Raw genomic sequence first — 144,179 nt, forward strand, 5'->3', positions numbered from 1 at the left:
TGCATGAGAGACGCAGAGTGTGGCAATCTGTTGCCGTGTGACGAGATGCGAGTTAGCTTCACTAGTGACTGATGTGCACATAAACCAGTAACGAACTAGCCGAGTTAACATTCTGGATTTACAAATAGTTCTCTATTCAGAAAAATGTATTGGACAGGGGAAGAATAATTTTATAGTATCTGCATTCATGTACTTGCTAGCCTTTTACGAAATCTAAATCATTACCGTGAAGTTCCTTGAAGCTGGATAGAGTCAAATTGAAGGTGAATCCTGAAATTTCGTTATTGAAATAAATATTAAAGAGCCTTGAAATCTGTACCCATTTATGTACCAGCCCACTATTCAGCTTTAATCAGTAGTTCAAAGAAAATTCTAAGGTCACTTAGAGTAAACGAAATGGCTATCACTGATTTCGTTGATTTGAAGAAAATTACATCTCATTTGACCAACTCTCACTTCATTGTAAACACTGATGGAGAGAAATTTTAATTTCGGTAGCATCGTAATGCTGAAAGTCACCAAGGACCATCTGGACAGCTACTTCTACGGAGGCTCTTACACTGGAGATGAATTTATGCCGCTAAAAATCCGCCGAAAGAATGGAACGATGCAAATCATATTGAAAGTTATGGATTAATCCTAGCTTACCTCGGACCTCTGCCAATCCTGAAGAAGAAATGTGAGGACTTACAGAGCCTCATCCGCAATAGATTCATACCGTCTGTCCAAGCTTTTCTTTCTTGCAATTTAGAATGCGAATAGGATTCAAAAATCTGTTTCATCAATGTGGACTGACATACATTACTTGCATTTTCATCATAATTTCAATTAGTTTATCGTTTGGTTTCATGTGACTCCCTGTATTTTTACTTCCTGTACGATAATTCATTTTTGAGTTTATTCAGTGAGAAATCTGAAGTATAAGGAATAATGTTGTCTTTCCCTGCTTTATCAAATGAACTTATCTGTTTTTGATTCTCATGCACTGGTTGCATAATCCTGTCAATATATGTGGTCTTTCTGGGGAGTAAGCAATTCTGTAAGGATAAATAACATTTATTACGTTATTATTGGATCCATATATTCTTGAAATACGACACCAACTAATTCATTATCGACGTAAAACAAGAAAGCCAAAAACATTTACTAAAGTGCAAAAACACATTCATATTATGCTAACTTGAAAAGTACTGTCTGTAAATAAAAATACATATTTAAAAACATTGAACGGTGATGGCGGAATTAATGATTGAAGTTGCGCCAAAACTTCGAAAACAATTTTCTCAGAACTGCTAATTTTAGTTACGTTGCTATTGTTCTCAGCTAACAATATATCAAGGTAATATCGCTAAGTATTTTGGACAGGCTCCTGAACAAATTCTCTGACCTCGACAGACTTACGTTGTTTAGTGATGAAAGTATACCAGTAGAAATAACCACAGCAGGAATGGAGGCAAGGAAATAAATATCGTATTATTTAATATGCAGCCTGAGTTGTCCAAGCATAAAATCCGATATCATTCTTCTAAATTTGAAATAGCTAAGAGTATCACTAACGAATACTGGTGTTATTATTACAAATTATCTCTAGATGACGGTACTAAGCGAATTCAAATAGAATTCAAGCAATAGATTTCATCATATTTTGCCATATAGGGTCACCGTGGACATGTACGTTAAGACAGGCAAGATAAAACTTGTTCAATTTGTAATACCTCGGACCATCTTCGTATTGACTGTCGGAATCAATACAATGCTATGGCGAGTATGGAACTTATTCATACTCCCAGCCAATACCCTGACTCAGAAGTCACTAACTACTTTATAGATGAAAATTGCGGACAAAGTTCGGAAAGCAGCATGACAAGGGCTTTCCAAAATTGGCTGGCTAGCCTGCAGCAGTGGACAGAACGAGCCAGCCCGTGATAAATTCTCACATGCAGGTCAACAAATTATATACTAGAAATGTAACCCCCGGATCTTCTTTATAATATAGCAATCACATCCACTGCACAAGCGGTGATAGATAACGAACTAAATCAAAATGATGGTTCACGTAAAATACCTAAATGGTCGGAGATCGCTCAAGAAGAAATGGCCTTAAGCGGTACATCTGACAATTCTAATGTTAACAGAGAGGCAATCTTACAAAGTAAGGAAGCATAAAAATCAACAAAGAAAAATGAGATACATGTTAGTGAGAAGGACCCCCGATTGCGAACACAAGACAAACAAGGTGTCACTTCAAAAGTGAAGGGCCAAGAAGTTCACCAGATGAGAGAAGATCGCTCTCATATGACAACTTATCCTAGCCCAGGTCCAATTATATCCATTTTGCACGCTTCTTACCAAAGAGGGCAAAACGATCAGGTGCCTGAATTCATAAAGAATATGCGTTCCAAGTACAGTGCTCATTCATCTGAATCGCTACAGGCTTTTGATTTGCAATGTGCTCCTGTCTTAGAAGAATTACATTATTACCAGTATACTCAATCTACTGTGTATCTTGACACAATACTGACAGCCGAAACTGACTCTTATATTATATACGTAATACAAGAATTTTGCATTATGTTGTTACCGTTCTTCTTCGCTCAGTAATATCTGGTAATATCAATGGTATAGTTAGCGTAGCCAAGCTGGTGATTTTCAATGATATCGATATATTATTTTTATAAAAAGTGTGCGTACCCAATTTAAACATCCTACATCCGTACGAATACTTAGTCAACTTGGGACAATACAAGGGGTACAGCAACAGTGTACCGTCCTGGGTTATAACTGACAGACTTCATTGCAAGTCCGAGTGGACGCGTGGTATCTGCCTTATAAGGTAACGCTCTTCTGATGAATGTGTACAGTCCCTCTGGTTCAAGCCATAGAACAGATCGAGAGCATTTTTTTAGAGAATAATTTAACATCCATCTCACCCGTGCTTCTGACATCATACCTGCAGGAGGTTTTAATTGTGTATTACATTCTTTTTCTTTTTTTGCTAGTTGCTTTACGTCGCACCGACACAGATAGGTCTTATGGCGGCAATGGGACGGGAAAGGGCTAGGAGTGGTTAGGAAGCGGCCGTGGCCTTAATTAAGGTACAGCCCCAGCATTTGCCTGGTGTGAAAATGGGAAAACACGGAAAACCATTTTCAGGCTGCTGACAGTGGGGTTCGAACCTACTATCTCCCGAATACTGGATACTGGCCGCACTTAAGCGACTGCAGCTATCGATCTCGGTGTTTTACATTCTGAGGATCAAATCAGTTACATTGCAAGAACTGAGTACAGGCTTACACTTGACGGATATATAGCAATACATTCATAAGTACTATGAGAATTTACTTTCCATTGTGGTACATCAGCATCTAGAATAGATACAATATAGGTTTCTTCATCCTTACACATGGCCATCAATAGCATCAATGTAATTCACGTATCCTTCATTGACCAATAACAGTAGACTTGCAGGAGAATTTAATTGTGTATTACATTCGGAGGATCAATAAAATAAATAAAAAACACGGTCCCTTTAATGGGAATGGATTATTGGAAACTGAGCAACAATTTGCTATACTCACCGGAAACAAATTAGAATTTTCCAACAAAATGGGACTAGATTGTTAAGCGCAAACGTCACTACACTTCTATCCTGCAGTGGTGGTATCGGGACGTTTTATCATGAGGCCCTTTATCCTTTATAATTATAGCCGACTACAACAGCAAGGTCATGACGTCCAGCATCGTATATCAGAAATTAAGCACATCATATGTCCTAAGCAGCAGCAAATACTGGACGGAGTTAAGACGTGATCTCGCATACCGTCAATGGTGGAAGAAGAAAGTACGACACTCTATCATATTGCTAAGGAGGTCCAGCAGGGAAGAAAAAGATTCATAACAAAATTGCAGTCGGCGGATGGCGAGATATCAGGAACACCTAATGTCTTTCGTGAATTTACCACGCATTTTCTAACACGTTCGAATAGGATGTTGGTCAGCCTATCAACGCAAACTGTACGTTTGTAGAATCTTTGCAATCTCAGCTGGAACCTTGAAGATGCTGTCCACCTCGCAACTGGGCTAATAGAGGATGAACTAGAACAAGCAATACAGTCGTGCAATAGGAACAAAATCCCTGGGCCAGGCTTAATTTCTTTCGAATTCTACAAACAATTTTGGCACTTGTTAAAACACGATTTGTTGCTTCTCTTTCAGGAATTGTTTGCGCAAATAGATCAAAACCTTGACACAGCACAAAGTATCATAGAGCTAATGTCAAAAATAGTCATCCTAAATATTTATCTGATTTTCGAACTTTAATACTCATTAATACAGGCTATATGATCATGGCAAAGATCTTAGCGTCACGTATGAAATAAGCACTCCCTCACATCCTAAGAGCTGAGAAACACAGTGTTACTAGTCGTTCAAACATTATTACAGGCCTTTCTAATCTACGCAGTTTTATACTCCACATGCTGAAAGGAGCTAACACTGCAGCGGCATTCACCAGCTTCGATTTTGCAAAAGCCTTCGATAAAGTAACACATTCCTACTTTTGGTTGGATTAACATAAATTAGCCTTTCCTGGCAGAATAGTAACTACACTACCCGAAGTTATATCACGGTGCAATATCGAAAATTCAAACTAATTGTTATCATACAAAGGCAATCAAGATCAGGAAGTCAATAAGAAAGGCTTGTCCAATCTCCACCATTTTGCATAGAGACAACTCACAACACACTTGCCTGGGATACAGCTTCGAACAGCTACAATGAAAGCACAAGTTTATGCCGATGATATCACGGTCATCTTGAGCGATACCAACCAAATTGCAGCACTAAAAACCTTAATACACAACTATGAGTTGCAATCGGCTGCAGAATTAAGCGTGCAGTAATCAGCCATATTACCATTCGGACCCTGGTCCACAACATCTCCATGGATACCTACTGTAAAACGCTACAGAACTCTAGGAATCACCTTTACTTCCAAGACTCACGATACGGTACACCAAACACGGACCGGCGTTTTTCAAGCAGTTCGCACGACTATATACGGACAATATATTCGAAATTTCAGTGTTATGCAAAAAGTATGGGTGGTGGAAACCTTTATTGTTAGTGAACTGTGGTACATGGCACAGAATTTTCAACTAAATCCAAGCCATGTGTGTTGGAAAATCAGAAGGGGCCTCTGAACTGTTGTTGTGTAACACATGCTAATTAAAACGTCCACGTACAACAACTGTAATCACTTAATTGATTTATTAAATGTATTTTATTTAGTTATTTGCCTTGTTTTCGTTGCCATAGTTAAGGATATGAAACCTTCTCTTAAACTAAACTAACACTGACACATATATGGAATTAATGCATTTACAGTAAGTCGTAAATTATTAAAAATATATCCTTATTTTACATTGCTACTAATATTATCATTAATAATTTTATTAGTATTGATAACAATAATTGTTATTTTTATTTATGCTGCTATTTTTATCGTACACACATTATATTATAATTAATTTATCGAAAAATATAGAGGCTTATAATTAGGCCGTTGCAATATTCAAAGAATATTAACCTCGAATTTATTTTACAAAGTGTCAATATATTATTTAACCTTTCAATAAATAAACACATAAAAACGCGCGTATCCGATGTGGCTAAAGAGAACGAAAAGAAACTATAACAAGTTGGCTGTTAGGAGATTTTCATGTTGTTTGTCTGGCAGGCTATGGAATATACCGAATGAAGTAAACTCAATGCAGGTATCGAAATTCATCCTACTCAAGAATGAAATAATTTTGTAATGATTCCCACACTTCTCATCAAAAATGTTATGGTGTGCTCGTCTATAAAGGTGAAGATAATTTTCTTGTCTTCAGCCCAGTATATCAAAGGTTGTAGAAACAAATATGAAAGGGCAATCGTTGGAGCTGGAAGCAGGCAGGGCCTCCTGAGTGTTGAGTGGAGTGTATGTTCATTGAGACTGTCCGTACAAGGAGAGGACGCATGCTAATCCCCCTTGGTCCGGTCTCACGCGAACATTCAGCCCACGTGCCCCTTAGTGCGCCTTGCATTTGTCGTACGCTGCTGACCTTGCCACACAAGTGTGCATGTGGGAAGCAACTACTCCAGACACTATTTTGCTTAATGTAAGTCTTGGACTTAATTACAAAGTAGTGTAGTCGGTCAGTGTGCAATAGATCATCCACCAACTACACAGTCCCCACCAGACTGGAGTAAATCGAAAAAAAACTTCAGTAATTCAGTATCGGAAAGTATTAGGTGCTCCCCGGACGCGATTTACATTTAGGACAGACAGAGGTGAGATGAATGAATAGAATACCCTTCTCTGCCAATCATGGATGACCACCTACTGGGGTGAGAGTTTTCATTTACTGTAATCTTTACTGATACATGCAGTTGATAGTGCTGCTAAAGATATTCCTGAAAGACAAACGTTAAAATATAATTAAATAATTGAAATAAAATTGGCTTCCTTGTATCTCATAAATCACACTTGGACTTACTCTATGTTCAATGATTAATCAAACTGAATTTTTTGTACGCTGCTACAAAGTATTTCCTACACTTTAAATACGTCATATATTGTAGGATAGCTTCATATGCATATCTTCACAACTAGCAACATCACGACTGTCATATATATTTTCACGTTTCTCCTTTATCTTTTACTTAATAATATTATTATGTGAAAATGAAAATCTACGCCTATTTCCAGTCATTTGACCGGGTCAGGAATGGAATAAGGGAAACCCACATCTAGCGGCGAGGATAGGAATTTTGCCGGCTTCCGAATCATGTCGCACCCCTCTGGGGCAATGATTAATATTGAATGACAGATGCAATGATATTGGAGAGTGTTGCTTGAATAAAAATGACAGGGAAACCCGAAATACCCGGAGAAAAACTTGTACCGCCTATACTTTTTCCAGCCCAACTCTCATATGGAGTGACCCGGATTTGATCCACGGAATCCAGCGATGGGAGTTTGGCGGGCTGAAGCCTGAGCTACGGAGGCTACCCAATAATATTATTTATTTATTCTTAAATTGTCCATGTACAATCCATGGGTGGTAGATGAAGAAAGGTCCTTACTGCCAAATTTTACTTCCTTTATTACCGAATTCGCCAAGTGTTGTCGTTTAATTCCATCCTTATTGTTATCTTGTGTTGGGATGAGTGATAGTAAACAAATTTTGTCAAATATTATCACGCATAACTGTGCATATGTAAAAAAATATATGTTCGAAATGTTCTTGTGATCCACTGCCTTTAAACCGAAATCATGTATACTTAAATAAAAAATCAAAGCCAATTTCGGTTTATCACCGCTATTTTGGCCTTAAGGTACGGAACCTCCAGACAGACTGGAACCATGCCACCATAAACCCTTTGACCCATGGAACCAGACGGCATCAAGTATGCCCCAAAACGGGCCACAGCCATATGGGACCATACGCCACGGCGCCTGATGGCATGGGACTTTTTCAGTCTAGAGTCAAATGCCACCTCATCTGGAAAGAAAAAATTAAATCCATACTGATGGGTGAACAAATGCTGTTCCGACCATGCGAGGTTCAACCGCACATCAATCCGTTCCGATAATATAACATCCGGCCTCCCAGGGCCATGGTTCGTTCGCGGCATACTACCAAATAAAATTCTACAACTAACTTACAGACAAAAGAGAACGGAAAGAACTAGGATGCATTTAACTACGGCAAATGATAAGCAGAAAACCCTTTTAACACATTTCAGTCTATCTTGTTAAAACACACAATTTATCCAATATAACCCTGAATAGCAATAATATGAAATCAAAACTGTACATTATCGGATGGACTGAATACATAATCTTGAAGATATCACTCCGTTCATTTAAAAATTAAACTGATTTGAGCATTCTTTTCTTTCATGACACGTCGATAAATACGCCGAGATCATTTAAAACACACTAATTTGAAATGTACATTATTAATGGACTATCTTTGTAAATGCGACGGTTTTTCATCAAACGCATTCTTCACTCTCGGAAGAAATACACTACTTACGCAAAAATCGGAGGCAACCTTGAGTGGTCGCCTACACTCCAAATTGATAAACAAAAATAAAAATAGCACTAGTAGACATGACACATCAAACAAGAAAATTAAACAGATGTCGGGTCCGGAATCGAACCCACATCGCAATGAACACGAGGACCAAAACCACGGGGCAGAACCCCCACTCTAATTCTGACATACTGTGCCATTTCCTGTCCTTGGTGCCGACTAGACGCAGGGTTCGGTAAAGCGGTGGTCCTGTTCGTTGAATATGGGCGACTCAAAACTAATCTAAACTTATACTAATGAGTATTTTGGCAGGAAGAATGGACATATCGAACCCTTAAACTTACCATGCCATCGTTGGTCGGCCACAGCTGCTTCAGTCGAGCAATATCGAACTCTTAAATCTTGGGGTCTTAGCGGGAACCAAACGATGGGGTTCAGAAGAGACCCTAACTACTTGAAATGAGGAGCAAATATGTGCTTACTAACTTTTATTGAATTATCAAAATGCATTAAAAAACGTTATAAGATCATTCATCCAGAAAATTTTAATCATTTAACGTTTCAACGCAGTCACATTGCATTACGTGGGTTTTATCAGTTACGTTTATCGAATACTTTCTTCGAAGAAAAGTAGAAATATCACAGATTAGTGGACGGCGAAAACTAGAAAAATGAAAAGAAATCCTGAAAATCGGGCACCTATTGATCCAAACGATAACTGAGAATTAATCCACACGATCCGTGGAGAATCTGACCTTCAACAAGTAGAGTTCCAGATTTACATTTAATTAAGGTTATCCACCAGTCAAATACCCTGTCGGATATGGCAACACCCGCCGAATGGACCCTTAATCGAACCAAATTGACTATCAGTTGCTTTGGATAGGTTGCGAAATACGACTGGAAAGCATGGTGTTCACTACAAGTTATCAGCTGCAGTCATAACTAAAAATAAAATTCCACCATGCATTGTCATCTCGTGACACCCTTACGTTATAGAATAATCCCGATGCTCAAATGTGCATCACCCAAACAGCTGTTCAGAAGGAACCAACAACAACCGATCGGAGAGGATCTTACGTTACGTCGTTCTGAAGGAACAAAACTGCGAAATGCAGGAAACACTTATTCATCATGCATTTAGGAGAAATGCCAAACACTGAAGTTAAAGAAAAAGTGGTAAATTACTTGAAAATTATTCTTATAAAAACCAACATTCAGGATATAAACGAATACTTTATGTTTAATAAACTTACAAGTCCACATGATAAAATAAAATCAAAAATAACAAAACAATCTTGGGAATGCTTTCCTTTACAACTATGACTACCATTACAGATCCATTATTGTTTGTCCCAATAAACTAACTACAAGTTATTGATAGACCAGAGTCAACTATTATAAAAATGAAGGAACGAAAATTGAAAATAAAATCTATTCCCAGCTGACGAATCGCAACCGCATTCGTAACTCAAGTCTCACATAAATAAGCTAAGTGTCAACACGCACACTAAAAAAGCAATCGGACGTCTGAACGACAAAATAATTAAATCAAGACTAAAAGAAAATACTAAAGTTCAATGAACTCAAACGCGCGTGGCAAACAGCAATAATATCAATCACCGTTAGTTCAGTATCCAGTGTTGGACAACCCACACATTCATGCCACTAGTGGTTCAATAATCTTATGTAAACACCTTCCAGCTGGTAAGGGTTGTGCCGAAACATGGGCTCAATATTACTTTGCTAACACTTTCGCATTACATACACTACTGCAGATACTACCATCGATCAAGTCACTTCGCAAAACACCTAACCTAAGACTTCAATATATACAGACGACACCCTAAACCTATCGTCAAGCCTACATAGTGTCTACACACCCTAACACTAAGGACTATATATACACTCACACATTCCTAAACCTATCGTTGAGCGTAAATGGGGATGTCTACTCATCAGTATACTGCTATGATACGCGTAACGTCCTAAATCTATTGTCGAGTGGAAACTGGGATGTATACTCATCCTCTAAAATGTCAGGCGAAGTCGCAACTTCAAACACACTCTTTGATATTCAGCTGGAAACTTTGTCGAAGCTATAGCACACAATGAAACGAAACTTTCCACAGAATGAACGCAAGTCTGGAAATGCAACTAAGTCCTCATCTTGTCAATAAAATGCAAAATTGAAAATAAATAACACATGGCTACACAATCCACGACTCAAACATGATCTTGACATACGCAATGAAGTTTGGAAAAATAATACCATGAATTCAGCACACGTCTAGCTTTACGTGAATATCGCCCAACAATAATCATCACCATCACAAAAATCCACACCGTAATTCTAGGGTGAGGCCCAGAAATCGCCTACCGTCTCACTATTCAAACATTCATATCCACGAAATATCCAGTGAAGCGAAACCCAATGAATCTACATAGCCAAACTATCACTTCTATAACGCCCAATATCTCGTCCCACCCTCCCCAGCGAACCATGTGACCTTGCCGCGGTGGGGAGGCTTACGTGCCCCAATGAAGCAGATAGCCGAGCCGCAGGTGCAACCATATCGAATGGGTATCTGTTGAGAGACCAGACTAAGGAATGGTTAATCGAAAGAGGGGTAGCAGCATTTCGGAAGTTGCAAGTGCGGCTGTCTAGATGATTGACTGATGTGGCCTTGTAATAATGCTCAACATGGCTTAGCTGTGTTGATACTGCTACACGGCAGAAAGCAACGGGAAACTACAGCCGTAATTAACTCCCGAGGACATTCAGCTCTCTCTGTATGAATGATGTACTGATGATGGTTTCCTCCTGGGTAAAATATTGCGGAGGTAAACTAGTCCCCCATTCGGATCTCCGGTTGGGGACTACACGAGAGGGGGCGATCATCAGGAAGATGGATACTGACATTCTGCAAGTCGGAGCGTGGAATGTTAGAAGTTTGAATCGTTGTGGTAGATTAGAGAATCTGAAAAGGGAGATGGATAAAGTTAGATGTAGTTGGTATAAGTGAAGTACGTTGGCAGGAAGAACAGGATTTTTGGTCAGGCGACTACCGAATTATCAATTCAAACTCAAACAGGGGAAATGCAGGAGTTGGTTTAATAATGAATAAGAAAATAGGGCAGCGTTTAAGCCACTACGACCAGCATAGTGAAAAAATAATTGTCGTCAAGATAGACACCAAACCAATGCCCACCACAATAGTCCAGGTCTATATGCCTACTAGCTCAGCGGATGATGAGGATTTCGAAAGAATATATGAAGAGATAGAAGATTTAATTCAATATGTAAAAGGTGATGAGAATCTAATTGTGATGGGAGACTGGAATGCAGTGGTAGGCCAAGGAAGAGAAGGTAATACAGTAGGAGAATTCGGATTGGGACAAAGGAACGAAAGAGGAAGTCGGCTGGTTGAATTCTGCATTGATCATAATTTAGTCCTTGCCAATACTTGGTTCAAACACCAAAAACGACGGCTGTATTCGTGGACGAGACCTGGAGACACTGGAATGTATCAAATATAATTCATTATGATTGGGCAGAGATTCAGAATCCGGGTGTTGGATAGCAAAACTTTCCCAGGAGCAGACGTGGACTCTGACCACAACTTGTTGGTCATGAAATGCCATATGAAGCTGAAGATATTGAAGAAAGGAAAGAATGCAAAAAAGATGAGATATGGACAAGTTGAAAGAAAAGAGTATGAGGGATTGTTTCAAGGAACATGTTGCACGAGGACTAAATGAAAAGGCTGAAGGAAACACAATAGAGGAAGAGTGGATATTCATGAAAAATGAAGTCAGTAGGGATGCTGAAGAAATGTTAGGAAGGAAGAAAATATCAACTAAGTCAGGAGATACTAGACCTGATCGATGAACGACGAAAATACAAAAATGCTAGAAATGAAGAGGGCAGGAAACAATACAGGCGATTAAAGAATGAAGTGGATGGAAAGTGCAAGGTAGCTAAGGAAGAATGGCTGAAGGAGAAGTGCAAGGATGTCGAAGGTTGTATGGTTCTAGGAAATGTAGATGCTGCATACAGGAAATCAAGGAAAGCTTTGGAGAAAGGAAATCTAGGTGTATGAACATTAAGAGCTCAGATAGAAAGCCACTTCTAGGGAAAGAAGACAAAGCAGAAAGATGGCAGGAACATATCCAACAGTTGTATCAAGGTAAAGATGAGGTTAATTTGGTTCTGGAACAAGAAGAGGCTGTTAATGCTGATGAAATGGGAGACCCAATTTTGGGGTTAGAGTTTGACAGAGCTGTGAGCGACCTAAATAGGAACAAGGCACCTGGAATTGATGACATTCCCTCTGAATTACTGACAGTCTTAGGAGAAACCAGCATGGCAAGGTTATTCCATTTAGTGTGTAGGATGTGTGAGATAGGAGAAGTCCCATCCAATTTTCGTCAGAATGTTGTTGTACCTATTCCCAACAAAGCCGGTGCTGACAGGTGTGTAAACGTTCGCACCAATAGTTTAGTATCTCACACCTGCAAAATTTTTACACGTATTATTTACAGAAGAATGGAAAAACAAGTTGAAGCTGAGTTGGGAGAAGATAAATTTGGCTTCAGAAGAAATGTAGGAACACGTGAAGCAATCCTGACTTTACGTCTGATCTTAGAGGATCGAATCAAGAAGGACAAGCCCACGTACGTGGAATTCATCGATCTAGAAAAGGCATTCGATAATGTTGAATGGACCAAGCTATTTACGATTCTGAAGGTGATTGGGGTCGGATACCGAGAACGAAGAATTATCTACAATCTGTATAAAAATCAGTCTGCAGTGATAAGAATCGATGGATTTGAGAAAGAAGCAGCAATCCTGAAAGCAGTGAGGCAAGGCTGCAGTTTCCCCCCCTCCTTTTCAATGTTTACATAGAACGGGCAGTAAAGGAAATCGAAGAGGAATTTGGAAAGGGGATCATAATCCAGGGAGAGGAAATCAAAACCTTGAGAATTGCTGATGCTATTGTTATTTTATCTGAGAGTGTAGTCGAACGAAGGATGCAGGAAATATTAAATTAGGAAATGAAGTCTTAAACACAAAGGAGTTTCACATCCGCGCTCTACGTGCTACTCGCATCACAAACTTCAGAAGAATTAGAAAGCTCTGCGCTCCAAGGGACCTTAAATAAACTGTCTATCTCTTTTTGTAGCACGAGGTACTTCCCCACCTAACACTGGCTGCGAGACGGTTGACTGATACTCGCATTCTCAACGACTATTCATTTAAATAAAATTATTAAATAAAAACTCAAGTAAACATTATTGTGATCCAGGAGTGATTAATAATTATATCTGCAGGTGACAGTGAGTTTGGAACTATGGAATTCTAGCTTAGTGGCTAAACGATCGTTGTAAATCTCGAGATACGTTACTGTGAATTCGAAGTTGGTCATCCTGAAATCTTGTAGTGGAGTTCCCTTCGTTCAAATCTAACCACTCCCACACACAAATTAGATGAAGTTGAAAGTTGGAGTGCGGGTGGCGTGCCTAGTAGCTAAGACAACGTCTCGCTTTGAATTCAAACTGGAATGCTAGCCTCTGGAAAATTTCATGCCGCGCTGCGCCAAGCTCAGTTATGACGGACCTTCAGAGTTCGTACCCTGCTTCTTGTATGCGACTAATGTTTGCGTTGATATGATTACCATATTATATGTATTGATGCATCTAGGTGATGGCTCAATACAACATAAATAATCCTGAAAGAACACATTAAAAAAATAAGCACACACCCTACAAAACTCCATTGGGAATGAACAAATATGACTAGCTGTATTTCCCGGGAAAATAAATTGTGTATGACAGAAAATCGAGGGTTTGCCTTGGAACTCGAACCGGTGGTCCCCAGGAGGCCAACAAAACTGGGTCTTTGATAATCCCTATCTAAATTATGAATAAAATCAACAAACATACTAGTCTGGCGTTCCAGTTACTCATATTTTTTACAGAAATAAATATGAAAGAATTTAAGAGGAATCTTCTAATGTGAGCTTATATTCGCGAGTTACAAAGTTTCCCCATATTTGTGTGCAGGCTCGAAACATATCTTGGCAGAATTCTCTCTTACGAAAACGGTCCGGCACACCCTCTCGCAATACCATAAATCAGTCATCGCTTGGCCGTGCCTCTAAGTGCTAGTCTGGTGACCCTTTATTTAAACACTCTCAAAGCGAGGCATTCAGTCTCCTCGAGAAACATCGTGGTAAATAGCATTTCAGCCATATTCATTGTGTCATATTCAAAAGCTTCATTTGCTTATACATTCTCTTTAAATCATGTGAAGCCGCTATTCATCTTATCACTGTCACACCCTTTACTCATGGAGGACCCGGGTAGACGACTAGTCGATCGCACAGAAGAATCGGCCTACGGTTTTCTTAAAAATCTGAACGCAAACATGAAATCTCAAAAGTATTTGATCGTAGCCATTAACTTTATTCTAAATGAAGAAAATACACACTTGTTGAAAGGAAAAAGAAACCCTATCTAAAATTGGAGGATGTTTGTTCGAGTCCGGGCATGTCACACATCACACAAATTGATACAGACCACTGTATCTTATTATCATGCAAAATTACTTTAAAATAAGAGTGCATATTACCCCAGGAGTCATATACTAATACAGGCATCTTAGATATCATCATGCAATTTCAAATATTAAGTTAATATTACAATATATAAAGAAAAATATTAATTATACCGTTTGAAATCTTAAAAACAAATCTATACTTTATCCTATTGATCTAAAGCACTCTCAACCTTCGGATATCTAATCTTGAATTCCTGCGCGTGCTTTGCTCTGGATTAAAAATTGTCTATGCTCGAAATTTACCTCCTATTGAATAATTTCTATTCCCCTCTAGATTAACGTCCTTAATAAAACATGAAGACCACTACAAAGCCGCTTCCTACATTAAATCAAATGCATTTTACCCTTACAATCCTATCCTACATGATTTACATATTTACACGAAATTAACACTGCATTTACAAAACAACATAATATTTCGAATCAGTGTACTCATCGTCATGTTGGGTTATCCATGGCTCGAGCCTCGGAGAGGCCCCTGGTGGACGTTTAAATCATCATCACTGGTTCAAATTATCTTGCGGTCATCTTGTGCACCTTCATAGTCCTCGGGCAGTATCTATTGGAAGAAAAGGCTAATGTTAAATGACGTTCAATTCAATCCCGTCTTTCACCAACACAGTTTATGAAACTCCAATTACGGTGGATTCTACTTATAATTTCACTGTCACAGTTTATGGAACTCCAATTACAGTGGATTCTTATTATAATTCCGTAGTCATAGTTTATGAATACCACATGTAATGAAATTTATTAACTTTTTATGCACACAGTTTATAAAGGCGATACAGCCCACGCGGTCGTTTTTACATCGAAACGATCGTTTGTTAGTGGAATTTTCACATATTTTCAGTAATCTTGCTTTGTCTTTAAACTCGAAGGTAATCTTTACTACCGCGTACCGACCAAATACACACTTGCACATCCGCAAAACCGGGCGAGTTGGCCGTGCGCGTAGAGGCGTGCGGCTGTGAGCTTGTATCCGGGAGATCGTGGGTTCGAATCCCACTGTCAGCAGCCCTGAAGATGGTTTTCCGTGGTTTCCCATTTTCACACCAGGCAAATGCTGGGGCTGTACCTTAATTAAGGCCACGGCCGCTTCCTTCCAACTCCTAGGCCCTTCCTATCCCATTGTCGCCATAATACCTATATGTGTCGGTGCGACGTAAAGCCCGTAGCAAAAAAACATCCGCAAAAATAAAAGGCTGAGACACCATCGGACCGTGTGACTGCCTCGAATACATCACGACAAGTCCTTCCTTCCCCAACAGGGTGGTATATTATTTAATTTCACCCCGACACGAAGAACGGAGGGCGGGCCACATTTTGCATATCACCCGTTCTACGCATCCTCCGACATCAGCTATGCGGTTAAACGTGTAGCTCAGAATTCTAAGTAATTTGGTTATGCTCGGAAAACAAATCGATCGGCGATTTATCTGATATTTACAATCAAACACGATGCCTTTTCAGGGATTCCCGTCCGGAGTCTGAGTTCACTGCTAGCGTGGGTACGCTACTGATGATTATATAAACTTCTTGTGGCGTAGTTTTACAAACGATGAAACTCTATAATCAATTATAATTTTGGCATATGTCTACTATGAGAACATATGACATGCCGAGGTTTCTCTTACTAATTAGTGCGCTTATCTAGAAATATTACGACTCAAATCAAGCTCGAACGTTGGCATTACCGTGTTTCGGCCATTTTTAGTCGGCGGAGTTATCAAAATATGTCCTCCTTCCTTGTCCTTTTCATAGAAATATACGGCATGTACTTATGCGTAGTGCCTGAAGACAAATTCTGACTTCAGGAGATTCTCGTAGGAAAGTGACGGAACACAGGATATTGGTAAACATTGTTTTATTATGTATAGACAGCAAATACACAAGACTACGTACAAAGGATAGGTCTCCGCTGGTTACAGACCTTCGAAATAATCACCCAAGGTCTCCACTGTGCGTTGCTAGCGGTGGGGCAGACGCTGAATACCATTCGCTGCATGTTTGAACGTCTCCAACCACCTCGCCATTGTTCTATAGGGCATGGCATGCACACATAATGCTTTCCGCAGCTCTGCGTGGTACTGGCGTGAATTTATGCCGCGGAGAAATGCTATTTTAATATACGATCCTTGCTCCTGCTTGTTGACTTCCATTTTGTGACGCTCTCACTCACACACTGAATTTGGGGGCATGCTTAGACCCACACTGTTGTTTACATACACCATCTAGTGACATCATACGCAAGTACATGCCGTACGTTTCCAAATGCATATCTTAGATTTTCCGTGCTGTCTCCTGTTCGCGAGAAAAAAATAGTTGCCGTGACTTATGACTCGACCTACATATGTATGACTGATACGGTTACAATACATTGTATCCGAAATGTTATGACGTGCCTTTCTACTTTCAAACGCACATGTGCATTTACCGAGAACCTAACTCCTGCCACATTTATTAGAAGCTTATAACGATATCACTGAATTACTGCATACTGTACCATTGTAGTCAACGAATCTGAGGACCTCGTCATCATGAGCACAAGCTCATTTAGTCGTCTTTATCTCTGGGGGTTGTTGCTGCTCTTTGTACCGTAGTCACTTCGTCTTATGTTCAGTAGGGTGGAGAAGGAAAATATTAACTACTTGAAATAAGAAGAACGAATTTTACTGACTCCATATTTATTGTAGGAAAATCAAATTGAAAAGAAGAAAAAACAAATTAAACGAAATAAAAAATGTAGAAATATATTTTATAAAGTTAATTACAAATAGGGCCAGAGGCCCATTTGGCTTCAGCTAACTGCCACTGTAACTTAAATGTATCAATTAATATACCAAATCTAACAACAAGAATACATAGAAGAGTGTAAGATACATTTTCATACTGAGGATCAATAAAGATTAAAGACTAAACATCTAGGAGATTATAATATTAACTTTAACATTTTAGAAACATTGACTATTCTGACAAGGAAGAGAACGCATATGAGAAACTTAAGGAACATTTTAATGCCGAGGATGAATTAAGATTGAAACTAAACATCTAAAATATATCTAGGAGATTATGATATTTCCTAATATTTAATTAATTTGTTGGAAATTCACTTGCATGGCTTAATAAGTGGAAGTGTAGCGATTATTTAAGACATTTTTCTGAGTTTTGGTCCTACTTTGATGCATTCATATAGTTTAAGGTCATTGTATAATTGAGAGGGAGTGACAATCAACGACTTGCTGTACTTTACCCTACGATGCTGTGGAACATGAAGAGTGTTAGCTGTAAACCTATTGTTCCGATCAGGCACTTGACTCATAAGAACAATGGAGTCAGCCAAGTACGGGGAGCATTAGATTTTAAAACTCTCAGCAGTAATTAGGCAGCTGAGTATGATCATCTATCCCTGGGTTTAAACCACTCTGAGGCCTTGTAGTAAGATGCCACATGAAATATTTACGAACATTGACGACAAAACGTAAAAGGTATTCTGAGCTAACTGGAGTGTGGTGTTATACTTATCTGAGATATCACTGTAAATGACGGAGTCGTAATATAAAATAGGAAATGTCGTAGGTTTGATCAACATCTTTCTCACCGGAAAAGGGAGGTACGTTATGTCGATAAGGGAAAACAACAATTGGAGTAACATATCTGAGAAAACGAACGTTAACAATAAATTGTCTCCTTATTGCTTAGCTTAAAGGCCTTCTGAGGTTGCATTCATTTAAACGACCAAACAGAAACACACACAAATAAATTTACATTATATCAACATATGTTCACAAGTCCTTCAACACACTTAATCCCACGTAGAAACACTTATCAGTTCAGAATCAAGTAACTCAAGTATAACCAAACTACACCTACGATTTAATCCTGGGTGACTTGTATTTCATTCATGATAAATGAGTAGCTTAAAATGTTATGTCCGCAGACACAGCGGTGATGTCCTAACTGTCTTTATGTAATTATTTAGGGGGTATAATCACTTTACCTACACTTAACTTAATAATCATACGTAAATCGCAATAACTAATTACACACACAATAAAATTACATACAATCACATAAAACTCTCACGTGGGTTTCAATTCACAACAGTAAAAAAGTGTTTACAACATATCAAATCAATAAATGTGTCTTTAGCACATGGACCTATAAGATCATGTCATTCTCACAAGCGTACACAAAAGGAAACTCACCCTGACCAAGAGAAACCTCCGCTATTCCACGTTCATCGTTTCCCATGCATACCGACGCTGATTAACTGTCTGTAAATCTCAATTTACGCTCCCTCTTTAATATCCTCTACTGATTTCCTAAACGTGCGTCGTCGTTTTTAATCTGGTCCAAAGAATCAGAACGACTATGATTACTCACTCATATAAAATAACTGTTGATGTTCCTTACATATAGGCTACTATCTAAACAATCCTTGGGGATATATTTCTCTCGTTAGGCGATGCCTACGTGCAGAACATGCGGGAGATCACAGGCCCCTCTAATTCATTAATTCCTCTCGAAGATTCAAATTGCGCATATATAAGATGCAGACAACCACGGCTCCGCCTTCACTTCGAAGAACATGCTGCTAAACACCATTATTACTGTCCTCAAAGCCTGTCAATTAATTGTTTATATATTACACTAACGGCTCTCTATCGAATTCCTATATGAAGTTCACAATGAAATAATTACACAGTCCTACATGAACTACATTATCAGTCTACTTTCTCATAGCATATAAATGACGATTCTATCACAAGACTTCTTTCGACCTGATTGACTTCATTCGACGATTCCTCTTTGCATCCAGCAGTTATATAACCACGACCTACCGCTTTCAACTGATTTCTAAGCCTGAGATTTACATTTAATCTAAGTTCACACTGCCATTTGTTCCAATTTGAACACACAGAGTTTCAACGATGAGTCTCTAAACATAAACAAACAAGAAATGGAAAAAATTTCATTCAAAATCACATTCACAGTGTGGCTTTCACATCCATGCTTATATTCATAACACTCGACCTGACATGATCTTAGAGTCTGATATGCTTACTTTACATCTGCGTTGGTCCTTTAGGTTTACTGATTTATATGAAGACTAACATTCCATTATACGGTATACAATTACTTCAAATGACATGCTGGTTACATGTCAAAACTACTGGACATAAAGAAATGAAATTTTGGGGATACATTTATGTTAGGGTGTAGGTGTTCACTAGGGGAGAACTTTTCCATATTCCATCGCTAAGGGGGTGAAAAGGGAGGTGAATTTTTAAAATGAGCATATCTCTATCTCAAAAACTTAAAAGTTTACAGACGTAAAAATTGGTATTTGGAATCTCCTTTAAAAATAAAGGAACACGTATTTTTTTGTTTTAGGAAAATCCCAATAAGGGACTGAAAAAGGGGAAAAGTGGTTGAACCACTTTTTATGAAGAGACTTATGTCTCAAAAACTGAAGACGTTACAGATACGAACATTGGTACTTGTATCACTTTTGAAAACAAAATAACGAGCATTTTTGTGTTTTTGGATAATCCGTGGAATAGGGGGTGAACAGGAGTGACAAACGACGTGAATAAAAAAAACTATATCTACAAATTATCTGAGACACGTGACATATTACAGATTTGAAAACTGGTATTTGGAATTTCCTGTAAAATTGAAGAAACATACTTTTTGTCGGAAAATCCACTTAAGGGGATCTGAGAAAGGGGTGAATTATTAAAATTACCATATCTACAGTATATCCCTGTATGCCACGCATTCACTTTCTATATCCTGAACCTGCTTACTGTCTACTGCTCGAAACTTCTCACTAATCATATCCATGTACTTTTGTCTAATTATCAGAAATGGCTCCAAACAAGGGCAGAGACAGACAGGGATTTGTACGTAGATGAAAGAAACAGAGCGAAACAAATAGTTGTTGAATACAAAAAGAAGTCATGGGAAGATTTTGGTAATAACCTGGAAAGGCTAGGTCAAGCAGCAGGAAAACCTTTCTGGACACTAATAAAAAATCTTAGGAAGGGGGGGGAAAAGGAAATGAACAGTGTTTTGAATAATTCAGGTGAACTCACAATAGATCCCAGGGAATCACTGGAGAGGTGGAGGGAATATTTTGAACATCTTTCCAATGTAAAAGGAAATCATCCTGGTGGTGTTGCAAACAGCCAAGCTCATCGGGAGGAGGAAAATGACGTTGGTGAAATCATGCTTGAGGAAGTGGAAGGGATGGTAGATAAAATCCATTGTCATAAAGCAGCAGGTATAGATGAAATTAGACCTGAAATGGTGAAGTATAGTGGGAAGGCAGGGATAGAATGGCTACATAGAGTGGTAAAATTAGCGTGGAGTGTTGGTAAGGTGCCTTCAGATTGGACAAAATCAGCAATTGCACCTATTTATAAGCAAGGGAACAGGAAGGATTGCAACAACTATCGAGGTATCTCATTGATTAGTATACCAGGCAATGTATTCACTGGCATCTTGGAAGGGAGGGTGCAATCAGTCGTTAACAGGAAGTTGGATGAAAACCAGTGTGGCTTTAGACAACAGAGAGGCTGTCAGGATCAGATTTTCAGTATGCGACAGATAATTGAAAAATGCTACGAGAGGAATAGGCAGTTGTGATTTTGTTTCGTAGACCTGGAGGAAGCATATGACAGGGTACCAAGGGAAAAGGTGTTCACTATACTGGGAGACTATTGAATTAAAGGTAGATTATTAAAATCAATCAAAGGCATTTATCATGACAATTGGGCTTCAGTGGGAATTGATGGTAGAATAGGTTCTTGGTTCAGGGTACTTACAGGGCTTGGACTAGGCTGTAATCTTTCACCTTTGCTGTTCGTAGTTTACATGGATCATCTGCTGAAAGGTATAAAATGGCAGGGAGGGATTCAGTTAGGTGGAAATGTAGTAAGCAGTTTGGCCTCTGCTGACGACTTGGTCTTAATGACAAACTGTGCCGAAAGCCTGCAGTCTAATATCTTGGAACTTGAAAATAGGTGCAATGAGTACGGTATGAAAATTAGCCTCTCGAAGACAAAATTGATGTCAGTAGGTAAGAAATTCAACAGAACTGAATGTCAGATTGGTGATACAAAGCTAGAACAGGTCGATAATTTCAAGTATTTATGTTGTGTGTTCTCCCAGGATGGTTATATATTAAGTGAGATTGAATCAAGGTGTAGTAAAGCTAATGCAGTGAGCTCGCAGTTGCGATCAACAGTATTCTGTAAGAAGGAAGTCAGCTCCCAGACGAAACTATCTTTACATCGGTCTGTTTTCAGACTATCTTTGCTTTACGGGAGCGAAAGCTGGGTGGACTCAGGATATCTTATTCATAAGTTAGAAGTAACAGACATTCAAGTAGCAAGAATGATTGCTGGTACAAACAGGAGGGAACAATGGCAGGAGGGTACTCGGAATGAGGAGATCAAGGCTAATTTAGGAATTAACTCGATGGATGAAGCTGTACGCATAAACCGGCTTCGGTGCTGGGGTCCTGTGAGGCGAATGGAGGAGGATAGGTTACCTAGGAGAATAATGGACTCTGCTATAGAGGGTAAGAGAAGTAGAGGTAGACCAAGACGACGATGGTTAGACTCGGTTTCTAACGACTTGAAGATAAGGGGTATAGAACTAAATGAGGCCACAACCCTAGTTGCAAATCGAGGATTTTGGCGACGTTTAGTAAATTCTCAGAGGCTTGCAGACTGAACGCTGAAAGGCATAACGGTCTATAACAATAATGTATGTATGTATGTATGTTCATCCCCTTATCGCCGGAATCTCCAAAAATCCTCCCTTAGTGAGCATCTACACCCTAATATAAATGTATTCCCAAAATTTCATTTCTTTATGTCCAATAGTTTTGGCTCGGTCATGATGAATCTGTCAGTCAGTCAGTCAGTCAGTCAGTCAGTCAGTCAGTCAGTCAGTCAGTCAGTCAGTCAGTCAGGACATGCTATTTTATGTACATAGGCTGGCAATGACCCGTGGCTTCGCTCGCGTGGATTTCGTAATTTTTCAAAGTTTTCGTTCCTTCGCATTGTACTAGGACATTATCTGAAAATTCCTAAAGTATAAAATCTCACCCAAAAATTGACTTTCATTTACCCCAGAAATTCTTTGTAAACCGTGTTTGTCGTATTACCTGTTGGGGCTAAAATGACCATGCGACATGAAGCTGTACATGTGAGAAACACTCTTCTCTCAAGTCTAAAAAATAAATACATGTTTCTTTATTTTTAAAGGAGATTCCAAATACCTATTCCCACATCTGTAACATATTCAATTTTTCAGATATACATATGTATCCCAATAAAAGCAAATTCAACCACTTAATGGGTCCTTCCCACAAACCCACCCCCATTTACGTGTATTTCCCAAAGACAAAGATACATGTTTCTTTACTTTTAAAGGAGATTCCAAATACCAATTTCCACGTCAGTAACATCTTCAGTTTTGCAGATATAAGTATCCTAATAAAAATAACTGAATGATTTTTCAATTCTATTCTTCCCCTGTTAAGTGCCTTCTCCGAAAACAAAATGTACATGCTCCCGTATTTTTATAGGACTTTCCAAATGCCAAGTTTCTTTTCTGTAACATGTTAAGCTTTTGACATCTAATGTAGATATATCGGTACTCATGCTAAAAATTTACCCGCTTTTCCAATTCCTTTCAGCCCCCTTATCCGGATTTTCAGAAAACAAAAAATACGTGTTTCATTATTTTGAAAGGAGATTCCAAAAACCAGTTTTCATGTCTTTACGTCCGTAACACCTCCAGTTTTTTCAGATAAATGTATACTGATAAAAATAATTCGACTTCTTCTTCTTCTTCACTTCTTTCCACACCTCTCCCGCCTTAAGTGGACTTTTCCAAAACAAGAAAATACGTGTTTACATTGAAAGGAAATTCAAAATACCAAGTTTCACTTCTGTAAAAGCTTCAGTTTTTAAGATAATGTATCCTCATAAACATATTCCAACTCCTCATTTTTTATTTTCAACCCCACATCCGTTAGGTCGATTTCCGAAAAAAATAATTGCGTGCCTCTTTATTTTTAAAGGAAATTCCAAATACTCATTTCCACGTCTGTAACATCTTTACTTTTTGAGATATAAGTATCCCCATTTTCCTGCTGTCATTTGATGGATGCAGTACTTTTTCATCCATCACTTCGCACAGGCCAGAGTAAAGTGTAGCTTCCACCGAGGTCCCAGTCTCATCCATGGCTGTGACTATATGAAAGCTGCTGTGGTATGGGTGGTGCTGAGTAATGACATTCAGAGCACGATTAGTGTGTTTGAGTGTTATGAAATGTGTTGCTCATAGGGTTAGTCGTGCTTCAGTAACACTTTCTGGCCCAGTGGGGAAAGCAATGGCAAACTACCTCACTCCTCATCTTGCCTAGTACGCCTCTTGTTGGTGCTCCCATTGGTTTTTGCGGTTTCCTTATAACTGCATAACTATTGGTGGTGCTATTTGAGGATCCAACCAGCCTCTGGGCTGATGACCTAACAGACAGACAGACAGACAGACAGACAGACAGACAGACAGACAGACAGACAGACAGACAGACAAGTATCCCCATAAACATAATTCAACTCCTTTTTTCACCCCACTTCCTACCCGTTAAGTTCATTCCCCCTCCCCAAATGTGCGTGTCTCTTTATGTTCAAAGGAGATTCCAAATACCAGCGTTTACGTCTTTAACATCCTTAGTTTTTGTGATATAATTATCCTCATACAAAAAATTCAACTAATTTTTCAATTCACACCCTTAAGTGTTTTTCGAAGACAAAAGAACACGTATTTCTTTACTTTGAAATAAGATTCTAAATACAAATGTTCTTGCCTCTAACAAATTCAGTTTTTGAAATATAAGTGACCTCATAAAAATAATTCAAATCCTTTTTCACCCCAGCCCCTTAAGCTGATACCCCCCCTCCAAAAAAGTGTTTCTTTATTTTTAAAGGAGATTCCAAATACAAATGTACACGTGTGTAACATCCTTAGTTTTTGAGATATAAGTAACCTCATACAAAGAATTCAACTATTTTTCATATAATTCACCCCCTTAAGTGGATTTTCCAAAGACAAAAGATTACGTGTTTCTTTAGATTGAAAGAAAGTTCCAAATGCAAATTTTCACGTGTGTAGAATTTTCAGTTTTTGAGATATAAGTTTCCTCAAAAATAATTAAACTCCTTTTTCACTCCACCCCAGCCCGTTAGTTTGGTTTCACCCCACCCATAAAAGGGGTTCCTTTATATTTCATGGAGGTGCAAAATACCATTTTCCACGTCTGTAACCTTCAATTTTGAGATATAAGTTTCTGCAGGAAAGGAATTCAATTTGTTTCACTTCCTTTCACACTCCCCGCTTAAGTTAAGTGAATTTTCCAAAAAAAACGGTACCCGTTTCTTTAAAAGTTCTTCCAGATACGAATTATCACGACTGTAACATCTTCAGTTTTTTAGATATATGTATCCTCGTAATAGGAATTCATCTACGTTTTCACCCCCCCCCCCTACCAAGTTGATTCTTCCCCCCCCCACCCCAGAAATGCGTGGTTCTTCATTTGTAAAGGAGATTCCAAATACCAGTTTTTACGTTTGTTACTTCTTTAGATATGTTGGTATATATATTCATACAAATAATTCAACTAGTTTTTCATTTCTTTCGCCCCCTCCCCCCATAGAAGTGTTTTCCGAAAACAGAAAATACGTGTGTCCTTATTTTTAAAGGAGATTCCAAATCAGTGGCGGAGCGTGACTTTTGTCACTGGGGGATCAACAGAAGAAAAAAAATTGCACTCTCCCCCATCCACCTCTACCGTCGTGGGCCGTAACCTCCTAAAATAAGATGATATAAGTTTTTAAAATGTGATCGAATACGAGAGAGGCAGACAATACATGCTCATATTTACCACATGCAAAATAAGAAATATTTCAAAACCGACTTACCCTATGCAGACAGCTTATGCAAAGAATCCATCCTGCGCTCCTTGAGGGATGCAAACTTATCTATAACTGCTTCGTTGAAGTCTACAGAGTGTCGAACCAAGTCCTTTTCAATTGACAGTATCGCAAGAGCATTAAGCCTATCCTCGGTCATTGTGCTGCGCAAGAAAGTCTTTATTCTATTCAGGGTTGAGAAGCACCTTTCTGCTTCAGATGTCGTCATGGGAATAGTAATAATCATATTAAAAAGTTTTATGCTTTCACCAAAGACACTCTGCAACTTATTTTCTGAAAGAAACTGCAACAAAGTCGTAGCCCCAGAAACAGTTCGAAAATCATTTCTCATGTATAATATTTCAAGTTCGGTTCTCAGTTTCGGTTTGTCGAGAAATGGGTAGGCTTCACATAATTTGTACAGAAATGAGTGGGAAAACTGCTCCTCAAAGCTGCCGAAATTCTCAGCTTGAAACAGGTTTGCTGCAAGAAGGTGGTTTGTGATTTGAAACCGTTCCTTTGCTTGAAGAATGACTGTGTCACAAACTTCTTTTGCAGCAACTCGTTTCGAGTTACGCAGCGGCCCTCGTGATACCTTCACTGGCGGGGACAGTATGTCATGTTCGTGAGCGATACGGTCAATTTTATTTTCCCGAACCAATTTTATAGCAGCCTCGAAACCTGAAAGTGGGCCTTTGACTTCCAACGGATCTGAATTTCGCTTTTGTAGCTGACTGCATAAAATGTCCACCTGAGGCATTATCTGATGGAAAACAGCCAACCCGAACTGAAATAACGGGTGCTCCAATTTTAAACGCAAACCTCTTGCTTGCGATATGGTGTTAGGCTGTCGAGAGGTAGTTTCCAGTTGATCCAGGCATTCGATAAGGCCATCTCTGTTCTCGTAAACTATTTCAACGTTCCTTGATTTAAAATTCCACCTTGTGTTTGAAGCATGAGGTACTCTTCTACCAACTACTTCGGTCAGTACACCTGATCGCTGCGGGGAGTTATGAAAGGAACTGGGGATTTCACTTAAATCTGCCAAAAATATACGGACATCCGTATTCTGGCTTGTCGCTTGCGCCATGACTAAGTTCAAAGAGTGGGCATAACAGTGAACATAATGTGCATGCTTAAAATCTTCCCTGATAAGAGCTTGCACTCCTGAATGGCGACCACTCATTACATTTGCTCCATCGTAAGTTCGTGAAATTAACTTATCTGGGCTATCCACAACATCGCTCAAAGAAGATTTTAAACACTCCGCTATTGTCTTAGCATCATAACTAGCGGGTGAGAGGAAACCCCAAAATCTTTCAACTGGCTTACCGTTGGGAAGAACGTAGCGCAGTAAAATAACTAATTGTGCTGTAGTTGATATATCGGTGGTCTCGTCTGCGATTATCGAAATGAAGTGCTCAGTTGTGATTTCCTTCTTTATTTTCTCCCTACAGATTTCAAACATGCACGAAAGCAATTCATTCTGAATGTCTTTCGAGGTGCCTTTGAAAACAGTAGCTTTGGACAGATGGTGCTTTAATGCAACGTCAATTTCGGAACTAAAATTAACCAGGCCTCAAAATATGCCAGGATTCGACGATTCACTTGTTTCGTCATGCCCGCGCAATGCCAACTGACACGCGCCACAGAACCTTACACAGTTGATAATTTTTGAAGGCACATAACGATTCTTCCGTACTTGATCGTTGTGTCTTTCCACAAACTGCCTGTAGGCACAGTCAAGTTTCTTCCGGATATCGTGTTTTACCAGAAGATCGAATTCTAACTGGGTAAGCATATGAGATTTAGAAATTTCGTGTTTATTTATTTTTTGGGACAAATGTCCTAAATCTAGCACTCCGACTTTGGTCCAAGTCCCTTCGCTTTCAACACTCACGAAGCATAAACACGGAAAACAAAACAACCTGTTAGTAATTTCGCATCCACAGATCCACTTGGTTCTTTTGTATATATCCATTCTGAATTTACGCACGATTTATTTACTTTTACTTTTAGTCTACCTCGTTGTATCAAGATCAGGCATTGGACGCCCGGCATTCTTAATCTCAAGTTTTCGCTCAAGAGAGAGATACATGAAAAGTTTATCTTGTTAAGTATCTGGACACTGTTCAAACTCATTATGTAGCTCCTTACCTTTCCGGAGCACAAAGATTGTGGACGCAACTACAACGCACAAAAACATACACACGCACACTGACAAAAGATTGTAACTTCTTTATATCCTAAAAATTAAGTTTCTGAACGGCACAGCAGTGCAAAAAAACACTCACATGCTTGCACAGCGTACAATAATATTACGAATTATGATAATTACTACGTACAAACGTTTACAAACACTAGTTTCACACTTGAAAAGCACGAGGAAACTATAGGAATGAATATTCGCACTTTTCACAATGTTGGTAACTTAATTTTAAGAACTAGTGTGAGCTGGTCAATTAGCGTTTTCATTGGTCTTACCTTCCCGCTACTCTTTGCCTCAATGATTTTTAAGCTAAATTTATCTCCAAAGAAAGTAATTATTCCAAAGAAGGCAAATGAATGTATGTTTAGTAAGTATTGATATATTTGGGAGAAGGTATCAATTGGAATTTGGCAAATTAATATGACTTTTGGTAGTAATGATGCTGTTCAACACTAGCGCTAATTATGTGCACTATTCTCTGCTGCCCGGTTAAATTCCTGTAAGGACAACAGATGGCAGGCACATACTATTACAGTTTTCTTTCCCCAACAACACGACTTGCGACAGACTTGAGAGAGTGGCATACTGCGCATGCGTAAAGCGCGGATATTCTTTTCTGCGATCTCCAGGTCTTGCCTTAATGCTGACAGACTTCCCCCCGCACCTCACTGCTTCCTTCGCCTAGGCACGGACGGAGATGTCGCCTTGTATGGGGGTTCATTCCAGACGAGTATCCAGCCACAGACTATGCGCAGCTCACATGAATTGAAAGCCAGTACGAGTATATTACGGACAGATGGGCTTAGCATGAGCTTTGAGAATGACAAGGGAATCGTGAAAATTAAGTAGCTGAGTACAATTTGATATAAACTGGAGGTGCATTGCTCCATTTCGCTATACCAGAAACTGCCACTGTTCCAAATACCAGTTTTCACGTCTGCAACATGTTAAGTTTTTGAGATATAATGTAGATATGCTAATTGTAAAAATCCACCCACCTTTTTTAGTTCCCTTTAAGTGGATATTCCAAAAAAATGTTTCCTTTCTTTTACAGGAAATTCCAAATACCAGTTTTCAGATCTGTCTGAGAGAATTTGCAGATATTGTCTCTTTAAAAATTCACCCCGTTTGTCACTCCTGTTAACCCCTATACATCGGATTATCCAAAAAACACAAAAATAAGCCTTTCCTTATTTTCAAAGGAGATTCCAAATACCAATTTTCAAGTCTCAGTTTTTGAGATATAAGTCTTCTCATAAAAGGTGTTCAACCCGTTTTCCCCCATTTTTCACCCCTTTTAATAGGATTTTCCGAAAACAAAAATACGTGCTTCTTTATTTTTAAAGAGGATTCCTAATATAAATGTTTACGTCTGTAAACTATTAAGTTGTTGAGAGATAGATGTCCTCCTTTTAAAAATTAACCCCCTTTTCACCCCCTTAGCACCGAATATATCCAAATATCCTCCCTTAGTGAGCACTTACACTCCAGTATAAATGTATTCCCGAAATTTCATTTCTTTATGTCCAGTAGGTTTGGCTCGGCGGTGATGAATCTGTAAGTCAGTCAGTCAGTCAGTCAGTCAGTCAGTGAAGACATGTTATTTTTTACATATAGATTATGCTCTAATTAATTCCTTAATTCAAGAATACCAATAATTCTTTTCTATTATTCATATTATTATTTTATTATACCATCGACTAATTTTCGTTTTCTTCTTATATAATGTTTGCACTTGCTATCTCCAATATTTTATAGTAATGTAAAATATGTATGTACACTCTCCTATTTTAAGTCCAAGAACGTAGGGGACATACGGTAGTGTTAAAATTAGATCACGTGGAATTCATAATCAATTAATCGAATGAAGTCTTCGAAGTTGCAGTACAATCTACTTAGAAAATTATTATTATTGCGCTATGTAAAAAAATCATCATCTTTCTACGGGACGTTATAATAGGGATGAATAGTTCATAATTGTAAATATAATATACTGGAATACTTGGCATTTTTGGGAAAGAATGAAATTGTTAGATGTCAGTTTCCGCACGATTTTTGTATTAAAACCGAGTATGAGACGTCGCTTGCAGACTTAAGTTGAAGTGAAGAAGTAAAGCAGATTAATTCAACTCCAAAGCTTTTATCTGGTGAGACAAAGAAAGTATTGTGATTCTAACATTTCAGTCTTTAATAAAAGTCGTGATAAGAAGTTATGTTCGCTGCATCGTCCCAAAAACAGGTTTCAAGATCTAGACGAACACCAATGTTATCATGGGACACATGAACAACACGCTGATTATCATACGGACGTTGGTACTCTTTCGGTTGATGTCGACCGAGACAGATGTAAGCGAACTATGGAGAAATTGGTCTAGTTGGACTCGTCATTTACCATTTTTTCGGAACGTCAGTCTTGCGATGAAAGAGAAGAGTACATCTCGAAAGTATTGTCGTGAAGACTGGAGTTCCATTTGATTTCTTCAATGTTCGTGAAGTGATATACGAAGTGATAATAATTCAGTGGCTGTAGAACTACCTTGAACTTGTGTTCGAAGTATTGTTGTCTAGTGATACAGTTATAGGTCGTGTGTGGGATGTAATATGTCTAATACACTCTCGAAGATTCAATGGTCATCAGACGAAAACCGGCTGTCATTGCGCATGAACCAATAATCGAACATAATAACAGAGTAAATGGGGAGTGTTCCGGCATTTGAGGTGATCCTCGCTGACACCAACACCACATGACGGACGGGGAGTGCGATCAGATAGGATAAGTCCATAATTTTGGTGTGTAGATTTATACTATGTAACCTTTCCTTTTTGTAGTTTCACTTTGCTGATGCAGATTTAGTATGTTATAGAACAGTCAGAACCTGTGAGTAACGTTATGTGATTTAAAGATATGAAAGATATAGTGGGATCTTCCGGATATACAGCATAATTCATTTATAATTTCGATTGCTACAGAGTCATCTTAATTCTTACGGAAGATATTAAAAGTAATGGATTCCTCTATTTGTAGACAAGTTATACTTTCTAATGATTCCATTTGAGTAAACAATCTTCTAAATTCACCGACCAATATGTCACAGCGTACGTGTGTATTTCGGAATGAATGGTCGAGTTCCTCACGCGTTTAATGAGTTTTGGTCTCGCAATCCTTAAGGCTCCGATGATACTCGTATGTTAGTGCATTCGTGTTAGGTATTCTTCAAGATACATACAAATATTAGTTCACGAGTAGGTAATAATTAGAGTGAGATTGTGTAACATAGTGCTTACTAAAATGGGAAGCATTTCTTCATAATGTGTAGTGTTGAATATGACGTAATTCTTCATAATGTGCGTAATTCAGTGTGCTAGACAGAGTCTTCGAAATATAATAAAGGGATATTTTATTAGTCTACGACGAAGATATTGACGCTAAGTCTTATGATAATAATAATAATCATAATAATAATAATAATAATAATAATAATAATAATAATAATAATAATAATAATAATAATAATAGAGTTTGTAATGGAATCTTACGTTCATGTAAAAATAATAATAATAATAATAATAATGATAATAATAATGATAATAATAATGGCGTGTGGCCTCCAGAGAGGCCTGGTGCAGGTATTTGGAGTTGACGCCTGATGGGTGACCTGCGCGTCTATAAAAATGAGGCCCTACCAATGATGAATTCTAACGCTGAAGACGGCACATAGACTTACACTCTGTTCCAGAACCATCGGAATTAACCTATGAAGGTTAAGATCCCCAACCCAGCCGGGAATCGAACCCGGGACACCTTGTACCAAAGGCCAATACGCTAACCATTCAGCCATGGAGCCGGACTACGTTGATATGAGTGAAGTGGACTTTACTAAAGGGTATTGTGAAGCTAAATTATCTTCGTTAACATTTAAATGTATGCAAGTTTAATGGATTCTACGACTATATATGTACAGTAAATAGTCAAGATAGAAGTGAAGATTTTATTGGGCTGGCTGGTTTTCGTCTAATTTTCCTTTGTGTGACTTTCGTTTACCTAAACGTCTTTCGTGCAATATATTCACTATTTAATTATTATTATTATTATTATTATTATTATTATTATTATTATTATTATTATTATTATTATTATTATTATTATTATTATTATTATTATTATTATTATTATTATTATTATTGCGTATTTGGGATTATAATATCTTAACCCACATTCCAGACCTTCAGTCAGAGTGATTTTATGAGGAATTCATTAAGTTCTAATGCAATAACTGTGAAATGTTTTTAGTAAATTTTGTAGTTCGAAAGCAGTAAATATGTTAATGTAAGTGATCATTGAGGTTAGCCTGGATAGCACTTTTCCAATGTAAATTTTTATACCTTCCTTAATATTCAATGGTTTGCTTTTATTCGCAATGTGTAAAATTGTTGTCTCTGTGATATCCGTAAAGCGGTGTGAGTCACCTTCTATGTGTTCGCCGAATGCTAAGTGCTAGTTGCATCTAATTGAGTCTTTGTGTTCTTTGTATGTGGTGTGCAAATAACGTTTCGTCTGGCTGATGTATGCGGCATTACAATTTGGTTGTTGGCATTTGACTTCATAAATTACTGATTTAGAAAAAATAGTCTATTTGTATTTAGACTACATATACCAATTTGTGTTTGTCGTTCTGTATGCTATTTTAAATCTTCAGTTTTGAACACGTTACCTATTTTGTGCCACATATTCATCGTTTTCGGGTGGGAATTTTTTATGTTTCCCGTTGTTTTATTAATATAATGTCTACTGTGTTAGGAAAATGGCGGTTTTCTACAGCGATTTGTTTTATTTTTGTACTTCGTTGCTAAGATCGGTTTGTTTCATTGGTATACTGGATATATTGGTATATATTGGTATGTATTGGCATATTATGTATCATCGCGTTCATCCCTACTAATCTGTATGAGGCTGGGTGATTGGAATCGTTGTTTATTTTGAGTGATGTTTGAGTATGTTTCAAGTATATCTTGTAAGTGTTAATCTTTACTTCGATGTCCAAAAATTTGACCTCCCACTTGTTTCCGATTCGTTTATGAACTTCTTTGCATTGTGTGAAGAGTTTAGTGTGTCTAGAAAGTGTGCTGCGTTTGTGACGTCATTATCACACACGCATATTATGTCATCCATATATCTTCTAGAGTGTATTATTCTTTTGGCGCATTGGTCGGTTAAAAATTGTTCTCATGCTATTTAAGAATATGTTCGCTATTATAGATGATGATGCTTATTGTTTAAAGTGGCCTAACATCTACGAGTTCATCGACCCGTTCGCTATTATTCCCGATAATGCCTGATCATTTTTCTTTGCGAATATATTTTGTTGTTAAACATGAACGTGTTTTCGTTTATTTCGTTCTTTAACTGAATGATTATTTATTCTGTTTCTTGTGTTGAATTGCTTTCCTTCAGATGCTTTTCTATGATTTTGACTCCTGCTCATAGTGTTTTGATTTTGGGGTTCATGATTAAAAACTTTCCCTTTTCGTCTTTGGTGAGGATTAAATCTTTTTTGAACACTAGATTTATGTGGCTTTGAAATTTATTTGTTGTCTTGCGTTTGATCTCTTGTAGTCCGTTGCTACTGATGAATTTGTTTTCGCACGCATTCATCATTTTTATTATGATTGTTGTGTTCCCCTTATCCACTTTCGTGAATACGAGTTTATCGCTCTTTATTTTTCTGTTAATGCTTTTGAGTAACGAGGTTTGTTTTTTAAAATTTGGTTGTATTGCTGATTTTTCCAGTCTTTTATTCTTAGTGCTTTATTGACTGTCATGTTTTGTTATTATTTCTGTATGTCGTGTGGTTATATTGTGGCCTTCAATTACAACGTTCATGATTGTTTTATGTTGTCATCCATGTGACGTTCTTGTCAATTAATTTTCAGACATTATTCTAACAGGTTTGTTCTTTGATTTGAAAAACATTTAATTGCCAAGAAAGTCACGCGAATGACAAAATAAAAGAACTAATCGCAGACGTCGAAAATGCATGTGACAACATAACCACACGACATAGAGGAATATTTAAAATCTTGACAACGAGCAAAGCACTATGAATAATCAAACTAGAAAACTCAAGAAACCAATCAAATTTGAAAAGTCAATGCTCGTTACAAAAAAGCAATAAAAGCGAAAGAAAGATCGATAATCTAACAGTAACAAAAGAGGATAAAGGGAATGCAACGGTCATAATGTTAAAAGACGAATACATCAATATGCCTTTGCTTGTGAGACCTAGTGTTTACAGTACACTATGCATTCTGGTGTGGGTAGAACAATTTTGTTACATTCAATGATCTGTCTTAGCATTACCCTTGGATTTGACAATGTGAAAGTGGCTGAGGTACGAGCGATGCTCTTGATGCAGATCCTTACACAGCCAGACCCTGCTATGAATGGTGTAAAAATGTTGCTCGTGGGGTCTGTTGGTGATGCATTTCAGTAGACTTGGCACACTGATATGTAATAGCAAATTCTGGCTGAAGTAGGAAAGCAACATGAAACTACCTCGCTCCTCATTTCCCTAGTACACCTCTTCAGCTATGCCTAGGCCACCTATGACAGCTAATGGTGAAGCTGTTTAGGATCCAACCAGCCTTCGGGCTGAGGACTGAACACACACACATACATACATACATACATACAAAAAACTAACGAATTCATCAGTATCAACGGAATACAAGAGATCAACGAAAACCAACGAATACATTAAATGCAACATAAAATAATCATTAAAAACAGATATAATATTCACGAAGAAAGAAGAAGGAAACTTGTAGTCAGGAACCCCAAAATACCAACACTAAGAGCACTCCCCAAAATGTACAAACACATATGCCCAATCAGGCTAATAGTAAATAAAAAAAAGCACCGAGTAATAATGTAAACTATTTTCTCAACACAATTTTAAAATAAAAAAATAATAATTAAAGAAGATAGGTCGTTTAAAACCCCATTAGAACTAACGAAAGAATAAAATAAACTAAAAATAACGGAAATCACAACCATTACCATCACCTATCCTCATATAAAATAGCAGGACTAAACACAGATCCAATGAGCCAAACCGATTTTGAAAACGAAATCCAAATAATAAAACAAACTGCGGTAGAAAACAACCGTCTCCCCAACACGGTAGACCGGCTATTAAGATATCAACGGAAAAACATATCTTGACATAACCAAATTGTACACTAACATATCAATAGAGGAGTCGGTTAAACTTATAGAAAAGAATCTGAAAAAGCAATTCATCACAAGAAACAGAAGAAATAATCAGTCTGTTACAAACGACCTTAAACCAAATCACGTTCATGTTTAACAACAAAGTATGTTCACAAAAAGAATGTTTATCCAAGGGTTCACCATCATCGAGAATAATATAGATCATATTCTTAAATAGCAGTGAGAACAATCTCTTAACCGACCAACGCTCGAAAGGAATAATTCACTGGAGGAACTACGTGGATGACGTTATATGCGTGTATGATAATGACGTCACAAATATAGAACAATTATTACACACACTAGTCTCTTCGCAAAATGAAATCGAGTTCGCAATGGATCAGAAACAAATGGAAGGATCAACAGTTTGGACATCACGATCTGTGGGAGTAACGATAAACTGTCTAACAAGATAGGTATGAAACGTACTCAGATATCACACACAATAAACAACGATTCCAATCACACAACCTCACATAAATAACTAGGACTAAACACAGAGCCAATGTGCCAAACCAGTTTTGAAAAAGAAATAATAAAACAAACCGCGGTAGAAAACAACCATGTCCTTAACACAGTAGACCAGCTGTTAAGAAAACGACGGAAAAACATGAACACACCCCTACACGTAAACGATAAAAGTATGGTTCTTAATTTCGTGAATAAAAACGCGTACATAATACCTAACGTGTTCGAAAAGGAAGGATTTAAAATATCATTCAGAACAAACAACAAATAACAAAAACAATTTGGTAAATATAATCTAAATAAAAAAGGCCATTTTCCTAAATCAGGAATGTATGAACTCAAATTCAAAGAACCAAATTGTAATGAAATGTACATCGGCCAGATTAATTTACACACCAGATACAAAGAAAACAAAAGCGCAGTTTAATACAACAGACATTCAGCTTTCGGCGAACAAACAAATGACAACTCACGCCACTTCAAAGACATCAACACAGGTAAAAATTTTACAGATTATAAATAAAAGCAAATCAATAAATATTAAAGAAGGTATCGAAATTAACATTGTAAAAATGCTAACCAAGCCAACTTCAATGAGCACACACATTTAAAAATATCACCCCAATTCACACTACTTAATATATGAACAACGTTCAACACTTTTTGCAATAGCCTTTAATGAATCCCATAAGATGTTACTCTGATTTAATGGTCTGGAATATGGGTTAGGATATTCTTATCTGCAGTAAATTCTCTGAATTTATGCAGCGTGTTGGCCACTTCAGACGTTTTTATTTATCATTATCTTTTATCTATATATATAAAATAACATGTCCTGACTGACTGACTGACTGACTGATTGACTGACTGACTGACTGACTGACTGATTCATCATCGCCGAGCCAAAACTACCGGACATAAAGAAATGACATTTTGAGGATACATTTATATTAAAATGTAGGTGCTCGCTAAGGGAGGATTTTCGGATATTCCGTCGCTAAGGGAGTAAAAAGGGGGGTGAATTTTTAAAATGAGTGTATCCGTACCTCTAAACTTTGAAAGTTCACAGATATAAAAATTGGTATTTAGAATCTCCTCGAAAAATAGGGAAAACGTTTTTTTTGTTTCGGAAAATCCCAATAGGAAGGGTGAAAAAGGGTGAAAAATGGGTTGACTGTCTTTAATGAGGATAGTTATATCTCAGAAACAGAAGATATTACAGACCTGAAATTTGGTAATTGTGATCTCCTTAAAAAATAAACAAACACATTTTTTTGGTTTATGGATAATCTAATTAATGGGAGGGTGAAAAGAGGTGAATTTTTAAAATGAGTGTATCTATATCTCAAAACTTTAAAAGTTTATAGACCTAAAAATTGGTATTTAGAATCTCCTTTAAAAATAAAGAAACACGTATATTCTTTGTTTTCGGAATATCCCAATAGGAAAGGTGAAAAATGGTGAAAAGTGGGTTGAATCCTTTAATGAGGATAATTGTATCTCAGAAACTGAAAATATTACAGACCTGAAAATTGGTATTTAGGATATCCTTTAAAATAAAGAAATACACAATTTTTTGTTTTGGAAAATCCAATTAATGCGGGGTGAAACGGGGTGGGGGTGAATTTTTAAAATGAGTGTATCTATATCTCAAAACTTTTAAAGTTTACAGATGTAAACATTGGTATTTAGAGCCCCCTTTAAATAAAAAAACATACATTTCTTGTTTTCGGAAAACCCCAATATTAGGGGTGACAAAGGGTGAAAAAGGGGTTGAATGCCTCAAATGAGGATACTTATATCTCAGAAACTGAAGATATTACACACCAGAAAATTGATATTTAGGATATCCTTTAAAATAAAGAAATACGTATTTTTGTTTTGGAAAATCCAATTAATGTGGAGTGAAACGGGGGGGGGGGTGAATTTTTAAAATGAGTGTATCTATATCTCAAAAGTTTTAAAGTTTACAGATGTAAAACTTGGTATTCAAAAATCCCTTTTAAAATAAAAAACTTATATTTTTTGTTTTCAGAAAACGCCAATAGGAGGGCTGATAAAGAGTGAAAAAGGGGTTGAATGCCTTATGTGAGGATAATTATATCTCAGAAACTGGAGACATTACAGACCTGAAAACTGGTATTTGGGATCTCCTTGGAAATAAAGAAACACGTATTTTTTGTTTTTGGAAAATCCAATTAATTTGGGTTAAACAGGAGTGACAAATTGGGTTGAATTTTTAGAAAGACTATATCTACAGCATATCTCAGAAACAAAATGTTACAGACGTGAAAATAGGTATTTGGAATCTCCTATAAAGTAAATAGACATAGGTGATTTTTTTTGGAAACTCCACTTAAGGGGATCTGAAAAGGGGGTGAAATATTAAAACGAGCATTTCTACAGGATATCTCAACAACTTAACATGTTACCAAACTGAAAAATAATATTTTTTATCTCTATTACAAATAAAGAAACATGCATTTTTTTGTTTTCTGAAAAACCACTTGGTGGAGTGGTAAAAGTGACTAAAAATGGGCTGAATTCTTTTAATTAGGATACTGATATCTCAAAAACTGTCCGACTCGTTGGCTGAATGGTCAGCGTACTGGCCTTCGGTTCAGAGGGTCCCGGGTTCTATTCCCGGCCCGGTCGGGGATTTAAACCTTCATTGGTTAATTGCAATGGCCCGGGGGCTGGGTGTTTGTGTTGTCCCCAACATCCCTGCAACTCACACACCACACATAACACTATCCTCCACCACAGTAACACGCAGTTACCTACATATGGCAGGTGCCGCCCACCCTCATTGGAGGGTCTGCCTTACAAGGTCTGCACTCGGCTAGAAATAGCCACACGAAATTAATTAATTAATCTCAAAAACTGAAGATGTTACAGAAGTGAAATTTGTTATTTGGAAGCTGCTTTCAAAATAAAGAATATATGATTTTGTTGTTTTCGGAAATCCGCCTAAATGAAGGGGGGTGGGGAAGTGGAAAATTACTTGAATATTTGTATTAATGTACTGTTATCTTAAAAACGAAAGATTTTGCAGACATGAAAATTGGTATTTGGAATCTGCTTTAAAAGTAAAGAAACACGTATTCTCTGACAATCCAATGAAGGGGTGGGGGGTAAAAAAATTGAAAAATTAATTGAATTAATTTTATGAGGATACTTACATCTAATAGAAACTAAAGTTTTACAGACGTGGAAATTGTTATTTGGATCTCTTTTAAAAACAAAGAAAACGCATTTCTGGTGGGGAGGGGGGGAAATCATCTTGGGGCGGGTGTGAAAAAGAGTTGAATTCCTTTTATGAGGAAACATATTTCAAAAACTGAAAATGTTAGAGTCGTGGTAATTGGTAATTAAAAGATCCTCTACTATTACATAAACAAGTACTTTTTGCCGGAAAATTCATTTAAGGGGGTGTGAAAGGAAGTGAAAAAAGTTATTTCTTTTTATGGGGATTCTTATATCTCAGAACTGAAGGTAACAAACGTGAACATTGGTATTTGAAATCCCCTTTAAACATACGGAACCACGCCTTCTTTTCCGTTGGGGGGGGGGGGTAAATCAAATTAACGGTGGTCGAGAGAAAAAGGAGTTGAGACCAGTTGATTTTACTGTTCATAATGCACTTATTATGATCATAAACTGATCATTTTTAATCTTTCCTGGATTCGTTTTCAAGACGCATCTTTTCTTTTGGAGAACATAAAGTTAGATTACAGTAGATTCTCCTGGCATATAAATAAAAATTGAAACAACTTTGAAATAAACGATAGGAATGCTATTGACCGTGCAATTGTTCACCTCTATAGTAAGTTCAATAAGCCACGGAAGTATATCATAGGTATCATCAGAAATACCGCGCACTTGCCCACGCGCAACATAGCTGCTGGTCACATTGTCAGCAATAACAATGGCAGTAGATGTAATTTACCGCCAAGAAGCGGTCTTGCTTCTTGTTGTGTGGTCCAAAACACCAATAATAATAATAATAATAATAATAATAATAATAATAATAATAATAATAATAATAATAATAATAATAATAATAATAATAATAATAATAATAATAATAACGTCCTGGACTGTTGTCCAGGTGTGCGGACCGCCCTGGAAACGGGTCCTGTCCGGGTGATGACTACGAATGCAGTTCGACTGCGGGTTCAGTACCGCCAAGGCATCCAAGACGACACCTGGCCGGATCTCCTCAAGGATTTGATCCATACTAAAAATGCTTATAGGAAAAGACTGCAAAGATTTAGGGACCCAACTGACCGGGTGGAATACCTCGACCTAGACCGGGAAGTACGAAATCGATTGCTGGAATGAAAGATTGAAAAATGGAAGGAACTTTGCCTAATCTCTCAAAAAACGAGTCAGATCACGAATTTTGGTGGAATCTCTCAGAAAACGAGTCAGATCGCGAATTTCGGCGGATTGTATATAAAACCTTAAGCATTCAATTATACATTTCAATATAATACCTTAGCGAAACGCGGGTATCTTGCTAGTCAATAAATATAATTTCGTACGAAGTACACTTTAATTCAATTCATACTTTGCTCAGTCAAACCATTAACATAAATTTCATCCAATAAACAACAGCAATAATAATAATACTACGAATATACTGTAGCTGAATGTAATATATTCACGTAAACGAAAATGACAACGGAAATTTAAAAGAAATCTAGCCAGCCCAGTAAAAGCTCATTAGAAAACCCTAGAATAATTTTAAAAACCATTTACAAGACGATAATTATATAATAATAATAATAATAACAAAAAATGGTGGCGTAATTTGAACATACGTTGTTTGTTCCCATTTAATATGAAAAACTGGACTTCAAAATCAAAAAGAGTTGGATATGAAATAACTAAGAAGTAATCGTTGATAGGTAGTCTTCAATAAAACCGAGTATGTTGTCGACTATCGACGTCCGAACTATACAAAGTGATTAAAAGGGATGTTAATCTTCCCAGCAAAGGTTTAGAAGTATTTGGTCTAGAGGTACGTTGGCTTCCTAAAACCAAGCACCACTGACAAAACAGATATCTCACAGCAAGGAGGAATTGTGAGAATTACATGAAACCTGATGTGGATGGTTGTAACGTTGATATATGTAAATGATTACAATGTTTGCCTACACATTAGTCCAGTTTCTCGATACGTGACGGGGATGACGTGAGATACATTTAGATTACTTATTGTTACGTCTGAATGCCCTTCCTGACGCAACATCAGTTGGGGATCCAATGAGGATGGAATAAATGATGACAAATGAAATACTGGGAAAAGAGGTGGAAAAAATCGACTGTGGCTTATGAGTAGGAACTTTCCGTACATTTGACTGGCTGTGAAAATGAGAATGTCTTAATAAAGCCAAAGGTGGGGTTCCAACCAACGCGTCACCGAAATGCACTGCTTGACTCCATAGCTGTAGCGCGTCAACACGAGCGGCCACTCTTTTCGGTACGTAATTGATTACTATAATTGAGCAAAATAACTTCTCCGTCCATTTGAACTGCGCGCCTTCTAGAAAGCCATCTGTGCGGTGAACCCTGAACTATGTGTCTGAAGATATTTGGACTTTTAATCTTGAGATTTCTCTACTGCGGGCCCATATACCCCCTTCTGGCGGGAGGACAGAAAATTAATTTTTCTAAGGGAATTTACAATTGTCTAAGTTGGTAAACCTTAAGTGTTTGAGGTTTGTTTTTTATGTGCTGAGGTTGTCAGCACTTCTACGGCTTCCTTCTTCCTTGTCTTATGGACCAATCAGAAATTTTTGTATATAATATTGTAGCCATTTAAATTGGGGGTGTGTACAGGCATTCTGCCTAGCTCAAGAGTGTTCTGGAAATTTCCCCTCTGAGTTAATGTAGAAGACGGGCGCTTTAGGGCCGTATTGTCACCTTCATCGCTCCAGTCTAAGCGTGTGTACGGCGTAGTCAGGAGGCCCAACAGCTCAAGGTAATGGCAGACATCTTTTAATATGTGATAGCTCCAGGCAGATAATTTGAGGAACATGTTTCAAACTTCTTTCGTAATGTAAAATTGTAGTTTAATATCTCATTTTATATGTAAATTTTCAGGCAAATATAAGGACTTTGTTCAAATCCTTTTCTGGGAAATATGTAACTTAGGGGTTAGAGAGTGTTCTCCCTCTAATAATTCCCATTCAAATTGGTATAGGGGTGACTATGATTTCCTAAAACTCTAAATTTTTAACACTAATTTAGAACTTGATATTTCGCATCTAGTCACTCCTCTGTAGTATAGGCTTAGCCTCTGAAACTTCCCATAAGCCCATGTAGGATTTCAAGTGTATTTCAAAATGAGTGTAAGTGTTTTGGCTCTTAGCATTATGTTTCTGGCCGATCGTCCTAAACTTTCCCTTTTGTATTTCTGGGCCATTTAGAATGGGCACTCATTGCCCCCATTAAATTCTCATTATTTATAGACGGATGTGTCGAGCTGAAATGACAGTGAAGAGAATTTTCGAAGTTTACCTAGTGTGAAATTGGATAAGAAATTGGTGCCTCGAGGAGGCTGGATTGTATTAATGTTTGAATAATGTGCATTTAGAGCTACCATGCTCATTCATTTTTAAACTGTTGTATCGAACATCTTCTCCATTGTACCTGATTTTTGACATTTGAACCATTGTTGTTATCAGAGCTGTCGAGCTCATCGTTATTCCATTTAACTGTTATTTGTTGCTGTCTATTCATATTATCTATCAAATTTTAAAATCAGACCGCCTCTCTAGTGTAGTGGTTAGTGTGATTAGCTGCCACCCACGGAGGCCCGAGTTCGATTCCCGGCTCTGCCACGAAATTTGAAAAGTGGAACGAGGGCTGGAACGGGGTCGACTCAGCCTCGGGATGTCAACTGAGGAGAGGTGGGTTCGATTCCCATCTCAGCCATCCTGGAAGTGGATTTCCGTGGTTTCCCACTTCTCCTCTAGGCAAATGCCGGGATGGTACCTAACTTAAGGACACGGCCGCTTCCTTCCCTTTTCCTTGTCTATACCTTCCAATCTTCCCATCCCCCACCAAGGCTCCTGTTCAGCATAGCAGGTGAGGCCACCTGGGCGAGGTAATTATCCTCCTCTTCAGCTCCATCCCCCGACCCAAAGTCTGAAGCTCCAGGACACTGCCCTTGAGGCGGTAGAGGTGGGATCCCTCGCTGAGTCCGAGGGAAAAACCAACCCTGGAGGGTAAGCAGATTAAGAAAGAAAGACATTTTAAAATCAAAGAAAAAAGGAACAGGAATAAAATTTAAAACTTTATTGGTTTAACATACACTTTGATCTTTTCTCTGTCCACCCATTCACCTCGGTACCTTCTTACTCCTCTGTAAACCACGGACATTATGCTCTGACTGGATGCCCTTCCTGACGCAACATCATTTGATGATCTAATGAGGATGGAATGAATGAAGGCCAATGAAATACTGGGAAAAGAGGTGGAAAGAATCGGCTTTGGGTTATGAATACGAATTGTTCCTGCATTTGAATGGATGTGAAAATGAGAAAACCACAGAAAAACAGCCGCAATAAAGCCAGCGGTGGGGTCCGAACCATGCGTCACCGAAACAGCTTGACTCCATAGCCGTAGCGGCCTTTTCTCTCAGTACGTAATTGATTGCAATATTTGAACAATTGATGCACTAGTACCCTATTGGACCACCTCTAGCTTGGATATCGGCTGCAATGCGGGTCATCGGGCGAGTTGGCCGTGCGGTTAGGAGCGCGCAGCTGTGAGCTCTCATCCGGGAGATAGTGAGTTCGAACCCCACTGTCGGCAGCCCTGAAGATGGTTTTCGTGGTTTCCCATTTTCACACCAGGCAAATGCTGGGGCTGTACCTTAATTAAGGCCACAGTCAATTTCTCCCCATACCTAGGCCTTACCTGTCCTATAGTCGCCATAAGACCTATCTGTGTCGGTGCCACGTAAAACAAACAGCAATGCGGGTGGGCATGCAGGCGTACACGTTTCAAGTGGTATCCTGCGGCTTATTTGTCCATATTTGCTGCAAATGTTCTCTGGATCTTGTAAAGTCCTACGCTGCTTAATTTGGTTTCCCAGGTTCGACTGGTGGCAAATCTGGGGATCGGGCCGGCCACAGCAGTGACACGTGGAGGCATTCCTCTGACACCCTTGTTGTGTGGGGCCGAGCATTATACTGCTGGAAATGACCGCTTAGAAGCCCTCCCATGAGCATTAACACATGTGGCAGAAGGATTCCCTGCACATATCACTGTGCCGTTATTGATCCTATTGATCCCTTCATCACTACTAGGAGTGACCGTATGTCGTTTACGACCGTCGCGCCAGCAGTGTGCGTAGTGTGCCGTGTCATAGCAAGCGCAGGAAGGAGACGCGAGCACTGCGGTTGTCATAGCACGAAGAGCACTAAAAACTACCTAGTTTCAGGTCTCTCGTTCCTGGCACTACAGCAAACGGAGGCGACGGTAGTTGGGTGGGTGGGTGTCACTGGCAGGACACGTAATGTGCTCCGCGAGACGGTATTCCAGGCTTGGAAATGGTTCAGGCCGACACAGGGACGATTTCTCCGTCTCGGTCAATCTCTGGATCGCAGGGGTGACGAAACGCTTTATCTGAACGTGCTCCTCGGAGGATCCAACGATCGTCTCTTCTGTTGGTCAGCCGAAAGTGTACTGAGGCCGGTCGCCGAGTAATCGTGCCCTCACACTTCCACTGGACCCAGTTCGGCCTAACAGTCTGGTCAAGTGGCCATACGACCATCCAGCCTCGTGCATTCGTTCTCAAACTATGTTAACTGGGTAAATTATTTTCGATTTGTTCATAGAGGCATGTCGAATGGTGGATGGGGATTACGCAACCGAGAACAACATTACTGTACTGTCTGTGTATTACTGTACTATTATATTTATTTGACTGCCTGAGATGTAACTGCATTCCAATAGAAGATCCCCTCTCAAACTATGTTAACTGGGTAAATTCGTTAGAATAAAATGTTAACTCTGTGTAACTGAACATTTTGTTCATTTATGTTACTGCTGATTTTTATTTGGAGCCAAGTGCAACGTCGGACTTTATCTCATATATTTCTATTCCACAATTCGTAACTATGAGTGATGCGCTCATATCATGCAGACTTAATTATCTTGGATTCGATGGTAGGTGATGATTATTATCCATTATTTTCCAATCGGCTCCAGATGTAGAAGTAAAATTATTTCACCTTTTGAGCATGTAACATATTTTCATAACAACGACACTAAAAAGTCAAAATTGTAATGTGCAGGGAATATTTTAATATAAAAATATGTTAAGTGGAGTTTTATCTATTACAAGTACCGAAGACTTACTTCGTGTTCCAAGGACTGTAAAATCAAGTAGAGAAGTATGTTTTTATGAATATACTAACTAAAACGTAAATGATTTAATACGAACCCCCCACTTAAGGTAAACCTTGAAACTAAATATGTAAAAACCTGGAAGGATGAAAGGAGTAGTAGTTATTAAATTAACCTACATTTCACTTATGGTATGTACAGAAATCCGGCTTCTAGGATGAATGATCAGTGGAATTACTTTCGGATCAGAGAGTGCCGGCTTCAGTTTCCGGCCGGCTTGGTGATTTTAGCCGCATATGGTTAATTCATCTGGCTCGGGAGCAGAGTGTTTGATTTAGGTTTAATATACGCACCTCCTCATCTATACATAACACACCACATTACCAACCACCATAGAAACACTCTATAGTGAATTTATTCAACTGCATAGGCTTGGTGGCAGGAAGGTCATCCGGCAGTACAACCGGGGCAAATGTATCGCCGACACCATGTAATAAGGAATAGGCCACGAATAAGGAAATGGTCCGGTTGAGTTAACCTGCAGTGCACTAAAGGCAGTGTCGGGTGGTAACGCCGCATTTGACTGAGAGGCTGTGTTGGATGTTTCCGCCGAGCTAGTGTTTCATGAAATAAGTTATATTATAAAAATTATATTATAAGAATCAAGCAGGTCTTAACTTTGTTTACTGTCTACGTGGTGGGGGTAACATAAAACTTTTGGGAATATACAGTATCTATTAAACACGATCTGTCACAAATTGTAAGTAACGTAACGTCAGTAGTGTAACATTGTATTGCAGCTCGGTCCATCTCCCTTCGGCATTCAACACTCCGGCATTGATTTTTAAGGGGACAAACATCGACGGCAACGCCCTTCGGAGGAGATGGTTAATTTTGTTAGAGAAGTTATGAACCATTACTATATAATGCTTTAGTTCGGCAAAATTTAGACTAGGTATTGTCTAAATCACCTAGTTTACAAAATATCCTCCTTGACTTCAAGGCAATGGTTCATGCTCCTTCAAAAATATCTACTATTTTAGACCGTGCTTGTTTGATTCTTGGCCAAGAACCAACAAGAAATGACACTCTAGAAATACACTCACTGAAGAAGTCAATCCCCTCGAATGAATGGTTCACTTTGGACGTAATTTATTATAAGTGCCTACGACTGATGGATGTTTAAATTGTCAGAGATGCAATGATATGTAAAGTCTGGAACGGTCATAAAAGCACATTGGTCACCATGATCATAATGTTAGTGTTACAAAATATGTGCGGCAAGGTCACCGAATGTAGAGTATGTCTCGTAGATGCATTAGATAGCATTACCAACATTTGACGTATTTTGATAGGAGATGTAGTACAATCTGATGTAACAAGGTCCCAGTTTTGAAAGAAGTGGATACCTAAGGACACTCACACACGCGTCGTAAAATTTCCGCTCGACCAATGCAGGGCCGACCAAGGGAGAATTTACATATTGTGTGCCAAGCAAGACGGGTGCCAGTGACATCTGGGTCTGGCATTCGGAGATGGTCAATGGGCTCTTCAAAACAATCCGTGTCAACCCACACCATGTCTCAACGACTGGAATCAGTCGGACTACGGGACCACCGTTCTCTAAGTATACTGTCGTTAAAACCAGAGGGTATATGGCTGCGCCAGGAGTAGGGCCGTAACATACAGAACATAGAGCCATGAGCCGATGAGGAGTTATATGGCATCATATCAAGCCATGAATCTCAGTACTGCGTAACCATGGGTTACCACAGTGTGGAAGTATGGTGGTGCCGAGTGCAGAGAAAACACCCTGCCAATGTGGACAGACACACCATTATTTCTCACATCTTAGTTTAGTTTGCCACATGATATGACTTCAGATCAACTCTTGCAGTGATTCCGGTGACCCTAACGACACAACGGTACGTTGAGAACACTCTGTGTGCTAAGATGTTATTCCCCTTGGGGCAGCAATCTCATGCAATTTTCCAACAATACAGTACAATGCCCATTCATACACGGCACATACGGCCACGGTCTGACGGCAACATACTGAGGCACTTCCGTAGCCCACAATTTCCCCGAACTTTCAATCAATCAATCAATCAATCAATCAATCAATCAATCAATCAATCAATCAATCAATCAATCAATCAATCAATCAATCAATCAATCAATCAATCAATCAATCAATCAATCAATCAATCAATCTATCAATCAATCAATCAATCAATCAATCAATCAATCAATCACCACTGATTTGCACTTAGGGCTGTCGCCCAAGGGCAGATTCCCTGTCAATTGTTATCCAAGTCTTTTTTTAAATGATTTCAAAGAGCTTAAAATGTATCGAATATATCCCTTGGTAAATTATTATAATTCCTAATTCTTCCTACAAATAAATATTTGTCCAAATTTGTCCTCTTGAATTCCAACTTAATATGCATACTAGTATCCTTCCTACGTTTATAAACTCCACTCAAGGTTATTCGTCTGAATAATGTCATTCCACGCCATCTCTCCACTGATAGCTCGGAACATCCCGTTTAATCGAGCATCTCGTCTCCTTAATCCCAAGTCTTTCCAGCCCAAAACTACTCTTTTGTCGGAAGACATCCAGAACAAATCGTGCTGATTTTCTTTGGATATTTTCCATTTTTCTTATCAAGTAGGCCTAATCCTGGTGTGGATCCCATGAACTGAAACCATACTGTTACGTGCCTGCCCTGTCCCAGCCCCTTCGGTACTTCCTGGAAGGGGTTAGTGAGTTAACTAGAAGCTCCCAGCCTGAAGGCACGACAGATCCTTCCCTGTATTGTTCTTTTCATTTGATTTTTACCCTCTATTTTCTGGGTCACGAAACGGAAATTTTCGGTCTCTAGCCGAGTCCTGAATATTCTAGTAATTCATTAACGAGATAAAACTACAAGGCCGCCGCGAACGAAGTATTGTTGTAGTGTTGGAGAGTCGAGTGTGTGGTGGATACACCGTAGTCAGTGCTGGAGTTTAGTCGTCCGACTGGAACAACAACAATTTTGGTTGCCACCAGTGTCCCGCCCTCACTTAAAAGTATCTGAGCGCATTGCTGTGTGTGTACTGCCTTGGAGTACTGTACGTGTACCGACGTGGAGTGAGTTATTGGAGCTTGACGGCAATAGTGCTGGTTATCATATGTGCCCGCCAGAGTCAGATTATCGTCGCGTACGGTGCGCAGTAGGCCTAAAGTGAGTACTGCATTGGAGTACTGTGTGTATTACCGTAGACTTTCTACCATCGTGGTGTTAGCGTGTTGAACAGCCGTCGTGAGTAGAACTGGAGCAGTGTTTAACTGTCCTTGTTGTGATCAGTATTGTTATGCTAGTTAGCACAGTTGAGCTGGTGCTGTTTAGTTGTCAGTGTTAAGAAATTCACCGTGTTTAACTGTATGAACAACTAGACTTTCTGCTGACTCGAATCAAGGAATAGCGCGTCGTGTGTTGTGGTGGCTAGAACACGTGTGTTCGAAACTGGCTTCAAAGGTCGTTGCGTGTAGCTGAGCTTGCACGAGGGAAAGTGAGAGGCATGTCAGTCAGGATTACCATCTCCCAGATAATGTCAAAGAGCCGGACTACCTGTTGTGAAGAGGACAGAGACTTGTAAAAACTTGTAAAAAGACAGCAGTTAGTGAGTGTGGTCATTCATGCATGAATGTAGTTGTGTGTGTGTATATGAGGGTGTGTGTCTGCGCACTTATTGGGTCATCCGGAAATAAATTACAGCGATAAACGAGACGGTGTTTTATTCGTAACAATACTTTTATTGTGGTCTCACCTGAGACGTATATGCCCTCTCTTGAAATCCTTACTACAACCCCTAAATACTCATTTTTTTTGCTTGTGGCTTTACGTCGTACCAACACAGATAGGTGTTATGGCGACGATGGGATAGGAAAGGCCTAGGAGTTGGAAGGAAGCGGCCGTGGCCTTAATTAAGGTACAGCCACAGTACTTGCTGAAGTGAAAATGGTAAACCACGGAAAACCATCTTCAGGGCTGCCGACGGTGGGATTCGAACCTACTATCTCCCGGATGCAAGGTCATAGCCACGCGCCTCTAACCACACGGCCAACTCGCCCGGTCGGAATATTCTTATAACCATTTGAAGAGATCCGCAACCTTTATTTGCAACCTCGTTTATCCGATTTTCTCACTGAAGCTCTTTATTTATATTAAATCCTATGTACTTATGGTGAGCCCAGTGAGGTACATTCACTCCATCAATGCAGTAATTGAAACTGAGAGGTCTTTTCCCCTTGGTGGAAATTAGAACCACCGAGCTAGATAGCTGCGGTCGCTTAAGTGCCGCCAGTATCCAGTATTCGGCAGATAGTGGGTTCGAACCCCACTGTCGGCAATCCTGAAGATGGTTTAACGTAGTTTCCCATTTTTACACCAGGAAAATGCTGGGGATGTACCTTAATTAAGGCCACGGACGCTTCCTTCCCAGTCCTAGCCCTTTCCTCTCCCATCGTCGCCATAAGACCTATCTGTGTCAGTGCGATGCATAGCCAATAACAAAAAAAAACTTACAACCTGACTTTTTATCCCGTTTACCATCATACCATTGCCTGCTGTCCATCTCACAACATTGCCGAGGTGTTTTTTCAGTCGCTCACAGTCCTGTAACTCTATATAGTATAAGATAATATGCAAACTGCATTTTCTATGAATAAAGTTATTCATTCATATCATTTTTATACGACTTAATTATAATTAGATAGAAAATCAGAAAGCAGGTGTTGGGTTGCAAGGCCTTCCTAGGACCGGACGTGGACTCTAACCACAACTTGTTGGTCGTAAATGTCATCTGGAGCGTTTTAAGGAACGTTGAACAAACAGAATTAGCATGCAGGGCTATGTATGTTAGAAGTACACAATACTTTTGAAATTCTCATTAAGACTGAAAAGTTGGATTCTGAATAACTTGGATTTCTCGAAATTGTTCGATGTCGTCGTTATTCTGTGAAAGAAGATTATGTAGAATTAGATTTCTGGTTGAATGTAGCAGTTACGGGAAGCCACATGAGAAATTTAGTTCGTAAATCTTGTAAATAATAGTAGACGGTTAAAGGGAAGCTGTGAAGAACACAAATCCCAATTCAATTCGTATTAAAGCAGCCCCCTTGAGATGTGGGTCAGCATGTTATGAAATATTATCCTTATATGCAGAGAGAAGATTTACTGCACGCTCACAGTCCCTTTAAATAATACTTGAATAAAATACTGGATTTCCTGGGGAAAGACGACGAGTGCTCGCCTTCAAAACATCTCTTACGTTCCTCTTTAAGAGCCAGTGCCACGAAAGAATTTAAACTTAGAGAGAAAACGAGATTTTAAATTTCCATAGTTTAACGCTACGGTCTGGATTTCCGGGAAGCTGAAGGGTGGTAGAGCTTACCTCTCATTCGGCACCATTATTTCTTGGAATGAACAACACGGCCATCTGTCGGTTAGTAAGAATTTAAGCTTAAAATTTCCCTTGTTTCTCAGTAATTATAAAGTTTTCAACGTAATTACAATTCGATAGCGTTACTTGAAAACACACGACTGTAATGCAATCCATTAAACTCCTCCGTTGGCGCAAGGGAGCCGTCACTCCACTTTACGTGGTTTACCTCTTCCAGGAAAGCCTACCGCATGCAAGCCTAGCATGTTAAATAAAGCTCTTTTAATCTGACAGGTGTGGAAACCTTTTCACCTAACAACAACTGCTTTCGGTTAAAAGTGCTAACATTGTAGCATTCTATTCGAACAATATGATTCGGTAAGAAAGTTAGTTTGAACGAGTCTACAACAGTACATAGTAAGTTGTCCAGTAAAGAAATAATTAGTCTATATTCACATGCTTCACATACGTTATAAGATCACATACACATGAACATATTCATATTCTACCTAGCAGACCTACATAAAGAGCAACTCATCCTAAACCTGAGCTCATTATTGATTGGTATTTCAAATATCTTAAAGGCGAGATATCTGCATCAGTAGATTAACTGGTATGTTAAGGAATCTTTTCTGGGCAAAATTTCAGCACTTCAACCTCCCCTAAGGCAATCAAAAATTTATGGACGTTTATAATGTATTATATTATTATTATTATTATTATTATTATTCAACAGTAATACTAATCATAATAATAAAACAACTATCATAATAACGTTGTTGATTTTAAGACACACTAATTACTTTTGCGGTTGTCGAAGATGTCCAGATACCGCGATTTCTTGTACAGACACCTTCAAATACAACCGTATTGAGTCGGGATCGAACCCGCTAACCTCGGCCCAGAAGGCCAGTGCCCTACCGTCCGAGCCACTTAACTCGCTATTCTTTGTTCGTATCGGCCTTCTAAGGACCACGTTATTTCACCTGTCTTCTCTGGGCATTGATCTCTGCCTAGTGCTCCTTCAAACGTTGCGGTGTTGCTGTTTTCTTTCCTCTGTCCACGTCTTTCCAGTCTTCAACTTTGGCCATTTTGAAAACCCTGGTGGTCTTTTAGTTTCCTCCTGAGTGGGTTTCATTCATCTAATCTTCAATAGTGATCCCCGATCTCCTGTAGGTCCCTTTCCACCTCCTTGAACCAAGTTGGCTGGGTCTTCTTATCTTTAAAATAGTAAAAGATCCGGTTCGATAATCGCGTGGATTTCAGTCTTAGCAAGTGGCCATAAAATGCAATTTCCCTTCTCGGCATGTCATCAGAGATCTTCTGGACATGAGTATACAGCTCATGGTTATGCCATGGTTATTATTATTAATATTATTATTATTATTATTATTATTATTATTATTATTATTATTATTATTATTGCTATTTGCTTTACGTCGCTCCGACACAGATAAGTCTTATGGTGACGATGGGATATGAAAGGCCTGGGAGTGGGAAGGAAGCGGCCGTGGCCTTCATTAAGGTACAGCCCCAGCATTTGCATTGGGCGAAAATGGGAAAGCACGGAAATCCATCTTCAGGGCTACCGACAGTGGGGTTCGAACCCACTATCTCCCGGATACAAACTCACAGTCGCGCGCCCCTAACCGCCCGGCCAACTCGCCCGGTATTATGATTATTATTATTATTATTATTATTATTATTATTATTATTATTAGATGCGGAAAAGACCAGAAAACTGGTCACGCAAAGATCACTTAGAAGTTGTGCATTTTCTTCTTTGCCAGGCAGCCTTCAATTTTTCTCTCATCGTGGTTCTTCGTTCTTCTGTCCACTTAGCTCCTGTCTTCTTCTTGTGGTTTCTCTCTGACTCTACTTCCCACTTGCTTATTTTCGTTCTGTAGCAGGTTCGGTCAGCGATGTCGGCCACTTTGATTCCTGATTTTTCCAGATCTGGCGGATTTCCGTTGTCCACCTATTTGTTTTGATGTTTTCTGTTGCCTCAAGTAAGATTCTTGTCAGTCTGTTTTCTGGAAGGCATTTGATGTGTCCCTAAAATTCCAGGCGTCTTTTTCTAATGTCGGCCGCAAGGTTTAAGAGCTCCTCGGTTTTTGTACGAGATTGCAGTCGGTATCCTTCGTCAGTCAGTATTGGGCCGAGAATTTTTCTGATGATTTGACGTTCCTCTTTCAGGATGTCTTCGAGTACTATTTTTCTGTGGAGATCCAGTGTTTCATTCGCATGTAGTATTTCAGGTTTGATCACAATGCTGTACTGTCGAATTTTGGTGAAGGTTGAAAGGCATTTTTTGTTGTAAATGTTTTGGGTTCGGCCGAGAGCTCTCTTCATTTTCTGGATGCGGACCTCGAGGACCTTCTGTTCTTTTTCTGTTGGTACTACAATTTCTCCGAGATATCGGAACTCAGTTACTTTTTCGATTATGCCGAATTTCGTGTTCAGATTCTGGAGGCTTCAGTGGTTGCACATAACCTTGGTTTTTGAGAAGGAGATTTGTAGGCCGAAGTTTTCTGAGCATTTCTTGAGGGTTTCGATTTGGCTGATTGCCTGTTGTTCGTTTGTTGCGAGGATCGCGAGATCATCTGTGAAAGCGAGACAGGAGATTTTTAACATGTTTTCTTGTCATACTTAATGGTTGCGAATTTCCTTGAGTTTTTAGAGCTTGTTGCCATTCTCTCATGATTTTGTCCAGGGCTATGTTAAAGAATAGTGGGGAAAGTCCATCTGCATGTCGGACACCGGTTTTTATCTGAAATTTTTCATATGTATTTCCCATGAATGTTACTTGGGAGGTTGTGTTGGTGAGAGTTAGTCTGATGATTTTTTTAGTCTTGCTGTCCAGTCCGTATTCACTCAGTGTTTGGAAGAGGAATTTCTGGTCAATGGAATCGTATGCTTTCTGGAAGTCCACGAAGGTGTAGATGTGGGTTGTTTTCTTGTGTGTCGTAGTTTCAAGATGGTTTTCAGATTGAGTATCTGTTCTGCACAGGATTTGTGGGGCCTGAAGCCCGCTTGGTATTCGCCTGTGAGTGGTTCTAGTTGTTCCTGTGTTCTTTGGAGAAGGGCTGCGGAGAGAATTTTGTATGCGACTTGCACCAGGGAAATTCCCCTCTAATTGTTCACATCTGTTCGGTCACCCTTTTTTGAAGGGGAAGGTGGAGGGCGTTTGTGCAATTTTCTGGTAGTGTTCCCCGTTGTCCAAATTTCTTGTATGATTTGTGTGAGTTTTTGGAGAGAATTCTTTCCTAGATATTTAAGAAGCTCTGCTACGATGCCGTCCTCTCCGGATGCCTTGTTGTTTTTCAGCCGTTGTATGTGCCGGTGTATTTCCTCATATGTAGGTGGGGATGAGTCTGGGTTTGGTTTCGGGTGGGGTTTATGTGGAAACCTTTCTGTTGGTTCTGGCCAGTTGAGTAGTGACTCGAAGTATCTCGCGAGTTCCTTGGTGTTTTCGTCATCTGTGAGTGCCAATTTTCCGTTTTGTTGTCTGAAGCAGAGGTTCTTGGGCGTGTACACATTTAATCTGTTGCGGAAGACGCTGTAAAAATCTCTGGTGTTGTACTTGCGGAAGTCCTGTTCGTCCGACTTCAGTTGGTCCTCCAGGTATTTCCTCTTGGTTTGTCTGGTGAGTTTAGAGGTCTGTCTGCGGACATCGCAGAATTTTTCTTCGTTTTCAGGTGTACGGTTGCTGATGAACTTCTGGTATGCGTTTTTTCTATTCAATATGACTTGGTCACATTCGGTGTTCCAAAACGGGTGTCTGCTCTTTTCCTGTAGTGGGATATGCTCTGATGCACTCTTCATTATTTTGTCGTGGAATTCGTTGGAAGTTTTGGCTGGGAATTTTTCCCACGTTTCCCTGAGATTTTATGTTTTTACTTGTGTTGTGTCCAATTATTTTGTTTGCATTGGATTTCAGGTAGAAGCGTTTTGGGGTAAATTTCACTTTGATTCTCATTAGATTATGGTCCGAGTCAATGTTGGCTCCTCTCCGGATTTGGACGTTGTGTATTTTTGTTTGTGCTGGGAAGGAGATGGCGACATGATCGATCTAGCGTTTGCCGCAGCAGGTGTTGGGTGATTCCCATGTGAAGAGCTTATTGAGGTTTTTCTGTAGGGATGTTAACATGATTTTCAGGTCGTGTTGTTGACAGAGCTCGATGAGGCGTTTGCCGGTTTTATTGGTCTTTTCGTGTGCTGATAATATTCCTGCTTTTTTTTTCTGTAGCACTTTTCTTCACCAATTTTACCGTTGAAATCACCGAGAGAATGATTGTGTATTTTTCAGGTATTTTGATGAGGATGGTTTCAAGTTCGTTCACGAAATTTTCTGTTTGTTTCTGATCTTTGCAGTCGTTGGTGGGTGCGTGGGCATTTACAAAGATACAGTGGCGATTTGCACAGCGAAATCGCAATGTCATTAGTCTGTTGTTTACGGGTGTGACCTCTTCTACGGAGTTCACGATTTTTTTTTTGTACGAAAAAGGCCATGTCTAACATTGGTGTGGCTTTTCGTACTGTTCGTGTAGGTTTGCTCTTGAAAATGCGGTTGTTACCATATTCTGATGTCTCCGACTCAGTGAGTCTGGTCTCTTGTACGGCAAGTAGCTGTTTTTTTTTGCTGATCTAATTCTGATGTTAATCTGTGAAGTTTGGCTACTTGCAGTAGTGTGTTTATGTTTAGCGTGCCGATATAGAAGGGCGTTCTAGTGGGAAGTTTGCCAGAGAGCTCCGACTCTCTCTTTCCTGTAAGCCCGGCTCCTCCAGGATCCGAGTGGCCGGTTGCCGCCTTCGTTTTCATTTGACGAGTGGACTGGTTACCACCTGGAGTAATGTTGTTCTAACTTGCACGATTCATGATGTGCTTGTTCTCAAGCAACTGGGTTGATCCCGAGGGATCAGAGTACAGTCAGATGGGTGAGTTCCTGAAGGTTTTCTGAGGCAGCCACTCCGACTCGGAGTACAGACGCTGATCAGTTGCCGCACCAAATAGATGAACAGACGCTACTGGATTTATTATTATCCTATGCCGTTGGCCATCTAGTGGCTCTTCCGCCTTTAGGAGCAGTTTCCTACCCCAAAGGTAAGAGAGTGCTCTGAACCTCTACCCGCTCATCCTAACGTCATGCCCGGGACGTTATTATTATTATTATTATTATTATTATTATTATTATTATTATTATTATTATTATTATTATATTTTAAAACGTATCAAATTTTATGATACACATGCATGGCATGTTTGTAGCTTTTCTTCCGGACACTGGTTGGAACCGACTTTTTCTCATCGTGCCTCTTCTGGAGACTACCGGAATCCAAGTGAATAAATACATTTATATTATAGTTAAACGTAATTTAAAAATCTTCACAACTGCATTTAAAGCTGATTTTCCATTAAGAGAATATCCTCCCCTGAACTGCTTGTCTTCCACCGTTCCTGAGTTCGTAGTACGTCAGAAATGCACAGTAATTTAAATACAGCTTATTCATCATACCTGCATTGAAATAAAATTTTGATTTGTGAACATTGTATGATGAGTATGAATAGAAGGGGCTGAAAAGTAACTTTTAGAGCCCATACATCGTGCAGGTTTCATCAGAAACACCGAAAAATGAAGTACTTGTACGATTTTCTTGCACAGTATTTCGAAATGAATATACTAATGAACACATTTTATAATTAGTATCATTTTTATTAATATTATGTTTATTTAATTGGTTTATTATCTTATCTGAGTACGCAGAAGAGCTGGAGAAATTGCTGAATGGTATGGAGACAGTTTTGGGAAAAATTAAAATGAACAAATAATGTAATTATTGAAACGAAATCGGACGAAGTTAGCTGATATAGGAACCAACAGAAAATTAAGTCTTCAAGGAAGTACATGCATATTTTTACTTGAGTAGTAGAAGAATTAACGATGGAGAGAACATATACTACAGACTAGCCAAAGCAAGAAAGACTTTCCCAAGAAAATAATGAAATTTGCTTTACGTCGCACCGACACAGATGGGTCTTATGATGAGTGGGAAGGAAGTGGCCGTGGACTTTACAATTACGGTACAGCCCCATCATTTGCCTGGTGTGAAAATGGGAAACCAAGGAAAACCATCTTCAGGACTGTTGACAGTGGGGTTCGAACTCACTATCTCCCGGATTGCAAGCTCACAGCTGGGCGGCCCTAACCGCACGGCCAACTCGCCCGGTGAGAAAATAATTTTGGGGATCCAAAGTTTTCGACTATTCATGATTGGAAGTAGTATTTCCGTACTGACGGCTGGAGTGGTGTTCACTCACTGCTGAGAACAGCTAAGGAACTTTCGTATACGGGACTCAGCGGACCCCGTATCGAAAGCCGAGGAGTACGGCTGAGGATGCCATCTTACTTACCACATGACATTGCAATATTTGCAGGCCAGCCGACTGAGCAGCAGGCGTCGTAATGAACTGTTGCACCATGGGTTTGTTGTAATTTTCTGGTAAGAAAACGAAATGTACAAGGGAAAGTATTTTTACGTATTATTTCGGAACATGCGACATGTAGCTACTTTACAACACAATGATCTTAACAGAAAATATTCATACAATTGCACAATTACATACTCCTGATTTAGCACACACGGAATAACAGAGTATCTTATTTATTAGTGTTAGTCGTTGTCCGCATGTTCCCAGGATAAATGGTTCTATCCCTCCCGGAGTCCGTAGTCTCTGAGGGTGTTAAAATCCAACACCGACGTGTCGCTGGTTCTCAGCGTGTTAAAGAAATCCTGCTAGACAAAATTAACACCCCCCCCGCCCAGTGACTGTTAAAATCTACAGCAATTGAAGGGATTATAGAAAACTGACGTTGTTATTTGAGTAACAGTCTCCAGTGAATGTCTCCAAATAATGTTCTACAGGGATAGCAAGCAAGCAAGCAAGCAAACCGATTCCCATAAGGTCATGAAGGCCCTTGGAGGAGTAGGAAGGTAAATGCTTCCACAATCAGTAACCTCGGCTGCCTTTGCTCCCTGGGAATTAATCTGCTACTAATTTTCAGTGCAGGCTAAGTGAGTGTCAGATGACTCTCAAGTTGAAATCTCGTTTATAATTTTTTATTTACTGACGGGGAATCGAACCCATGTCCTTCCTGGTGAACGGAGCAGGCCTTAACCACCTCGGCTGGGCTGCCCCTGTTGTACAGAGTTCTTCCTCATATTTCGCCTTTCATTTCGATAACCACAGTTGAAGAAGAATTTTGGACGAATAATCGTGCTTTTTTTTTGCCTCAAAACAACACTGCAGCTTCAAAGAACCTGCAACTCGCACTGGTTCAGGTATTTCATTGCCATTGATACCCAGAGCACCTTTAAGCGGCAGCGTTTCATTTCTTTCCAACCGGGGAATAGCTTCCGGTACGCAAGGGAAGTCAGACGAGTGGGACATTTGAGCGATTTCTTGGCCTTGGCGATGGAGAAAGCTTCTGTTTCATCCAAATCGTTTATGACATTTGTAATGTATTTTAGGTGCTCAGCATTGTAAATGGTAGCAGACAGCCAATTTCTTCTGCGGGTAAGTTTTGGCTCAGGTTGAATTGGGATTGCCGGTAGCTTCTCTTTCAACAACTGTTGGGGTTTTTAAGAAAACCTTCTTGACCGAAGATAACACTTTGTTCAAGTCATCGAAGGTCTTCTAATCTCTTCCGCAAGGGATCCAGGCCGTGGGCCAAGCATGTAACGTGTAGCATACTCGGGTAGAAGGACTGTAGAACGTCCCCTGTCAACTACAAAAGGGAACTGCAGTCCTGAGTTTCTGCTGGCCACAATATGCGTAAAGCATCCCTCACTCTGCACGCTATTGTGCGGTTGTTAATTTTCCATTAGATAAGGATTACCTGGTTTATTTGTGTCCAGCCTACATACTACCATATGTACAATGAAGCGACCAAAACTGTCGGAAGTTTCATCGACAGAATACCTAATACAGTGGTTGCCTATATCTTTTCTTATTTTATCTAGTGTCTTCTGGAGAACAGGAATCAAATAATTCTTCCTTGAACAGGATTCCTTGTGTATATTGCGGCCACTGATGTCAGCTAAGAATATTTTCGTGGTCGGGTTGGTTAGCACCTTCCATAGCGCAACTACAGATACCAGCACCTGGAATAAGCGAAAGTTAAATTTATCTTCAGGATTGGCAATTGTGGAAGAAATAAGTGCTCTTTTACTGTTACTGCTGGACTCACTTCTCCTAGCTGCACTAGCAATGTGTGAAGCTGCAGATTTACGCTTCTCAAGAACGGATTTCTGTTCAGACTTAACCTGAAATAAAAGATACAAATCTTAAGTACAATTCAGTAGGCGTGCTAGGGCACCTCAGTTCAGTTTTTACGTTAGTTACGGGGAAACTTACTCGCTTGGAGCATGCCTGGCATAAGACTACTCCACCAACAGTAATAAAGTTTCAATCTGTAGCAGTCCATTTTTTCAATAAGTTAGAAAAATATTGCAGCAAACATTCACCATGCATTCTGCCTACTGTATTCGCTGTGGACGACTGGAGGCTACGCTCCTCCTGACTTTCTGTCAGCTGCATCAAGGTGTTATCAGATGTCACATGTATAGTGGGAGGCACGGGATGAGCCGCACTGAATGATAGTAACATGAATATAACCACCCTACTGCTTATAGTAGTGGTGAAAATAATTTTACGATTGGTTTCAATGAGAAAATAATATTATTAATTTGAAACCCTTCATTTCGGTTCAATGAAATTCAGAAATTTTGCCTCAATAAGTCCGAAACAAATATATATCTTGAAATTTGTGAATTAAATAGCAAGAGATAAATAGGTTGAAATATAAGAATCCGTGCTCTAGTTATCACTATTTAATAAGAATCTGGATCTGTACAGATTCGAAATGCCATATTAACCTCTTACGTGGATTCAACTAGTTCTTAAGTTTAGATTTAAGCCTAACCTAAAATATATTTTACGGTAGTGGTTGTTTTAGATGTTTGGTTCCATTAATTTTCTTAGTGTGCAGCTCTCCTTGCTCTCGAACAGATCTAAGAGCTAATGATGGACACAGGCAGAGATCCCTCAAGGGACTAAATGTGTCCTGACTGACTGACTGACTGACTGACTGACCGACTGACTGATTCATCATCGCCGAGCCAAAACTACTGGATAGAAAGAAATGACATTTCGAGGATACATTTACATTACAATGTAGATGTTCGCTAAGGGAGTATTTTTTGATATTCCGTGGCTAAGGGGTGAAAGGGGGGTGAATTTATAAAATGAGCTTATCTATACCTCAAAAAACCAAAGGTTTAAAGACGTGAAAATTGGTATTTAGAATCTTCTTTAAAAATAAGAAAACATAGCTTTTGTTTTCGGAACATCCTTTTAAGAGAGGTGAAAACTGGTGGAAAGTGATTAAATACTTTTATCAGGATACTTACATCTCAAAATTGAATATGTTACAGTCAGATCCTTTTTTTGGGAAAATCCACTTAAGAGGGGGTGACAGGAGTGACAAAGGGGATGAATTTAAAAAAAATGTATATCTACAAAATATTTCAAAAACGCAACATGTTACAGACGTTAAAGTTAGTATTTGGAATCCCCTGTAACAGTAGAGGAACACGCTTAGTTTGCTTTCCGAAAATCCACTTAAGGGGAAGTGTAAAGGGGGAAATGGGAAACCACGGAAAACCATCTTCAGGGCTGCCGACAGTGGGGTTCGAACCCGCTATCACCAGAATACTGGATACTGGCCGCACTTAAGCGACCACAGCTATCGAGCTCGGTGGGTGAATTTTCAAAACGAGCATATTTACAGTATATTTCAAAAACTTAACATATTACATTCGTGAAAACTAGTATTTTTAATCTCTTTTAAAAATAAATTAATACGTAAACATTTTTGGAAAAACAGCTCGGGGAGTAAAAATGAATGAAAAAGGGGGTTCCATTATTTTTATTATGATACTCGTATCTCAAAAACTGAAGATATTGCAGACTTGAAAATTGATATTGGGAAGCCCCTTTAAAAATGAAGAAAAAGTATTGTTTGTTTCCGGAAAATTCACTTAAGGGGGTTGTAACAAGGACTGTAAAAGACATAAAATTCTTCTTATGAGGATACTTATTTATATCTCAAAACTGAAGATGTTCAAGACATGACTATTTGTATTTGGTTTCTTCTTTAATGGGGTGGGCTGGGTAAAAAGAAGCGAAGAAAGTGTTGAATTATTTTTATGAGGATACATATGTATCAAATACTGAAGATGTTACATACATGAAAATCGGTATTTGGAATCTCCTGTAGAAGTAAAGAAACATGCACAATTTGTTTTATGAAAATGCACTTAAGGGGAATTTTTAAAGGGGGTGAATTTTAAAACTGAGCATTGTCTACAGTACATATCAAAAACTTAACATATTTCAGACGTGAAAATTGGTATTTTTAATCTATTTTAAAAATAAAGTAACGCGTATTTCTTGTTTCGGAAAACATTTAAGGGGTGAGGGTTGTAAAAAGAACTGAATGATTGGTTGAATTCTATTTATGATGATACTTATATTCACAAAAACTTAAGATGTTACAGACATGAAAATTTGTATTTGGAATCTCCTTTAAAAATAAAGAAACACGTATTCCTTTCTTTACGAACAATTTAATTAAGGGAGGGGTGATAAATGAATACAAAAGTTAGTTGAGTTGTTTGTTTGAGGACACTTACATCTCGAAAACGAATGATGTTACGGACGATAAAATTGGTATTTGGAATCTCCTTTATTAAAATGACACACGTATTTTGTGGCGGTGGATGTGGGTGGAATCAACTTAAGGGGGCGTAAAGGAGTTCAATTCTGTTTATGAGGATACAAATGAGAAGTGGACTTAAAACAATACACCCCTAAGGGATTTTGACCGGGCGGGAGTAAGGAATGGTGACAAAATTATGCATTTATATGAAACCGTTTGAATTATTAATAAAAGTTTCAAATGATATCCTAGGTGTTAATAATAGAACAGAAGATTTGAAACAAATTGAATTGCTCAAGGAGTTAAATGGGGGTTAAGATCCGAAAACAAATATATTCATTCCTTCCTCCGAAACGGTTTAACGTACCAAGACGAAATTCCAAATAGCGGTGATATTTTAAATCCCAGGTGTGAAATAGGAAATATTTTTTGTCGCTCCACCCTTAAAGTGTTAAATGAGGTTAGCTCCGTGAACGAAATTATTCATCCCTCCAAAACCGTTAGACGTACAATGTTATAATTTTACGAGAAAGGTCTTCTATGTCCTGTGTATGAAATATCGTATACTTAAAAATATTTCTCACCTAAGGGTTTTAGATGAAGGTTGACTCTCAGAAACACAATATCCATTATTCCTAAACCGTTTCAGGCTCGAACCTAATTTTCTATATCTTTTATATCCTAGATGTTAATAAATATTTATAAACATACACTACTTAAATAAGTATTCATTCCTCCATTACTGTTCGACGTATAAAATCAAAATTTCACAGGTTTGTCGCTTTTACATCCTAGATGTTAAATAAGATAGGATTTAAAACATTCATTCAAATTCTTCCGTATAGGGTTCGACTGACGGTTTGACGTACGAACAGAGGGCTTATTTTACAGGTTCAGCTGACAGTGGACTCTCCAAACTGTAAAACTCAAAATACGTAATAACGTTCATTTTAAAACAGTAGCGAAGCACGTGTATCGTGCTAGTTCACAAATAAAGTATAGACATGGGGGCAAGGTTTGGATATAGCCTGATTTCTAAATTTAATAATAAAGACTGTTTTGCATTGCAGCCAGCCCCATGGTACAGGGTTAGCGCATCTGCCTCTTACTCGGGTATACTGGGTTAGATATCTGTCAGTTAAAGAAGATTAACTTTAGACTGGGGCTGGAATGGTGTTAAATCGGCCTCGTAAGACCATCTGAGAAGCTGTCTGATATGAAAGGCAGTAGAATCGATTTAGACATGCAGGTAATAAAGCTCATGGTATCGTCGCGCTGACGAAGTGTCACTCCAGTATCTGCAGGCCATCTCTTTCGCAGTAGGCGTCTCAGCATGCCAAGATCCTTAATGGACTTTAAAGTATGTGTCATGGACCTGGTTTAGTTTAGGATAATTTCTACAAAGCTAACAGATCTAACGCACTACACAAACAGATACTAGAAGTGCAATCCTCAAACATACCGTACATTAAGATCGTATAGTTCTTATATGAATTAATGGAATAGTAGGTTCTCAAATGAATATTAAAGTAGCAGGAAAGTTCTATTTTGGAGACACAAATGAATTCTGTGAGCAACTCTGTTCAAATTACCTTTAAGATGGCCATACGTTTGGGAGACACACGAAAGAGAGATGAGATTCCAGATTGACTGTGTTACAGTAAAAGTAAAAGAGAGTTTAGAGATCATATTTTGTCTAGTCATAGCTACTCAGACACTCACACAGATAATGATCACGAATTAGTCTTAGAATTGTGCTATCTTAAAGTTAACAGAATGAAAAGAAATTTGAACAAAAGATGGAATGCAGAAGCCTTGAAGGATTAAAAAAGTGAACAAGCTGTTTAAGGAAAGTCCAAACAAAGTACCAAGAAGAAGGGGAGAAAATAAGTGATGGCAGTAAGTAAAAATATGAAATAATATATATATATATATATATATATTTATTTATTTATTTCTAGCGAAGTACAAGAAATGTATGTTTACCCATCAGTACTGTTTCATGATATGGGCTCAGGGATGAGATGAAGTTTATATTGCATGCTTTTACGGCCGAATGCCATTCCTGACGCGAAAATCAGTCGAGGAGACAATGAAGTTGAAATTGATGATCTAAATGAAATTGGGTAGAGAGATGGGAGGAACTTGCTGTGGCCTATGAATGTGAACTCTTCTGGCATTTGCCAGGAACCGAAAATGGGAAGCCTCAGAAAACCATTCTCAAGAGAGCTGACGGCGGAATTCGAACCCACGCGTTTCCCAAATGCAGATCTTGGCTCCGTAGCCGTAGCGTATTAACACGCGCTGCCATAGAAGTACAAGGAAGGAAAAACTTTTACTAAGAATAACATGGAAACCAAAGAAGAAATTCCAAACCTAATAGAAACCAGGAACAGAATGAGAGCAAGAAAGGCTATGGAACGATATAAGAACGTAAAAATACAGTTAGCAGATAAATGTAGAGAAGCTAAATTAAGAAATGAGCAAAAGCATGCGAAAAGAGTTCGAAGATTATACGAAAGTAGGAGGACCAGGACCAAACGTATTCTAAAACCAAAACCTGGCACTATCAGGCAAAGCATAAGCGTAATAACCGATGGCCCCAAGAAGAGAAAGGTGGAGAAGGGCGGGGAAGGGGAAGGGGGGAAAGGGGAGATGAAGGGGAAAAGGACACAGGCGAGCACACTGGAGGTTCAAATCAGTCGTAACAACAATTCACGACACATCTGTATTCATTTCAAACAGGATGGTAAAAAGTGAATCACGCGATAATATTGCACATAGTTGCAGCAGCCAAAATATATAAAACCATTCAAAGAATCGTCCAGCTTAAAAAAACAACACGTGGTGCTATAATCACGAAAAACAAGATAAAAGGGAACTAACTTTCGAGAAATAAGTGCAAATAGACCCGTATCCAAGCCTGTAAGGTTAAGCTTGAACACGAAGCCAGCCGCCCACTTTTCAAATCGTCTGCAGGGTGACATCACACGCCCAATAGCTAATCAGCGCTAGGTCTAGTACTCTTACAGTCCTCACACTGAAGATATACAATAATTACTCATTATGATATCTAAGTGAGGAATCTTGGAGACTACTGCAGTAGTACTTTTAACCGTGCAACCTAAGAAACTTTTATGAAATTTGGTAAAGTATTTTATGTCGTACGTACTTCAGTTTTGCGCTTTAATATCATGCTTAAATGTAAATATATACCGGGTGGTACAGCTGCCCCTATTCACGCAGTTTTATGCAACCCGCAGATTATAGTCGAACCTAAAAATATTGACCTTGACTACTCACTACAATGTCTGCTCTTACAACGCTTTCCATAATTCGTTTATTCGTGTCAAGCAAATCAGCATTAATGATAAAATACCGATTGATGGTAAAGAATCGTGAAAATGATGTGTTGCAGAAACGTCCTGTACAGAGAATATTATTGGTGAATGACTAGAAGTAGCAGCAACACAACAGCAGTAAACAGCAACCCGTGATAGCCGAGCTTGCTAAAAGTTAGAGGAGAGTACCGGTGTTCGTTAGTAGGCGGTTCGAGTCCTGTGTACGACGAATATTTTTATTGCGTTGTTGATGTTCGTGAGAGTCGTGTTGTTGACGACAAATCTAAATCATGATCAATTCTCATATTGCAGGTACTCAGCTATGTTTGTTTTTTAAGGAGCTCTTAAAAGAGCTATTTGCAATAAAGTGAGATTGTACCAACAGCGGTGCGATGGGCTTATGCATGGCCATTCGATTAATGAAGCAAATGTTCAAAATGACCACCTGCTTCGTTAATGCGCATCTGAGCACGGTGGAGGAGAGACATTCTTGCTTGCTGCAACATATGTGGTGGAATCTGCCTGCAGGCTTCCGTGATGAGCCGCCGTAAATGATACGGGCTCTCAGGCTCCTGCTCATAGACTCTTTCCTTTAAATAACCCCAGAGGAAAAAGTCGAGTGGAGTAAGGTCAGGTGATCTAGCCGGCCATGTGACCGGACCCCCTCGTCAAATCCATCGTCCAGGATATGTCCTATGCAAGTGGTTCCGTACTGCCAACGACCAGTGTGGGGGAGCTCCATCCTGCTGGAACCACATCCGTAACCGTGTCATAAGGGGCACATCCTCCAATAAGAGTGGGAGGTACTCACGAAGAAACTCTAGATAGCGTCGTCCCGTGAGGTTTCCTTCGAAGAAATATGGTCCAATTATCTTGTCACCTAGTATCCCGCACCACACGTTGACGCCCCATTGTACCTGAAATCGAGCTCCCCTGATCCAGTGAGGATTTTCAACGCTCCAGTAATGGAAGTTGTGACGATTAACAGTTCCGTTCTTGTGAAATCTGGATTCATCACTAAAGAGAATGTCCATTAAGAAATTCGCATCAGCTTCAACTCTTTGTAATATCCATTGCGAAAATTCTATCCTTTTTGGAAAGTCATCTCCGTGAAGTTCCTGGTGCAGCTGTTGATGGAAAGGGTGGAATTTATGGCGGTGCAATATTCGCAGTACAGATACAGTACATGACTGATGTTCAGTTCATTTCCTATGGCCCGTGTGCTTGTGTGCGGTTTGTATGCAATTGCATTTTGAACAGCTTCGTCGTTATGTCCAGACGTCACTGGAGCATCCCGAACGGGGGGTAATGTATGGTGGTGCATTGACATGTCTGTAATTGGTCTTACCCTATCACGTTTTCTATTATACCACGACCGCCCTTTCTATCAAAAGAAAATGGCCTCTTGGACCAATCAGGTGCGCAATTCTCTACCGACAGCTATAGGCGTGTTTATGGTTTGTACAGTATAGTAACATTTCGTAAAAATTAGTAGAGTATTGGACACCGCTCTACATAAAATGGTACAGGGTTTTTGAGATGGACCTCACTTACTGCCTCTTGTACCGTTTTTCCATTGTGCGGAGAAGTCTACATCGGGTTAACTGCACATACCATTGCTGTAAGGTGTTGCGCAAGATGGGACTAAGAGGCATTTACGTCCTAGCTGGTTGCATATATTCGGGAAAAAATAGGGGCAGCTGTACCACCCGGTATATAGTCACTCAAATAATCAACGCATGATATTGTATGTTCAAGTCTGATAAATTATCAGAATTAAATTTTATTGTTACCAAAATATAATATTAATCTCCCATGTAGGTTAAATCCTTGAGGATCAATTGTTTCTAGGAAATGTGTACCTGCCAGGAACTTACACAGTATCATGCTCTCACTCTCTTTTTTTAGCGACTGTATAATGTAAACAAGCCGAATTAATTTTGTCTGTATCATTTTCCACCTTACTCGACTGATAACGTAAATCTCTGCTACAACAATACTCGTTCATAACGACACAATTTAACACGTCCGTTTAATATCGTTATATCCAAGTATAGTAATAGTGCATTTTAAATGACGTCATTTAGACTGTTCAATGGCGATTCCGAAGTCCAAATTACTTTCCTAGATGACAGTGAAACCAGAACTATATTTGAGCGACTTGTTTCTTAGTTTTAAGAAATTTTTGTCGAATAAGTATGGACTGTCACCAAGGATCTTTTAAAGGCATAAATCGTACTGTATGAAATGCTGAGTGGGTTTTCTTTAACTCTTCAAAAGTTTGACTACCAATGGTGGATTTGAGCCCACTACCTTGGGATACAGAATATAACACTCTTACAGAGTGTGAATAATAATGATAATAATAATAATGAGAACTGTCGATCCATTAATAGATTTGATCTGTTAACAGAATGCATTTAATTGATTAAGCGGTCGATTAATCGTATTTTAATGGGGTTCACACAGTATAAGTTCGAGATAAACGCCTGGCATAATATATTTTAGAATTGGATATGCTATAAAGAAGACATTTTTACATTTTAAATTTTTATTGTACTGATGGCATGAAAGTAAATTAATATTTTAAATTAATAATTAATTAATATTTTAATATATCTCAATATTAATGTTTCAAGGATACGGTACAAAGTTTTGAACCTGTGGAGTTGACTTGCAGTCAGTTACACCTCTTTGCTCCCAGACTTCAGATATGTTCAGAACTAAGGGCCGGCCTTCTCTTAGTAACAATATCTCCAGCATCACTGAACACACTTTCACAGAGAACTTAAACAGCTGGAATTGAAAGCAATGTTTTCGTTATACATGCGAAATTTAGAAGCAGTACTGAATGTATTTTTCACCATTGCAGAAGGTCTGCGAAGTCATCTTCTAGTTACCGTTGTAACTGTTCAAATCCCGTTACAAGATGATTTATGTATTATTATTATTATTATTATTATTATTATTATTATTATTATTATTATTATTATTATTATGTCTGTATTATTATTACTATTATTGTAACTAATATTACTTTCCAATTCAATTCAATGATTGTTGCTTGGGTGATTGTAGTTAACTTATTACGTATATATGTGTGTGTAGATTAACATTAAAGACATGTACAGTGAGAGTTGCTGTATCATATCAGATGTAGGTGTATTGTGTGAAATAACGTCTGACATTGCAACATTGTGTAATACTGCTAGCGTAACTGCCGAGTCAACGCTCTGGCATTGTGTGCATTTAGCGATGAGCTAATTTTTGGGAGCACCTACAGCCGCCCCAGGCAATTTCACCATAGCATGTAACATTTGTAGCCGTGGGGAGTAACATCATACTTATTTTTGGCGATTGCATAGGTGTGTTACGTAAAGGCTATAAATACTAGGACCAGCGTTTTATAGAGTTAGTCATTGGGAGAGTGAGGCCACAGTTGGTCAGTCAGTCGTATGGAAGGAGTGGCTCGCCAAGGAGTTTTGCAGTGAGATGGTAGTGAGGAGTCACTTGGATGAAGGAATTGAACAGAGAGACTTGCCACGAAGTCATATGAACTGAGAAACTTGCCATGAAATCAGTGGGATACCGAGCCTTGCTATACGGAGTACTACTGAGATGATAGTAGTCAGTCATCTGGATGGAGAAGCAGCAGTAACATGGATACTTAGTCACCAGTCACCATATGGATTAAATGTTCGGAGTGTGAATCTAATTTCAAGCCACGCTTTATCTCGTCTGTGAAACAAAAAGGATAATCACCATATTAGGCTTGACACACCTATAGCAGACATCAACTCAAAGGAATACGTCGTAACTACACTCAAAGAGTTGAAGGTACAGTCAAGTGAACTTTGGGGGATAAATTTCTTGTACAAATTTTAAATGTCCGGTCAAGAGGATTTCAAATCAATGCCCAGTTTCCTTCTGTTGTAATGTCTTACTTTTATATTCTCATCTGCTTCATCGCAGCAAGTCTTACTATTTTTGAAATAATTTAAAGAATATATTTTCCTATCAAATTTTTCATTTTATTTCAATGGTAGAATTGTTGTTGTTGTTAGCCGTTTAGTCGCTTTCGACTCTCCGCGACTCCATAGACCAAAGTGCGCCATTTCTTCCTGTTGTATACTATTTACCGAAGTCTTTCTAAATTGAGAGTCGTGGCTTTCTTGATGCCATCAATCCACCTCATCAGTTGTAGCCCTCATCTCATCATCAGTCTTCCCCAGCATTAAGGTCTTTTCCGGTGAATCATGTTTTCTCATATGACCGAAGTACTTTAGATTTTGTCTGAGTATTTGACCTTCCAGTGAACAGCCTGGGTTGATTTCCTGTAATATGGACTTATTAGATCTCTTCGCAGTCCACGGAACTCTAAGGGGTTTTCTCCAACATCATAGTTCAAATGCGTATATTCTTCGACGCTCAGCCTTTCTTACTGTCCAGGTCTCGCTTTCGTACATTGCTACTGGGAAGACCATAGCCTTCACTATACGAATCTTCGTTCTTAAAGTTACGTCTCTACTCTTGAAAATGTTATCAATGTTGGCCATTACCTTCCTCCTAAGGAGCAAGCTTCTCTTAATTTCATGGCAGCAATCACCGTCAGCAGTTATTTTGGAGCCCATGTAGATGAAACAAGGAACAACCTCCATTGTTTCAGGAGGTGATAGGTTTAGTTGCCATGATCTTTGTTTTCTTGAAATTCAACCTTAGTCCAGCTTTTGCACTTTCTTCTTTCACTTTCATTAGTAGATACTTAAGTTGTTCTTCACTTTCTGCCAACAGGGTGGCGTCATCAGCGTATCTAAGGTTATTTATATGCCTCTTACCAGTTTTAGCTCCAGTTTCTGCTTAATCTAATTTGGCATTCCTCAGCACATACTCTGCATATAAGTTGAATAAATAAGGTGACAATATGCAGCCTTGACGTACACCTTTCTCAATCTTGACCCATTCAGTTGTTCCATATAGGGTTCTCACCATAGCTTTCTGATCAGAGTAGAGATTTCTCATAAGGCAAATAAGATGATCTGGTACTCCCATAGTCTTGAGTACTTGCCACAATTTATTGTGGTCAACACAGTCAAAGGCTTGAGCATGGTCAATAAAGCATACGTATAGGTCATTCTGGAATTCACTTGCTTTATGCATAATCCAGCGAATATTAGCAATTTGATCTCTGGTTCCTCTGCCTTTGCGGAAACCGACTTGTTCTTCAGGTAGTTCTCGATCTACATACTGCCGAAGCTTATTTTGCAGGTAGAATTAGGTGACCTCAAATTTAATGGGGAAACCGAACGCCAATATCCTTTTCCCACAACTTATATGGTATGTTGTCTAAGTAAGCTTATTATCTCACACCCCAGAGATATTCAAGACTCTAATTATATTATTACTGCATTGAGTTATGGCTGGCACCCATCAAATATTGTATGTGTAAGTAATCAGGTAAGAACCAAGTGTGAGTGCAAGGTCCGATGATTGAGTATATTATTTAATGAATATTTCATGAATATTTTATGATGTTAACAATTTTTTATTATAATTCAATTTCATATTTATAGAAAGTAGTGAAAAAATGCACAAAGTGGCGCCCAACGTTGGGCACCAATTTGAACATTTTCTTCACTGCTTTATATAAATATGAGTATTTTATTTAATGAATATTTCATGAAAATGTTAATATTTTTCAATTTCAAATCCATTTCATATTTATATAAAGCAGCGAAGAAAATGTACACCATATACCAATGACTTGTCGACTGCGATCTTCATCACAGTTGGTGCCGAACTCAAAAAAAAGAAATGGCATGACCTGTTCGTCTTTGACGGGTTCAAAATTCAGTTTCCTCTTCTTGCTGCGTGGTTTTACTGGAATTTGTACTCCGTCCACCTTTCTGTCCAGAATTGTTTTCCACACGGATTCCTGGTCCTTTTTTGCAATAAATGTAAAATATTTAAATCTAGGATCGGAAGCAGCACCATCCTCGTATGTCTTCTAATTACACCAATCATTTACGCTAACCATCAAATCTTCAACAAGGGTCATTTTAAATCTAGCTATGTACCCAGGATCGACATCGGAGCAACGTAAAGATAATTTCATTACGTTAAATGCCTCTCAAAAGAGAGGCATATTAAGAAGACTCAACAAAAGAACTGTAATACCACGATCAGTTGGATACCAATTTCCGCCTACAATGCCGGAAATAGTGGTACAGAGGGAGCCAGTGGAGTCCTGCGGAAGCTGCAGGAAGGAGTTCCCGACTGATTGTAGTGGCATCGAATGTGACGGTTGTGGAGTAGGGGTACATGGGAAGTGCGCAGGCCTAACACAAGGAGTGTTCGACACGCTTAACAGAATAAACAGGAAACTCTCTTGGCTCTGTGAAAATTGCAAACCAAAACTGCGGAAAATGGAGAAAGATGAGGAACTTCTAATGAGACTCGCCAAAGCTATGGAAGTAACCATCAACAACCTAAAGCAAGATATAGAAAATAGACTGGTAGAAAAGCTACAGAAAGTCATGGCAAGTGAAATTGACAAGAATTTCACACACGCCAAAACAATGAGTAAAACACACTATCCCGAGAACTTTGATGAACCAAGAACAAAAAGAACAAAACCTTGAAATAATACACAATATTCCAGTTATCACGCACCCAGGTCAACAAAAAATAACCAAGCAAGCAAGCAAACAACCCGGCAAGACAGACACTGGTACTTCAGGCAGTCTAACATCCAGTGAGTCTGAACTTGAAGGTCAAGGAACAAGCCAACAGAACAAGGAACACAATAAGGTAATCCCCTGGACAACAGTAATAGGGCGTAGAAAAGGCCCATTAGAATTCCGACAGATACACAAGCCCCAAATTATCAGCCACGAATAAGAAGACCCCAACCATTCCAACAGGAACGGCAACATCGGGTAATTTGAAGGCAGCAGAATGAAACGTATGGGTCTATCTCGGATGCCTAAACCAACAACCCGTAGCAAATGACATCACGCAATATCTCAATGAAATCGGCATTGCAAATATAACGGAATGTGAACTACTAGACACGAAAAGTAAAAAACAAAGCCTTCAAAGTTACAGTACCCGTCAGGTATAAGGAAACTATTATTCAGTACCGACTTCTAGCCAAAGGATGTAACATTCCGGCTCTTTCGGTTTCGTCAATACCGAGCTGAAACAACTTCTCTGGAATGTTGAAGGACTAAGATCCCTAATGACCTATTAATAGTCTCAAAAACTTTCCTTCTGCAATCAGTGGACATCAACGGTTACTACTCTGTGCATGCATTAGCAGAAGCAGAACACGAGCGGAGACCCGCTGGTAGAGTATCATGCTTTCATAAGCCATCCCTTGGTCAACTAATTAGCAAACATATCGAAGAGAACACTGTGATCTTTATACTCAAACAATTAGCAGTCATCGGTATGTACATGAAACCCACAGCTACACCCGAGGCCGTCATAGAATCTATCTTACACGCCCTCCACATTGTTGATACATCCATCCCCCTAATATTAGCCGGTGACTTTAACTGTCGCAAAGACAAACCCGACAGGAAATCTCTCGCGGTCTTCGAAATTCTTGAGGAAGAAGGATTCTCTCTAGCCAGAAAGGAGGTACTACCAACCTATGTTACTCACGACGGTTCCAGTATGATAGACTTAATATTTTATAGAGGAAAAGAAACAAAGCCAAATAATAAGAAGCACATACCGATCCAGATCAACTTCTTCATAGACTTATTAGAATCCAAAAGACTGGAAATATAGACAGAGCATTAGAGATGCTCGAGGAATCCATCATTAGATCAACCAGAGAGAATCTGCCAAAGAGAATAAGCAAACCTTGGTTTGATGAAGGATGCTACACCCTAAGTTCGATTCCCGGCAGGGTCGGGAATTTTTACCATCATTGGTTAATTTCTCTGGCACGGGGACTGGGTGTCGTCTTCATCATCATTTCATCCTCATCATGACGTGCAGGTCGCCTAAGGATGTCAGATCGAAAGACCTGCACCTGGCGAGCCGAACACGTCCTCGGACACTCCCGGCACTAAACGCCATACGCCATTATTAATATTTGCTATGAATCACCGATAGGGTAAGTCAATCTAAGCCCATACTCCAAACAAACGGGGTTCTCCAAGGAGACCCTCTTAGCCCGATGTTATTTAATAACCTAACCCATGACGTAGTCAGAGAAGTTGCATCAGATGAAGTATCAATGATCCTTTACGCAGACGATATGATTCTTCTTTCGAAAAGCAGATCTGCCCTGCACGTAGGAGTGACTAAGCTCTGTAAGTGGTCACAAGAAAATGAATTAGTGATAAACACCAATAAAACAATAATCATGAAATTCAACAGAGGAGGCAGTATCTCCAAACTAGAAAACTTCCACGGTGGAAACGACAACATAGAGTTGGTAAACTCTTATAAATAAGTAAGACTAACCCTTCAAGTCACAGGGAAAGCATTCACGAAACATACAGGAGAAAGATGCACCGCAGCAACTAAAGCCATTTCGACATAAAGAACATTGGAAAGCTATCACTTGACACAGCTCTAAAACTATTTTACATTAAGATGGCCCCTATAGCCTGTTACGTAATCACCAAAATTTGGATCCACCTTACTCCCGCTAGTCTATGAAGGCTGGAGGCCGTGAAATCAACCTATCCACGGAGGGCCCTTCGGTTATCTCAAACGACAAGGACCAGACTCGTTTATCTACTATCAGACACAGACTTCTTCGTCAGGGAGGTAGCAATAAAGAACAATGTGACGCTAACCCCAGCATACAAAACACATATAAGGGAAAGGAAAGAAAAAGCTAACACAATAGACCAAAACTTCCATCACACGCTGGCCATGAGCACAGATGAATGGAGGGCCCCTAACTTCCCACTGCGACACGTCTATACGAGAATGACAGCGCGTGGATTTCATTTCAGAATCTGCATCTAACGAGTATTTCACCAGGGGTCACCTCGATGTTCCTTCACTCTCTGTGGACAACGCTCTGAACAGTATCATCTACACGATTGCATAGCAAGGACAAACTCGCTGACATTTTACGCAGATGATAAACATTTCCTGTAATATACAACTCTCATGTACACATTGTGTTTAATAAATGTTAGTAAATATGTTCCGGCACGCAACACAACACTACCTGTCACATATTTGCTACTACCAAGGAGGTCTGATAGTTCTGAACATGGCTTAGGACACACACTCATTTTTCTATCATCTCCCGTTCAATTGTTATTTGAGGTCAGATATTAAAAGAGTGGGTCCATAGGACGTCTCAAATACCCCTTTTAACTTTCATAAGGCTCTCGGGCAGGAAAAATGCGCTATTCCATGGAGAAACTAAGCCCTGTTTTAATTGACATGCATCAAGGACTTTCTCCTTAAGCTTAGCTGATTTTATAGATTAGGGCTGGGTGTAAAGTGTCCTACTATTTTTCTGCACTTTGGAAGTAATGTTTCAAGAGAAGCATCCTTGATAGCTTTATTTAAAATTGTGGAATGAGTGCTGCTCACCGAAAATTGTCGTACTTCGCTCTTTCAACTCCTAGAACGATATTTCTTGCATTATTAAAGAAAACTGTGAAAACTTTATCTTACAACCCACATTCGCAAAGAAAATGTTCAAATTCTTATGCGCTGCGCCAGTGTGGTTTCCTGTAACATGTTTAACTTGCAATTTGAATCAATCTAGTGATATATAACCTCCAAACAGCTACAATTAGATATGGAAGACCAAGAAACCCCGTTACACTGACAAATTCTGTTTGTTTCAGTGCATAGGGCCATTAATAATTTTGGTCTTTCTACGTCATACAATTTGTCAATTATTTTTGTTACTGTATCTCTAAAGAGAAGATGGTAAGTGTGAGAACTGAGAGCTTCCCGTAAAATCTCTTCGAAGCCACAATCATAGACACTATTGATTGAACTACTATCCTGCACAATACACTTCACTAGTTTGTCATTTCACAGGCTTCACTATTCGGTGCCCCAAAGTAGACTGAGAAGGTGAACTAGTAGTGACATTGATAGATGCTGGTACACTTTGGATAAGATGAATGTATTATAAGCTGATATTGAAGACTACTTGTACTTTCGGAACGATTTTCCGCTTTTCTTACAAAACACTGTTTTCTTTTCTGTCACCTTACCACAAGTGTTTAGTTTAAATACGAAACTTTCACTAAGATTTCTCGTATCGGTTCATAAGCCATTAGTTATTTGTAACTGAAGTTCAAAAACACCGAATGTGAATACATAACTTACTCACTATCTTCTGAATAATAACCACGCACGAACTGAGGATAAGTTGTCACTTCCTCAACTGTGTCTTTCTATCAATTGGTATCGGTCCAGCCGCCTCTGTGGTGTAGTGGTTAGCGTGATTAGCTGCTACCCCCGGAGGTCCGGGTTCGATTCCCGGCTCTGACACGAAATTTGAAAAGTGGTACGAGGGCTGAAACGGGGTCCACTCAGCCTCGGGAGGTCAATTGAGTAGAGGTGGTTTCGATTCCCTCCTCAGCCATCCTGGAAGTGGTTTTCCGTGGTCTCCCACTTCTCCTCCAGGCAAATGCCGGGATGGTACCTAACTTAAGGCCACGGCCGCTTCCTTCCCTATTCCTTGCCTATCCCTTCCAATCTTCCCCATCCCCCTACAAGGCCCCTGTTCACCATAGCAGGTGAGGCCGCCTGGGCGAGGTACTGGTCATACTCCCCAGTTGTATCCCCCGACCAAGAGTCTGAAGCTCCAGGACACTGCCCTTGAGGTGGTAGAGGTGGGATCCCTCGCTGAGTGCGAGGGAAAAGCCGAACCTGGAGGGTAAACAGATGATGATGATGATGATGGTATCGGTCCATTTGCACAATACCTTCAAATTCCTGGAATATCCTTATTGACAGTCCCTTCAGCTACGTTCCACAACTCTACCCATTATGCCACCTGGCTGGTTTTTGTAAAGGTCTGCAGATATACTAAATTAGTCTGTCCGATACTCCATCTCTAATAGTTTGCATGCAATGGTCATAATACCCCTCGATTTATAAGAAAGCAATTAAGGAGGCATTGTTACTTTTGCATTTATGAAAGATAGATAGGGACATCAGATTACTTTAATCACATTTCAATCATACAATAGTGAGGCTAGCACAACAAATGACAAATAATAATAATAATAATAATAATAATAATAATAATAATAATAATAATAATAATAATAATAATAATAATAATAATAATAATAATAATAATAATAATAATAGGTTTTGTGCCACGCAAAACAGTTATTTCCCAGAGTTCGGTTCGATTAATCGACTAAAGCACATTGATCGGTTAGTCGGATTTTAGTTTAATCGGTTAATCACTTCGATTAATCAGTTACATCGAAACCTTTAATAATAATAATAATAATAATAATAATAATAATAATAATAATAATAATAATAATAATAATAATAATAATAATAATAATAATAATAATTTTCTTGTTCGGCACCGTAACAACCATCGACGGTGAGATTGGGCGGAGGTAGGACTATAATGATAGTGGACGAGGTCCTACATAAGGTATAGGCCCAGCATTTGCCTGTAATGTAAATGGTAAACCACGGAAAGTAGACCTTAAAGTCTGTGAACGATTGGGTTCGAGTCCACCGTTACATGAAGGCAAACTAACAGCTACCAAAGCCTACACTGAGGACTCAACTCAATAATAATAATAATAATAATAATAATAATAATAGTAATAATAATAAAAAGAAATTTTGTGTGGCTATTTCTAGCCGAGTGCAGCCCTTGTAAGGCGGACCCTCCGATGAGGACGGGCGATCTGCCATGTGTAGGTAACTGCGTGTTATTGTGGTGGGGATAGTGCTATGTGTGGTGTGTGAGTTGCAAGGATGTTGGTTACAGCACAAACACAAGTGGTGGTGGTGATTATTGTTTTAAGAGGAAGTACAACTAGGCAACCATCCTCGCACGAACACAAGCCCCTGGGCCATTGGAATTAACCAATGAAGATTAAAATCACCGATCCAGCCGGGAATCGAACCCGGGACCCTCTGAACCGAAGGCCAGTACGCTAACCATTCAGCCAACGAGTCGGTAATAATAATAATAATAATAATAATAATAATAATAATAATAATAATAATAATAACATTGAACGTCCGTTCAGTTGCTAGAGATATTAACTTATGTTTGCTCTGTAATATATGTGGTTTAGTTATAAGATTAATATTTCTCAAGTAATAATGTTATTAGAAGAGTTATGTATATATAAAACAGAATCCTGTAAATATGTAAACGACATGATGAATGAATAAATACTACTACTACTACTACTACTACTACTACTACTACTACTTTTATTTTTTACAATTTGCTTTATGGCACATCGACACAGATAGGTCTTGTGCTGACGATGGGACAGAAAGGGCTAGGTGTAGGATGGAATCGACCGTGGCTTTGATCAATGTACAGTCGCAACATTTGCGTGTGAAAAAATGGGAAACCACGGAAAATATCTAGTTTTGTATCACTCTTATCAATGTGCCCATAATTAGATCCCACAGCCTTGAATATAGATGGCGAGCATCTCAAGCAACTGCGCTATGCAGTCGATCTTGATTTCACTACGGCAGAGACAACGAGTATTTGACGTAGGCTATTATTATTATTATTATTATTATTATTATTATTATTAGCGTAATATTTTGTATATAAATGAATATCCATGCTCTATATATAGCAATCTCGAATTTTGTAAAATATTTAGTTGATCGATATACATCTTCATACTTCTGGAATATAAAGACGAGTTCACTAAATTCAAGCAATCTCCCGTTCCTTAGCGTACCAACGAACTTTAACTTATTCGGAGCAATTGTACTGGAAGTCAATAACTGGGACGTATTGTGAACAGTGCTTCTTGAAAATGTATGAGTGAAAAAGCTAAAATAAAATTTCATAATTATTTAATTAATGTGCCGAGACATGGCTGGAGGTCATGAACTTCTACTAATACTTTCACGGCTTCATTAGACCCTAGACGCTATTGTAAGCCAAGAAATAATAAGACTTTGAGATGGGAAGAAAAGAAGTTAAATTGCGTCCATTTATATGCAAAGTAATGGGTAAAGTACTTTCTAAAGTGCAGGTCGAGAAGGGAGTAGAGTGCACTCTGTGAGCTGTGCCAAGTCTGGAGATTAAAAATACAGACCTCGCACTCATTGAGTTTTCAGAAAGAAAACTCCAAAACCTACGAGACATTTCAATCAGAGCAGACGCTTCGACTTTGCAAAGAGAAAAACAATAAAACACAGCGTTCACCGAATACCACACCTGTTGGAGAAGAGAAGTAACACAATGTTCCAAGAATAAATCAATATTGTCTTATCTTTGTATTGGTGTTTCACGAAAATAATCTAATGGTTGTGCTTTGTTCACGAGACCAGGTCGAATGCTAATGTTCTATTCTCATCAAACTTGAGTTAACGTGTGAGGTAAATTTAAAATGACGGAATACAGTTCGGTTTTTATTTAATTCGATTCAAACTTCAGTGAAGAAGTGGAACTGACACTTTACATTGTAACTTAAGACTAAACATGCCCCACTGCTGTGGCAAAATTGTAATTTTACAAGTTTAATAGAAATGTATTAGTCTCGCTATTGGGCATCAATTTTAACTTCATAAAATTGATATTAATAATAATGATATTGCCACTCATGCTGGGGAAGAAGAACAAAGGTGTTGCAATAAATTGCCTAGCATTTGCAGATGACTTTGCCATACTTTCAGAAAGCCTTACAGATGCAGCAATGCAAGTCAATCTCCTTGAAAAGACAGCCAACATGACAGGCTTGAGAATCTCTGCCGGGAAAACAAAATTTTTGACGAATATAAAAAGTGCCCCAAAGTTTTTAGCAACGGATATTGGTCGAATAGAAAAGGTAAAGAAATTCAAATATTTGGGTGAGACAATTCAAGAAAATGGTTTAGAAAAATCTGCTGTGGAGGAGAGGATACAAAAGATGGAAAGAGCATACGGTATAACTAAGAATACTTACAACAAAAATTGCTTATCAAGAAAACTTAAAATAAAGCACTACAACACAGTAGTGAAACCAGAATGCCTTTATGCCAGCGAATGTCTAGCACTGAACTACAAGCTTGATAAATTAGAAATATTAGAAAGAAGAATTATAAGGAAAATATTAGGTCCTCCAAGAATTGCAGAGTTTTGGAAATTAAGAAGTAACAATGAAATTTACCAGAATGTAGAAAACATATCAGAAACAATAAGAAAAAGGAGATTGCTATTTCTTGGACACATTTACAGAATGGATGGCAATAGACTAACTAAACGAATCTTCGAGTACCTTTGGGAAAATAAATCAACTACCACCTGGATTCAAGAAGTCAAGAAAGACCTGGAAAGGAACAACATACGAGAAGAAGAATTATTGGAAAGAAAGATTTTTAGGAAGAAAGTCTTACAAATGGAAGGATTCCAAGGGAGGAAGGAAAAGAAAACAGGCACAAAGTGGACTGAAGACAGGAAAAAGAAACACAGTGAAACAATGAAAGAATACTGGAAGAAAAGGAAAGAACAACTAAGGAGGAACAATTGAAATTGTAACGTGGTCCTTAGAAGGCCGGAACGCAAGAAGAAGAATAATGATATTAATTCTTGTACAACTGACTGTTATTATCACTTGGTAACTTCCAATGTAATAACATTGAAAATAATAATAACAATAATCCTTGCCTTGTTAGCTTGCGTCGGGTTTAGCTCTGAATTGAGAAAGATCTAGGCATAACTCCGCGTGAGACAGTAGGGTGGGGGCCCTCAATCCGGACACGGCGGTTACGTGCCAGAAGCGACCGTGCCGGATGCGACCCGGAATTATCGTGCCAATAGCAACCGAGTAGTTAAGCATCGTGTCGCATGCGACCTATCAATCACAACTGATCTGCATTTAGGGCTGTCACCAAGTGGCAGATTGCTTATCAATTACTAACTTAGTCTTTTATAAAATAAAGGTCTGACGCCGTGGTTAGCCGGCTCGAGTGCCGCTGGACGAAAAAATAATTATAATAATGTTGCTAGCTTTACGTCCCAGTAACTGTGTTTATGGTTTAAGAGGACGCCGAGGTGTGCCAGAATTTAGTACCGCAGGAGTTATTTTACGTGCCAGTAAATCCACCGACACGAAGCTGACGTATTTGAGCACCTTCAAACATCAACCAGACTGAGCCAGGATCGAACCTGCCAAGTTGGAGCCGGAAGACCAGCACCTCAACCGTCTGAACCACTTAGCCCGGATGAAAAAAAAATCACCATCAGTATGTAGGCAGGCAGGGTAGGAAAGTTGGTGGTTTACAATTTGTAATCACTAGATTGCGTGCCAAAAGCCTGGATTCAAATCCAAACCTCTTCGCATTGTTCAAATGGAGTGAGGGAATATGATGCTGTTGATGGAGATTCGTCCCTCGGATGGCGACGTAAAGCTTTGAACATACCCTTTGGTGTTATTCGAGAGGAGGAGGCTACGTGCCGACACCGGGTTTCACCATCTCCCTACCTCATTATCATAATCTCACATCCAGAAGCGCAGGCCGTCCACGGGAGTCAGGTAGAAAGACCTGCACCAGGCGAGCCGAACACGTCCTCGACACTCCCGGCACTAATAGGACACGATAAGTACGTAGGCCTAAGCCATAAATAATTTAAGAGAATTAGGAAATTTATTGAACATCTCCATTGGTAAATTATTCCAATCCCTAACTTCTCGTCCTAAAACGAATATTTGTCCCAATTTGTCGTCTTTAATTCAGACCTTATCTTCATATGGTAATATTTCCTACTTTTAAAAACACCACTCAAACTTATTCGTCTACTAATGCCATTCTACGCCATCTCTCCATTGACAGCTCGGAACATCCCGCTTAGTCGAGCAGCTCGTCTTCTTATTTCGAAGTCTTCCCAGCCCAAGATTTGCAACATTTTCGTAACGCTATACGTGTGTTTTGTTACCAAACTTTATCGATTGTTTTCTGAAAGGGTTTCAACTTTAATTTCGGAGTCCCCGGTACAGCGGAATTAGATTCTGAAAAAATTTAGATATGGCTAGCTGATGTGCCCGTGCTTCGCTACGGAATCCTACATTGTATTCAGAATTCTAGATTAATTACTCTACACCTTGTAAGATTATATTAAATTTCATAGTTCTTAAAATTACCCAGAAAAGCGACGGTAAATTCACCATACGTCCTTTGTCATGTAAAGACTGGGTTAGGAAATTATAATGCCAGGTCCACTTGTCTACTATCAGTCACAAAGAACTTGTGGAGTTTTCATTATGATGGCAGGCCCACTTCCTACTGCCAGTCTGTCGAGTTGGGCAGTTTGATGATAAAGGCAGACAATCACTCACCACCTGCCTTTTTACATCCTCAGAAAGGCTGTCTTTGTGGTTTCCCAACTGAAATCATCTTAGGTCTTTACAATGAAGTCAGTAGGAATGTCATGATTACAATCAATATTATCATATGAAATACACAATCAAATAGAAAACCGCATATTTTCTCATTTTAACGAACAGTGTTGTGCTGTCGATCAGGCCTCAGACGGCCGTGAACACTCCTCTGCCATTATTCCTTTAAGTGTGCACACTACTTATTCCAATCAGCGCCTCAGAGTAGGGATCAAATGCGCGGAATACTATGATAAACCAGTGCGTTAAGTACCAGTAGTATCAGACATTCGTCGAACCAGAGGAATGCCATGCTAAAGAACAAAGTTTTCTAACTCTACATCCCTCTGTAGTAAGAGGCTCTCAACTTGGGAGCGTGGGTTGGCGACCACGGGGCACTGAGTTGAGTCCTGGCACTGCTCCCACTTACCTGTACCAGGCTCCTCACTTTCATCTATCCCATCCCCCTTGGTCAACTCTAGTTCTTTTCCGGCCCCGGCGGTATTACGACTTTCTAGGCTTAGGGAGTCTTCCACTTTCACGCCCTTCGTGGCCCTTGTCTTTCTATCGCTGATATTTTCATTTTTCGCAGTGTCGGGTGCCTCCCATTTCTTCTCTCTGATAATAACCACCACCACCACATTAAAACATAGCATTTCTCCTGTAATGCTTAGCGTCAAGAAAAACATCCAGGTGTAAAATTCTGCCAAATGTGCTCAAACCCTGACCCGCAGTAAGAACCGGATAAAGTGGGGAGTAATAGAAACGAGCCCAGTGGCATCACTGCTCGCTTCTCACCAAGGCAGTCCTGATTTGGTTCCCGGCCAATACGTGTGGGATTTACGAAATGAAATGCCACGTCCCGTGGGTCGGATTCTACATAAAAATGGAGGTCCTGTGGCTTATGTTCACAAAAATTAAAGTCACGTAAAACTCTAGAAAAACATTACAACAACGACAAAGCGTTTATGTACCTTTTAGAGAATACTACACTTGACCAGATTGGCCATGGGGAAATTATTTTCATTGTTACAGCAGTGTTCGAAAACACCATAGGCGGTAATACATGCTCGGCACCTTCGGAGAAAATTCTCTTGAACCCGCCTCAGTACCTCGTTGTTTTGACTGATGTCCTGAGCAGCTTCCAAGACATATTCCCGGGACACTTGCAGAGTTTCCACTTCTGTGCGATAAACCTTAGATATCATGAACACCCAAAAGAAATAATCTAAGGGTTTTTGATCGGGATTTCTTGTCGGCCAATCCATCACTGCTGATAGGCGGCGTCCAGGTGACAGCACACTGCGTTGGTAAAGTGCGGGGGTGCTCCTTCATGTTGCAACCACAGATACCGCCGCGTATGGAGTGGAACATCCTCTAGTAGTAGTAGTAGTAGTAGTAGTAGTAGTAGTAGTAGTAGTAGTAGTAGAGTGCCTTCGAGAAACTGTAGATAAGATACGCTAACCATTCTATGACGTAATATCACAGATCCTCTAATAATGCTCCCCAAAAATCCCTATCCAAACAATGGTGGGAAAACCGTATCTGGTGGTGGGAACGTCTCATAGCATGGGGCTTGTTCTGCGACTACATGCGTGTTGTCAAAACTGAAGCTGCTATTCCTCGTAAACGAGATCTCATTTGTGAACAAAATATGATTCATGAAGTCTTAGGATTGAGAATGGACCAGTTCACAGAAGACTTTCTGCGGTGCATAATTTCTTTCCAATAGTGCTGAACACACTGAAAATGATACTGATGTTGCCGGTCTTCCAGTTATGTTTGTAGGAAGGTCCACACCTACCACTGCCGCGATTTGGTGAGTATTACTGCTGGGGGCTCTGTACCAAGATCAGGCTTAGACCCACCAGCTTCACGCATGGGCATGGCGTTTCCAATGTTAGCTATTCTCTGTAGGGCCTATATCTGTTACAACACTCCTCACTGATTGTGTAATATTTTATGTTTTAGCATCTGGCTTTTAGTGCCAGGAGTGTCCGAGGATGTATGCTGTCTTAGGGTGTTGCCTGTGAGTGTAATTGCACGGGCTAGAAATTGGAGGAAGGTGCCATCATGGCATTTTCCTGAAGATGAAAATGGGAATCCACGAGAAACCCTTTTCGAGGAGAGCCAACGGGCTTTTCGATCCCAGCAGCCTATCGAAGTAGCTGTAACTAGTCGTGCTGCAACGCACTGACCTAACCTGCTTGGTACCTTCTCCTAGACATGGAAACGCAGCTCCATATATGGAGATATTTTAGGAAAACGCGTAAATGCATCTGCATATTTCGTGTTGTAAGAAGAGTTTCTCCCAGAAACGTTACATAAAGTAGGGGCAGTAGCTGCTTATAGGACTTGTTGAAATGGCATTGCACTCCGTACTGGTACTTTACAGGAAAGTTCTTGAAAAGCAACTGAAGATGCTGCTCTGTCATATCTGTTTCCCGAAAATCCAGGGACTGGTCCTGATGATACCCAAGAGCTGTACTTACAGATCAGTCAACTGTAAAACAAATAATCCTTGATAAAATGTAACCGAACATGTGTTATTCTAGTATTTAGCAGAAGATTACCTGGTTGTATATTTCCCCTAAATTTTTAGGAATTTGTCCTTGAAATATCTCTTGCGTTATGCCTATTTATGACCAATCTATGTTTTCTTTGGTGAAGGAATACCTCGATTTATAGCATTCCAAATTATATATTACACTGACATATTCCAACGAGTTCTTGAATTTGGTTTAGATACTCTGTATGTGTGTGTGTGAGAAGTAATGTATGTTTTATTTAAACTTCCGTAAGAAATGTACTCTTTCCTTTTTATCTGTGAGCCTTTCATGCAATCGTTCGAATTGTTCTCCGTAAAGAGCTGTATAGGTTGTGTTTACCGATGGCTAATTCAGTGTACGTTAATGCTGTGCACAGTTTGTAGTTTAGTAGTTGAACAGAACAAAGACAATTTCATTCTCTACCCCGTAAGTAGTGTTCTCAATTTTTGGCCATTTTTCTAACTTTTTCTGGTTCTGATTTAGCTTACGTTATCTTGGGTGATGAGAAAGCTTATCAGATGATCAAATGACAATTTGCTTGTCAACGCCGGTCGAATCCGGCACGGTTACAGACTATGCGGTCGCTGGTGGCACGGGTCGCATGCGGCACGGTCGCATCTGGCACGCCACCGACACGGCGGTCCCAACGGCTGATAGGGAAGGTTCCTGTAGATAGCAGGAAATTATCACCCGCGGATAAACCGAGGTAAATGGAAAAATGGTCAACGTCTTTGAGGGCAGAAGAGGACATATATTAACGCCAGATAGAACGTAAGAACCAACTCGGCACTTCGCGTCTGACTTGCAGCAAGTGGCAAAGTGGTCAGCATCTGATCACCAGAGGTGCGGCTGGAAATTCAAGCTCTGGAACTAACCACTCCAGTCCTAAAATCTGGACCTTGGTCCAAACATGTGATGTTAAGTACCGTAACATGAGAAGTGGCTGAAATCAAAATTTACCCCATGTGGTAACCAGTCCACTGTTGTCGAAAACAGTACAACCAGACTGTTCGATTCTGGGTAGTCTGGACGGACACGCACACAGAGGGAGTCGGAGACCTATATCCAAATTCGCCCAAACAGCAAAACCTTTTCGGAACACTAAACATAAATTGAGTATACGAGTATACGGGCAGGAAAGTTGTATGGACTACAGCAAACACTAAACGGACAAGAAGTACCGATACTGGCACTTCAAGAAACAAGACTTACTGACGAAAACACAATGGATTTCGGGAGCTGCAGTTTCATCAAAACTAAAACGGACAAACGAATTCTCAATAACTCTTCATGAGTCACTTTTGCAGTCAAGAAAATCATACTCAATTCAAGAACAAATGTGAAGGCTGTAAACGATAGACTAATGGCAATCACAGTAAACTGTGCAAATAAAAGACACACGCTAATTAATGCACACATGTCAATCGATGAGGACAGTAAAACAGACCACAAAATGTAAACACTAACAAATAGTATCCAAAATCCTCCAAACCACGCCAAAATCCTTCTAGGCGATTTCAATGCACAATTAGGCAAAGAAAGAAAACCAACTGGAAAACTCCCAGCGCATAAATGGATCAACCCAAAATGGACAAAGATTAGTCGAACTCTGCAGGATATTAAACATTAAAATAATGTCTACGCACTTCAAATGATACCATCAAAACAATGACATGGAGATCACCGAACACACTAATCGGCGAATTCCAAATTGACCATGTTGCAATCTCTTATCCAAATCACAGGGAAATTATGAATGTTCAAGTCAGAAGGGGTGGAAATATAGACTCGGACAAGAATCAAGCTACAGTTGAAACCTCAGAGGTTCACAAACAAAAAAGAAAGAACCACCAATCCCAAAATTGGACACCACTAGGATCCAGCCATTTATCACAAACGAATTAGACATAAAGGAGGCAAAAAATCTTCTATAAGAACTTCAAAACTAAGCTTACAGGATATTAACACCAAAGTCTCTGCTTCAAGAAAGAAAATGGACAATTGGCAATGAACAACCAAGAAAACTGCGAGGAACTCACAAGATATTTAAAGGACTACTGAAACATCCAGAACCAACACAAAGATTTTCACCGCAAGAATATGAAAATACTAATCCAAATTCATCACCAAAAGATTAAGAAAAAATCGTGAGATATCTCAAAAGACTTCATTACAATAAAGCATCGGGTGAATTCCTCAAATCAGCAGGCCCAAGCATCATAAAAGGAATCACAAACATCATGCAAGACATTTGGCAAACAGAACAAATCCTAGAAGAATGCAAAAAGGTACATTAATTCACCCGCTACACAAGAAGGGAGACAGAACAGATGTAAAACACTACAGAAGAATCTCACTTATATCAGTTGCATACACAATTCTATCCCAGTGTCTTCTAGATAGAGCGCAACACCAATTAGAACCACAAAGCGGAGAATTTCAGGCAGGATTCAGACCAGGTCGATAGTGTCCATAGCAAATTTTGAACCTGAAGATAATCCTAAGACATCAGAGAATTAGTAGCAAAAATTTTTCTGCACATTTGATAATTTCAAAAAAGAAGACCATGATTCAGTTGATCAGGAATCACTCTTGCAAATATTGAAAGAGCGAGATTTAAACATGAAAACACTTGCAATCATTAAACAGGCTCTGACAGACACGATGTCCAAGATTAAATTCATGGGGAAATCCTCAGATCCCTTTCAAATGAAAACGGGAGTAAGACTAAGAGATGGAGACGGACTCTCATCTTTACTCTTCAACTGCGTCTTTCGAAAAGTGATGCAATAATGGCGAAAACATAAATAAGTCCTCGAAGTTTACCAACCAATCATTTTGTGCAGAGGAATATTAGGTATAGACTGCCTAGCATTTTCAGACAACCTAGCAAACTTAACCCGAGACATTTCAGGAGTGCAAAATCAGATTGAGCTCCTGAAAGAAATTGCAGAAAATGTCGGCCTTCAGGTAACTTGTGAAAAGACAGAATACATGACCTGCAACAAACAAACACCAAAATTCATGGGGACAAAATATGACAAAGTTAAACGAGTATCACAATTTAAGTATCTTGGTGAAACAATTCAGGAAATTGGACTCGAAATAAAAACCTACGAAATTAGATGCCAAAAGATAGAAACTGCATACCGACTAACTCAAAATATCTACAACAACAAATTCATCTCCAAGCACACGAAACTAAGGAATTACAATACAGTAATTAAACCAGAATGCCTTTATGGAGCAGAAACGCTCATTTTGAACAGGAAAGCAGACATTGAAAATATCGAGAAAAAGGAAGGCAAAATCATAGGAAAAATTCTAGGCCTAAAATTCGCCGACGGACAGTACCGACTCAGAGGCAGACAGGAATTCAAATAATACAGAAACATTCACACTGACATAGAAATTGCAGGACATTCTATGGACGTATTAAGTATGCATCCAGACTGACTTAAACAAACAGCTGAATTCTACGAAAAAATGAGTAGAGCCAAAACAGACACAATTGAAGTGATTGGTGAAATCAAAATCGATTTTAAACAGGCAGGAATTACACCAGCAGATGTCCAAAACAGGGTCATTTTCAAATCCAAAATTCACAAATTGCAAGTTGACCAAGAGGGAAGAGCAAAGATGACTGTAACAACCTGGTCTGAAGACAGAAAGGAAGCCCACAGAAAGATAATGAATGAAAAATGGGCACAAAGGAAGGCAAATACATGCCTCTTAAGTACTTTGCGTAATCCTAATGGGCTTATTCGCGTATATTATGATAATAACAGTAATAATAGTAATAATGTATAATAATTTATAATTTGCCAAAAGTGCAGGTAAATGGCATCAGAAGCCAACATAGAATCCCTAAATATAGAATATTAATAATGATAATAATAATTAATGGCAGAGCATAAAAGATTCCTCTCAGGTCGGATTCATGAAAGCTGGAAAACTTTTACACTGTTGACTGGGCCTTACCTAATACTCCATGCAAACGTATAAATGAACGGTAGGAACATGCTAACAAAGCTACCATAAATAACTGTAACTAACTGTCTGACTCTAATATACATTTATTGAACAAAAGATGATATAAACGTATCAAAATTTAACCAATTAAAATTTCCAATCTTTCTATATGAAACAGATCAGCCCTAATACATATCAATTTCCATTTACTGAATTTGTTAGTTGCAGGGCGGCACCAAGTGTATTCCCTGTCAATTAGAATTAGGTCGGCCCACTGAGAGCTTCAGTGTTTTCTGGGATATTTCTAGGCATTGTACAAGTCCTATGTTCATTTGTGGTACTGATAGGTATGGTATATATCCTATATTCATTGTGATATTGATAGGTATGATAGAATTCCATGCTCGTCGGAAATTAACCCCCAAGTTAGATATTGTCTTTTAGAGTTCATTATTCGCCTATAACTGCAGTTAAATTCGTCATGAAGTAACTGTAATTGCTCTGCAATATTGGTGAATCGGAACAAGGGGGCATGGTGAAATGCTATAAAAATTAGAGCAACCTGTCAAAGCAATTTCTACCGGTATAACAGGTCGTTGATAATCTTACAATTGTGTGTTTAACCAGCGGTGTCGTGGATCAAATTTCTAGTTTCGCTGTTTGATGCAGAAAGTTATTGATGAAGTTACTTCATCTAACCAGAAGTGTTGTTCACCAGATTTATAGTTATGCCATTTGTTGTAGAAAGCCATTGCTGATCTTATTCCAGGCCCTCTCAGGGTGCATGCGCCTGGTGCATGCACTGTGCACTGTGCAAAAGACTACTTCGCTTGGTTGACCAGAGTGCAGACCCTCACTCCTCGATTTGGAGCAGCCGGGCTGAGTGGCTCAGGCGGTTGAGGCGCTGGCGTTCTGACCCCAACTTGACAGGTTCGATCCTGGCTCAGTCCGGTGGTACCTGAAGGTGCTCAAATACGTCAGCCTCGTGTCGGTAGATTTACTGGCACGTATGAAACCTCCTCCGGGACTAAATTCCGGCACTTCGGCGTCTGAAAACCGTAGAAATAGTTAGTAGGACGTAAACCAAACAGCAATATTAACATTATTTATTACGATTTGGAGCAATAGCGCTGTGTCCCTCTTTCCCCACGCCTGTCTCGCTCGCTCCTCCTGTCTCCCTCTTCCTCACTTGCTCCGTAGCGCTCCACATACGAGCCGACTTAAGCCGAGTTGAGCCGAGCTTAGTCGAGTAGCCCAGAGATGAAGCGTTGGTCCGAACCGAGCCGGGGAGGATCGACGTACTGTGCACAGGAAGTCTGCGCCGCTGTTTGCACGCGTGAGATTTTGGGCGTTTGAGAGGCCCTGTCTTATTCTATTTAAACATAAGTGTCATGGATGATTCCCTACCATCCCGTTTTCTGCAGGAGTCAGTAATATTGCAGCGTGCATGGCCTCTACCTCCACCATTTCAACCTCCGACCTGGCGGGCCAGCGCTCGTAAAACGTGTAACGTCACCGGCCAGAGCATCGGGGGAAAGGGCCTCTGGTCATTGGTCAAACACCGCTCCAAGTGCCGTCATTGGCTGTTTCGTCGCTGAGGTCTCTAGGGTCCATCGTAACTGCTATCTACTCACCCAGCTACCTAAATTTCATGGGCCGGTTGAAACAGGCTAGAAACAGCAAGGAGCTGAATTCGCGTCACTTAAACTAGAGAAATGGAGTAAAAAAGGCAAGTACCCAAAACAGAATGATAAGAAAAGTAGAATAAAGTTTATTAACATAAACTAGGCAAATAGATTAAAATGTGGACACAAAAGCAAAATAGGGAGGTACAAAGGGGAGCGGGTCGTTTAAGGTATCGTAATCACAATCGAGTCCTTTTGAGTCACAAAATTCAATCCCATGAACTTTTATACAGACGCAAAAGAATCATGGCGAAAAGTGACACAATTGTATTCAATTAAGTTATCTTTTCTTGACACAGATAATTAAGATTCGACGTCAAGCATTTCTTTTCTAAGGGCAAGACGTTAATAACAGGTGAAAGAAACAACCTTCACACAAAAAGAATACAATCATCGCATCAGATAAGACAAGGCTTAAAAATCATTTCATTTTTAAAGAAACACCGATCCCAACAATCTCCAAGGAGACTGTAGCTCCCAGAAATCAAACGTCAGAGAAGCAAACCTGGCAGAAAATGAATAAGCAAGCAACACAAGGAGATTAAAGGAGTTTCCATAGTTATGAAAGTAAAGAACCATATCTTAAATGAAATAAATGGAACTAGCAAGATGCGGTACTGAACCCGCGGGTGGACTGCAATCGTAGACATTATCCGGCGAGGACCCGTTTCCTGAGCGGTCCGCACATTTTGAAGACAGCCCAGAGCATTATTATTATTACTATTATTATTATTATTATTATTATTATTATTATTATTATTATTATTATTATTATTATTATTATTATTATTATTATTATTGATGGTCTGGAACCCACAGCAAGATGAAAAAACGCTACTTGGCGGTAAATTACATCTGCTGCCATTGTCATTGCTGACAATGTGACCAGCACCATTGGCGCGCGTAGACACGTGCGCGAGATTTCTGGCGACACGAATGATATATTTCCGTGCATTATTGACCTTATTATAGAAATGAACATTTGCACGGTCAATTTCATTCCTATCGTTTATTTCAAATATGTTCAAATTTTTATTTGTATGCCAGGAGAATCTACTGTAATCTAACTTATATTCTCCAAAGAAAATATGTTTCTTGGAAACGAACCCAGGAAAGATTAGAAATGATCACTCTATCATCAGAATAAGTACATTATGAACAGTAAAATCAATTGGTCTCAACTCCTTTTTCACACCACCACTTTTAACTTGACTTACCCCCACCCCCAAACAAAAGAAGGCGTGTTTCCTTATGGTTGAAGGAGATTCCAAATACCAATGTTCACGTCTGTTACCTTCAATTCTGAGATATAGGTAACCCCATAAAAGGAATTCACTTTTTGGAACTTCCTTTCACACTCCCTAACCTTAAGGGAATTTCCCGTTAAAAATACTTCTCTCTTTAATAGTAAAGGATCTTCTAAATACCAATTATCACGACTCTAACATCTTCATTTTTAGATATGTGTCCTTATAAAAGAAATTCAACTCCTTTTCACCCCCAACCCCCAAGATGATTTCTCCCAAAACACTTTTTTTTGTTTTTAAAGGAGATCCTAATACCAATTTTCACGTCTGTAACAACTTTAGTCTTTATTAGATGTAAGTACCTCATACAACAAATTCAATTATTTTTTTCAATTCTTTCACATCCCCCTCCCTTCTTCATTCGATTTTCCGAGAATACGTGTTTCTTTAATTTAAAAGCAGATTCCAAATACCAATTTTCACGTCTGCAAAATCTTTCGGTTTTGAGAAAATAGTATCCTCATACAAATAATTCAACAAATTTTCAATTTCCCTCCCCCCTTTAGGTGGATTTCCGAAAAAAAATACGTATTCCTTTATTTTTAAATGAAATTCCAAATACCAAATTTCACGTCTGTAACATCTTCAGCTTTTGAGATTTCAGTATGCAAATTAAAGGAATTCAACCCCATTTTCAGTCAATTTTACCCTTCCACCCAAGTGGTTTTTCAGAAAACCAAAAATAAATGTTTCTTTACTTTTAATAGAGATAAAAATACTATTTTTCACTTCGTAACATGTTAAATTTTTGAGATATACTGTAGAAATGCTAATTTTAAAATTTTACCCACTTTTTAGTTCCCCTTAAGTGGAGTTTCCAAAAGCAAATCATCTATGTTTCTTTACTTTTACGGGAGATTCCAAATACGAATTTTACGTCCGTAACATTTTACGTCTGTGAGATTATAGTCACTCAGTCACTGAGATTGTCACTCCTGTTTAACCCCCATTAATTGGATTTTCCCCAAACAAAATAATACCTGTTTCGTTTTCAAAGGGGATCCCAAATACCAATTTTCAGGTCTGTAATATCTTCTCTTTCTGAGATATAAGTATCCTCATTAAAGGCATTCAACCTCTTTTTCACACTTCCTATTGGGATTTTCCGAAAACAAAAAAATCGTGGTTGTTTATTTTTAAAGGAGATTCTAAATACCAATGTTTACATCTGTGAACATTAAAACTTTTGAGATATAATTACACTCATTTTAAAAATTCACCCCCTTTTCACACCCCGTCCATTAATTGGATTTCCCGAAAACAAGAAATGCATCTTACTTTATTTCTAAAGGAGATTCCCAATACCAATTTTCATGACTTTAAAGAGTTCAGTTTTCGAAATATAGATACACTCATTTTGATTATTCACCCCCTATTTACCCCCTTAGCGAAGGAATATCCAAAAATCCTCCCTTAGCGAGCACCTACATTGTAACGTGCAGCAAAATTTCAATCCTTTATATCCAGTAGTTTAGGCTTGGTGGTGATGAGTCAGTCAGTCAGTCAGTCAGTCAGTCAGTCAGTCAGTCAGTCAGGACAAGTTATTTTATATATATAGATTGAGAGAAAAATCCAGAAAATTGGCGAATAAATAGCCAGATACAGCCAAGGATCATAGTAAGATAAAACGAATAAACATTAATAATAAGGCAAAATCCCTAAGATACTGAAAATTAACATAGATCTAGCAATCACACAACACCAACCCACACACACACACACACACACACACACGCACACACGCACAGACCAAATATGCATGGTAGAATAAATAGTATAGTATCAAGACACGTTACGATAAGACTCGTAACAGCATGACAAGTGTAAATCTAAGGCTCGTGAGCTTGGTCTGAAAACAAAGATTAAAAATTTGGGTCGCTGCAATATAGGTCAGGCTCACCCAATCAACGTCATAACCAAACCACAACACACACGCAACATAACATATTCATATTGCCCGGAAAGGCGAACATGAAATGCGTTAAACCATTTTAACAGAATATAAGCTGAAGCCAGACATCGAAGCCGAAGAGAATAATGAAAGGTCTCCAACCAAAATCACAAACAAACTCGTCATCCCAACAGACCAAATGGATCAGTGTTAACTTCAGTCCCTACTTAGGGATTAATACATAACTAGCAGACGTGAATAAAATGAAAGACACTGAAGAATTCTGCAGCAAATATATAATTAAAGAATAATCTACAGAACAGGGATCTTTCAGCATACAAGACCAGCATAACTATGGCAACCCAAGAAAAGGAAAATGAGATAAATACCTGAAACCATGAGGAATAGAATCCGTAGATTCTATTTAGTCATATACATTGACTCAAACATAGAGTTATACTGGGTAAATAATGAGTCTTTTTAAAACACCAGTTAAACAATTTGAATCATCGCATAGCCCAATGCCTCCATATTTTTATACAAGCCATTTTGCCTCTCTCAGTGTGTAAAAGAATCAAAGAATAGTAATAAAGGAATGCTTCGGCGATCTTTCATAATAAGAGGTGCCATCCTTCTAATCGGGATGAACTACACGACAAGTTTGAGATTATCAAACAGTCAGACAATTCTATGACATCGATAAAGAAAAATGTCGGAAGGTATAACATAAATGCAACTTGGTGTGGCACAAGGGGTGGAGAAATGAGTGGGTCGCGAGCCGAGAGATTTCCATATCTGGAGATAACTACGGGGTTTGAATGGCAGACATATCTCGAACGTTGGCGCAGGTGTATAGAAGGCAGGAGCAACCTGCACATTTCAGTTCAGCGTGAGTGAAGGAGAACTGCATTGTACAAGTCTGTTCGAGTGTCCGTCTGTGGACTCATTCTGTTCACCTGTCGTCGTGAGTCGTGTCTCTGAGGCCAGCTGCTGTGAGCAGAAGTCGTGCTTCTTGTACAGTGTGGGAAAGAAGACTGGAATGTCGGCATGGGGTTGTGACCGGAGTGTGTGAACAGCGGATACTTTCCTGAACTACCAGACTGATATGTGTAGGCTACGAACTGGGAACTGTGACAGCGGCTACGTAGTAACTGTGTGACTGGGTGAATCTGTAGTGTTAGTGACCGGGGTCTGCGTGTATTATTGCGAATGGAAGATGAGAACTAGGAAAGAGAACGCAGACTGTGTAAATGTGTCTCCTGAACTAGGAGTTTAACCTGTGATCTCAGTATCTTTATGTGTGTTAGTAATTAATTAGCCGACTGGCGTAGCCAAGGGAGGGGGCCAGGAGGCAGGGCCCCCAAAATATTTCCTGAAACTATAGCGAGGATCAGCCGTTGTTTTACGTACGGTACGAACAACTTAAAAACGTACGCCAAAATGTTAAATTAACGTTGCGACAAGAAACTACTAGCAGGGCTCAATAGAGCCATACATAATTCTCCATATTTGTACTGCTTGAATGAAGGGAAGACACTTAGGATTGTGATGCGCGGGAATATTTCCCTGTAGAGGCCTCAGTATTGGAAATCTAAACGTGTGTTGACAAATGTCAAGACATGAAGAAAGGGGCAATTAGCAAGGGATTAATCAGTCGGGGCCGGAACGTGACCACCGAGATAACGGGGGCCACATCCAGAAACAGTTGCAAGCTCACAACATCGTGTCAGCTTTTACATATCGGTTCCAGGAAACAACAATGTCCTAGGGATCCTCGGGTTGTACCGTGGTTTAGAGATGTGCTGTAGTTAAGTTGCAGCGTTGGGAAGACTGTGACAGGATTGTGAGCTGCACATTAGTTCCTCATCTTGTGCCATATAAGTAACTTTTTTGAAGAGGGGCCGTTTTGTCACTGAGAAGCTAACACTATGTGCATCCTCGGTAAGTTATGAAAAAGTTTTTGTTTTATTCTTACAGTAGCAAGACCATCGCGGATGCGTGCCTAAGTTCGATAGGTAGGCCTATATATTTTGTCAAATGCCCGGGGACTGATTGGAACCTCAAATGGCACCTTCAAGAGTGCGGGTAATATTTTGTAATTGGCGGGCGTGATAACTCAGTTCCAATGGTTCTATCTTCTCATCAGGACGGCCCAGGCTTGAATCGCAGTCGATACATGAAACATTTTTAAGATGAGAAGTCACGTTCTATTGATACGGATTCTACTTAAAACACCAGATCCTGTCCCTTACCTTTCCTTATACTTTTGAGCCAGAACCCCATCATTTATGGTCGTGTATTTTGAGTATCCAACCATTCTTCGGACTTACCTTGCACCTTAAACGGTGAGTGCATGCAGTGGCGTACCCACAAAATGATCTCAGTGGGTCCAGGTCAGTAGTGTGGTTACAACGTTTCCTTGGAAGGGGTTGTGATTTTTTTTAAAATTTTTATTTAGAATTTGCTTTACGTCGCACCGTAGGTCTTATGGCGACGATGGGAAAGGAAAGGGCTGAGAGTGGGAAGAAGCGGCCTTGGCCTTAATTAAGGTACAGCCCCAGCATTTGCCTGGTGTGAAAATGGGAAACCACAGAAAACCATCTTTAGGGCTGCCGAGAGTGGTGTTTGAACCCACTATCTCCCGGATGCAAGCACACAGCTGTGCGCCCCTAACCGCACGGCCAACTCGCCCTGTGGATATGAAAAGAAAGCCGGTCCTACCGAGTGCGGTGACGGATCTTCAGTAGATATTGTTGGTTTTGATTGTTACCATGTACAATCATAGCTTCTGTACTCTTAACATATACCGGCTGCATTATTGAAACTGTTCGTAAAATTCATAATATCGTTCTTCGTTTATGAGGAAGTAGAATCTTCATTTAATTTGTCTTCTTAAAAAAGGAACCACTTTGGTACAACACCCCGTGAAGATGACTACCTTCCAAGGCCGTAGATATTTCGATTACGGGGGACTCAAGGAAAACTCTACTGCACCCAAAAACCAGGCTGTATCCTCCCCATCCCATGCCTTTCATAACTCTGTTAGTGCCGGGAATCGAATGCAGGATGCCTGAAGTCAAATTCGAAAATAAGGAGACCTAAAAGTAACCAGCCGGCCCCACGGTGTAGGGGTATCGTGCCTGTCTCTTACCGGAGGCCCCGGATTCGATTCCCGGCCAGGTCAGGGACTTTTACCTGGATCTGAGGGCTGGTTCAAGGTACACTCAGCCCACGTGTTTATAACTGAGGAGCTATCTGACGGTGAGATGGCGGCGCCGGTCTAGAAAGCCAGGAATAACGCCGGAGAGGATTCGTCGTGCTGACCACACGACACCTCGTAATCTGCAGGCCTCCGGGCTGAACAGCCGTCGCTTGGTAGGCGATGGCGCTTCGGCGCTGTTACGTCATGGAGTTTGGTTTGGAAAAGTGAACAGAGAAGGAAGGGACACCCCTGCAAGGCTCCTTAACTGCCAACTAGTTCTTCTCTCCGGCTTCGTGCATTTAGGACAGTAAGAACATCTACGCCTTAATAAATGCTCCTCATAAAACCTTTATAAAAATACTAACTGCATCTATTTATAACAATAATCACAAACGCCTCCTTTTCATGTGGCTCAGTTGGTTGAGTCACTGTCCTTCTGAGTCTGAGTTCGCAGGTTCAAATCCCGGCTTGGATCGGTAACCCTTAAAACGGTGTTGAAATGGCAACAGCTCAGTGTCGTTGGTTTCTGGCACGTTAATAAAAATTATACATACGAATATTAGCGTCACAAAACTCTAACTTTGTATTACTATATTCTCAAACCCAGGCTTGCGTGGAAAAGTAATTAACAATTTACTTTACGTCGCACCGACACAGATAGGTCTTATGGCGACAGAGGGATAGGAAAAGCTTAGGAGTGGGAAGGAAGCGGCCGTGGCCTTAATTAAGGTATAGCCTCAGCATTTGCTTGGTGTGAAAATGGGAACCACGGAAAACCATTTTCAGGGCTGCCGAGAGTGGGGTTCGAATCCACTATCTTCCGGATGCAAGCTCACAACTGCGTGGCCCTAACCGCGTTGGAAACTAATAGGACAAGGTAAACTCTAGATAGCATATGTTGTAACGTGTGTTTTTCTTTACGAACTAACAAAATATCAATACCCATACGCTTTATATTATTTATTTATTTATTTATTTATTTATTTATTTATTTATTTATTAGTGCCTTCAGTTCAGTGGCGAAGTTAGGGCTCCAGGCCCTCTCGTACATTTAACCACATACTAATCAGAATCTTAAAAGACTGAGATACTTAAAATAGTTAAAACTACATAAATTAATAGAATTGAAAATAAATTTAAATAAAATACTTACTAAATTATTATTAGAACTAATTAATATTAAAAACTCTTAAAAATAGGTAATCCTCAGGAACGCACACATTCATACTTCAACCATTCAGTCAGCTGTCCTCAGTAGCGAGTCGCGGCAGGTGGCCTTAAATTGTGATTAAGAAAGCTAGTTTCTCTGACCTGAACTGGCAGGGAATTCCATAATCTGGCGACAGTCATCACAAATGATCTCTTAATTTTATTTGTGCGTTGCAGTGGAATAGAAAGATGAATTTAGAAGAAATATACAGTTGTTGACTTTCAGCTACCACTCTGATCACCATCGTAAAGTGTGTAGCTGCCGACGTTTATCAGACTTCAGGCATGAGACAGCCTGATAGTATGAGGTGATATGAATATCGTACCCGATATTGTATATAAATCGCAGGCAGGAATTCAGTGCTCGTTGAAGTTTAAGTGTTTCTTCTTTCGCCATGTCAACTAAAACAACTTCACAGTAATCAAGAATAGGGAGAATAAGTGTCTATACTTGTTTGGCCTGTAGCTCAAATGGAAATACATCCCTCTGTCGTTTAAGAGGGTGAAGAACTCCGAAAATATTTTTACGTATTTTTTCGTGTGATCAGATCAATAAACTGTTTCATTTATCATTACGCCGGGATTTTTAACCGTTTTACTCTAAGGAATAATGTTACCATTCAGTAGGTTAGGCGGGAATGTGACATTCTTCGAGCAGCTCCGTAATTTTTGGGATCCAATTAAATTGTCTGAGTTTTTTGCAGTTTAGTATAAGAGAGCTTCGTTGTGCATATACAATGAGTCGTCGGAGGTACCTGTTAACATCTTGTCTTGCAGTGTCGATATATTTGAAGATCGTCAGCACAGAGGTCATATTTCCTGTCACAGATGGTATGTCATTGATATAAATACAGGAAATTAGGGGCCGTAGAATACTGCCCTGTGGGTCAACACTAAGTTTCATTTCCCATTTAGAGGCCTTGTCGTTTACTGTTACACGCTGTTGACGGTTGCTCAAATAAGAACTAAAAATCTTAAGCGCAGCCAGGTCGAAATTTAGCAGTTCCATTGTCTTTATCATAGTCGGAATTACTTTACTATAGAATACTATAGAATTAAATAGGACGATAATCAGAGGGTGACTGTGGATCTAAACTCTTACGTACCGGGACGGGGGGAGGGGGGTTGTCGTCCAAGGAGTCCAGACACCCCAGGAGTATTAACGAGTGTACTTTTATTGAGCATTTTATATATAATGTACATTCATATTAGCTTCCGGAGTCCGACTCATTGGCTGAATGATCAGTGTTGAGGCCTTCGGTTCAGACGGTCCCGGGTTGGATTCCAGGCTGGGTCGGGGATTTTAATCACGTCTGATTAATTCTTCTGGCTGGGGACTGGGTGTTTGTCCAAACATATTCATATTCAGACAACATACTTCACTACCAACCACCAAAGAAACACACAACACAGATTACATCTCTCTATATAGGGTTGGCGTCGGGAAGGACATCCGGCCGTAAAACACAGCCAAAACCACATGTGCGACACAGCTCGCACCCGAGACCCCAAAGATGTGGGAAAAGCGGGGGAAGAAGAAGCAGAAGAAGAAGAAAATTACTATTAGCTTCCGGAATCCGCGCGAATCCACCGCTCTTACTTGGATCCAAGGACACTCATTTCCTTTTTCGGTTTTCTACACCACCTTAACTATGGAAGTTTGGACACCTATCAAAATAAAATTCTGGATGAATGCCCCCCCCCAAACTGAAATCCTGGCTACGCTACTGAATCAACCATTCCTAGAAGTAGAACACTACCAGTTTTTGTATTCATTTATTTACACCTCAAACACGTTACAATACCTTTATTTCGTTCGATTCTTGTAACGATCATGTAACATTTAGAGTAGGCTTCATGAACCACAGCTAGAAGGTATTAAGCTTACTTGAACTCCAGGTATTTATTTATAAGTTGGTTTGACGACCACAGTAGGGTATTTGTTGGTTGTATTTATTTTTCGTCCGCCTCTGTGGTGTAGTGGTTAGCGTGATTAGCTGCCACCCCCGGAGGCCCGGCTCTGCCACGAAATTTGAAATGTGGTACGAGGGCTGGAACGGGGTCCACTCAGCCTCGCGAGCTCAACTGAGTAGAGGCGGGTTCGATTCCCACCTCAGCCATCCTGGAAGTGGTTTTCCGTGGTTTCCCACTTCTCCTCCAGGCGAATGCCGGGATGGTACCTAATTTAAGGCCACGGCCGCTTCCTTCCCTCTTCCTTGCCTATCCCTTCCAATCTTCCCATTCCTCCACAAGGCCCCTGTTCAGCATAGCAGGTGAGGCCGCCTGGGCGAGGTTCTGGTCATACTCCCCAGTTGTATCCCCCGGCCATGAGTCTGAAGCTCCAGGACACTGCCCTTGAGGCGGTAGAGGTGGGATCCCTCGCTATGTCCGAGGGAAAAACCGAACCTGGAGGGTAAACAGATGATGATGATGATGATGATTTATTTTTCAGGTCAAGGCGGGTTTTGTTTTCATTTTCAGTTTCTGATGTGTTGTTTTCACTGAGAGTATGAATATTTTATGTTTTGTGGGTTGTTGCTGGTTTCATGTCATCATTCGTGTCTATGTCAGTGTAATGTGAGATCACATGATGAAATTTGCTATTGTGCAAAGTATGTGTTAGGTACGCAGCAATGACAGCTATTGACTTAAATAGTATTTTGGCAGATTCATGACTACTAACACTGTCTAAGAGACAACCAGTTTTACACATTTCCTGGTAATTTTGATGTTAACACAATTAGATTTTGTTGTTGTCGCAATTCCGCAATGTCATATAAATTGTAACATAAATTCATTAACGTAATTACAACGCAATGAGGGTTGAAATAGCCGAAAATCTCTATGAAACGAAGCCATAATTCCTGAGCCTTCACAATTTTGAACTTGTATAGGATGGAGGAGCAGAAAGCAACAGGTTGCAAGTGAATCATATCACCTAAAATCATTAGTACAATAGTAAGTACCCACCAATTTGCTTTGTTTCATCAACATTTGGAGGATTATCTTTCTTTTCTTTACTTTTCACATTTTCCGGCCGTTAACCTTTAGAGGTAATTAATTTTTAAAGTAGAAATCAGGACAGTTTTCTTCTAAAGTAGATTTTATCTTAATTTTCCTTCTCATGAACTCATCAAGATACAATTGTAACCAAACACTTGAGATCTATAAGAGTCTGTAAGTATTCAATCTCCCCGACTGAGCAGCATGGGAAAAGGACCCAGCAAGTGTGCAATATCACCACACCTTTTGACATTGAGATACGCTGCATAAATCTGACGTGGCTCCAGCACTCACTACAATAATTTACAAAGAGCTTCGCTATGCAAGTTCTGTCATATGTAACAAAACGTAAAAATTAAACGAAGACACTTGGAGCTGTAGTGTAAATAGGAAAGTCATAAGTTATCACATGAAAACTTGGCTTAAGTTTAAGACTCTAGGGAAACAGTGTTGAATAGAATAAGTTCGTTAATACGCTACGGTCGTGCAAGGTGTACTTGTGCCTTGCAGTACGTTCCCATGGCCAGCAGGTAGTAATTTTCGGTCTTTGAAAGTTAAAAGCTTAACGTGAAATCGTGAAAAGTCGTATATATATTCCACTATGGTAATCCACATCACATACGAGTGTTAAGCTATTAGCCCCAGTTAAGAATTGCTGGTACATCTAAAACACTGAACGTATGTTGAACATAAAATGTTGAAATTTTCTTCACCCAATGAAAACGAAAAATAATTCATGCAGTTGAGAGTTGAAACCATCTTGGAGAGAAGACTAGAGCTTAATAGAAATACATATATAGGTTTTCTAGACCTGGGAAAAGCTTTTGACAATGTTCAGTGGAAATGACTGTTCAAAATTATGAAGGATATTCATTTGGACTGGAAAGACAGAAAAAAAATAAACCTCTAAAACAATCAAAGAATTAACATCGAAAGTAATGAAAAAGTTTGCAAGGTGAAGATAAGGAAAGCAGTAAGACAGGGGTGTTCCTTATCGCCATTTCTATTCAATCTGTACATTGTAGAGGCCATGAAAATTTTTGAATTAAAAACAGCTGGCATTAAGATAAATCGAACAACTGTACACTGTATTAGATTTGCCAACGATATTGCACTTCTGGCTGACAATGAGAAGTACATGCAGATCATGCTCAACAAATTAACATCCGTCTTAAAAGATTTCCAACTTAACATTAATGTAAGTAAAACTAATGTTATGTTTGTAAGGAAATCTAAAATGAAGCCAGAGGCACATCTCAGAATTGGAAATATTTTAATACAACAGGTGCACAAGTTCTGCTACTTCGGATCAGTTATTACCGATGACAACAGATCCACTGTGGAAATAAAAAGAGTAATTTCCCTGTGTAAGAAAGCCTTTGAGGTGAAGAAGCAGCTCTTAATGAATATCCTTAGATAATGAACAAAAAAATTGTTTATCAAAACATTCATTTGGAGTGTGCTGCTATATGGCTGTGAAGGATGGACTCTCTTGAAGCAGGACATGAAACGACTAGAGGCAGTGGAAATGTGGCTATGGAGGAAGATGAAAAGAACTAGCTGTATTGAGAAGAAAACGAAACTCTGAGTTTGAAAATTCATCATTGTTTTCCCTTTATGTGGTAATTTATTTGCCTCGACATATGGCCCTGCCGTATCTTTGCCCATAATTTCAGGACCACCATAACAATTATAATATAATTCTTCTTCATTATAGACTGTTGTGCCTTTCAACTTCATTCTTCAAGTCGCTGTCAATGTAGTAAATGTCGCCACAATCCTCCATTTGTAACAAGCTCTCACTGCCTGTTTAGTTCAACACCTCTCATCTTTATTCTGAGTATCCTTCTGACTTTGTTCCCACCTGTTTGTAACAGCGATCATTCTTGCTACTTTCACGTGTGTCAATTCTAACTTATGAATAAGACTCCAACCAGCTGTCACTCCCGTAAAGCAAAGATGATCCTATAACAGACCGGTGTAAATTTAGTTTCGTCCAGGAGCTGATTTCCTTCTTACAGAATACTGTCGATCGCAACTGCGAACTCGCTGCATTAGCTTTGCAGCACCTTGATTCAATATCATTTACTATACCACCATACTGGGAGAACACACATCAAAAGTACATGAAATTGTCTACATCTTACAGTGTTGCATCCCCAATCGGATATTCAGACCTCTTGGATTTCTTATCTACTGTAAATCAATTTAGTCTTGGAAAGGTTAATGTTCGTACCATACTCATTGCACCTATTTTCAAGTTCCATGATCTTACACTGCAGGTTTTCGGGACAATCTGCCACTAAGACCCAGTCGTTGGCATATGTCAAACTGCTTACTACATTTTCACCTAAATGAATTCCTCCCTGTCACTTTATACCTTTCAGTAGATAATCCATGTAAACCATGAACAGCAAAGGCGAAATGTTACAGTCATGCTTAATCCCTGTAACTACCTTGAACCAAGAACTCCGTCTACTATCAATTCTCACTGCAGCCCAATTGTCAACATACAGTAAATGCCTTTGACTGCTCTTAATAATGTACCCTTAACCCCGCAGTCCTCCAGTACGGATAACATCTTTTCCTCGGTAATCTGTCACACGTATTGTCAAGATATACGAAACATAAAACTGTCTGTTCGTATAATAGAATTCTTCAGCTACCTGGTGCATACAGAAAATCTGATCTTGACAGTCTCTTTTTGGCCTGAAACCTCACTGGTTTCCATCCAACTTCCTCTCGCCCACTCATCGCAACCTCGCATTCAAAATCCCATTAAACGGTTGGCCTGGTATAATGATAAATGAGATACCTCGATAGTAGTAATACTTCCTGTTCCCTTGCCATAGATAGGTGAAATCACTGCCTTCGTCCAATCAGAAGGTACCTGATTAATATTCCATGCTCATTACTCTATGAAGCCCTTTCAGATCTAACTCCCCACTATAATTCCCCATTGCAGGCTAATTTTATTTCTCCTAGTTTATTCAAATGGAGTTTATTTACCATACTTTCCACTTCTTCAAAATTAATTTCGCCGACTTCATTGTCCTTCTACCATGAGCGGTATTTTTCGCGATTCACCGGAAGGATGTCCTTTTACGATGAACAAGTTTTCAAAATATTCCTTCCGTTTGCCTAGCGATTTCCTGGGATATCTTTAAGAGTTCATCTGATTTACGCAAAACGCCGTTCATTTCCTTTTTCGTCTCTCTCTTTCCAAGACTTTTTATTGCTGTCCAGAACGTTTTCCCTGCTGCTTGACCTAGCCTCTCCAGATTATTACTGAAATCTTCCCACGAATTCTTCTTGGGTTCAGAAAATATTTGTTTTGCTCTGTTCCCTTCATTTACGTAAAATTCCCTGTTTGCATGAGTCATTGTTTTTAGCCATTTCTTTTCAGCCTTTCTTTTACGTTTACAAGCTTGCCTCACTTCATCCTTCCACCAAGATTTTCGCTCTTTCCGATCTTTACGCACGTTATTCGCAGGCATTGACTTCCTGTTTCCACTACAGCATCCCTGTAAGCCACCCATTCTCTTTGTATATTCTGGATCTGCTTACTGTCTATTGTTTTGAACTTTCATTTAATCATATCCATGTACTTCTATATAATACAGTATCCTCGTTCTGGAAATTTTCTGCCCTTATTCTACAAAAAGCTTTTACTATTTCTTTCCTAGGCCTAGAGATACTTAATTCAGAGCAGATCGGAAGCAGATCGGATAGTGGTCTGTATGATAAAAAAGAATCTCTGGAATATCCGTACATAATACCAATATAAATGGTCCGTTATTGGACATTAAACATTTTACAGCTAGCGCTAGGTACCAACTGATGAGCCCAGCCTAGCACACGGGGGCGAAACGCTGGCAACCAGGAATGAGTTAGCTGCAAAATTTATAATGTCCAATAACGGACCATTTATATTGGTATTATAAATTTACTCTTTCGGAACAAATATTTCAGATTCCCTATGGGAATCAACATCTATACATATTCATACATTCCAAACAGATTTCCAGAATGCAAAGTTGGTTGTGATATAGTATACTCATTCAACATACAGGGTGGTCGAATTAAAATGAGGCTTATGCCTTACAGCTGTTGAAGCTAGCCAATCATCGCTTTGCGGGCGAATTCAAATGGGCTTTGCGGGACGATATTGTTAATATTGCACCTAGCTTTAGACGGGCTTGCGAGCACCAAACGAAGAAAAACTTCGCCAGGGCAGGAATTTGAACACGGACCTCCCAGCTGACAGGATGGCGCCAAGTGGTGACATTTGCTTAAACACACTGTGTGTTTGATGCTGACTTCTCAGCATGGATCTCAGGCCACTCGTAAGGTACATGCAGATTCAGCAACATCACCTCGCAAGCCCCATTTTAATTCGACCGCGAATCGATCAGACCAGCTAAATTCAACAGCTGAAAACATGACAACTGCGCAAGGTATCGAATTATTTTTAAAATTATTTATTAGCATGACGAACCCTCTAACGCTCGTATACACAGTTCACGTTGTTTCTGGCAACCTTATATATAAATTATAAGCCTGTTAAATCCTCCTCCGTAGCGTAACGGTTAGTGTTATTAGCTGACGTCCTCGAGGGCCCGAGTTCGATTCCCGGTGCACAAGAACCTCGTTTATCCGGATTAAGTGGGACCGGAACCGATGCGGATTATCGAAAATCCGGATAATCCGAAAACACAAAAAAACAAATACAGTACCTACGTGTTATATAATCTATTAACACAAGTCGTACAGTAATACCTTTTTTCAATTGTACAAAAAATATCAGAACACTTTTCGTACATTTGTGATTCTGTTTTATGCACTAACATATTGTGCGATTTTTTTCTGTTTTACATTTAAAGAGCGTTTTCGCACAGCAAGACGTTTTACTAACAACAGTTCTGCCGGTGTGGTTTCTGTCAAGGATTCTAAATAGATCATCGGTTTGTCCAGCTGCATTTTTGCCTCTCCATGAGTCATTGTTTCTTTTGTTGGAGCACTGGTTACTTTTCCGAATTCGCCATCAGTGAATTAATAGTGCGTTGCATTCAGAAGAGCGTGGGTTCGAATCCCACCTCTGCCATCCTGGGAATGATTTTCCACGGTTTCCCATTCTCATTTCCAGACGAACGCCGGGACGATACCATAGATAGACCGTGGCCGAATTACTTCAAATTCTTGTCGTTAACTATCCTTGGCGGAAAAGACATTTAAGAAGAGTCGACGCCGTAAAAGAAATACTGTACAAGAAAAAATAAATGTTTAATTATTTTCGATCCGGATAAACCGGAGATCCGGATTAATGAGGGCCGGATAAACGAGGTTCTTGTGTTCTGCGAGAAATTTAAGAATGGCTGAAGTGCTGGTATGTGGTTGTAATTGTACATGCAGCTCACCTCCATTGGGGGTGTGCCTAAACAGAGCTGCACTACCTCGGGATGAGGACATGAGTTTACTTTGCCCGTTTCGATGGCTAAATGGTTAGCATGCTGGCGTTTGGTCCAGGGGATCCCGGGGTTCGATTCCCGGCAGGTTCGGTGATTTTAACCTTAATTGGTTAATTTCGATGGCTCGGGGCCTGGGTGTGTGTTTTGTCTTAAGCATTAGAAATCAGCCTAGGTAGGGCCCCATCCTCAAAGGAACTATAAACACGGCGTCAACTCGAAAGACCTGCACCAGGCCTCTCCGGAGGCCACGCGCCTATTAAAATGTTATGATCGGCCATTGTAGCGAATCCAAAAATCGAATTGCCTCGAGAACTAAGTGAAAAATCTAGGGAGAAACTACCTGCTTCTCATGTTCAGTTACAACCAACTCACTGCTTAACGACTTGTAATTTTTAATGCATCGGACTTGCATTTGTAATGTGTGAAGTATGCAGGAGTGGAGCCTTAACTTAGCTTTGAATGTCAAAATTCGTTATTTATTATTAAGACAATGTATCCCTTGAGGACACTGCCGCAAGGAAGAAGTATAGTGAGAACAAAATATTGTATGTCTTTGAAAGTCATTAGTGAAATTGATGGAATGTCTCAGATTGAAAAGATAAAGAAGACAAGGTTTATATATAAATGAGGAAATATAGTATGATATAATGTACGTCAATGCTATATAAATGTTTGCCGAGTATCTGAATTGTGGCGATAGTGATGATGTGAATTCGTGTCCGGATGAGTCCAAGAGAACCTCAGAGTAATACGAGGAATTTAGGGATTGTCTCTCACGCACCAATTATCAATCCATGGACGGAGATATTCTCTAGGCGGTATTTGGATTTATGACAGTTTACGGTTGGGTGACATGCTTATTCGGAGATTGATTTAGATTTATTGATATCTGACAATTTAACGTGTTAAGATATTTCACAAAAGGTACTCCAAATACATGTTTGTTTAATAAAATTCGTGCAGATATTTGGAATCAAATGCTATGAACCTATGAAATGAAGGCATCAGATAAGCTTACTTATTTTATTCAGAAAGTGATGACTATATGATATAGTAGTAGCATTATAAATTACCATTGTCATTATTTCCGCTTATGTGGTTGACAAACCATTCGTATTATGCATTTTTCATTTCAGGGATTTTATTCTGCATTCTAGCCATGAAATAAGGACTTTGTACTGTACAGAGGTCAGTTTGATTTAAAATTATCAAGTTCATTCTATTTTCTGTGCGAGAAATGACTCTTAAGACGAAGGTTTGTACAAAATAATATCATCTATAAATATCAGAAAATAAATCGTGGAGCTCAATGAACTATAGAATAATATTTAATTAGAACCGAAAAATAATCTCCTTTTGGAGGTAGATTTCGAAAGACATATTAGCAGTCAGTGCAACAATAGTATATTCTGTCAATCAATATTTGAGTTTAGAGTCCTCATAGAGATCAAGTTGTTTAAGTTTAATTTCGTAATTGTTTGCGTCATTTCCTTCACTGATGTCTAGTAAGGAGCAAAGCAATGGAAAATAAAGCAATCTCCTACATCCCGTTCAGACATGAGGCTACACTTGGAGACATACACGCATGCTTGCCTGTGGAACAGTTCCAAGAAACTTGCAGTAATCATTTCAAGACGTTCTTTTGCGATCCGTGCACCAGACCGGTAAATAGTCCTTCAACTGGTCTGTAAAAAGTGACGGCCAGCCACGGGACTAGAACTGAAGGCTTCATGCCACAGGACAAGGTAATCCTTGTAACCTTGTAGTACTCTGTAATCACGTTAGGTTTTTTCCACGCACCGGCACACCTTGATGTTTCTAAACTCAAAGGATGAATTATCTCCTCCCTTAGACAGTACGTCTCATCAAATGAAGCATGGCTTCATTCCAAGTAATTTTAATTGATGTTGAATATACTTCAGATCCCCATTCTCTTTAAACATACGGTGTCACGTATGCGCTCCCAGCTAAAGCATGCATACGATTTAGTGTACTTACGGAATAAAAAAATATTCCCATTCCTTTATGTTTAACTTTTATAGATGCAAATTAATTACACAACAATTACCTCATATATTACATGAACGTGAATGATATTGAATGCTAAACTTGAATCCAATTCATATATTCGAGACTTGAGAGAAATTCCACTCCAAATATTTTGCGATTTCTGATGAAGAATTCTGACTACTTTCACCACTAGTTCACCCACTATTGCCGTCCTCAAGGCATGGCAGTAATACTTTAATGTAAAATACTGAAGGATGAACATGTGCCATGACACACTCATTAACATTCAGAGCTTCTGTCTAAGGAATGTATTCCAGATAAAGTTTAGTAAAGCATTTGCAATCCTAACTTCAGTGTTTTCAAGGTTAGTCTAATCAGGATGAATATCATCTTCAAGTAACGAATTTTCACTGTATTGTTGGAGACTTTATGGAGAATCCCTCCCTAGGAAAATCTGCACGAATTGTATCATCCGTTTGACGTAATTTTCCACTTCAATTTACAATTCACACCAGTCGATAGTAAAATAACAATCTTCTTCTTTCGTCTTTTCCTACCGCTTTTCCCACGCCTGTGGGTTCGCGGGTGCGAACTGTGTCGAACATGTGGATTTGACCCTATTTTACAGCCAGATGCCCTTCCTGACGCCAACTCTACATGAAGGATGTAATCACTATTGCGTGTTTCTCTGGTGGTTGGTAGTGTAGTGTGCTGTGTTAATATGAAGAGGAGAGTGTTGGGACGGACACAAACATGCAGTCCCCAATTCAGGAGATTTAATCAGAAGCGATTAAAATCCCCGACTCGGCTGAGAATCGAACCCGGGGCCCTCCGAACTGAAGGCCAGTACGCTGACCATTCAGCCAACGAGTCGGACCGGCAGTAAAATAACAATTATGAGTAAGATTTTACATCTTTCGGAATTACAATACAAAATATAACCGGTGGACTAGATCCATAAGTGTGAAGGGACGGTTCCTTCGCTCTGCATATTTTATCCAGTTCTCGGTTGTTAAAACGTATTCTATTGTACTGAATAGTTACAGAAATCAATATCCGTAATAAAAGGGACATTGAAGAGAAAATTAAAGTAAAGCGCAAATATCGGTAGATAAAACCAGTAGTCGGTAATAATAGTCAATGCCTAACATTCCATCGCTTTCTCAGAGACCCAGGTGCTAGACCTTCGGTCGTCTGTGAGACGTCTGGTACAATTTTCCAGGAGAAGTGTTCTTTTGAACAAGTAGGTTTCGTATATTCCTCTCAACTAATGAAGAAATGAGAGTATAATTCTTTCTCAAGAGAGAGAGAGAGATTGTATATTACACGAAATGTTCGAATAGTAGGTATGATCCACTTAAAGGCGTCATTAAATTTAAAATATGTCACTTTCCTGATACGCATGTTCCTGCAACAAAATTGTGTATTAAATGGGTAATTAAATCTGGCAATATCACTGCTACTCCCCCACATCTGTCAGTTAACAGTGACAGTTCCTTAGGTATACTTTTCTCTGGAACCATAAGTGACAGAGCAACAAAACTCAGAATACCTCTAGGATTGCTAAAATCATACGAGAAAAACTCTGAAAGTGTATATATATATCTCTAAAATATAAATATTACTGCACTAATCACTTCTAAATTTCTGAGAGGAAAAGTATTTTAATAGGAAAAAGCACCTTCTGGATACACTTTTAAATCATTGGTGTAGGGATTAATGTTATTACTTTGTACAGAAAATATGATTATTCATAAAGTTCTCAGTGTGTTCAGTAAAAATGTGTCGGAAATTTGAAATATCAAAGATGATATTAGCTCCTTGCATTCCTGTTGATGAACTAAGGGAGATAGATAGTTGATATTATGCATGCATTTTGCTGTAGATGATGTTAAAAAGTGATCAAAATTGGTAGTCTTGAAACAAAAAATAGCTTCGTAGATACGAACCTACAAATAGACCTCTAAACCTGTGTTTCAAGGTGCCCTTGAGTTATGACACAAGGTCAAATAACTATTTTTTTACTGTTAAAACAGCTACTATAATTCCAAGTATAACGCTAATTAATTGTATTTATTTATTTATTTATTTATTTTCAATATTTTATGTATTTACATAGTATTGTGGTCTTTTCCTTCATCTAACCAGATTAGCTACTATCCATGGTATTTCCTTTATAAACGGTATTACACCGGGCGAGTTAGCCGTGCGCGTCGAGGCGCGCGGCTGTGAGCTTGCATCCGGGAGATAGTAGGTTCGAATCCCACTATCGGCAGCCCTGAAAATGTTTTTCCGTGGTTTCCCATTTTCACACCAGGCAAATGCTGGGGCTGTACCTTAATTAAGGCCACGGCCGCTTCCTTCCAACTCCTAGGCCTTTCCTATCCCATCGTCGCCATAAGACCTATCTGTGTCGGTGCGACGTAAAGCCCATAGCAAAAAAACGGCATTACTGAGAAGTGTGAAGTTAAATGGCCAAGGATATACTTTACAATCAACCTCGTATACTTTTGTGTCTATCCAGCAACGTGGCTCATTGTAGCGAGCTGGTCTTTGACCCGACTGATCTCAAGTTCGACCCCCGGCCGGGCTGTGAGATATTAACCGCGGATGATTAGTTCATATGGTTCGGGGACTAACTGTTTATGCTCCTTTGCAACCCAAACCCAACATACAATACAATTCCCTTTTAATGTACTGTTATTATTATTATTATTATTATTATTATTATTATTATTATTATTATTATTATCTTGATGTCTGATAACGAATATTATTGAGATGTCTCTTGACTTGTAACTAATGTTATATTGAATTAGACCCGGTTTGCTTCTCGAGCCATTAAGAGAGGTGACAGCTTTAACGAAAATCGTGAAACTTGTACTCAGAAAAATTATCGATTATGTCATCCGGCTCCATGTCTGAATGGTTAGCGTGCTGGTCTTTGGTCACAGGGGTCCCGGGTTCGATTCACGCCAGAGTCGAAAATTATAACCAATTTTTTAATTTCGCTGGCACGAGGGCTGGGTGTATGTGACGTCTTCATCATCAATGCATCCTCATCACGATGCGCAGGTCGCTTACGGACGTCAAATCAAAAGACCTGCATCTGGCGAGCCGAACTTGTCCTCGGACACTCCAGGCACTAAAAACCATAAGCCATTTCATTTTATCGTTTATGCCCGTGTCCAAGGTACGAACTATTTAATTTTGTCTTCAGAGTTTCATAAAAGGACGTGATCTGGTGCTTCCAAATTTTAAGATCAGTAGACAGTTAATGATATACCTCGTTTCCCTCTGGAAAACCAGTGAAAATGACAAATCAGCGAATCTGGTGTTCTGCAGTTAAGGTCCAGGTCCAGGATTGAGGGATAAATGATGGAAACATTTTTCTCGCCTGAATGCGATATTTGCCAATCAAATGGAAATATACTGCTGTAAGTAGGGAGCGAAGTTGCTGTGCAATGCATGAATAATGCCGAAGAGCGATGAAACTGTTCGTTCTCCGAGAGTACAGTTACCATTAGGGTAAACGATCAGAGTATTCCCCTAGTCTGTCCACAACACGTTGCCTACGATGCGGGAGTCTTCGTACACCAGTAGCCCTACCATGATTGAATTTTGCAAACTCGTGTTTCACTGCGTTGGCAATGAAATTTCGTGTCCCAAAACAGCTCGTAAGCAATGGTTCTTCCACTTCCAGAATGACGTCAAAATCTCAGGGAGGGAGGTCCATTAAATCTGGTGGGTGTTTCAGGAATTCCCACCCCTAGCGCTGAAGTTGTCTCTATGTCATTATGTGGATGGTCTATTTTTCAATGCCTGTTTCGACTTGTAACTCAAGTACTGTCCATCTTCTGTCCGCATACATGCACATACATTACCCCACGTGACACATCACTCCGGACACTAACAGGTCTTCCGGACCGTTCCACCTCGCTGCTTGTTTCACGTCGATGCTGACATGCTGCTGCTAATCTCTTAACTTTTTGGTATGGAAGGGCATTATTCCCTACGGATTCCTCAAGCTATCTATGGTATTCCTTGGCATTGTAACTCGTGAGAATTGCCAGTCTGGTGTACGAACGCTGTTCTTGCGTCTTCCCATCTTCTTGCCTCCTTCCATTCGATCTGCATGGTGTCTGAATCACTACCACTGTCCCATCACCCTGTGCGTGGTACCTGTCCAACGAAAGGCCATACCACACGTCGTACTATGACCATGTACTATGAGTAATATGCTTTACAGTACCTACGACTATTCAATGGTAGCACTGTGTAAATGTGAGGAAAATATATTTACCATAATTTATGGGCAAACACTCGTATTTTTTTACAAGTTGCTTCACGTCGCGCCGACAGAGATAGGTCTTATGGCGACGATGGGACAGGAAAGGTCTAGGAGTGGGAAGGAAGCGGCCGTGCCCTTAATTAAGGCAAAGCCCCAGCATTTGCCTGTTGCGAAAATGGGAAACCACGGAAAACCATCTTCAGGGCTGTCGACAGTGGGGTTTGAACCCACTATTCCCGAATACTGGATACTAGCCGCACTTAAGCGAATGCAGCTATCGAGCTCAGCAAACACTCTTATTTAATGTAAGATCCATCCTCTGTCAAATTCTCGCATGTGCAGCTATTTCTGCATGACTAACATTTAAAACAAACCACAACGATATAAAAATAGATTTACAAGAGTAATCGCAACTTGTTTCTGCTCTTCCGATAAATTCACTAGTTGGAACTTCGTTGGTTTGCCAGAGGGGGCGATATGCAAAATTATCTGAAGTACAGGCGCTTTACGCACCATTATTACCGCCTGTCAACTGCTCGTCTTAATAATTAAAAATTACTAGGTCAAAGGAGGGAGTCGAATTATTTCTTTTTCTCGACTGATAGCATCTGTATATCAAGATACACCTTTCCTTTTTATGTGCAAAGAGAATTAGTAACTTCAACATATCATGCTCATGTATTATGTTTCATTCAGATTACTTTCCTATGATATTCAAGCCTAAAATATATCTTGTTTCCTAGAAATATGCGCATAACCCGCGTCTCACACTCGCTGCTTTTCATACTGTACTTCTTGGCCATCTGCTAGAGTTCCTTATTTGAAGGCAGCCAATTATACTGATCGGTGCGTTAGGTTGCCTATACCTATAGGGGTTCATGGAACTGGCATGACAAAATCTTGTTTTTTAAATGCTGTAATTATACAGCTAACATAGCGATGCTTTAATGACATGACAGTCACAAAACAAGGCCGTATGACACTGTTGAAAGAAGGCATTGACAAATACAAGAGGTTTCATGCAATTAGTGGGTTATTAGCCTCGCAATTCCGAGACTCTCAGGTGCATGGCGGCATATGTCTTGACGCTGCCCTGGAGTGTTCACGTGTAAACGCTTCTTGGCACTCCATTCCGAACTTGTTAAGGACAAGAAATGTTGTGTGGAATGTTTATTGCACTTTGAAAATGAAAGGATTCAATACGTCCAATAAAACTTCTATTGGTAATTTCAATGGGTGACCGTTCTTACTGTCACCTTCCAGTTGTACTTATGCACTAAGTTGACCAAAGAAAAATTAATTTTAATGCGTACATATTCCTGATCTATCACGAAGGTCTATCAAGTTTTCGTGTAGCCCGAGTAATGAGATACGGAGCTGAACTTCCGGTCTAAGATGGCCAATTTCTCTTTCTGAGTGTGTTAGTAGTGTGTTTCTTGCTCTCAGGTAAATGTATGGATGTCAGTATAAGAGTTTTCGTGGAACTAAATATGCATCGCAGCCTCAGAGTGTCTAAAAATAAAATTAAGGGGAAAATGTAATTTAAGCTTACTTCTATAGTTTTTGATGGCAATGCACGAATTCACACCATAATTGTTTTCTTATTTTTCCGTCATTGCGTTTTAAACTCACTTCTGTTGGGTAGTTTCTTATAATAAAAGCGTAATTATATACATTTGGTAAGTTGCATGTTGAAATATGTGATTAACAGAGAGTGATGGCAGTGATACTGAACAAAACCATGACTGATTTTATTGCACTGAAGTAAGCAATAACGTGAAATCACTTGGTCACTTTAAACAATCAAAAATCAACTCAGGTTGCACTTATTGTCATGTATGTAAAAAATTCACTTTCTTTTTTCCTTTAGTTGTAAACAAAATTATTGTGCTAAATAACAATCAGGAGCAACATACTTTCTTCACAATAGCAAATAAATCTCACTTCGTCTGCTATTATGTTTAGAGAGCTGTAAAAATATTCACGTGTAATTCCTTCACTGGCAACATAATCCAGTATTAAGTGGGTGGGAATTTAAAGTAACCAGAAATATAGACTGAAGTCATGAAAAACAAAACGGAGAACACTTTGAGAAGTAACTTTTAATATGAAGAACGATTTTATTATATTTTTCGAAACTATTTACCTCACAGTGCTGTCAAGTAATTGTATTGAGTCGTCTTCACTTGTGAATCGTTCACCGTTGTCTAAAGAACACCAAGAATGAAGAACCTTAAACCTTTCAGCAGACACCGAAAATTTATTTCATTTCCACCGAATAAAAAAAAACGGGTATTCCAGACACTCCGACATAAAACATTTCGTATTATCGTATTATCCTAGGAGTTGTTATAAGGACTAACTCGATTAAATGCAAGGTGTAATGCACACATGCCTTTCACGCAATGTAAGTCAAACATTGTAAGTGAATAGGATCATAGACCGCGTTAGACAAAATATAATAAATTTGATACTAACTTATAAACTATGGTGATCAACAAACGCCAGCATGTGAAAAACTACAACCAATGTGTTTCTATATAAAAAAGAAAGAGATTTAAACTTCTCTTAATCTTCCTTTTACTATCCAATCATAAACGAATCATTCGTCATAGTGTTAGATTCCACTAAATTTCTAAGGACTAATTTCTACTTTCCACGCCTCTATTTTAAACGTTATTTTTACCTATTTGGAAATATAATACATGCATACTTTCATAATAAATAAATACTACAGACGGGCGAGTGGCTCAGACGGTTGAGTCCCTGGCCTTCTGACCTCAGCTTGGCAGGTTCGATCTTGGCTCTTCTCCGTGTTATTTGAAGCTGCTCACATACGTCAGTCTCGAGTCGGTAGATGTACTGTCACATAGAAGAACTACTGCGGGAACAATTTCCGCCTCGGTGTCCCCAAAAACTGTCAAAAATTGTTAGTGGTACGTAAAATCAATACCATGATATTATTAATTACACACACATACGTACATACATACATACATACATACATGCATATAAACATACGGATACATACCTTCCTAGGTGTACGCTTTTCTCATGTAGTGTCACCGAAAATCTATCTACAGTAGTGTGATAATAAAGTCTTCGTGAAAATAAAAAAATGTAGCAGGAAGGAAGAAAAGGATTTAGTTTGGGACGAGGTTATTAGAAAAAAAGACATCAGAACAGAAGAATACTTGTATTTAAGGAATTAAACTGGGGTTAATCAGGTTGATACAAGGTAATAAATAGAAATAATACCTCCTCGACCAAAGTGTACCAAATTCTTCAAAGAGAAAATAACCATAAAGCAAATACACATAAATATAAATTAACTAGACAATGGAACCGCTGAGGAGCACACTGTATTAAAGGGGAGAGCCTAAATCCCAGAGAAGGAAAATAACTACACCCCGTGAACACAGCGTAGATCCTTAACATAAGCTAATTTTACGCAGGATTAGATGATCAGAGACGTAGCGGAGCAAACGTACCTGCAAATGCAAGATCCCCAACAGAAAGGGGACTATTCTCATACTAGCAGGTGACCAATCAGGAGTAACGAAGTTCAACAGTGAATCAAATACATTTGAGAAATGTTTTCTTTGCTATGTGCTTTACGTCGCACCGACATAGATAGGTCTTATGGCGACGATGGGATAGAAAAGGCCTAGGAGTGGGAGGGAAGCAGCCGTGGCCGAATTAAGGATACATCCCCAGCATTTGCCTGGTGTGAAAATGGTAAACCACGGAGAACCATCTTCAGAACTGCCGACTGTGGGATTCGAACTCACTATCTCCCGGATGCGAGTTCACAGCTGCGCGACTCTAACCGTACGGCCTACTCGCCCGGTACTTGAGAAAATTCCCGTAAAGCAAAAGTGCAAGGGAATTCAAGATATATGCACTGAAACATCAATACAATCAACCTGCAGGAACGTAACTCTCAAATTCCACACGGGATAGTCTACTGATATGAAAGTAATTGAGTGATAGGTTTATTACAAAGTTTAATGCGGTGAAGTAAATTATTAGGTTTATTATAAAGTTTAATGAGGTGAGGTGCATCTTCTGTATTTAAAATACCGGTTGTTAACCCTTACTTTCACATTTCCTAAGTGCAGCCACATTACGCAGAAGCTGTGTGTAGACAGCTGGATCAGAACACAGGGCTACGGGTCACTCGACACACGACGCCTGTTCGTTGGTTCAACTCCACAGATTGTCCAGAGTAATTCACAAAGTCACATACAGCGAACAACTAAACAGCTCAACATTATTCAGCAGCAGGACGATACTCACAACAGCGAGCATTAACAGAGGTCCATATATCCTAGCACACACGATAGCGGGTTTCCTCGCTGGCTCACGGCGAACCTTAGTCCACCGAATTACACGAACACACAGTCCATTCTTCCGTTATGTCATCTCCACCTGACTCACGAGACTCTCTGACACCAATACCACAACGCCTGGTTCAAACGTCGGTGGAAGACTAGCGAGAGCCAACACCTCTGTCGCCCTCAGCCCAGCCACCGAACATTAACGCACTGAGTCTCTCACTGATTTCACCGCGGAGTCCAAAACTGATCCCGAGTTCAGCACTGACTCCGAGTCGTCTGACACTGACTGACTGTCCGCGGCTAGCGTCCATTTTTATAGCTCGCGTGATTTGACCCAGACATTTTGCGATATCACTAGAGGCAGAACATTCCCTTTGAATCACCAAGAAACTCACGACTCGAGAAGTTGTTCTCTGATAGGCTACACACGTAAAGGCCGGCCCCACCCCACAAGCCGTCTGGGAGATCCCAGGTCGTCTGAGACCCCAGCCCCTTTCTAGAAGTACCGAAAGGGGCTACCACGGGGCTGGCACATAACAGTATCATTCCAAATTTCAGGATTGGTAAAAGTGTCCTATCGCTCTATTCACAATTCGGAATTTGAAAAAATACTAAAGTAAAATGTTTACTTCCACCACCCTTTATAATCAACTAGCAATTACCCGTGGCTTAGCTCGCGTGGATTTCGTAATTTGATCAAAGTAATTGTTCCTTGGCATTGTACTAAGACATTATCTGAAAATTCCTAAAGGAGAAAAACTTACCCGAAAACTGAGTTTCATTTATCCCAGAACTTCTTGTAAACCATGTTTGTGGTATTACCTTTTGGGGCTAAGACGACCATGCGACATAGAATTGTACATGTGAGAAACAGTCTTCTCTCAAGTCGAAAAAATAAATACATGTTCCTTTATTTCTAAATGAGATTCCAAATACCAATAAATAATAATAAAATATCATAAATAAAATATACAAATAAATGAAATTACACAAAAACTTAATAAAAATAATTAATCGAAATGTTCGTAATATGGGCGCCAGAGTTTACCAGAATTTATCCCTTGAATTTAGATAGAGCATGATAATTCTTTATCTCCCAGGGCGTGTACATAATGCTGCGTACTGGTACATTTGCTACAGGCCTTACCTAACCTTCTGAAAATGACTATATAGGTAGGAACTGCACCTAGGTTCATCAATAACTCCACTGATTATAATATATCTAACTATATTCTCAATAAAATCCGTGCATGTGCACCTCGTCAACACACTAAAATACACTTATAATACACAAACAAAATATTACTGGGAGACTCCGTATTCACAACCACAACAAAGAAAACAGTGGGAAAACAAAAGCGAGAACTAAGCAACCATTTGTGATTAGTCCGTTGAGCAATGTACATACATGTAGATAACAACCCTTCACTGTCTCTGTATCAACACGACTTGCCAATTCTCATAATCGGCACTTATAATATCACACAGATACTGTACCTCAGAATACTGTGTTCACTGACTTTAACATTTATTTAAAGATATATACATTTGAGCAACACACGCTTGTCGTTCCTGAACATAAAATATGGAAAGTCTGAGATATAGCTCCTCCCAGCTTTCAGCAACATGCAATACCAGGCCGCAACAATATTTACTTGTATGTCAGTTACTTTTCACAAACATAAAAAGACTACGTTCCACGAACGTTTGAAGTCCAGTCCATTGTAGCAGTGTCACTCCAGTACAGTATATCTAGTTTCACTCCTGTATCGTGTGTCCGCACTACTTCATTCCCGTACAGTGTGTCTGCTTCCCGTCGTTTGATCACATGCTAAATAGACATCAGCATTCCCCTTACTCTCACATGATACGCCAAAATTGATCCTGGCCAGCCAATCATGGTAGATCCTCTTGTCAAGACCACACCCTGAACTTCTTCCACTGTCCCGATACAATATCACACTCTGGGGTGTTTCACATGAGTCATAGAACTTTCCGAGTACAACAAGTCCATCTCATTAAACACAGGGATATACACATGAGTCAAACAAAGTTCCCGAGTTCAATATAGCAATGTTTTACCAGCCTTTGTACAAAACAAATTACTCGCACTACATACGGAGACCTCCCAGCTTACAAACATTAATGACAAAATATACAACTGAAATACAGATAATAATAATAATAATAATAATAATAATAATAATAATAATAATAATAATAATAATAATAATAATAATAATAATAATTCGAATACTGACAATAATATTTCTCACTTCTACATATAGTGCGAGGGTGTGATATATGTACTATCACATAACGCCCCCTTGGTGAATCCATGATATCACATATTATGATTCACCATAAAACAGAACTTCATAAATGATATAACTGAACACTTCAATTACTGTAATAATGATATATACATTGCGACTACTGCATTGTATTCACACACGTGAAATACAATTTGTCCAAACAATAATAATAATAATAATATGGCAATGTACAAACATCACTTATTGTTGCATATGTCCATGAATGCAATACCTTCTTACTACTGTACACTTAATTCAAAATTGATAATATAAACATCAAAGGTGCAGATCCTATCCCTTATATCTGCGAAGACTATAGATATTGAATGTCCCAAGGACCTTGTTGTCAGCGCTTAGGAGCCTATAAGCACACTTGCCTATTCTACTGTCCACAGTATATGGACCCTGATAAAATTGAAAAACTTATGCATAGTTTTCTGATCGGAATTCGACAAATGAGGAACTCTGAGAAGCACTTTGTCACCCACCTCAAACACGTCCTGTACTTTCCCCTTTTGCTGGCGAATTCTCCTATTACCTGCCTTAATTTAATTATCGCTAGCCAGCTGGATGCAGATATCCCTCGGTACCGCCTCTCCTCTAGCTAAATCTAGTATTCTAGCGAGTTCGTTGGTAGGCTTCCTACCTAATTGAACCTCAATCGGAGATTGTCCAGTGCTGTCGTGCTTAGTGACGTTAAACCACCGCTCAATATCGTCCGGGCGATTAAACCATGAGCTGTGTTTCTCGCTCACATACGACCTAAACATCCTACCGAGTTCTCTCATGACTGTTTCAGACATTTTCCCTTGCGGATATCGTATCGACGAATAAATATGTTGGATCCCTATTTCCGCCAATTTGGTTCTCCACATTTTTGAGGAAAATTGTGATCCATGGTCTGATGGTATCCTGAGTGGCTTTCCAAACTCAGGCACATACTTGTCAATGATCTGAATGACGCACCCTCTCCCCGTGGCTTTTCTCAGGAGATACTACTTGACGTTTTTGCTGAAGGCATCTAATACGACACTAACGGCCCCTACAGATCAAAGCATACAAGCGCTCCAGGGGCCTGCGTCAAAACTACCTGTCGAGGACCCTCTAAATGCCTTTTTGGAATGCTTGCAGCGCTGACACAAGTCACAAGTCGTTAGAATTTCCTAACGTCCCTTCCCGCGTTCTTCCAGATGAAATTGTACTGAAGAGCACATAAAAACTTGTCCGGACCGAAATGTACGAAATCCTTGTGATAAAACCAAACAATTTCTTCTATCAAAGACTTGGGAACTATCACACATCACACATCGGTATAACACTTCTTAGCCAGTAAATCACCTTGTAATCGGTACCACGTGTTACCTTTCTGAATCTGAGTGTCAGGCTCACTAGCCTCCAATTCACCAATTATCTGAATGAAGTGAACCTCCTTCCTCTGTTCCACATTAGTCTTACGCAAACGTAACTTCTCCTCCTTACGATCATAAAATTTTGCAGTACATACTAAAATGCCTCCTGACTGTTCGACGACAATGACTTCACGAGATACCTGAGGGTTTCTACTCAAGAAATCTGTTAAGATATTGTTTTCCCATTCCACATGAGATATGTACTCTTGTAAGGCAAGAATCCAACGGGACATACGATTAGATGTTGACTTACACGTCTGCATAAAAATCAGAGCATTGTGATCCGTCATAATCTTAAATTTATTTCCTAGCACATACGTTCTAAATATACCCAAGGAGTACAAAATGGCAAGCAACTCTAATTCGGTAACGGTATACCTCCTCTCAGCTAAACTAAGTCCCCTACTAGCTAGAGACACATTCCCCAGGTCACTCTCATCATCCTCCTGAAATAACACCCCCGAAATCCCCTTATCGCTAGCATCAGTTATAACTAAGTAGGCACGGTCTGATCTAGGATATTTTAGCATGACAGCTTCTCGAAAACCTAACTTAAGTTGTGAGAAAGCTGTATCATGCTCTGGACCCCAATTCCACCTAGCATTACTGTTAAGGAGTTCCCTAAATGGCTCTACAAGAAGTGAATACATAAAATAATTGCAAACTCCCAAAAAGGAATGAAGTTGTCTGACGTTACGTGGTGTCCTGGTGTTTAAAATGTGTTTTAATTTCGTCTGTTCCGAAGTTACACCCTGCTGCGTGATAGTGTGACCTAGAAATGTTATGTGTAGTGCACAAAATGTAGATTTATTCAATTTCAAGGTGAACCCCCATCCCTCAACTTACAAAAACCAATCCCGAAGTGTCTCATGTGTTCCTCGAATGTATGTGACGCAATGACCAGGTCATTAATATAGCTGGTGGTGAAATCCTCCGTTTCATGTCCCAACACCATGTCTAATGCCCTGATAAATGCGGCAGACGATGTTTTTGTGGCAAAAGGGACGCATGTGAACTGAAATGACTTATTCTTATAAAGAAATGCGATGAATTGCCGATCTTCCTTCCTTAAGGGAACTTGCCAGAAACTAGAGCTTAAATCTACCGTCGTGAGCCATTTTCTACCATAGAAACGTTGGATCAGGTCTTCGGTAGTCTCAGGTCATTGTTGATCGGGTGCAATATGTTTGTTCATGTGTCTCGCATCCAAGCACACACGAACACTCCCATCCTTCTTGGCTACAACCACTAAAGGGTTTACATATTGAGTAATTGAAGGTTCAATGATCTCATCCTCCAACATTTTCGATATAACCTCATCTACAGCTCTGGCATGAACATGTGGGATAGGGAACCGCGGTCCCACAAAACTCGAGCGATCAGAGTTGTCAAACTTATGTTGATAAAGGTGAGTTTTTCCACTCTTACCACTAAAAACGTCGCTATACTCTACTAACAAAGAAAATAAGCAATCCTTCTGCTCCTGTACTAAATTCGTTCTGTCCACAGCCTCGAGGAACTGGTCTCCCAGACTAGTCTCCACAGACATGTGACAGATTTATCTGTGACTCACTATCACAAAACTTAATTTACTTCAACATCGTAAGCCACCTGGATACAACTCAACTCATGAACAAAAATTCCCTCATCGATCTTGTACTCCAATTTCATGAAATCACGAGAACTACCCCAAAAGAATCGAACCGTCACACTATCATAATCTAACTTAGCCCCTTGACTACCCAACCAGTCAGCCCCAAAATCACCGGATATACTAAATTAGGCACTAATAAACATAACTGATAGACACTCTCATTGCCTATCTTAACTGGAACAGCCAATTGACTCTTAATTCTATATGAATTACTGCCTACAGCAGACAGGATAAACGTGTTACCAACAGGAATTTCCTCTATAATATGTCCTTTCCTCCTAGCATTATCATAAAACTTGCGATTAATACAAGACTTCTCACTACCTGAATCTAATAAAGCCTTGATCTTGCTCTCCCAAATCTCAACTTCAATCACAGGTGTGATCATGATAGCCTCAGATTCATCCTAATCACAAAACACTTGGTCATTCAATAATTCTTCTTTCACGTCTAAATGATAACTTACCTGTTTCATCACGTGAATAGGAATTTCGGTATCGGACTGCCTATCTGACCCAACTAAGAAGTCCGATTCCGGTTTAAATTACTTGACGTGGACTGTTCACTATTATCATCTCTGCACTTGATCTGGAGGTCTTTGATCCGTACGCCCCCTACTTTCTGATTCCCCTTAATTAGGTCTTCTGTCAAAATATTCCTGGTGATGAACTCCCTGATTAGAATGATTGCTTCCCCTTCCGGAATTACCATCCTGATTCCCTTGCCTAGAATGACTGAAATTCTGATTATTCCTATCTCCCGCTAGCTGATTACCTTGTCTCCCAATATCCCCGTAATTTCTACCTTCACTTTGCGTAGTCTTCCCGTGCCCTCCTAAAGCATCATACCTCTCTAACAGCTGCTCTAATTCCTTAATCGTAACAATATTCTGCATACATGCAGCTAATCCGACCTCCCCAGGAAAATGCCTCAAAATCTGGCGGACTGTATCTCTCTCCGATGCTAGACCTTCAATGTTCTGCCTGATCAGAACGTGCGCCAAGAAATACTCCGTCATAGACACACCTTCCTGAGGTCGATATTTGCCAAATAGCACGCCATCCCTTTCCCTTCCCTGAATGGCTTCACTCCAAAATTAAGAAATAAATTTCTCCCTAAATTCCTCCAAACTCGAAATACCTTGTCTATAAACTTGAAACCATAATCTCGCTTCTCCAAGAAATGCAACATCCAACATCTCATCAATCATACTCCACTCAATCAAACCATCGTCAAGTTTCTTGGAGAACTGTTTCTCCACCGTTTTCAAGAATTCCATCGGATTAAACTTGAGTAATCCAGAGTCCTTCGTACAAGGTACGTACCTACTGTAACGGTTCAAATCCCGTTGTAAGATGATATCTGTATTTTTATTATTTTATTATTTTATCTGTATTATTATTATTATGTCATTATTATTATTATTATTATTTTATCTGTGATATTATTATTGTTGTAATTATCATTCTTATTCAATTCAATTTTGCAATGCTTGTCGCTTGCAGGATTGTACTTAGATGTATGTATACATACGTATGTGTAGAATAACATTCAATACATGTACAGTGAAAATTGTTATATATCTGATGTTGGATATGGCATCGTTACATTGTGCAATAGTGCTGACATTTCTGTCAAGTTATCGCCACGTCATGGCTACGTCATCGTATTTAGTTAGCACTGAGCTCACTTTCTTTGAGAAACCTAGCGAGCCGGCGACGGTTTCACAACTGTATGTAATATTTGCCGCGCGGTAGGAGTACATCACACTTATTTCTGCAGATTACGTAGATGCGTCAACCAAAGTCTATATAAGGTCGCTGCATATTGTAGCGTCAGTCATTATTTAAACGGAAGCAGTACAGTGAAGAAGCCAAAATGGATAAGTGAACAGCCATTAGTTAAACGGAAGCTGAACAGTGAAGAAGTCTACGAGCTGAAGAGGCCTCAGTCGGTCAGTCAACGAGTATGAACGAGAGATGGAGGAGACTCAGTGAGCCATTAATTATTGGTCATAGAGAGAGTGAGAACAAAGTTGGTCGGTTACTTAGTTGAAGACACGGATGCAAGGGCTTACCATGGAGTCAGAGAGGGATACCACCTGCAATGAGGTAATACCATATTGACTTACAAAGAAGTCAGATGATATGGAGAAGAAGTAGTCACAAGTACGTATCACCAAGTTAGGCGTGACACATGTACAGTAAACACCAGATCAAAGGATTAGGTCGTAATTACATTCAAAGTGTTGAAGGTACAGTCAAGTGAATCAGTGAGGAAAATATTTCGTATAAATTGTTAAATGTCCGGTCAAGAAGAATTCAAATTCATGCCTAGTTTCTTTCAGTTGCAATGTGATAATTTCATATTCTCATCTGTTTTATCGCAACAAGACTCACTAATTTTTATATATTATTTAAAGAATATATTTTGTTCTATCAAACGAATTCATAGATTTATTTCAATGACAGTAAAATATCTTAACCTCAAAATTAATGGGGAAACCGAACGCCAGTCTCCTTTTCCCAGAACTTATATGGTATGTAGTCAAAAGTAAGCTTATCACCCCGCAGCCTAGAGATAGTCAAGATTCTCATTCTATTATTGCTGCACTGAGTGGTAGCTGGCGCCCTTCAAATAACGTATGTGTAAGTGAGCAGGTAAGAAGTAAGTGTGAGTCCAGGGTTCGACGATTGTGTATTTTATTTAATGAATGTTAATTTTCATATTTTCCATTATAAATGCAGATATTCAGATTTCTTAAGTTAAATGCAGTTTTATAATATTTGTAAAATTAGTCAGCGACTTAGAAACCTCTCACTACTACATATACTGCTACCTACTTGGATTTGACTGATCTCCTGCCTTAACTTCACATGGTATGCTTTAATTCCTTCTTCAACTGCCATTCTGGCATTTCCTTCTACTGATTTGAGGTTTTCTCCAATTTCTCAGTCTTTTCAACTATTCGCTTCGCAAAATCATTCTGCCTGATTTAAATTCTATCTATTTCTTCGACTTTATCTTCCACTATTTTATTCTCTTATCAGATTCCTTGCTGTTTTCAACAAATTCCTTCCTAACTACATTAAATCGCCATTCAATTTTCTCAGTCAATTCCAAGCACTGAGCTTCTAAATTATTGTTGACTTCCTGAATTTCCCTGCTTTGATGGTCAAACTTCTGGATTAATTCATCTAGCCTACCATTCACAGCACTGCTTAAACTATCAATTTTACTATACAATTCAACACTCACTGAATTTAACTCCTTACTCTGATTCTCACTCTTACTGGACAGTTCAGTACTAAATGAATTTAATTCACTATTAATACTGTATATTTCATTACTTAAAACTCAATTCACTCTTCAACTCTTTACACCGACTATCAATCTTACTGGACAATTCAACATTATTATTATTATCATCGATTTTACTGGACAGTTCAAGCCTCTGACTATCAATTTTACTGGATAATTCATCACACTTACTGTTTAATTCATTACTTAAAGAATTCAATTCCCTCTTCAACCCTTTACTCTGACTATCAAGTGGCGATTTAAGCATACTGAGTGTTGAAGCCTCGCCTTGATTCCCTGCATTTTGAGTCTGAGACGGGGTACTCGATTCCTCACTTATCGCTGCCAATTGAACTTTCCTACTATCAGCCATTTCGCTACTCTCACTTTAATTCGATGGACCCAATGTGGTGGAATTCCTTTGACTTCTCTTATCCTCATTCTTAGTACCAGCAATTTTAACAACCCCTCTATTTCTAAATTTTATGATACTCGTCTCGCTACAGCATTTCTTCATAGTCCAACATGCATATCACGCACATATAAAATACTTCACTGATATAGTTTGCAGAATTCTAACCACACATGACAAGTGCACCTACGCTTAAACGCCTAACAGATGTACCAATCTTTCAACTCCACGTTGGGCAGCCAGTTGTAACTGTTTGATAAATAAATACCAATAAATAATAATAAAATATCATAAATAAAAATGTATTAATAAATAAAACAACTCAAAACTTAATAAAAATAATTAATCGAAATGTCCGTAGTATGGGCGACAGAGTTCACCAGAATGGATCCCTCGAATTTAGATAGAGCATGATAATTCTTTATCTCCCATGGCGTGTACATAATGCTGCGTACTGGTACATTTGCTACAGGCCTTACCTAACCTTCTGAAAACGACTAAATAGGTAGGAACTGCACCTAGGTTCTTAAATAACTCCACTGATTATAATATATCTAACTATATTCTCAATAAAATCCGTGCATGAGCACCTCATCAACACACCAAAATACACTTATAATACACAAACAAAATGTTACTGGGAGACTCCATATTCACAACCACAACAAAGAAAACAGTGGGAAAACAAAAGCGAGAACTAAGCCACCATTTGTGATTAGTCCGTTGAACAACGTACATACATGTAGATAACAACCCTTCACTGTCTCTGTATCAACACGACTTGCCGATTCTCATAATCGGCACTTATAATATCACACAGATACTGTACCTCAGAATACTGTGTTCACTGACTTTAACACTTGTTGTAAAGATTATACATTTGAGCAACACACGCTTGTCATTCCTGAACATAAGTTATGGAAAGTCTGAGATACGGCACCTCCCAGCTTTCAGCAACATGTAATACCAGGCCGCCACAAAGTGATACAACATTAACTTGTATGTCAGTCACTTTTCACAAACATAAAAAGGCTACGTTCCTTGAGCGTTTGAAGTCCAGTCCATTGTAGCAGTGTCACTCCAGTACAGTATATCTAGTTTCACTCCCGTATCGTGTGTCCGCACTACTTCATTCCCGTACAGTGTGTCTGGTTCCCGCTGTTTGATCACATGCTAAATAGACATCAGCATACCCCTTACTCTCACATGATACGCCATGATTGATCCCGGCCAGCCAATCAAGGTAGATCCTCTTGTCAAGACCACACCCTGAACTTCTTCCACTGTCCCGATACAATAACACACTCTGGGGTGTTTCACATGAGTCATAGAACTTTCCGAGTACAACAACAAGTCCATCCCGAGTTCAATATAGCATTGTTTTCCCAGCCGTTGTACCAAACAAATTACTCACACCACATAGGGAGACCTCCCAGCTTACAAACATTAATGACAAAATATACAACTGGAATACAGATAATAATAATAATAATAATAGTAATAACAAATCGAATACTGACAATAATATTTCTCACTTCTACATATAGTGCGAGGGTGTGATATATGTATTATCACAACTAATTCCAAAATCTGTAATATCTTCAGTTTTTGAGATATACATAAGTCTCCCCATAAAAAGAATTCAACCCCTTGATCAGTCCTTCCCCCAACCCCATCTAAGTGTATTTTCCGAAAACAAAAATACGTGTTGCTTTATTGTTAAATTAAATTGCAAATACTAATCTTCACGTCTGTAACATCTTCTGTTGTTGAGATATAAGTATCCTCATAAAAGTAATTCAACTCCATTTTCACCCCCTCTTCATACACGTTAAGTTGATTCCCCCCCTCTTCAAAGGTGTAGGTTTCTTTATTTTTAAAGTATATTCCGAATGCCGACATTCATATATTTAAAATTTGTAGTTTTTGAGATATAAGTTTCCTCAAAAAATAATTCAACAAATTTTTCAATTTATTCACCCCCCAAGTGGATTTTTCGAAGATAAAATAACAAGTGTTTCTTTACTTTGAAAGGAGATTCGAAATACAAATGTTCATGTCTCTAACATATTCAGTTTTTGAGTTTAAGTATCTTCATAAAAAGAATTCACCTCCTTTCTCACCCAGCCTGTTAAGTTGATTTCCCCCTTCTAAAAAATGCGTGCTTCTTTATTTTTAGGTGATTCCAAATACAAATCTTCACGTGTGTAACCTTAAGTTTTTGAGATATAAGTTTCACCGTAAAAAGAATTAATTTTTCACCCTCCGAAACCAAAAAAATTGTTTTTTTATTTATAACGGAGCTCCAAAATGACAATTATCACGACTGTAACATCATCAGTTTTGAGACATATGTATCCTCACAGAAAGGAATTAAACTCCTTTTTCACAGCCTCCACCCCCAAGTTGATCCCTCCCCCAAATGCGTGTTCCTTTATTTTTAAAGGAGATTCCAAATACTAATTTTCATGTCTGTAACATCTTTAGTTTTTGTGATATAAGTATCCTCATACAAAGTATCAACTAATTTTGAATTTATTCACCCCCTTAACTGGATTTTCCAAAGAAAAAAGATTACGTGTTCCTATACTTCGAAAGAAAATTCCAAATACAAATTTTCATGTCTGTAACATAAAAAAGAGGGGGTAGCGTGCGATAAAACAAATAGTATCAACCGATGTGATATAATATAGTATAGAGCTTAAGCAAAGGGGTCATAGAAAAGGGAGGCTCGGATAATAATAATAATAATAATAATAATAATAATAATAATAATAATAAATGATTAAACCGTGGAAACGCGCAGTAAGAAGGAGCTAGGCCAAGAGGAAAGCCAAAAATTAACAATATGGATAGAATATAGTTAACAATCAAACATAGTAACAAGATAAATAAATCGAAGACAAATTTTAACAAGTGGTGAAAAATAAATATGTAAAACTTGAGAAAATTAGAAAAATGTGCCACATTTACAAATAGAATTTCCGAAATGCATGTAAGAAAAGCCTATTGAACAAATACAAGCGTACAATGAATATATACAGAATCAGAATAAGAAAAGTGGGAGCCAAACCTGAAAGAAAAGAAGTACGAAAGGAAGGGGAAAGTGAAGTGGGATAAGGATCAGAACGGGGAAAGGATTTTCTTCACCGGGTATTACTATGTTACGAGAACAGAATTTACAAATAGCATGCGTCTTCGAAGACATCTAAGGTGATTACAAAAATTTTTATATTGTCCGTAGCGCAGTTCGTGTAGAAGTGCAGTCTTTCATATGAGCTTATAAAATACAAAGTATTAAGTCGGCGGAAAAGAAGTTCAGCAGCCAGGTGGCCCAGATGAAAAATTAATGTCCAAGTAATGATAAATCTTGCGCACCAAATTGTTTGAAGATATACAATCCATATGGAATTGACATAATACAAAGTAGCACGGTTATTTTGGTGCTCCACCACTCCGAGACGAAAGCAGACTCAAATTGTGGAGCAGCGGAGTGGGAATATATAGTGGTGTAGAAAGATCTGGAAAAGTGAGGAGGGTATAAGCCAGCAAGTTCGAGAAGGATATCAGCACGTGTCCAAGGTAAGCACGCAGCGCAAGACAACGGAGAAGGCGAAGCGTAGAGAGGATGACGTCAGTCACGTGATGAATGGCGCAGCCAGAGCACAGGTGAGCGGAGTAGTGGAATGCGAGAAGCAGCAGGACAAGATCGAAGAAAACAGCAGCAGGCAAGGTGGGGAATACACGTCGTATATTCGGCGATCGTAACAAACATCTTCAGTGAAAAGAATGCAACTCCTTTTTCACTCCACCCCCACCCGTTAAGTTGGTTTCCCCCACCCAAAAATGCGTCTTTCTTTATTTTTAAAGGAGATTCCAAATACCAATTTTTAAATCTGTAATATGTTACGTGTCTGAGATAATTTTCAGATATAGTCTTTTAAAAATTCACCACGTTTTTCACTCCTGTTCACCCCCTATTCATCGGACTATCCAAAAAAATACGTATTTCTTTATTTTCAAAGAAGATCCCAAATAGCAATTTTCATATCTGTAACATCTTCACTTTTTGATATATAAGTCCCTTCATAAAAGGTGTTCAACACTTATCCCCCTCTTTCTCCCCACTTAATGGGATTTTTCCGAAAACAAAAAATGCGTGTTTCTTTATTTTTAAATTAGATTCCAAATACCAAGTTTTACGTATGTAAGCTTTTTACTTTTTGAAGTATAGATATCCCAATTTTAAAATGTCACCCCCGTTTCACCCCTTTAGCGACGGAATATCCAAAAATCCTCCCTTAGCGAGCACCTATACGTTAATATGAATGCATCCCCGAAATTTAATTTCTTTATGTCCAGTAGTTTTAGCTCGGCGATGATGAATCATTCAGTCAGTCAGAACAAGTAATTTTATATTTATATAGATAACTCCATCAGATACCTCCATGTGCGTCTGCCGAGAGTTTGAAAACTGCCCATTACATGGAGCTGTCCCCTGTTCAGAGGTGCATGTTAAGAGAAATTATAGCGTACTTTGAACCAAGGACACATTCTACTATCAACTCTCACTCTTGCCTCCTGTCTAGGGCGTCCTTTATTACCTTATCAAGCTTATATTGTAAGCGTTCTCTACTACAATGACCTCTCATACGGATTAAGATAGTCTCTTTTCACAGTACATGTTCGATATATCCGCACAGATTTAAATGGATCCTTAACATGGCATCTTGTTTCCTATACAGTGCACATTTTACTCTGCCCATGTTAAAGATGCAATTTATTTTCCTGCAGGTTAGAATTACGTTGGGTTTGAGTACTTTGCAGACTTCATATATTACGACACGCAACATATTTCCCTAGGCGTGATTCAATGTCTTCACAAGTGCTGTGTCATATTCTATAGGGCAGTATAATGTAGACGTATAGTTTCATCTCATTCTGCATGTCTTAACCAACAAGTATAACGAGACACTTGAAGATTGTACGTTGAGTGTCATAATAATTGTGATATTTTAAACCCCTTTCGCCACGTATACCTATTAAGGCCAAATTCACTCCATATGGATTCAGCCAACGCAGATAATTATGAGGAATATTTCCTAACTCAATGTTGGCTACCCAGAAATCTTCAGGGTGGTACCTACTGGTACCAAAATCACCTGCCCGGTAGCTAGCGTGTGGACCGGTGTATGACATGACGACGAGAATCCGATACAGCCGTACATGAACCAGCTGGTGGCAGGGCCGTGTGCAGATAAGCTCCTGGCAATTTGGGGCAGTTCTATACAATCATTACTTTTCTCCTGACCCGGGAGATACAGTCTTAATTTCACTACGACATACAGATTATTTCTTAGATGTTGAATAATATTTGTTCAAACAAATTTCTTTTATTTATTTATTTATTTATTTATTTATTTATTTATTTATTTATTTATTTATTTATTAATGCCTTTTTTCAGTGGCGAAGTTAGTGCTCAAGGCTATCTCTTCCACATAACCACACACTAATCAAATACTGAGATACTTAAAATAGTGAAACTACAAAAATTAATAGAACTGAGAATAAATTTAAATAAATTACTAAGTTAATACTAAAAATAATTAATATTAAAAACTCTTAATAATGACTATTCCTCAGGCGCGCAAACATTCATACTTCAATCATTCACTCAGCTGTACTCAGCAGGTAGTCTCGGCAGGTGACCTTAAATTTTTGTAAAGAGGTAGTTTCTTTGACCTGAGCTGGCAATGAATTTCATAATCTGGCGCCGGTCACTACAAACGATCCATTAATTTTATTTTTGCGGTGCACTGGAATAGAAAGAGAGGATCTGGAACGTGTATTTATGTTGTGAAATGATGATAAAAAGGTGAATTTAGAAGAAATACACAGTGGCTGACTTTCAGCTAATAGTCTAAACACCATCGTTAAAATGTATAGCTGACGACGTTTATCAGGCTTCAGCCATGAGAGAGCCTTAAAGTATGGGGTGATATGAACATCGTACCCGATATTGTAAATAAATCGCAGGCAGGAATTCAGTGCTCGTTGAAGTGTAAGTGTTTCTTCTCTCGTCATATCAACTAGAACAACGTCACAATAATCAAGAATAGGGAGAACCAGTGTCTGTATTAGTTTGGCCTTTAGCTCAAATGGAAATATATCCCTTTGCCGTGAAGCGCTCCAAAAATCCTTTTACAGATTTTTTTTTCGTGTGATCAGACCAATCAAGTGTTTCATTCGTAATAACGCCCAGATTTTTAACTGTTTTACTGTAGGGAATAATGTTACCATTCAGTAGGATAGGCGGGATTGCAACATTGTTTGAGCTGTTCAGTAATTTTCGTGATCCAATTATGATTGGCTGAGATTTTGTGTAGCTACGTATAAGAGAATTTCGTTGTGCATACATAGTTAGTCGTCGGAGGTCATTGTTAATAACTTGTATTGTTTCAACTAAGTCTGAAGTCTTGCAGTGTCGATAAATTTGAAGATCGTCAGCATAGAGGTGGTGTGTGTTATTTCCTGTCACAGATGGTACGTCATTGATATAAATACAGAAAAGTAAGGGCCCCAGAATACTGCCCTGTGGGGCACCACTAGGTTTCATTTTCCATTTAGAGGCCTTGTCGTTTACTGTTACACGCTGTTGACGGTTACTCAAATAGGAACTAAAGAACGTAAGCGCAGCCAGGTCAAAATATAGCAGTTCCATTTTCTTCATCATAGTGTGAAAATTCATAGTGTCAAAGGCGCTACCGAAGTCAAGAAGGATAAGTACAGTGAGCAGTCGTTTGTCCATAGCATTTCTAATGTCTTCAGTAACCTTCAAAAGTGTTGTCGCGGTACTGTGACCACTTCTTAAATCCAGATTGCAAAGGGTCCAAGAGAGCATTTTTATTTAGGTACTCCACAACTTGTTCGTACACTAAACGTTCAAAGGCTTTAGAAAGCGCAGGGAGTATGGACACCGGACGATAGTCAGAGGGTGATTGTGGGTCTAACCTCTTAGATACCGGTATAATATTGGCTGTTTTCCAGACAGTTGGGAATGTTCCGTTAAGTAAGCAGTAGTTCAGTACGTGCGTCGGTATGGGCAGGACAGCACCCATAACGTTATGTGTAAAACTAATAGGGATATCATCTACCCCTGTGGCCTTTGATTTAATCGAGTACAGCGCCTTTTTGACCTGATTTTCTGTGACACTGTGAAAGGTGAATGGTGGATTGGTTGGAGGGGAGGGCGGCGAGTCGGTGCAGTTAATTGGTGTAGGTTGAATATTTCTTCAACTAAAGTAATCGTTCAGTTCGTCAAGTGGAATGTCAGGAGTTGTCTGTCTCTGTTGATGTCTTCCTATTTCCAGAGCTCTAAGTTGGTCCCAAGCACGATTAGAATCTATGTTGTTAGCTAAATTCTGGAAATATGTACTGTGCCCTACTGGACTCTAAATTTCCGGCCAGGCGAAAGCCGGTCTCGAACCCAGAGTACAGTAGTGAAAGAACTCTCACAGACGTGAGCTGGTGCACATAGTCTTACCTGAACACAGTCCTCTTCACTCAGCCGGATAAGCGCTCTTCTCAGGGATAACATGGGGATAACGGGGCAACATAAAGATAAAACACTAGGACATGTGCCTACTCAGGTAAGAATTCGCTAAATCTAACAGAAAACATCGCTGCATTCAAAGTTTAACAAATAGGGATTTATTACATAAAATTGAATTATTTACAAAGGATAGAGCTATTCATTATGATAGGGTAAAATAACGCTGAGCCGATGACAACCAGTTCACTGCCTTCACGAAAACCGTTGTGCTGCAACAAGCATGTTACCATAGTGTAAGTAACGAAGTTTAGAAAGATGGATATTCGCTTAACTACTCATAAACAGTTATTCCCATAAAATTTACAATGCCTCGCGCCGTCGAACCCCGGTGCAAACAAAAATCACCGCAAAATGTACAATGACCTGACTCGGTCACGAACCCTAGTCCCATGACGAGTAAGGCGTCAAAGATACCTATGCAAACAAAATAAAAAGGACACACCCAACATATACACGGGTGTCAATATCGAACAGGCCAGTGTTAAAAATTAACTTAGAACAAATAGGACATAAAAAGATCTCTCCCTGCTTTCAAAACATGAAGGTCGTTTCTTCCCCCCTGGCACACTTGACAAACTGCAGACGACAATAACCAATTCTCAAGACTGTGACGTCCGGCGCAGCACCCTCACCCCTGTAACCACTTCACCAGCGACAGTCCACATAATTGATGGGCTCAGCTGACTGCCAGAAAAACATCTCGCCTCTCAAAATACCTCACGTAACCTGGCTGCTAAAAAGTACTTTTTTAAATACACCTGGGCGATCTGCCCTCATCTCAATATCCCCAGCGATATAACTCATCTTATTTCCGCCTCCCATGGGCTCAACCTTGATACAACAAAGACACAAATCAATATGCGATAAACACATGGCCATACTAGGCCTCTCCAATACATACTCTCAACTGCGCTGGGCTTTCTCATATCAATCGCAAATCTTATTTCTGCCTCTCATGGGCTCATATCTCTCAAATATCCGGACTCGCTCGCTCTATTAGTGAATCTGGGTGAATTACTGGTTACGTCTTGGTCACAACTATACACATCTACGTCTGCAGAAACAAATGCCTAAATGCGATATAAAAAAAACCTATCTGTAAGACTAACCTCCTATGACCACAGGAGTTCGATCAGACCCATAAAATCACACATACATTAAAATAACACAAGCAAAGTGAAATATGAACACGCTAACAAGGACTCTACAAATAACATCTACCTTAATGTACGGGGTTCGAGCTTGAGGCCTAGCTCTAAATTACAAGGAAAATTGTCCTACCATAACTAATCTGACTGACGGCCCCCATATTCCTATCTAAATTTAAATGACATGCTTGAAACAGAATTGGAAAGCTCTGACCTTATGTTATCGATGACATTACGGAGCGGCCATCCCTGTGGACCACTGAATCTACCACCTCATGATAGACTGCGGGGCTGGCATCAGATACTGTTGACCACTTGGAGACATTCTTTCTTGTGTTGCGTATTCGTACAGCTCCCTCTGTAGTTGGAAGGTGTCCCCTTCGACGTTGCGCTGATCAGGTGCTCCCAACGTTCCTGGATCGATGCCCGTTGTCGTGTTGGCTTCAGCTCCTGGTTGTGGCTTCCTTGCAATGGTGATGTCAAACACTCGTTCTGACTTGATGCTGGGGTAACTGAAAATAAATTCATATATTACAGACTGTCCAAACTCGATGCCGGTCTCCACTACTATCGTGTCTCACACGTCACATTAACCAAGTCTCGTTCAGAGTTTTAACCTGGTACACCATAGTTTCTTCACTCCTCTCAGTCACTGTTCTTTCACCCTATCACACAGACAACATATAGTTTCAGAATTCCTAACCTGAGCCAATCTTAATTCTAGCCTTTCGTCAGTAATACCTAGACCTCATAGAAATATGAAGCTACTAGTTCATTAGTCTTTTATAAGCAGTACCTCATCTCTCCATAACATATTCTCACAGGTAAAATCTTAAATTCAGCTGAATATTCAAGTTGATTACTTACTTCCTCGCAGAAATAGCAGTACGGGTAGTAGGTGTAGCTCGAAGACAAGCGTTGTTCTCAGTACCAACACGCAGTATGACGACTCGTTCAAGCAGCCTTTTGGTCCAAGAATGACTCTGATATGCCCGGCGGCCTCATTTTATAATCCCGGATAGCGTCATCAAGCCGCTTGGTTGTGTGCAATCTTAGCGCGCCCGGGAAGTTTTCCCGCATTAATTATATCATGAGCTCTAATTAGCGAATGCATTAATGAATGCAGCCCTAATGCATATCAAAATAAAGCAGAAATTATACAGGTTGCAATTCTTGTCTCAAATCCAATGCAACTCTTCCGTAACCAAAGATATTAATTTAATTCTTTCTTCCCTCTTAATATAAGTTTTGCCGGGATCTGGGAAGCGTCCCCAATCTTCATCAAGAGGCTTGGCTTGGGACATAACTCCTTTTAATGAGTTCTGGAGATTTCTCATAATGACGCTCGCGCTCACTTCACACAAGAACGCTTCTTCTGGACTCCTTTATGACATATACTGTAAGACACTGGCTTCGTGGGTGGCCTCGTGTGATTCCAATATCCAATACTAAAATTAATCCAATTGTCTCAATGAACAGGATGGTTCAGTACATTTTTTTATTTCTGATTAACTGCTTTGTGCGATTTCTTAAGATGCGGTAAGATTCGAAGTCTGTGTCATCTAGGGTTTGTTTATAATGTCGAAATAACGAGTCACGGTGGGCCATGATTCTATTGGTTTCATCATCTAGCCACGGACAAGAAGGGCGAGAAACTTTTATTCTACGTTTAGGGGCATGTCTGTCATTATAAGTTCTTTCCCATAGTATTAAACAAGTTAACTTTAGCGTCGGTACCATTTAGACTCCGTATATCGTCCCACGGTAGTTGATTAGCGTCATAATTCAGGTAATCCAAGTTTATGTCCTTCGTATTTCTGACAGTTTTGTACTTGGGTTTGTATTTAGGTACTTTGAGGGAATACGATAAATATACAAGGTCGTGGGTTGAAATGGACGGTACAGGGATTTGCCCATAGGTTATTACTTTACCTGGGTTGTTCTTTATAATGAGATCTATGAGTGTGTGTGATGAACGGTTTGTTGCATACACGTGTTTCGTAGGTTGTAGCGGGAGATCAGTCATGTTACAAGTGGTAAACAAATCTACAAATCGATTACTGTCATGAGTGGTATTAAGTAGGTTACAGTTAAAGTCACCCATAATGATTACGTGTTCATAAATAGCCTGGAAGTATAGTAAATGCGTTTCGAATTCGGTCATGTCTGTTACACCAGGCGGTTTGTATATGACAGAAAACATCACCTTTTGTCTGTTGATATTTACTTCAACGAACATGAATTCCGGCCGTGTTCGTACACGCTGGGAATATGTACGTATCACTGGGCTCTTTAGATCATTTCTACAGTAAATTGTTGTCCCGCCTCCACGCCTTCCATATGTCCGATCGAAACGAATTAGATCATATCGATCGATATCAACCATGGGGGAAGGAATGCTAGGAGTCAGCCAGGTTTCAGAGATGCAAAGTATATGTAAATTATTTTCCGTTAGTATTGCTTGAATTTCGTCGTACCTTTCTGAGTGACCTGCTAGACTTTCGAATGGGAACGCTGGACTAGGGTTGAAGCATAATTATTTAGTTATTTATTGACTTATTTTTTGTGGCTTGACTCAGGCCATGAAGCCTGCTGTTATGCCAAACCATTTTATACATGCTAAATTGTACAAACTAAACAGTCTTAATTTTCCTAACTACATATAATTGATTATGATATTAAACTTAAGTCATATTTATAAACGAAAGGTGAAATTCTGAGAGTTACTTAAGGAAACAATACATTATATACTAATTTCTTTAGTCTATGTACCATTTGAAACATCTCTTTATAAATACATTTCTACTATGCACGACTCTAATTACCAGCCGGAAATAAATTCCAGAAGCGTATGGTTGCAGGTATTCATGAGCTGCCGTTACTCAACAAGGAGGAGGATTCTGATCATGTAGGTATACTGTTTGGGGATGGCAAGTATTTAAGATCCGTTCTCAGGTAACTCGGTGTGTCTGTATAGAGGATGTTGTATACAAGCCAGGTGGTAAAGGTTTATTCTCTCTGCAAAATATAACCAGGACAGGTGTTTAAGACAGGGTGATGTATGTCAATACCTGGGCATTTTTAATACAAAACGGACGTGTGTATTATAAGCCAGCTGAAGTTTAGAGTTAAGTGTGGTGTTTAGATTGTTTCCACATTAAGCCACCATAATCGAAGATAGGTAGAATTAACCCCTGCAATAGTGACTTCCTCGTATTTAGTGCAAGGAGATTCCGTAAAATTTCAAGGGATTTTAAGGAAAATAACACTCGTCGGCAAAGTTTCCTGGTATCCTCTGTCCAGTTTAAGTACTTATAAAAATGAGGCCAGGGTTATTTACAGTTTGGTTTAGTTTTATTGGTGTTGCGTGGAATAGAATTGGAGGAATGTTAACATTTTTCAGTTCGGTATGATTATTTTAGGATCCTATTGTGATTTCTTGCTCTTTGAATGGATTTACTTTACGAGAATTATTTTAGACCTGTTTTTTGTATTTTCTAGGTTATAGTTTAGTTTGTTAACGTCTAGTTGGGTGTCTTTCGGGCATGTATGTATATACAGTTGAATGTCATAAATGGTATTTACAAGTTTTTATATGCTCTGGTAGGTCATTTAAGTACATTAAAACAGTAGTGGCGCTAGAAAACTCCCCTGAACTATGCCAAATTCAATTTGTTGCCAGAATGGTACTTTCGTATCCACTGGCACGCACTGCTGCCGCCCGATAAAATACGAGTGCACCCACATCAGTGTGATTGAATAAAATATTTGACTTGTAGCTTAATTATTATTTCCCCGTCCACACAGTAAAATGCTTTACTTAGGTCTAAAAGTACAAGGATAGTCGTATGTCCGTTGTGAATTTCTAGTTGAATGTCATTTGTAACCTGTAGTAGTGCTGGTGGTGTTTTCGTTAGGTGTAAATCGTGATTGATATTTGTCGAACAGTTTGTGTTTGTTAAGTTAATTAGTTATCCGGTTGTGAACGACTTTTCCTAATATTATACTTAGACAAGGAAGTATGTAAATTGGTCGAAAGTTTTCGGGTTTTGTTGGACCGTTTTTATCGGTCGTATAATGGCAATTTTCCATATGTTGGGAAAGATTTCTGTCATAAATGAAGCATTTATTCTTTGCGTTATTGTTGGGAGACTTTTAATGCCAAATTTATTCCATCACATCCCGTAGCTTTCTGATTTTACTTCATGGATTGCATTTCTGTCGGTTTTATTTTGTGTCAAACCAATGTTGCGAAGAATTCTCAATACATTCACAGAATTGTTATTTTTTGGATGCCATGTGTATGGTGTACCTTAGCATCCCTGATGGTCTAAGTGTTTGTGTTACGCAATTTTCTATACTTTTAGAAATTTTCTACGTGGAGCTGTAGGCCACTTACGAGCAATAAACATGGCAATTGAAAAATTTCAGGAATCAACTTGAATTTTTACATGGCATTTATAAACTAAAAGGAAGCGTTTGGCTCTGTGGAACACATTAGAGTCTTGGATTCATATAATGCTATTGCCATACACCAAAAACGTGTAATATAGGTTGTCAAAATGTATACGAACTGCAATACGAAAATGAGGACAGAAATCGAAAGAGAAATCTTCAGAACAAAGGAAGGGATCCGACAAGCGGACAAAATCTCCGAAAACTCTTCACATGCACCCTAGAGATGGTATTCAGGAAATTAATTGAAACAGGAAAGGATGGGTGATCAACATTAACCGAATAAAGTTGGCCAGTCTCATATCTGCAGACGAAATCGTGTTATTTGCTAAATCTGCAGGAGAAATTCAAAAAATTATAGTGGAGTTGTTTGAAAGAAGTAAGGAAATTAATTTACAATTGAACCTTTCGAAGACTGGAGTCATGACCAACACCACTCAGTCAACTGTTGTAGTGGATAGCACTCCAGTAGAGTTCTGCAAAGAATATATTTATCTGAGGCAGTTAGGCTGAAAGGAAAAATGGACAAGGAACTTCAAAGAAGAATACGACTTGCCTGGGATAAATTCTGGAGCCATAAAGACACTCCTTGAATAAATATATATACATTCAGAAAAGGTTTGAAATTTTGGAAAGCTGCATCATTTTCCACATCTTCTATATGTCAGCCAGACTTAGACTCTCACAAAAAGACAGATCATTATCTATGTGTGTGAACGGAAAACGGAGAGAAGAATTCCGGAATTTACCTCACTGACAAAGTGTGGATGCATCCTGGCCACGTGCCCTCTCCAAGTCCATTTAAGTGACCTTGCGTTGACGTATGCATCCTCCATACCACTTCTTTCGTATAAGTGAGAATTTGTTTGAATTGTTGTCAATCCTTGAAGCAAGCAAAATGTATTCCGCCGATATTTTGAAACCAAAACTTCGAACTTGTGACGCACACAATGTTGACCGTTTGAAGGACTGATTTAGTGAGCTACAGTACAAATATGGCCTTGCTACCTACACCTAACTTCTGTAAATAAAACACCGGTAGTTCCCACGAATAAGATTTTTTGTTACGAGTTGCTGTACGTCGCACCGCCACAGATAGTTTTTATGGCGACGATGGGACAGGAAAGGACTATGAGTGGGAAGGAAGCGGCTTTAATTAAGGTACAGCCCCAGCATTTGCCTGGTGTGAAAATGGGAAACCACGGAAAACTGTCTTCAGGGCTGCCGACAGTTGGGTTCAAACCCATTATCTTCCGAATACTGGATAACGGCCGCACTTAAGCGACTGCAGCTATCGTGCTCGGTCCGAATAAGAAAATGTTATTATGTAATTTAATTTAAAGCAGTTCTTTTGAAATAAAGACTGCTAAAATCCTTGATTAATTATTTTTCAATGACCCATGGTATTGTAATATCGAATAAATTGTTAACATATAACACATAGGCTATACATATAGCCCATTACTGTAGTTATCAACTTCTATCTCTTTGGAGTTGTCCAGTTCGGCAAAAAGTGGAATCGCTTCATGGGAAACTTCATTCCACATTTGAAGCCTTTAATATTTTTTTAATAGTCTGTTGTTCGTTAATCCCACAGACAAGGGTGATTTTGTATTTCTATTATTAACTTTTCAGTATCTATGAATGGAACCGAGATTTTGAAACAAAAACTTCGAACTTGTGGCGCACACAAAGTTGACCGTCTGAACGACCTAATCTGATTTAGTGAGTTTCCGGTCGGCCAGAGTGGAAGACACTTCAGGCCGGTTGACAGCAGCCTGCTGTTGACGAGAGTGGACAGAGGTTGCGCCACACGAAGAGTTTCGTGTGAACGCTACCGGCCTTGTACCACACCTCTGGTGGAGTGGAGTGGTGTGGTGTGGCAAGCAGTGGATCGTGTGAAAGGGCCCGCAGGCCGGTTGACAGCAGCCTGCTGTTGACGAGAGTGGACGGAGGTTGCGCCACACGAAGAGTGTCGTGTGAACGCTACCGGCCTTGTACTACACCTCTGGTGGAGTGGAGTGGTGTGGCGTGGCAAGCAGTGGATCGTGTGAAAGGGCCCGCAGACCGGTTGACAGCAGCCTGCTGTTGACGAGAGTGGACGGAGGTTGCGCCACACGAAAAGTCTCGTGTGAACGCTACCGGCCTTTTACCACACCTCTGGTGGAGTGGAGTGGTGTGGCGTGGAAAGCAAGTGGACCGTGTGAAAGGGCCCTAAAGATCAATCAAACTAACGAGATGAGACATACTTTCACATTTTCCTTGTTCCTGGAGCTACTCCTAGACGAGGCGTAGGGTAGTTTTAACTCTTCGATCGTGGGGATTTTACAATTTGCCAAATTTACCGTATAGTGCAATCCTTTTTCAGGTGCGAATAACAGCGTAACCACGCCACGAGGAAAGCTTGTAATGTTGTTACCTGGTCACCAAACCTTTATGCACACTTCGGCACTTCATATAATGAATAGTCAATTATGTCAAAAATAGAGGTTAAAGTTTGTATGCCTATAGATGTACAAAATATATAATTGCTAATATAATGAAACTGAGAATCCTGCACCTTTCAATAACTCTCCCGCCGTCGTCGATTGGATGATCCAAGTCGGAATATACAAGCAAAAGTTTGACGCTTTGGAGCATTAACAGAAGCAAAATATGGAGCGGCATACTAAGAGTATACAGAGTACTGACCATAAAAAATGAAACTGTTTATGAGATGATGACCTCTCTTCCACCACGGGTTCAGTATATATGTAGAAGGGAACATTACGAAATACTGTATAACATTGTTTTCATGATGAATAAGTATATCGGTCCGCCTCTGTGGTGTTGTGGTTAGTGTGATTAGCTGCCACCTCCAGAGGTCCGGGTTTGATTCCCGGCTCTCCCTCGAAATTTGAAAAGTGGTACGAGGGCTGGAACGGGGTCCACTCAGCTTCGGGAGGTCAACTGAGTAGAGGTGAGTTCGATTCCCACCTCAGCCATCCTAGAAGTGGTTTTCCGTGGTTTCCCATTTCTCCTCCAGGCAAATGCCGGGATGGTACCTAACTTAAGGCCACGGTCGCTTCCTTCCCTCTCCCTTGCCTGTCCCATCCAATCTTCCCATCCCTCCACAAGGCCCCTGTTCAGCATACCAGGTGAGGCCGCCTGGGCGAGGTACTGGTCATTCTACCCAGTTGTATCCCCGACCCAAAGTCTGAAGCTCGAGGACACTGCCCTTGCGGGGGCAGAGGTGGGATCTCTTGCTGAGTCCGAGGGAAAAACCGACCCTGGAGGGTAAACAGATTAAGAAGAAGAAGATAAGTATATCGCATAAATCCATGACATACGATGTCATTGGAACAGTCAGTCCCCGAGCTTTCAATGGGCAGATTGGGCATATGCCCAGGGTGCCTCGTAAAAGGGCGCACAAGCACGTAATATATATATAAGTTATATACGTGTTAAGAAAATAAATATAGTAATTGGTGTTTTGATTTTAAAATATGATTTTTTTGTTAATTCCTGCTGTTTATCAAACGTTTGTTGTCAGAAATGACGCAGGAGTTGTTGATTCATTCGTTTCGAACAGCTTATTTGTTGCAAGAGAGCTGAACGTCGTTGTCAAAATTCTAGTAATGTAAATGATGGTTGCTCGGTTGTATTTCCGCTTAATACAATAATCGCCACCAGCACCACTACCATCTAGGAATGAAGTAAACTCCTTTGGAATGCGATCAGTGCCCTTTTCTTACTTCCCCTCCCCCACTTCCGCTCACAACACTTGTTTTGTATCCACGTGCAAGACGCGCCACTGTACTGTCGGCTTTCGCGCCCATCAGTCAAGGCCAAGCTTTCGGCTCAGCGATTTGCTTTGAGATCGTGATCGACGAACTGAACTGGACTGTGCTTAGTATTTGTGTACGTTTTTTTATGTACCGTATAATGGTATTTACCTTATTTGCAAATAAGAATTAAAATCCGTCTATAACGTGACATGCTATTAGCAGATTTGCTTGTGTTCTAAAATGCAATCTAAAAAAAACTGACCTGTGATATGTTCTTTTAACTTCAGTGTACAAACGCCTAAACTTCGTTTGTGTTTAGCAGTTTGTGCTGAGATATCACTATAAGCAAGAAATATTTTCTTACTTAAACATTACTATTTTATAAATATTATGGCCGGGCTGAGTGGCTCAGGCGGTTGAGGCGCTGGCCTTCTGACCCCAACTTGGCAGGTTCGATCCTGGCTCAGTCCGGTGGTATTTGAATGTGCTCAGATACGTCAGCCTCGTGCCGGTAGATTTACTGGCACGTAAAAGAACTCCTGCGGGACAAAATTGCGGCACCTCGGCGTCTCCGAAAACCGTAAAAGGGTAGTTAGTGAGACGTAAAGCAAATAACATTATTATTATTATTATTATTATTATTATTATTATTATTATTATTATTATTATTATTATTATTATTATTATTATAAATATTATGAAATTATTTAAAGAATATTTTATGTAAATATTTCCAAAATATTCTTCGTTACTAAGGATTTTGGTGTCGTTAAATCACAAAATAAGTAAAAAACTAACTATCTGTTGCTGAGAACAGTCAACGTGCTTTGAAAAGGCAACACGATGAAGCAAAACTTTTAAAACCTTTCACCCCTAAATTGACTTTACGGAGATAGCTTTACAATCTCCATTTCTACGGACTCTGTTATGGACATCTTTGCAACTCAGCCGAGTACAAGCTCAGACACTGACTGCTTGGATGAAGAAGAACCATCATCCACTAGTAGAAATCAAGTAGACCTAGTCGATCATTTAAAGCACGATAAGGAGGACCATGATGATGTAAGCTCAAATAGACCAGTTAAAATTTTCATTAATAATACTGCAGATGTTAATGGCGAGCCTATTTATCCAGTAACTGATGTGAATGAGCAATAGTCAGATTTATCTGACAGCAGTAACGAAGCGCTACGCCATCATATTGTTGAGAGTATTTTAGAAAATTCTCCCAAACAAGACGCAAATGCGGATTTTTCAGTGTCCAGGATGCATGTACAAAAATTAAGTAAAATGCACTTTGTCAACTAATTTATTTAAAGGCACACACATGAACAGGGAAACATTTGTAAATAACTAAATATTACAAAATATGAAAAACAAAGTCTACCACAAACGGCCTATATCTCTAGCCTACTCCCAGACTACAGGGAAGGTATCTGTTTGTTCCGTGTTGCTTATTTGAATAAAATATTTAAAAGAACAATTGTCTTCCGGTTTAATAATTGGGAACACGGCACTGAGTTGATCAAACAACACGGAGAGTCGCCTGACCACAGGTGTAATATTCTAACTTACATAACAAGACAAAAATGTCTATGAGAATAGAAACCTCTCTATCTAATCAGGAGAGGTAATACACTGGCGAACTGTGTTATTAAGAATTTCTTTCAGCACGAGGCTTGCCTTTTCAGGGAGACAATATACGTATTGGATCTACATCAAACGGCCTATATCTGGGATATCTGGAATTAATTAGTGAATATGATCTTTTCCTTCACACCATATTTCGAAATATGCTAATAAAGTTTCAGGCGAGGAGTCTTACTTATCAGCCCAATCCTGTGACGAATTAATTCACGATATGGCAAGCTGTGTTCTAGAGATAATTATAACAGAAGTTTTTTTTTAAATTTCGTGTGAATATTTCTAGCCGAGTGCAGCCCTTGTATGGCAGACCCTCCGATGAGGGTGGGCGGCAACCCTCCGATCAGGGTGGGTGGCATCTGCCATGTGTAGGTAACTGCGTGTTATTGTGGTGGAGGATAGTGTTATGTGTGGTGTGTGAGTTGCAGGGATGTTGGG

Source organism: Anabrus simplex, chromosome 2 (assembly GCF_040414725.1).
Source record: "Anabrus simplex isolate iqAnaSimp1 chromosome 2, ASM4041472v1, whole genome shotgun sequence".
Lineage (NCBI taxonomy): Eukaryota > Metazoa > Arthropoda > Insecta > Orthoptera > Tettigoniidae > Anabrus > Anabrus simplex.